Source organism: Dermochelys coriacea, chromosome 3, assembly GCF_009764565.3.
Source record: "Dermochelys coriacea isolate rDerCor1 chromosome 3, rDerCor1.pri.v4, whole genome shotgun sequence".
Taxonomy (NCBI): Eukaryota; Metazoa; Chordata; order Testudines; family Dermochelyidae; genus Dermochelys; species Dermochelys coriacea.
The window spans coordinates 162,719,860-162,864,038 of NC_050070.1; the positions used below are offsets into that span (position 1 = coordinate 162,719,860).

At 42.0% G+C, this 144,179-nt stretch overlaps 1 protein-coding gene and 1 long non-coding RNA gene across 3 annotated transcripts; both read left to right on the forward strand.

The window, feature by feature from the left end:
* The first annotated feature begins 18,309 nt into the window (after window positions 1-18,309).
* Window positions 18,310-43,217, forward strand: LOC122459497. 2 transcript variants are annotated; one of them, XR_006280234.1, is made up of 4 exons: window positions 18,310-18,567; window positions 19,878-19,977; window positions 40,590-40,697; window positions 42,644-43,217. It is a non-coding gene; the product is annotated as an uncharacterized LOC122459497 (long non-coding RNA). The 2 variants fall into 2 exon arrangements; XR_006280235.1 differs by having other exon boundaries at window positions 18,310-18,464.
* Window positions 43,218-49,263: 6,046 nt separating this feature from the next.
* DUSP10 (dual specificity phosphatase 10) lies at window positions 49,264-87,895 on the forward strand. Its single transcript, XM_038397072.2, has 4 exons — window positions 49,264-49,428; window positions 51,399-52,247; window positions 81,165-81,536; window positions 86,616-87,895. Exons 2-4 carry the CDS (start codon window positions 51,443-51,445, stop codon window positions 86,879-86,881), a joined length of 1,443 nt encoding a protein of 480 aa, XP_038253000.1. The 5' UTR covers window positions 49,264-49,428; window positions 51,399-51,442; the 3' UTR covers window positions 86,882-87,895.
* Window positions 87,896-144,179: the final 56,284 nt, after the last annotated feature.

Below are 144,179 nucleotides of genomic sequence, written 5' to 3' on the forward strand. Positions count from 1 at the left end.
TCCCACATGCTTCTAAGTCTCCTGGGTCTGGGTAGTGACTGGTCACAGTTCCTAGAATAGGGTGTCTCAGGCCCCCTGCTTGGGCAGTGAGACACTGCAGTCTGGCTGCCAAAATCAGTGCTCCAGCCCTTCTGAGTCCCCAGTTACTTATACATGCTCCCTCAGAGTCCATCTGACTATAGGTGCTCTGATCTTCTCTATTAACCCCTTCAGGGATAACATGGCAGGCAAGCAAGGAATACAGGAAAGGAACTTCTTAACCATAGGCACTTTACTCCTAAATAGCACTAGAGCTACAGCTCTTTGGAAAACAACACAATCCTTAATGCAGCTCCTTCTGTCTAATCTCACCCCTCCTGTGAGTCATGGGCTTGGTGAGTGTCCAGGCTAGACAGCTTCCCTTTCCTACTCAGCCTGGTCATCTTTCATGTGGTGATGGCCAGCTCACTTTCACAGACCCTTAAATTTACTCTCTGACCTCTTTGGGTCATGTGTCCAGGTTGAGAAACTCCAGCCCTGCCCCCAGCCAGGTTTCTGGATACAGAAGTTTGGTAACTGAGACACAATCAGAGTTGATGGCCCAAAATTGCTCTGTGCCTGCTTCTCAGATAAAATGGGGTTGCCAAACATGGAGTTTGCCATTTGATACAGACATAGCCTCAGTCTGTCACACAGGGCACATGACTAGGAGCAAGCATGTAACCTACAGGAAACCAGACAAAAGGCTTCCTGACTCTCAGGTTTGGGCTATAGACAGGGTTAGGAAAGCCCTAGTGTGGGTCTCATTATAGTAGCCAGAAAGGGGTACTAAAGGGGAAGGGTGTGTCCACTCATCTGCTGGCTGGCAGAAGCTAGGAGAGTCTTGGGTAGTTAGTAGCCAATATTTTTTGTTTTGGGACCTTGGTTTTTGACACTTGAGTCCTGTGGACAGGGATTGAAGCAGTTTGTAGTTAGAACATTTTTCTCCTCTCTAGTTGATGAATCTGTTCTTTTCTCTTCCTGTAAGCTCCCGTCTCATTCACTACACACTATCCAAATCTTAAGGCCGTCATGAACCATTTCCTCAATACTTCTGCTTCAATTTAGGAAAAAAACTAATTTTAACTGAAGGGGAGGTACTCTTCCAAAACATTTACATACTGCATTCATAACATTTCACTAGGGGCTTGGTCATGGCTTTGGCACAAGACCTGTGTGAAGGGTAGCACATACTTACTGCTCCAGGAACCAGATAAGTCACAGTGTGGTCCCTGGTTCCTCCCCCTGCTCTGGGATGGGAAATAATCTGCACAAACCCTACGGCCAGAATAGCTTGCTTAGTGCTCCATAATGGCTTGTCTGGGCTGGCTGGCACAGAGATGTGTGGTGCTAAGGTTCCACCAATTCTTTACCCACAGCTCCCTGCCCACCAGCATAGGTGGGTGAGTAGTGATCCCATGGAAGTTGCTCTCCCCCTGCACACTCACCCAACTGCTATCCACTACATGGGCACACAGTGCATGGGACTAAGGTGCATGGGCACATACGGTAAGTTAAAAATCTTGGTGTAGAGAGCTATAGTAACAATATTCTGCACTTATACCGTAACTCGCATCTGAGAAGTCATAAAAATGGAGGCTGGAAGGGACCTAAAGAGGTCATCTGGTCCATCCCTCCACACTGAAGCATGGCCAAGAATATCAAAGCACTTTAAAAATATTTACATATCACACAACTCCTGCAAGATGGGGATCATGACGGCCTGCCTACCCCTCACCTCTGGCCTTCCAAAGCTTATCTTTGGACCCCTGCTCCACAAGCCACCCCACCCACTCCCAATACACAGTATTGAGTAGGCTGAACACCAGCTGGCCAGTCCATCTCCAAATCACACCCCAAGCACATCTGTACAGAAGTGCTCCATACCATCTGATTTCTTGCCCTTGTGTCCTCCCCTACCACTTGCCAAGGGCAGGGAGCTCCAGAGGGCCAGGCTGTACTCCACTTTGATTCCCCAGCCCATCAAAAATATTAGCTGGCAGTTATTCCATGGAGCCATGAGGACAGGCATGTACCTGTCATGGTTCATGGAATCCCCTGACACTTGTCCCTTCTGTGGTGACCCTTGCACACATCTGTCAGCCTGCAACCTCTCTTCTGGCTTCTCCAGAACCTCTGACTGAGGTTTTGGCTGTACTTCTCCTCACTGGTTCATCCTTGCACACCCTAACTATGGCCTCACAAAATCACAAGACCTACTCTTGAACCTCCTACTGGCATTGGCCAAGATGGCTGTCCACCAAACCAGGAGGAGGAAGCGCAATAGGGGCTACTCTGCAACTGTGGGGCCTATTTCTGGTCCCTTGTTTCACATATTTGGGCAGAATTCCTCTGGGCAGTGTCCACTGGTTCCTCTGACTCCATTGTGGAGTGGTGTGTGCTGTCCAGGGTTCTCTGCTCAGTGCCTCCTTAGGGATCGATTGTTCTAGCTCTTTGACCTTCATTCTCATGCCTGTTTTTTCATTTGTTGTCCCCTGGAATCAGTTGATCTCTGTGTTTTTTCTGGACCTTCCCCTCTGAAGAGGGGATGCCCCTTTGATTTACTAGATGGATCCATCTCATACCTGTGGACCAAATAGGCCTCCGTGCTGAATGAGGCATGGGTCCCATGGAAAACATAGTTTGCAATCATGTAATTAAAGACTGTATCGTAATGCATATGCAAAAGGGGGCCAAATTGAGTTTGCACAGGCCAGCTTAATCTTGGCATTTCCTAAATTTTAAGTGCTTGATTTTGCAATCTTAATGATCTTTTTATGTCTTTTCACTTGGCACTAGTCACTAATTGTGCGTTCCTCATGTTCTGGTTTGAGCCCCTGAGGTATGATTTGCAGAAATCAAGCAGTGACAGCTGCTAGTGAAATCAGAGCAGAGTTTTGAACATATGAAATGCTATATAATGCTAAATACTCTGAAAAATCAAGTCCCTTTCAAATCAGGCCTTCAGAACTAGTGAACACTTTTGACCTGAATCTCTCTGTGCCTCAGTTCCCTTTCTGTAATGTGAATCATTTTGGATAATATAGTGAGAAGCACCATAGAAAAGCATATGAGCAAATAACTAAATCAGCCTTCAGAGCAGCCTTTGAATAATGTGCAGTAAAAAATGCCTGGGGCCTCACTCTGAACAGTGGAGCTATATAAAGACATTGAATAGCTGCTCATTCAGTGGGCACCATCTATCCAATGCACTGACTATGGAGAAATAGTATATGATCATATAATTAAAGACTGCATCATAGTGCACAAGGGGGCTAAAGGTCTTGCAGGTCTGGTAATTCTGCCATTTGCTAATTTGCATGCACTTGACTCTGTAACTTTTTTAACTTTTGTGCTTGTGTAATATGCTATATACAGTTTATAGGAATCATTTAACCTATCATGGAAAAGCAGCTCCCTCTATGGCAATTTTATTGAGCAGGCTATAGCAACACTGAATGCCAGTGTTTGAGAGCAAGTGAAGAAAGGTACTGTAGCCAATTGAAACTATTGCAGGAATAGAAGGAAGTAGGTTGTTGGCCAGTATTTAGAATCAGAGAATATCAGGGTTGGAAGGGACTTCAGGAGGTCATCTAGTCCAACCCCCTGCTCAAAGCAGGACCAATCCCCAATTTTTGCCCCAGATCCCTAAATGGTCCTCTCAAGGATTGAACTCACAAAGCTGGGTTTAGGATGCCAATATTCAAACCACTGAGCTATCCCTGCCCCCCCCCCCCCCGCATTTAGGAGGAGATTCTCCCCTTAATGCACACATGGCCTGATCCAACTGGTGTCTGTCCATAGATTTTAATGGAAACTTTATCACACACAGTGACACCTATTAAAATGAAGTTTATATATGCACATCAAGGGAGAAAACATTAGATGGAACTTAGTTTTGTAGTGCCCCATTTCTTTCAACCAGGGATTGCACATATACAATGAGAAAAGAATCAGTCCTACTTCTGTGCTTGTACTTCCTTCTGATGCATCAATACATTTTGTTAGAAACAATCATCCATTTATAATCCATACACAACAGCTGTAATTTTCCTTTCAGCCTAGCATTCAGTATCATTATAAATAGATTGTCATATTCTTTTTGCAGTGCTAAATGCTTTCTGCCTACCCTAACCCTGAATGGACTGATCAGCTTGGGAAAATTGCCATTTTGGTTGGGCTCCAAAAAAAAATAAGGGGGGGGGGGCATTGCACATTTTGTGGCTTTGCTGGAGGTTAGCATTAAAAAGCCATCATTTGACCACAGTTACCATACAGTGGGATCTGATTTGACAGTTATTTCCTGCTGTATTATGTTTTCTGTACACAAAGAGCAAATGGATGGTTTCAATTATAGGTCAATTTATTTTTACTTGAGAGAACAACCAAATAAGAAAGAACAAGAGTAAAGTCTACAACAAGGTGACAATCTACAGTGAAGTGAATACAAAATGACTGCCTGTCTGAAAACAGCAGTCATTAGAGATTTTAAAGTGCAGTACACATAAAACAGGCATGACTCCTATTGTTAAAAAGTCCACACTTATTATTGGAGGAAACTGCTGTCTCGGATATTACTTTGTGGGTAAATCTAGACTTTCTAATGGTGACCACTGCAAATGGCCTCCTCACTTGTATACTGGATCCTTAACTATATTAATTGTATTATGATACAGATAAGAGCAAGAAGCACAGAAATGCTCTTGTGGCTGAAGCGTTATTAGCAATGACCTGGTAGTGACACAAGAGTTCAAACTATTTCTGAGTATAGTGAGAAGTGCAGCATTAAGTGATGCAGAGCCTGCTGAGTCAATGGAAAGATTCCCATTTATTTGAATGGGCTTTGGATCAGACCCTAATCCTTTAAGAAGCTTCCAAAACAATGGGTCTCATGCCTGGCTCTATAAAATAGAATACTTAGTGCTGGATGACTCTTAATGAGGTGATATTTGTTGCATTTTCGTATTGTCCATTTAGTCCAGGGGTGGGCAAACTATGGCCCGGGGGCCACATCCAGCCCTTCGGACATTTTAATCCAGCCCTTGAGCTCCAGATGAAGAGCAGGGATGGGGGCTTGCCCCACTTTGTGCATGCCGTGACTCCGCGCAGCTCCCGGAAGCAGCGGCATGTTCCCCCTCTGTCTTCTACAAGTAAGGGCAGCCAGGGGGCTTAGCACACTGCCCTACCCCAAACACTGCCTCTGCAGCTCCCATTGGCCAGGAACCACGACCAATGGGAATTGAAGTGGGGGGTATATGCAGATGGGGCAGTGCACAGAGCTGCCTGGCCATGCCTCTGCATAGGAGTCAGAGGGGGAACATGCCACTGCTTCCAGGAGCTGCTTGAGATAACTGCCATTTGAAGCCTGATCCCCTCCCATGCTCCAACCCCCTGCTCCCAGCCTGGAGCACCCTCCTCTACAGGTATGTTAATAACAAGAAGAAAGTTAAGGAAACTGTGGGGCCCTTACTTAATGGGGGAGGCAACATATTGACAGATGTGGAAAAAGCTGAAGTGCTCAATGCTTTTTTTTTTTTTGCCTTGGTCTTCACAGACAAGGTCAGCTCCCAGACTGTTGCACTTGGCAACACAGTATGGGGAGGAGGTGAGCAGCCCTCAGTGGTGAAAGCAGGTTAAGGACTATTTAGAAAAGCTGGACATGCACAAGTCCATGGGTCCAGATCTAATGCATTGAAAGGTGCTAAGGGAGTTGGCTGATGTGATTGCAGAGTCATTGGCCATGATCTTTGAAAATTTGTGGTGATTGTGGGAGGACCTGGATGATTGGAAAAAGGCAAATATAGTGCCCATATTTAAAAAAGAGAACCCAGGGAACTACAGACCAGTTAGCCTCACTTCAGTCCCCAGCAAAATCATGGAGCAGGTCTGCAAGGAATCCATTTTGAAGCACTTGGAGGAGAGGAAGGTGATCAGAAATAGTCAACATGGATACACCAAGGGCAAGACATGCCTGACCAAACTGATTGCCTTCTGTGATGAGATAACTGGCTCTGTGGATATGGGGAAAGTGGTGATGTGATATATCTTGACTTTAGCAAAACTTTTGATATGGTCTCCCACAGTATTCTTGCCAGCAAGTTACAGTATGGATTGGATGAATTGATAAGGTGGATAGAAAGCTGGCTAGATTGTTGGGCTCAACGGGTAGTGATCAACGGCTCAGTGTCTAGTTGGCAGCCGGTATCAACCAGAGTGCCCCAGGGGCTAGTCCTGGGGTTGGTTTTGTTCAACATATTTATTAATGATCTGGATGATGGGATGCATTGCACCCTTAGCAAGTTCGCAGATGACACTAAGCTGCGGGGAGAGGTAGATACACTGGAGGGTAGGGATAGGGTCCAGAGTGACTAGACAAATTAGAGGATTGGGCCAAAAGAAATCTGAGATTCAACAAGGACAAGTGCAGAGTCCTGCACTTAGGAAGGAAGAATCCCATGCATTGCTACATATGGGGACTGACTGGCTAAGCAGCAGTTCTGCAGAAAAGCACCTGGGGATTCCAGTAGATGAGAAGCTGGATATGAGTCAGGAGTGTGCCCTTGTTGCTAAGAAGGCCAACAGAATATTGGGCTGTATTAATAGGAGCATTGCCAGCAGATCAAGGAAAGTGATTGTTCCCCTCTATTCAGCACTGTTGAGGCCACACCTGGAGTATTGTGCCCAGTTTTGGTCCCCCCCACTACAGAAGGGATGTGGACAAAATGGAGGGAGTCCAGCAGAGGGCAACAAAAATGATTAGGGGCCTGGGGTTATTTAATCTGCAGAAGAGAAGAGTGAGGGACGATTTGATAGCAGCCTTCAACTACCTGAAGCGGGGTTCCAAAGAGGATGGAGCTAGGCTGTTCTCAGTGGTGGCAGATGACAGAACAAGAAGCAATGGTCTCAAGTTGCAGTGTGGGAGGTCTAGGTTGGATATTAGGAAACACTCTTTCACTAGGAGGGTGGTGAAGCACTGGAACGGGTTACCTAGGGAGCTGGTGGAATCTCCATCTCTAGAGGTTTTTAAGGCCTGTCTTGACAAAGCCCTAGCTGGGATGATTTTGTTGGTGTTGATCCTGCTTTGAGCAGGGGATTGGACTAGACCTGCTGAGGTTTCTTCCAACTTTAATATTCTATGATTCCTGCACCCCCCAGCCAGAGCCTGCACCCCCGTCCCCTCCCACACCCTGAACTCTTCATTTCTGGCCCCTCCCCAGAGCCCACATCCCAACCCCCAATTTGGTGAGCATTCATGGCCTGCCACACAACTTCCGTACCCAGATGTGGTCCACCCTGATTTAGTCTTTTGGACCAGACCAGAACTATCACAGTTAGAAAACTATTCAGATTTGCTACATGCACCTACACACATTTCCTTACAGTCACTTTGTTTTTGTCTACAAGATGATTTGAGCTTTAAAAGCTGTGACACAAGCTAGAATTTTGATAGAACGCCATCTTTTCAGCATACAATAATACCTGGCTTTTAAATGCTGGTTTTCACCTGTAGATCTCAAAGCACTTTGCAAAGAAAGTATCATTATTCCCATTTTACAGGTGAGGAAACTGAAGCAAGAAGAGATGAAGGGCCAGGTTTACAAAGGTGTTTTGTCACCTAAAACTGCACATAGAAACCTAGTGGAATTTTCAGAAGTTCCTAAGCAAATTAGTTGCCTGACTCTCTTTATTATTTCAATTGGAGTTAGGCACCTAAACTTTTCATTGGTGCCTATCTGCATCTTTAGGCACCTAAATACCTTTGTAAATCTGTCCCAGAGCAACTTGTCCAAGGCCAATCAGCAGGTCAGTGGCAGAACTGATAATAGAAACCAGCTCACCTGATTCCCAAGTTAGTGCTTTATTCACTGGACCACACTGCCTCCCATTTAGATATAATCCATGTTTCTATCAGTTAAATTGGAAAATGGGCGTTGGTTGGTTGGTTTATATTTTATCAGTGGATTATAGAAATGGGTGGTTTTATTAGGATAATGCTTTGCTATTAGAGAGGACAAAACTATATGTAAATATTCAATGATAATTTGAACTAAGTGTCTTAGTAGACTCAACTTCACATGCCAGCCATATTTAATAAGTAGTTACTATATTACTCAAAATGCCAACTGTTAACACATTTAATAACATTTATCACCTCACTCCTGGATATGTATAAACTGCTTAGCTGTTTTTCCTCCACAAATATGTTGCCTAATAATCAATGCCCTTTAGTTAATATTCAAGCAGTATCTCCTGAAATCTGAAGAGCTGGATTAAATAGGACAGTTATGATGTGTTACATACATAATTAGCACTGGATCATTAAAAATTGCTGACTAATGAGTCCTGTAAATTCACCAGAAAAAATCTGCCTGCCAGCAATGTCTTTAGTGAAAGATCTGGAGTACCTTTGATTTGGGTACCCTGAAAAACTTTTGGGAAACTGGCTGTTTATTACATCGCTGTCACCATTTAGAGTTACAAACTGTGGTTCACCTGTGCATATATTTTACCTGCTTTAACCTCTCAATAACTCTCATTCTTTTTTCTTAGCTAATAAATCTTTAGTTAATTTACTATAGATCTGCCAACATTGTCTCTGGTGAAAGCTCTGGAATACCTTTGATCTGGGGTAAGTTACTGGTCTCTTGAGGCTGGAGAAACCTGATGTGGTATGATTTTAGTTTTAAGTAACGTTTTATCAAAAAGTTCAGTTTGTCTGGGTGGCAAGATAGGCTGAAGAATCTAAGGGGACTGTATGACTCCATGATGGGATAGGAAAGCTTATGCTCAAATAAATTTGTTAGTCTCTAAGGTGCCACAAGTACTCCTTTTCTTTTTTGCGAATACAGACTAACACGGCTGCTACTCTGAAACACGATAGGACTGGGATAGGATCCAGGAGTTTACTTTTGTAATTGGCATGGTGAATTCTAACTATATAACACCCCGCCAGTTTGGGGTATCTGTACTGTTTCTGACAGTGCCTACCTCAGGGCAGACTCAGTTATGAGCCACTCCAGACAATGTGACAATAGTGTCTATTGTATCTCCTGCTCAGGGATAAAGCTGTATAAGCATATTTTTTTGTCATTCCACATTAAGACATTACCAGATACTTATAAAATGCTTAGGAAGAAAACATAAAGAAGGGGAGATACCTAGTTTCAAATCATAAGGACTATTTTACAATCCAAATACTTGAAGCTACTGCTGGATATGTGTGTGGTTAGAATCATAGAATATCAGGGTTGGAAGGGACCTCATCTAGTCCAACCCCCTACTCAAAGCAGGACCAATCCCCAACTAAATCATCCCAGTCAGGGCTTTGTCAAGCCTGATCTTAAAAACTTCAAAGGAAGGAGATTCCACCACCTCCCTTGGTAACACATTCCAGTGCTTCACCACTCCTAGTGAAAGTTTTTCCTAATGTCCAACCTAAACCTTCCCCACTGCAACTTGAGACCATTACTCCTCGTTCTGCCATCTGCAACCACTGAGAACAGTCTAGATCCATCCTCTTTGGAACCCCCTTTCAGGTAGTTGAAAGCAGCTATCACATCCCCCCTCGTTCTTCTCTTCCGCAGACTAAACAATCCCAGTTCCCTCAGCCTCTCCTCATAAGTTTTATGTGTTTATCAGAAGCTGTGTAGCCTAAAGCCTTAATTAAAGTTTCCTGTTGACCGAAGCCTGAGGTTAACTGATTCGTAAGCTATCACAACTGGTTTTACCTAGTTGTAAGACCTGCACTAGACAACGTGTAATTCAAAGTAAATAGTAATTAAAAAGCCAGTCACAGCCTGGATATTGTGTAAACACAATCAACAATTTGTAGTCCCTTTGCCAACACAATATGATGGGGGAAATATCAAGCAGAAAACTGTTATGCCTATGTTATACATTTACTTTGTGTCTGTTAATGGCTTTAATCTCTCTTCAGACTTTATTCATGGCAAAATACCAGCTGACTGAGCCACTTTTCGTGGGGTCTTGCAGCTCCTGACTTCCTCTGTGATCTGGCCAACAATACTGTCAGTGGTACTAGAACTAGTGAGTGGGGTGTAATGTGTGGCAGTGCTCTATGCAGTCAAATGGGTAATGAAGGCCTAAGGTTGAAAATATGTAAAATCTTGCTGCACTCCCTGTTACTAATAGATTTCCATTCAAATTTCCCCAGAAGGGAGGTTCAGCTCCACCTCGGAAGCATCTGAACTTCTGGGTGTATATAGCCAAGCCTCTGATCTTTTGAGGTTCACCCATTGCTATTTACTGTTAAAGAAATGTATGACACTGTGAGGAAGGTATTTTAGGCTAGCTTTTCTTAATCTTCTGGGTTCTGTGGTTGTGATTCCCTTGATCAGACTTATTTTTAAGTGAATTGTTACAGGTTGAATAATAAGGAAATAATGTCTTGTTTCTAGCTTCTGTGTTCTCCAACTTTGAAGCTGTCTGCACACTTGAAACTGAAATCTTTGTGTTTCAGGAGTTCTGTTGTATACAGTATGTGCTTCAAGGATGTAGGTTTGTTAACATTTCAAGTTGTTCATTCTCTTGTTGGCTGGCTAACAACTGTATTAAGCAAAGCAACACATGACAAGCACTACATCCCTGCGTAATTATAGCAATGTTTGAAGTGATTGTTTATATTGGAGTTGCGTCTAGAAGCCCTGATCAGGGCTTGGGGCCACATTGTGCTACACATCCTACACATAAAAAAGCCCACAATCCAAGTATATGAGGAGAAATGATGATGTGTAAGGGTATGTCAAACTAGAGATTTTGCTTGATTGGCGATGGGAACTTACCCAAACTTTTGATCAACACTAAGAACTTCAGGGTTTTTTTTTTTATGTGAGAAAGTTCAGGTCACTTCTATGTGTTCTCTCTTCAAATATGTACACTGCAGTTGGTCAATTTTTTTCCAACAGAACAGTTTTTCATCAGAAAATGCAGTTTTGTCAAAAGTGAAATGTTTTGTAGGAACATGTCAATTTGTCTCATTTTGTTTCAATATGGTGAAAATGCTTTATGTTGACTAGCACTTCATTTCACTTTCTTTCAACTTTATATTAAAATATTAGTTTTAAAATAAAATATTCAGTATTAGATTTATTATAATATGACCTCTAAATAAAATTGTTTTACTTTATTGAAGCTAAATGATTCTACATTAGTGAAATGAAACATTGTGATTATCCTGAATTGAAATTTAGTAGAATTTGTTTTGGTTGGAAATTTGAAATTTTCAGCTTTTTGTGTTCTGATTTGGAAATGATTTCAAAATATCAGAATTCCCTGTGGAATGGAGAGTCCATTTTCTGACCAACTCTAGTGTGTACCCTTTTGCACTGCCTTTGCTGGTTTTAACCAGGGCTGGAAGCGGATACCCAAGTACGATTTCTAAACCAAAAACATGTGATATGTTTCATTTAATTAAGTTCTTTTTAAAATGTACCCTTTGCCTAATTCTCTGGGCTTATTTCCATTAATGAGACACAACTGAACAAACTTTGGCAATTTCATGCAGCAGGCAAGAAAATGCCCCAGGTTACAACTACCCAGTATAGGGTTGCCAACTCTTGTGATTTTGCATCATGTCTCACAATATTTGGAGTTTTTCTTAAAGCTCCAGGAGCTGGAGTCATATGAATATAAGAAAAATCTCAACTTTTATTTTAAAAGAAATAACTTTTTAGCCCTTATGGTTTTAGAAAAAAGCTTGAAAATGTATACCAGGGATTAGCAACCTTTGGCACACAGCCCACCAGGGTAAGCCCCCTGGTGGGTTGGGCCGATTTGTTTACCTGCGGGAAGTGGCAGCCAGCACATCCCTTGGCCCACGCCGCTTCCTGCAGCTCCTATTGGCCTGGAATGGCGAACTGCAGCCAGTGAGAGCTGTGATCAGCCAAACCTGCGGATGTGGCAGGTAAACAAATCGGCCTGGCCCGCCAGGGGGCTTACCCTGGCGGGCCACAGGCCAAAGGTTGCCGATCTCTGATGTATACACTAAAGGTGCAAAGAAGGAAAACCCAAACCCAGATTATATTAGATTTGTGTGAGTTTGCAAATGGGGTAGGCTGTGGGACTGGGGACATACTGCAAAGAGTCTCTGCACTTTCCCCACCTTTGACCCTCCCCTCCACTTTACTCCACAGCACCAGCCACAGTTGCAGTGTCTTTGCTCTCCAGAGACCAGGACTGCTCTGTGAAAGCCCTCATGTTGCACTAGTTACCCCCAGAAAGAAGAGAGTGATAGGGAGGAAATAGATTAGTGGTTCCACTCCCCCGATGGAGCTAGCCAGTTGTGGAGGGGAATGCACATGCTACATACTGCCAATGAGGTGGTGCTAAGGTGACCAGATAGCAAGTGTGAAAAATCGGGACAGGATGTGGGGGGTAATAGGTGCCTATATAAGAAAAAGCCCCTCCCAAATCAGGACTGTCCTTATAAAATCGGGACATCTGGTCACCCTAGGTGGTGAAACAAGTGTATTTCCCCTGTGCTCCAGATCACTGAGTGGCACTGTGCTTTCCTGAGTTATACTACATCCCAATGCACCTGCTGAAAACATCTGAGCCTGGACTGGGCCTCAAATCTGAACCCTAGCTTTGATTCTGCCTCACACCCAGATCCTGACCCTGACTGAGCCTCCAGATTCAAACATCTCCTCAGCCTGTCTCTGGGAAAACCCATTGTATTCTGTTTTAGGGTCTGTAACTAAGGCTGCCTTCTGTTCTTGTCAAATTCTCTCTTACTCGGATTTGTATGTTTTATTTTCTTCCAGGTTTTGTGTCTGTGTTCTCTCTCTCTCTCCCCCCCCCCCCATTTCCTGTGTATGACACTCCTCTGAACTAGATCCTAACGGTGATGTCGGAGAACATGGCTTAGCACTAAGAGCTCAATGCAGTTCACCCTCCACCCCTTGGGGCTGCAACCACTGCAGTGCAAAGTCAGGCAGGCCTTCGAGGCCTAACTGTTTGTGCAGCACGATTTTGATCTGATTACAGTGGGCAGCACAGCAGAGGACCGATAGCCTGGGTGAAAAGGTATTTGTCTTCTCATCAATGCCCTTTAATTAATTGCCTCTGCCATGGCAAAGGGGAAAGCACTGGAGTGGATGCGATTCCTGACTACCCTCATAATAATTTAAAAAATAATCTGCAGTATTTAAATTGACTGGACTTCATTCTCTGTTAAACCAATAAGGAGAGAGCAGCACAATGTCTTGCAGGATGCGTGAGCTACTTTATCACACATGGAATGGAACAGACACACGTGGAAGAAAGAATTACTACTCCTTGCTAGCGAAACCATCTTCAGTGCCTGAGGTTGTTTTAAATATATTGTTCTGATGGTTCCTCATGCTAAGAAATGCTTTTTTTCCTTACCCACAAGTTACTAAGACAAAGGAAATGTAATGGCTATGTGGTTATTAATTACCTTCTAGGGCGCTCCAATACAGAAGGCAAATTACATCCTGCTAGTCCTTTTTAAATCAATTTTAAAATCCCATTTTTACATCTCTCACAGAAGAGACCTTCTGTTTAAGCAATCTGCATTGCTGCATAGGGCAGATTATCATCTTCAAGTGCAGACCATATTCTCAAGGACAGATTGAACTGATGACCTGCTTGAATGAAACTCTCCTCTTTTAGGGGCTGTGGGAGTATGACTATTTTCAGTAAGCCTGCAAAATTGGACATCTAAATTGGAATGAGAGAACTCGGGTTAGCTGCTTTATCTCTGTTAACACTTACTCCCTCAGGAGAAAATTCACCCTTTGCAGAGGGCCAGCACAGACTGTGCGGTATTGAAAACTGTAAGAATTACAAACTGTCACTCCAAATTCTAGGGGTTTTCTGGCCCTTCTTGCAGGCCGGGGCGGGGCTTTGTAGGAGAGCGAGCTTAGCATACGGCAGTGTGAGTTGTGTTTCTCTGTTTTAGGGAGCAGCCTGCTGTGTGTCTCTCTGTTTTTGGGTTCCTGGGTGGTGGTGGTGGTGGTGATCTGAATTTGAAGGAATAAAGTAGTTTTACGTTGCAATCTTCCAGCAAGAGTGTTTGGTTTTTTATCTAACTCTGTTTGTATGCATGAATATAACAAACACCTGTGTACCTCTTCTGTCCTTCCAACTCAGGTTTACTTGGGACTTAACCGAGGCACAGGATAAAATACCAGTTTAAGGCCCCAAAAGCAGGAGTCACAGTTATATCCTGGTTGTCCCCTGGCCCTGTTATAATAATATGGTTCCCACCTGTATGATGCACATGACCTTCCCATGCTTCTTAACTGGACACACCCAAGTGTCACATGATGCATTTGTAACTGTAGCAAAGCTGGTGCAGTGTAGTGCAACACCCAGGGTGGCCACATGAAGACTTTAGCACAATTTAAGATACAGTCTAAACTACCAATTGGAACCCCCTTAGAAACCAGGTTGGGGTAAACTGAGCTGTAATCTGCTTTCCTGACAATGTCAAAGATTTTGGGCAGACAGTTCCAGAAGAAAACTTGATGAAACAAAAATGTAGGTTGAAATCTTGGTCCCCTTTGATGTCAGTGTTTTTCCATTGACGTCAGAGGACTAGGATTTCACCCCATCTCTCTTACTTATCATGTTTCTCACTTTGCCTCTCATGGCTTTATTTCTCACACCTGATCATGTCATAATGGCTCAATATATTTATGGGTTGACAGGCTCACACAACAAAGTCTGGCTAGGTAAGGGAGAAAGGAACTTACTTGTTCTTTCAATACTTTCCTGTCCTAGCACAGCCTCAAAGAAAAAGGGCCTGTAGTGTGTTAGCTACTTAAAATAACTGAAGTAATGGTCCCAAACAAAGTCTAGTTACCATATTAATCAGAACAGGGAGAATCAGGCTGGATAAAATAAGAAATGCCTCAGATATTCCTCAAATCTCAAACCGAACTTTAAGGGTCGGATAAGTGTAGAATCTATTGAAAATCAAGCCAGTGATTTGAAAATATTGGTCTTTGCCATTCAAACATAACAAAGACTAGAAGCTCAATGTTTGTGGCACTGAAAACTTATTCTCATGGTACTTCTGGCATTATGAAGTATCAGAAATCTTGCAAGAAAACCTGTTTTTTGCAAGACTTTTGGTGCAATTTAGCAGGCTCAGGAAAACCTAATTTCAATTTTTGAATTTTTTTATTGAAAACAGTTTAGTTTTCAGTAAAATTCTTCAGTCTTTGAAAACTGAAACGTTTAAATAAAGCCCAAGAATTTGTGGTTAAAATGTTCAATTTTTGTTTCTTTGTTTTAGTCAAAATTTAGACTCCTATGAAAACTTTCTATACAAAAATCCATTTGGATGGAAAAGTTGTTATAGCTGAAAAAAGTGCAGAAAATAATTCCGACCAGTTCCAGTGCTCTAATTTTCTCCTGTTTTTAACTAGATTGTGCCCTGGACTGCACACAGAGGAGCAAGGGGGATATGAAACCGACCTCCATTTCCAGGAGCCAACTACCTGGATCTTGGGTCTGGTGAGCAGGTGTGAGGAATGGGCAGGAGTTTGTCTGTCTTCCCTTTCACATCGACCCCATGCTGAGCTTGTACAGAGTTTTTGTGATTTGCCACTGGAATCGGCCAGAAGCAACCCTGTCTTGCAGAGTAATAGGAAAGCAAGGAGAGAATTGTGTGACTGTGAGGTAGGGGATAGTGCAGCTTTTCCAGCCCCTCTTACTCAGGGCTGTGCCTCAAGACACCTATCTAGCTTTTTAGGCATTTTCTTGGACCCCAAACCTCTAAAGTTTTTGGGACTTGCCCATCCCTTGTATTAAAAGCAACTGCACATTAGAAAGGGAGGCTGTTTCTTTCTTGCCTGAAGGGGTGAGTTTAGAGGACATCTTCCTTGGGATGCTAGGAAATGATATAATTTCCCCTGAAATTACTTTACTTTCCCACTACAGGTTTCAGAGTAGCAGCCATGTTAGTCTCTGTTCACAAAAAGAAAAGGAGTACTTGTGGCACCTTAGACTAACAGCTGTTGCTCATAAAAGCTTATACTCAAATAAATTTTAGTTTCTAAGGTGCCACAAGTACTCCTTTTCTTTTTCCCAGTACAGTCTAGGCTTAATTAGCTCAGAAGGATCAAAGGAGTTGTCATTTGTGTTTCCAAATAGTGTGGTGCAGTTCCGGATCAAATGCCAGTTCTTGCATGTGTAACTAATGCCTCTAACAAAGAAGCGAGATGAGGCGATGGAGATCCCTATAATCAGATAATTAATCTAAGAACCCTTTCAAAGATTGGAACAGAAATTCCAGACCCCCTCTGAACACTTTTTTTCATTGGAAGATTGTTTTGCATAGTCCATCAGGTCATCAGCAAAGTGTTACATTGTATGTTATTCATATGTTGTTTTACAGCCAGAGATAATTCTGGTGCACATGAAAAGGACCAATTGGGTATATGTGATAAACCTGTTTGACCCTGCCAATATAGCTCAACCCCGACCTTTGAAGTCTTCTGCTATCTTAATCTTGAGTCTGTCCTTAGCAGAGGCTGTCAATCACACACTAAGTTTAGGACATGGGCTTTGGGTCTTGGGCAAATATTCACTAGAGATTAGGAGGAGACTATCATGACTGAATCACAGTAGGAGCACTCTGAAGACACTGGCCCTTTAAGAGCCTCTCCCAGGGCCCATTCAAGCCAGTCTAGGGCTCTGTATGATTCCATTCACATACATGCCAGTTGCAAGGTGCACACATTAATAGGTGGCCTTTCTCCCTCATTTCACCTGCTCCAAACACCTGTTCCATGGCAGCAGGGGGCTGCAGGACAGTTGGGAATATGTCCAGAAGGGGGTGGGGGGTGAGGGTGTGGTGGTGATGGAGGTTGTTAGCGGATGGAAGTTTCTTTTAAACAGGAGGAGGTTGTGAGGTAGGAATAATCCTACAATGTGAACCCTAGCCAAGGTCAGGACAAAGGGGAGACAGCTTCTTTCCCTAGGGGATGTATATGATTCCTAGATTGCAAGGCCAGAAGGGACCATTGTGATCATTAGTCTGACCTCTTGTATATCACAGGCCACAGAACTTCCCCCAAATAAGCCAAATTCACCCCTAGTGTGGAAATGGGTTTACAACCGAGATGAATTAGCTTATTAGAACTCAGCCGCCAAATTGCCGCTACAGGACACGGACTGCTACTCCATTCTAATTGCTGCCCCAAGCACCTGCTTGGAAAGTTGGTGCCTGGAGCCAGCCCTGGTCGCAGAAAGCAGCTCATAAACCCCACCAGAAAGCAGGAGCAGTAAACCTCACGCTAAGGCTTTGTGGCCAAGGTGGAATGGGATCCCTGCAACCTAGGAGCCCTGGCAGGTGTGTTTGAACTGACCTTACCCTTCCTCAGCAGGCAGTGGCAGATATGTACAGAACACTCTGGGGCCTGGGTGTAGCTCTGTGGAAATCAGTGTAGTTACAATGGCATGAACCTGGTATAACAGTGTGGCAAGTCAGGCCCCCTAAGTATATTCAGAAGTAGAACTAGCCACAAAGCGAACTAGTTGGTGTTTGTGTGGCGTGACACTCCGATTGCCTTTAAACCCTTATTTGTGGTCTCTTTTTTTTTTTTTTTTTTAATTTTAACATGTAACCTAATTGCTTCCTGAATGACCCGTGTGCAGTTTGCCTAGTTAGTCCTACATTCTGTCACCATTGCTCCTGTTAAGTAATATCTTACTCCTTGAGTGGTCCCTTTAAAAGAAATGGGGCTATTCCAGGAGTAAAGCCTTACTCCACATGAGAGAAAGCAATATTTAGCCAATAGTGATGTATGTTTAAAGAATCTGTCTGCCAAATTCTGGCCCCCTCCATCTCGTCCCAGGTGGTGACGCTGAGGTGCTCACAAAGCATAACAAGACCACAAGCTCCTTTTCATGTTGGGTCTTTTCTCCCTTAAATTCACGCCAGGTTTGCAGGCTTAGAAAAGAAGGGCAATGATGGCCATGCTTGTAAGGCAAAGGGCTAGGAGTGAGGCCTTCTGGGTTCCAGTCCCAGTTCTCTGTTGGCGTATCTGTATGAAACAGGAAGTTGCTTGACTTCTGTGCCTAAGTTTTCCCAACTAGAAAATGGGGCTAATACTTCCCTACCTCATGGGAGCATAGCAAGGCTTAACTCATTAGTGTTTATAAAGTGTTGAGAGCCTTAGAAAGTGCTAATGAAGTGCAAGGCAGGGTGGAAAATCTGTGCTCATCTAGGAACTTCACCATTGTCTCTGTATTGCACATCATGGTTACTTCGAGGAGACGGCAAGATTGGAACTCGGATACTCCTACTCCAAAAGAACAAACCTCAGCTGCTTGAACTAAAGGAGAATCTCCATCAGCTCTTCTGAACTTCACCCCAGGGTTTCCAACCTACCCTTGAGACTGAAAATCAGACTGGAGATCTCAGCTGAACAACACCTGCTTTGATATTTTAGGTACTTCCTGTTTCTATTCATGATGGAAATACCAGAAGAACCTTTCCTGTGGTACTGTGGCAAAACTGCTTTTGGTCCTGGACATCTGACAACTGCAGAAAAGGTTTGGTTCTGGTCTTATGCAAATATTTGGGTCAGTTCTTTTTTCCATGGAGGACCAGTTGGACTGCTAGGTGTGGCAGTCATGATGCAGACACACAAGTGTCAAGAAAACAAGAGGGGAATTTGAGGTACATCTAGTTTTACTTTAGCGTTGTTTAATCCAGAGCTTGTAAAGCATTGTTTTAAATCCCAGAGACATGCACTCTGATAGCCTCTTCAGCCCCACCTGGCAGCTAGTTGATGCTTCTCCCCACATACAATTCTAGGTGAGCAGAAGATTGTCACTTCTCTTCTAGCTTTGGCAAGCAAATCATGACAGATCACCCTAAATGAAAATCTTTTCTCCTTGGATCCCATTAAGTTGTGCAAAGAAAAGTGTCCTGAGAAGCTATCATTGTAGCCTCTAGGCCTGCTAGGCTCCGAACTTTTATATCTGAAAGAGTTTTAAGGTTATACCACAGAGGAATGTTGGTAAACACCATGATGCTGATTACTATACTGGAGACTTAAATTTAATCCTTTGTACTGACAGGAAATTGCATTTCCCATTGCTAAGTGCTAATGCATTAGTTGTTAATGGTCACAGCTGTATATCCATGCCTAGCAAATGTTTAATATTGTTGCCCATATTGATTTCATTAAAGGCAATCCCTCTATTTATTAGGCCAGATTATCTCTTGTGTCAGGATCTACTTGGCACTGAAGATGGGGCATTTGTCAGGGAACTGAAACTAGCTTCCTTATTTTTTAAGCTGTCCTGGTCTCAGCCCTGCTATAATATTAGAATAGCCTAATAGCTGCACTAAATTATGACCGCTAGCTATGGTTCTTAAAAGACCATAAGCCATCTAAGGCTTGCCATAGGGAGCTTCATTCCACCGCTTCACTGCCCCATCATGCTCATCGTAATGTGCCCCTTATATGGGATTGGCGGTGAGAATTGGGCACTAGTGCCAACTCTGCCAGTTTTATGAAAGTTGAGAATTCTCTGCCGGAGGAATGTTTAACATGGTAGCTGTGGCCAGATTACATCCCCTCTGCACAACTCAAACAGTACAAGAGGCCTGGGAGGGGGCCAAGAATTGGGCCCCATTAACCTAATTCTTTCTCTTTTTAATCTGAGTTTATTCTAGTAGAGCAATACATGCCAAGCAAGGGTATGTCTAACTCTTTCCTATCTCCTTCAGCCAGTACTTTTCCTTATCTTGGTTGCCAAAAATATCCTTTGCTGTTTCTCCCTTTCAGATGTTCATGCAGGGATTGGCGTTGCAGCACAGACATACAGGAGTACTGCATATATCTTTGCTTTAGCTCCCTAGACAAAGAGGATTCAACAGCAGCGAGTGGGGAATTTCCATCCATGGGACTCCTCTACAGTTCCTGAGGAGTTTTTGAATGGGATGGATCCAAGGTGAAAGTCGTCTTGTGTGGATTTTAGTTTCTATTTTAATGGCCTCTTCTCGCATAACCAGTGTGTCCCTTAGTTGTTGTGGCACCCCAGTTTTCTGTGCACCAGGGCAGGGACGAACAATCTTACAAAGACACAGCTAAGGTATTGTGGAAAAAAAAATCTCTTCCCTTTACAGAACAGCCTTTTCTACTCTCTTTGTAGCTCTTGTCTCCTATTCTTTCTTATGGGGTCCATGCTCATGGGTGCTGGATGCGGGCATTGGCAGGAATACCGAAGCACATGTGCAGAAACAACTTGCATTTATAAACAGAATTAGATGGGGTATAAGAAATCCAGGGCTAGAACGTCAGTGTGTGGTGTAAATGGGTGCAAGCGCCACTGACTTTAACAAAGCCAAGCCCATTTACCCCCGCTGAGGATCTGGCTCAGAGAAAGTAAATCAAATTTTGAGCCTCAGTGACAACTCTTCCGAGAGCCCACCGCTTAACTCTTCCCCTCCTCAACAGTCACTCACGCATGTCTAACTTCACTAGGGGGACTGCTCTCCAATCTCTGTACTGCTGGGTGTATGCAATGCAATGCCAACCCCAGAGCCTTTCAGCTGTTTTCAAAGCCAGCCCTAATTCCAGTCTGCACATCATGAGAAAGAAAAGACCACCTAGAAAATTGTTTCTTGTTTGTATTCTGTTCATGGCTAGAAGCCCCACTCAGGGATGGGGCCTCTTTGTGCTAAGCACTGTACACACTTAATTAAAGTATGTTCTCTGCCTCCAAAGAGTTTACAGGCTAAGCATATGATGAGAGACCCAACAAATGGGAGAGCACAAGGTTACAGTGAGATGATTAGGACAGATATAATCAACAGCAGTCACAGCAGAGCTGCCTAGTGATTTGTCAAATGTTTGGTATTGCTCACAGTAGCTGCAAGTTTTCAGGAGCAATTGAAAGAAGAAGAATGTAGTAGCTTTGTAGAGTTGTACCACAGAACGATAGATGGGGCCAGAAAACCACACACAAGTTTATCCTTGTGGTACTTCTAGCCCATTCAGAAGCAGGGAGTACTTGAAATACTTAGCTGCAAACTGACTCTCAGAATCTGACCTTGTTATTATCTACTATTCTTTGTTGTTTTTAGTTATTTGTATTTCCACAGTGCCCAGAAGCCCCACTCATGGACCTCAACCCATTGTGCTAAACAAGTGTCATTACGCAGTGCTCAGCTGGTGTAAATTGACATTGCTCCATTGAGGTCAACAGAACTATGCTGATTTACACCAGCTGAGAAACTGGCCCACAGTTTCCTTGACACATCTTATCCATATTCCCAATCAGAGCTGGTAGCACATTAATTATTTAAAATGGATTAACTCTACTGTCTAGATGTAGATTGGGCGATTTGTCGGATGACTCTCATTGGTTCATTAGTAGTTTATGTTGCTAAGTGTTTTTTGTTTTTTTTTTAATTCTTGCTTACAAAAAAAAACCCTTGCTTTTGAAAAAGGTAGGAGAGACTGAATATTTGGCTATACAAGGAGATGTCTCCTTTTACTCTAAAATCAACTTGCAAGCAGATTTGCCAATGTTGATTTCATATCCAGCTGCACTGAGCTGGATTTGATTCATAGATTCATAGATACTAAGGTCAGAAGGGACCATTCTGATCATCTAGTCCGACCTTCTGCACAACGCAGGCACATAATCTCACCCACCACTCCTACGAAAAACCTCACCTATGTCTGAGCTATTGAAGTCCTCAAATCGTGGTTTAAAGACTTCAAGGAGCAGAGAATCCTCTCTCAAGTGACCCGTGCCCCATGCTACAGAGGAAGGCAAAAAACCTCCAGGGCCTCTCCAATCTGCCCTGGAGGAAAATTCCTTCCCAACCCAATATGGCGATCAGCTAAACCTGAGCATATGGGCAGATTCACCAGCCAGATACTACAGAAAATTCTTTCCTGGGTAACTCAGATCCCATCCATCTAATATCCCATCTCAGGGGATTAGGCCTATTTACCCTGAATATTTAAAGATCAATTACTTATCAAAATCCCATTATCCCATCATACCATCTCCTCCATAAACTTATCGAGTAGAATCTTAAAACCAGAGAGATCTTTTGCCCCCACTGCTTCCCTTGGAAGGCTATTCCAAAACTTCACTCCTCTGATGGTTAGAAACCTTCGTCTAAGTTCAAGTTTAAACTTCCTGGTGGCCAGTTTATACCCATTTGTTCTTGTGTCCACATTGGTGCTGAGCTTAAATAATTCCTCTCCCTCTCCTGTATTTATCTCTCTGATATATTTATAGAGAGCAATCATATCTCCCCTCAACCTTCTTTTAGTTAGGCTAAACAAGCCAAGCTCCTTAAGTCTCCTTTCATAAGACAAGTTTTCCATTCCTCGGATCATCCTAGCAGCCCTTCTCTGTACCTGCTCCAGTTTGAATTCATCCTTTTTAAACATGGGAGACCAGAACTGCATAAAGTATTCTAGGTGAGGTCTCACCAGTGCCTTGTATAATGGTACTAAAACCTCCTTATCCCTACTGGAAATGCCTCTCCTGATGCATCCCAAAACCGTATTAGCTTTTTTCACAGCCATATCACATTGGCAGCTCATAGTCATCCTATGATCAACCAAAACTCCAAGGTCCTTCTCCTTTTCTGTTACTTCTAATTGATGCGTCCCCAACTTATAACTAAAATTCTTGTTATTAATCCCTAAATGCATAACCTTACACTTCTCACTATTAAATTTCATCCTATTACTATTACTCCAGTTTTCCAGGTCATCCAGATCCTCCTGTATAATATCCTGATCCTTCTCTGAATTGGCAATACCTCCCAGCTTTGTATCATCTGCAAACTTTATTAGCACACTCCCACTTTTTGTGCCAAGGTCAGTAATAAAAAGATTAAATAAGATTGGTCCCAAAACCGATCCCTGAGGAACTCCACTGATAGCCTCCCTCCAGCCTGACAGTTCGCCTTTCAGTAGGACCCGTTGCAGTCTCCCCTTTAACCAATTCCTTATCCACCTTTTGATGTTCATATTGATCCCCATCTTCTCCAATTTAACTAATAATTCCCCATGTGGCACGGTATCAAACACCTTACTGAAATCTAGGTAAATTAGATCCGCTGCGTTTCCTTTATCTAAAAAATCTGTTACTTTCTCAAAGAAGGAGATCAGGTTGGTTTCGCACGATCTACCTTTTGTAAAACCATGTTGTATTTTGTCCCATTTACCATTGACATCAATGTCCTTAACTAATTTCTCCTTCAAAATTTTTTCCAGGACCTTGCATACTATAGATGTCAAACTAACTGGCCTGTAGTTACCCGGATCACTTTTTTTTCCTTTTTTAAAAATAGGAACTATATTAGCAATTCTCCAATCATTCGGTACTACTCCTGAGTTTACAGATTCATTAAAAATTCTTGCTAATGGGCTTGCAATTTCAGGTGCCAATTCCTTTAATATTCTTGGATGAAGATTATCTGGGCCCCCCGATTTAGTCCCAAGATAATGCACCAACAGGTTTGGAGTAAAAAGCTTTGTATAATCAAATGTATTCATATATTTTACCATATTGACCAAGTACATAGGGTTAGACTGTGGGATTTAACCACTGGTACTCATGGGGACACTCATCCGCATCTGCCCCCAGTGGAGTTGAGGCACAATCCCTTCTCAATGTTCTCAGTGTATAAGGGCACATGATGTCCTGCAATGGGTTGGTTCCCCTCTTTGTAGCTCGCCAAAGTTGCACAATAAATCAGTGGTAGATCATGGAATAGAACTCGGGAGTCCTGGTTTTCTGTCCTCTGCTCTAACCACCTTACGATATCTGTTTAACTGAGATGCTGTTTGAGTCCGTAAAGTATGTTACATGATTTCCAAAAAAAAGGGTGTGAAATTCAGTGTATAACATCAATGATGAGGCATCACCTGGGAAAAAGAAAGTAAACTGACTGACTTGGTAACATGGACAGGGATCCAAATTCTTAGTAGGGGTCAAATCTTGACCCTGGATACATGTGTAATATATCTGCACAGAGCATGTGATCTCATCTTCCTGCTAATAGCTGGTTCCAAGAACTATCCGCCTACTATTATACAGCTAAAGGAGCTCTTCTGTAGTTCAGATGGAAGAGGTCTATGATCCTGGTACTGAAGAGCCTGGGGTTTGATCCCCACTGATGACTGTGGTGTGCATATGTCCTATGTGGCCATAGTCTGTTACACATGTACTCAACTCCTGTTGAAATGAGGCAAAGCGGTATCTATGGATGTGCGTTATGCCATCCACAATGGGAATTCATGCACTAAAAGTCTTTACACACAATTCTTATGTGCAATGAAATACGTATGCATTACCTCAGTTGCACCCTTGTCAGATGGTATTGGCTCAGAGAATACCTTCTTCTTTAATATGCTGTATCACTGTTATATTACCATTACAACTTTGTCAGTCTAGATTTGCAAGTGTATAAAGCTTATGGGTGGGGGAATCACATTTTCTTTACCGACTAGTATGATATTTCCTGTAGAGTGTTTACTGTATTAGAAGGGGCAGGCTGATTACCATGACTGGACTACTGTAGTCATTGATGTAGTGAATAGTTACAAATTGCTCATCCATCTTACAAGGACAAAGTCAAGCAAGATCTCAGGGATTCAGAACCAGAAACTGGCTCCTCTTGTTGGCATTTCTGCATCACTGATGGGCAATTAAAACTTTTAGAGGCATGAATAGATCTCCATTGTAAGTAAGATTAAAGAGGAAGAGTGGCACTGTTTTTGTTTAGAGGGGAAACAAATATGAGGGGCATGATAGTGATATACAAAATAATAATCTGTTTAGAGAAGAGAAATCATGAGGTTCTGTTTACCCCTTTTATGGTACTAGAACAGGGGTCATTCACAGAAATTGAAAGGCAGCAAATTTAAAATCAATAAAAGGAAACACAGTTTTACACAATACTTTAACTTGTGGAACTCACTATCAGGAGGAATCACTATAGCATTAAAAATGGATTGGACATTTATATGGCTAATGAGACCATTCACTGTTATTACATTAGAAAGAAACAACAAACATAAAGGATAAAAACTCTCATGTTCTGGGGCATATGCCAATCTTTAACTGGGGTGGATATTTCATGATTATCCACTACATGGTTCTTTGCACTTTTCTCTGAATTATCTGGAACTGGCCACTGTCAGAGACAGGAGATGGCAATAGGTGGACCACTAGTCTTACCTAGTACAGCAATTACTATGTATGCCATACAGGATTTTAGAAACCAGCCAGAGCCGTGGTATGCAGTCTATATATTGTATACTAGGCCTTGCATGTTGTTGTGTACATATTTAGTAAACGTGGTTATTTGGATCCCACCATGCCTGTTGGTTTCTTAATATTATTATTTTCATGCAAAGGTCAAAAGTCACAACTGTGTGTGTGTGTGTGTGTGTGTGTGTAATATTGTGGTAAACTCAGGACAAACAGCTACAAAAGGAGGGTAGTAATTGGTCCTAGGAGGTTAAAAGGCCCCTCCCCATCCACTGAGAAGAGAGAACCAGGGGGCAATTAGATTCAGCTGACTCCAACTACTTGGGACCTTTTTAAACCCTCCCCTGGGTGGTAGGAGGGGGAGAGTGACAGGGACAGGGAAGCTGCCAGTTGGTTGTTTGCAGCAAGACGCCAAACCTTCCCAGTAGGGAGGCTGCACTCGCTCCCCAGAAGGGAAGGAAAACCAGCACAAGGGACTGACTGAGGAGAGGAGTAGCAGGACCCTGTGTCACCTATAAGGATTCGCCTTGCCCCAAACCTGAGTCTCCAAGGCTAAAAAGGACTGAGCCTACTGAGGCAAACAAGATATTTTTCCACTATATATATATATAATATAATTTTGTGCCAGAGTTCAACAAGTAAATGTGTTTACCATTTCTCTGTCTGTAGCCTTCTACTTACACACAAACCTCAGGAAACATAACCAACATGGGCAAATCAAAATAAAGCTGAATCAAAACCTGGGATGTGAACAGCTTTGAACTTTGGAAGTATCCTAAATCCCTAGCTAGATCTGAATTTTGCGACTAGATCTTTATCTGGGCTGAACAAACGATCTGCATCCAAACTTCCCTAAACTTTGCACTGTCTAAAATCGGATCGCAAACATTTGCAGTTTCAGTCTTTCTAATCTTTTCCAAACTGCACTGATCTGAGATTTGCTTTGGAAAACAATTGCTGAGATTCTAAATCCTAGGCCTTGGAGCTGTTACTCCATGCTGCAGTAGATAGCATTCAGTAAGATGAGGGAAAGCTCAGAAACCCTGATAGCAAATTAAAGTTTCATTTAGTCAAGGTTTGCCAAAGAAATGTAAGAGTCGTGAATGAGATCTCTGTATGCTCACACAGCAGTGTGCTTCTAAGATTTGCTTCTTTATATTTCGAAAGGATATATAATCTTGTAGTACAATGCAGTCTCTGATAAACACTACTAATGAAAGATGTCTACGTTCTGTTTGAAAAAACAAAAAACAGAGATGAGAAATGGTACAGATGTTAGTTCCTTGTCCGTTGTTACATACAATGCTATTTGCATACAGCCATAACCTAACGGAGCAATGTTTTTATTAGTATTTAGTGAACGCTGTGTGTGTGCTCCTTGCTTTACACAGAGACAGTCACTAATGCCATGGAGCTTGCAATCTATTCTAGTCACAGGCAGTTTGGTCAAACATATGTGATGCCAAAGCTGAAAGTTCAAGCAGTGCAGATTCCATTAAGAGATAGGGATGGATTTTCAAAAGCACTCAGTGTTGGCCTAACTGATCTCACTGAAGCTAGTGGAAATGTTTTTTTTTGTTTTTGTTTTTGTTTGGTTTTTTTCCCCTGTGTGTTTTTGAAGAGCCCAGCTATACGTTCTATCACTGGTGGGTGGTCACTGACAGAAAACTCTCAAGAAGGCTGTGTCTTAAGTAGAGATAGGACCCAAAGTTTGTATTTGGCTGTGAAATGTGAGGGTTTGACTCACAGCTGCCTTCCTCCAGTTTTAACCTGATTTGTTTTATGCTGGTTACAGAGTAAGGCAGCAGTGGATCAGGCCTGAGTCTATCTCCTATCTTTAGTAACAGGCCGACCCCACCCCCAGACTCAAACTCCTCACTCCAGACTCAAACACTCACTAACTTTGGGAATGTTCCAGGCCCTCTCTCATTTTGAAGAGGGGAGGTGTAGGTCAGGAGAGGGGTGTCATTTAATGAACAAGGAGAGGAAGGGGGTTCCCACCACAGGTGGCAGAGTGATTTCATCTGTGACCTGACAACCATTTGGGGGGGGGGGTGCTGTATATTGAACCTTTTAACATTTGCTGTTTCTGATGCAGATTCCAGCACTTACATGTTTATTACATCTAGGGCCAGATTCTCATTTACACTTTATGCCACACTAGCAGAATAAAGAGGCTTTAAAGTGGGCATAACTTTGAAGCCTCTTACACTGCTTAAAAGGTCCATTTCCTTTTGTGATCTATCTCCAGATAGGGGTCTTGAACCCTGCTGTTGTACCCTTCCCTGGGGAGAACCCCTGCAGTAGTGACTACAACAGGGAGAAAGCCCTTCTTCAAACCTGATCTGAGTTGGCTCCTGGGCTGAACTAGATCCAACTTCAAGGCAGATTTCCCACCTCAGACAAAATGGTGAGTCAGGAAATCTGGACCACAGATGACAGAAAACACTTACAGGCTTGAATTAGTTGGCTGTTGCTGGCTTAGTCCATTGGCTGGATGGATGCACTGGCCATTGCCTCCTGCAAAAAGGCTGGGGGAGGCGCAAAGCAGAGCCTGGAGGAGGACAGTACCTTCCCTTTTGGCCTAATCAATCTCCCCCAGCATATAGCCTCAGGCACTAAGATAGCATGGTGATAGGCGCAAGTTCTAAGGACCAGAATAGAAACAAAGAGTTACCTGGGCTGTGCATTGGGATTAGGTTTCTCCCCCAGGGAGGTAAAGCTTTGGTGATTCATCATTGAAGCTCCCCCTGATTCAAAATGATTTTGCAGCAAATTTAAAAATCCTTGTGTGGCTTGGTTCTGCACAGAGTCAGGCATCAGCAAAAAACTTGTTGTGTGTGTGGGGTTTTGTTTTGGGGGGGGGGGAGTGTTTAATGAGTAACAGAATCGCAGCAGCAGCTGGCAGAGCTGCTTCACTAAGGGTTATGAGCGTTTGTTATCCTGTTTGAGTGTTTTTGAGCTAAAAATTGACATCCAAGTTGTCATCTCAGCAATATCTGATATGAATGAATACATTTTTAATAAAGTGGCTTCACTGGTACAGTTTACATCCATGAAATCTGCTCTTCCATTTCTGCACCCACAGTCCAATGGCAGGTAAAAATCTGTACAGTTACATTGCAGGCACAGTGTAGGTAGCTAGGTGGGAAATTATTCAAATTTGGGTCCACAACTTATTTTGCGGGAATAATTTTCCAGGAACCCAAGCACATGTTGGTTGAACATACACCGTACAGTTTCTCTGTATAGGTTACTGCTACTGTAAACCACAGGGAGGTTAAATATTTCTCATGTCATTCACATTGCTATGTTAAACCAAGTTTAGGTTAAATCTTTTCAGCCAATTTAAGTGGTGACAGTTGCAATCAATTCTGAAATTTTGAGCCAAATCTTGTTTGCACATACCTCAAATACTGAGCCTGAATAGGACAGCAGGACAGAAATTGTCCACCTTAGCTCCAGCTAGCTTCCCAGTGCTGTGTCCTTGGAGGCTGGAGTCATGGTGAGGGTTTATGGATCGGGGCTTAAGGGTCCTATTCTTACCTATTTCCCGCCCCCTCCCCCCACCTTTGCTCCTCACTGGAAATTTTTCTCAGGGGTAAATGGCATCTGGAGTTGTAGAAGGGGCTGAGAACAGGATTCACAATAACACTATTTCTGTAACAATCAGGTTTACCTGTTTAAGCAATTCTGCGCACTGGTTTGGAATGCTTTTAAACTTTTTTTTTTCCCCAATTAAACTGTGAAACTTTGTGGGTTGTTCAGGCATAATTTGAACTAGGACCTTTAGATGTTAAAAATAATACACTCAAAGTTTAAATCCTTTTATTGTTCACATTGGGCTTACTGAAAACCCACTTAAGTCCATGGGCTGTGTGGATCGGGCCCACTGTATGATGTGCACCATTACAATGATGCTAATACTACAGTCCCATTGACTTGAGTGTGCTAACTACTCACGGGCAGCACTGCTGTTAATATATATGGTGCAGTCCTTTACTGTTGTGAATCTGGGCAAGGATGCACATCTTTAATAATATAACGGGGAAAGTCCCTTGGAATGCTTGTCTAAAGAGACCATTCTGCACAGTTGGCAATGAAGATATAGAGATGCATCTTCATGCGCATGTATGTACACGTACTAACACTTTAGGGATGTGATAGCCACTAGTGTCAATGAATATTCCTATTGTAATACTCATACTTAGCTTAAATTGCAAAGAGCTCTGATACAATCAAGCAACCTCCTGAGTTTAGCTGTTGGTTTTCAGTGGTGCTTCCCAAACACAAGAATCACTGGGTGGCTACTTATAGGGCAAAGCCTCCCACATTTTGGCTTGTGCAGTCAGTGCACCCATGAAATACATCTGATCCTTTCAGTTTGTATCTACTGCTGCCAAGGAGAGAGAACCTGCTGCTTTGGCTCCCTATATCTTGCTTCCCAACACACAAGATAGCTACATTTGTTCCGCTGCACACAGGCTCTCTTCCATGCCCATCAAAAGAGGTAGGAGGAGAATACTGCTTTTCCCCACAGAGAAGAGCAGTATCCTGAGTTTTAGCTGGCAATGAAAATTATTTTCCTGTTTTAAATTACCATATAAGTGCAGAGATGGACCAAGGCCTACCATAATGAGCATAGGTCTAAGCACTAGGCATCTAGGAGCTCTAATCCATCTAGGAGCTCTGACTCACGAGGTTGCTGATGCAATGTAGTGGACCTCTTTGTCTTAGTTTCCCCATCTGGAGAATGGAGACCATGCAGTATTTGCCTGCTCTACAGGAGTGTTGTGAGCATTTGTTAATTAGAGTTTGTAAAGAGAAACTCACTTCATTTAAAAAAAAATCCCTTGTTAATTTTATCCTCATTTGGTCAAAAACTCTGTATAATAATTCAGCCACTGGCTAGAGAAAAGAAGCCTAAGGTTCTGAATGAAGACAGAAAAAAAGCTGACAGAAGACCCTTGTGATGTTGACCATGACCCTTTAATTGTAGCAATACTGGGCAATAAGGTGTCCTAGGGGGAAAATCATTCTTTTTTGTAAATGGCCAGATCAGATTTATCGTATTTGGAAGCAATATTTTAATCAGCAAATGTACATGTAATAGAAAATCTACTATTTTTGTTTTTTAATATTCACCTGATTTGCTTCCTGCAGCAGGAATCATTGGCACCACAAATGTCAGAAGCATCTGCACAATGATCTGTCATGGTTTATAACTGATTGTTCTACTTGACTTTTCTTCTCTGTTAAGTTAGTTAGTTATATTGGGGCTTGCAACAGTTTAAGGCTGAGTCATGGCTTTTATTAATAACATAAGACCCAGAAAATTTAATGTATTTTTATTATTAGGTCTTAGTAATGAATAGCTTTTTTTCTTTAAGAGGAGAAGGGAAAGCAGCATTCCTTGGCCATATACCATCAAAATTTGGACTGCATAATTCACCACTGTTCAGAGTGGGGTTTGCTAACATGGTGGCAGATATGACCAAGTCCTGTTTCTACTGTCCTTCTTGATCTGCTTTAGAGTTTTTTGTTTCTACTGGTAGAACTACCTGGGTACTGAATGATGGGTCTAATGTTTGCTAGTGTGGACATGCCCTTACTGGTCTGAAGTAGGGGCTAGGAAGTGGGTAGTAATCCTAGCTCTACCCCTGATTTTGCTATGTGGCCTGGTGTAAATCACTGAAATGCTCTAGGCCAGATTCTGATACCCTTATCCAAGGTGACTAGGTGCCATTGAAGTGGCCCCATTAAAACCCATAGGACCACTTTTGGAGTGAGATACTACCTCAACTGGTTTGCTGCATCTCAGTTTCCCCACTGTATATACACATCATGAGAGTGTTTGGAGGACTGACTGGTTAATCCTTTTACAGTGCTTTGAAGATGTACAGTGCTATACAAGACTATTCTGAAATTGCTCTTCAGTGATGAGGAAACGGGTGATCCTGGTTGTCTAGTGTCAGTGTTCCCATATGGGGAAAACTGGGCCCACAAGGGTTTGGCCGCATTGACTCAGCCATTGAGAAGGAGGAGTGCCACAATTTGATCTGCAGCAACTCCCTTGGGTGAGTGATTGGAAGACAACGGATGACCTCCAGGGACTGCCATCTGCAGGAAGGAAGGTTGCTATGATTTGTGATGAGAATGACAGGCGAATACATTCCTTTCCTGTGCTGAGTTTTCACCAAATGGTATATAGTCTTTGATAATGTGGAAATGCTATTTCTCACATCCCTGAATACCCAGGACACACACACCCACACCCCACACCCACCCCACCCCTGGTTCATGTACACCTTTGCAGAAAGAAAGTAAATTGCAACTAGAACCCAGATCTCCATTTCCCACCAGTGTGGTTTGCCTCTTAACTGAGGAAGGCAATGATGGTAGCTAACCAAAGCCACCAGCAGAGATACGTTGTGCTAGAGTTGCAATTCTGTTCCTTGCAATGAGCATTAAAAATGAAAGAAAACAATGGGGTTTCAGGGCCCTGAGACCCTGAAATGAACATTTCAGGTCTATAATTAAATGTCTTCCTGGTACCACATCTTTGTAATATGGCGGTCTGCCTCTTAAGGTCCAGAAGGCCAGCCAGCCCTGTTCTGATGCACAGACCCTTAAGAACAGGATTTTGGGCCTAGTAGAGGGGACCCAGCTGAGAAGGGATCAGCACCCAAAGAGCAACCTGATTCCTATAAGGGCTAAAAAGAGCGCAGCTATGTCAGACCTGAGGAAGTGGGTTGGTTTTTATGGCCAGCCCTGGAGCAGGGGCATCCTAGGCAGATGGTCTGTAGGACAGGGGAAGAGCTGCTAGAAGCAGGGAAGCTCTCTCAAGGAACCCTCTGGGTCAAGGAGAGGTAGCTGTTGGATTTATGTTGAGCTGCATTATTCTGGGGGTTGCTGAAAATTATTGGTGTAACCAAATAGCTCTGTGATGTTGTACTCTATATGATTTTATGAAAATATGCTAATGAGTGTGAATATAATGTACTGGAACATGCTTCATGCAAAGGTCTCTTGTAAGGTGTCATTACAAATCTTATAATCTACTGAGTGTGGTCATCCAGTTTGTATAAATTCTTGTATCATTCTTGTATCTGAAACTAGAAATCTGAAATATAACTCTGAGGTCCTATTGCAATTATGCAAAGTGTGGGCCATTAACAGTGGCTTGGAATCTTGATGGCTCCCATTAATCAGGACAATTGGTTTGTAATATGGCTCTGTTTACTTGTAAGTCTTCCTGTATACGTGTGTGCTGGCAAGTGGGTAATGAAGTCTTACAGTGACTTGTGATCATGTCACCTGAACTGGAATTCATCTTTAACCTGGTGCTTTTCCATTTAGAAGGAGGGGTGGGAACCCAGAGAGGGGAAAAAGGATCCCTACCTTGATCAAAAGATATATAAGAGGGTGGAATAGAACAAAGAGGGCTGCAGTCATGAGAAATCCCCTGATTTACCACCTGAGCTGGAACAAGGACTGTACCCGGGGAAAGGATTGGGCCCAGACTAGAAAGGATTATAGTCTTTGAAAGAAGCTTATTGGAACATCTCTGAGGGTGAAATTTACCTGCATTTAGTTTCCTACTGTATTAAGCTTAGACTTTTGTGTGTTTTTTGTTTTATTTTGCTTGGTAATTTACTCTGTTCTGTCTGTTATTACTTGGAACCACTTAAATCCTATTTTTATGTTTAATAAAATCATGTTTTGCTTATTAATTAACCCAGAGCAAGTATTAATACCTGGGGGAGCAAACAGCTGTGCATATTTCTCTATCAGTGTTATACAGGGCGAACAATTTGAGTTTACCCTGTATCAGCATTATACAGAGTAAAAACGGATTTATTTGGGTTTGGACCCCATTGGGAACTGGGTATCTCAGTGCTGGAGACAGAAGCACTTCTTAAGCTTTTTTCAGTTAAGCCTGCAGCTTTTGAGGGATGTGGTTCAGACCTGGGTTTGCAGCAGGCTAGCGTGTCTGGCTCCACAAGCAGTGTACTGAAGTCCCAAGCTGCCAGGGAAAATGGGCTCAGAGGTAGTTTTCAGCACATCAGGTGGCAGTCCCAATGGGGCCTCTGTGACCGAACCCATCACAAGTTCCCTGAAGAAAGGGCCTGAACAGATTCTGGGTGTGATGTCTGTTACTCTTTCCTGAATCAAGGAGTTAAGTTAGTAGCTTCCAATCAACGTTCCTGAGATCAGCTGCGAGTCCTTCTGCTCTGACTTCTACAGTCAACCATAGAATTATTACCTTGAGAGAGCAGAAGTAATAAGAAGCAATTAATGTGGTGTCCATGCTAACCATAAAACTTAATACACGATTAAAACAGGGAAAGCTTCTGCTTTTGTTGTGCAGTGAAAACAACCACTATGATCAATGGGTCGGGAATCATGTAAAACTCAGCTGAGATGTATCAAGAATAAGTATTTTATAATCAGAAGGGTTACCAAACCCTGCTCACATAAGTATAACTGTTAGACCCTGATTCTCTTCTTACCTAGGTTAGCTTTACTGTAGTGTCTGTTTCATTAAAGTTACCACTGAGTAGCATAAGTGACAGGCAAATGAAGCCCATGAGCTTAATGGGACTAATGGTGAGAAGGATTGGCATACGCCCCCAAATGTTGGACTAATTAGCCTGTCTATCTTTCAGAAAGGAGCCATCACAGTTGAAAATTCCAGCAGCGCTATATTATCTTATTGTATATACTATGCTCATCAATATGGTATCTGAAGATCTTAAGTTTGAGTAGGCCATAAATAGTGATGAGATATTTGTGCGCTTCTGTTTTAAGGTCTGGAAATATGCAGGCATGCATACGTATGGGAATTAAACAACCTTACTCCCAATAGGGTAGCCTAACATTTTTGAACCTCAGTTGCCCTTCCTTGGTCTCTCTGAGACTTTAATGTATGTACCTCCCTAAGTAATCCAGGGAACATCTGAACCATTATAAGAGAGCATGTTGTTCCTTTTTGAGCAACATAGTTTCTAGAATCTCAGCATTGTTGTCAGCTCATTTTAGTAAGTTAACTATTACCTTTCTGAGAAAGAACTTAGTGTGTGACCTACACAATGGTACATATCTTGAATGCAACAGGGTAAACTATCTGCATCCTGAGTAAGTTGGCCTTGGGTTTACCAGAGAAACCCCAGGTCCACAGATGAGTAGTACAGCACTAGACAGGAATAGTTAAGCTCTGTGTGCACTACATCCTCTATCAAACCCAGCTAGTGTGTATAAGAAAGAAATGAGTAGTGGTTTGGGGTGATGGAGAAACCAGGTGAAAGAAGAATGTGATTAAATTACTACCTCCTTGAAAGGTGAAACTCTTATTATAAAGAAAGAAAGGGTCTCTGTTTAGATGATTATTACAACCTGATAAAGGGAAGGGTACTGTTTGGTTGGGCTTTTTGTCCTGCCACATGCACGCAAGGGAAGATGGTGAGTTTGCTTGTTCTTGTTTGAGTGCTGATTGATCCCATCCTTGGTGAGTGGGTGGGGAGAGAGGTGTTCCCCCTATGACCCAGAGCAAATCACTGATCAGCTTAATCATAGTGTTGGGCCCAAATCATTTTGTGTGACAAACACAAATTCCACTCTTTGTGTTGACCAATTTTGGCCGCTTTAGGCAAGTAATATTGGATGACTTGACGATCTAGAGACAGTTACTGTTCAATAAAGAAGAACAAAAATTCTGAATAAGATAAAGGAACAAAGAGGACGGGGGGGGACCCTCAGTGATGACAACTTGTTATTCAGAAATGTACGTACACACACATGCTATGTGACTTCTCCTTGCTAGGGCCACCCTGCTCCTGATAACTCTTCCCCAGTCATGTAGCATGTGCAATAATACCTGCCCAAGGCAGCCAAAATTGGTCAATGTAAAGAGGTGGGATTTGTATTTGTCACACACAATGATTTGTGCTATAGAAAGCTGTGACTTGAACCAACATAGTCATAAGTAGAGCAAGGTCAACTGTGTATTGCAGTTGAAGTGACAGAAATAGAGTTGATCTCAGTCAGGGCCAGAAATTCAGTTAACTCCTGATTTCCAAATTTAGGGTGACAGTAACCAAGTTTCTCAGAGGAAGAAGTTGTTTATTGCAGGGAGCAATGTAACCATTGCAGGGGAAGAGGAATTACTTAAACAAATGAGTTTCTGGACCACAAGGAGTCTGATTCTGAACTCTTATTTTGGTGTAAATTCCTGTTACTCTAATGGGAGTAATTCCACTAAAGTCAGTGGAGTTACCATTGTTAAACCGATATAAATGAGAAGAGGTTCAGGCCTATTTCCTTCAGGCTGCTTTCTTGCTCTGGATGAAAGAAAAGAATGTTTCAGGCTAATCCAGCTGAATGAAAGTGTTCCCAGCTTCACAAGTCCTAAGCGATTGCTTTTTAATTAATCCAGTCAAATGCTGTCCCAATGGTGTCATCGCTAACATTTCTACTTTTGAAACTTGGATCAAAGAGGTTTACAGCACCATGTATTTGTTTGCAGCAAAATTCTTCCCATCTGTGACTAAAGTCCTTTGCTTTTATGGCTTCCTGACTTGTGGATGGAGATGTACTTAGATTCTCAAAAACAGTTGAGTTTATCTTGGCCATAAATTGAGGAATGTCCGACAAAAGTCCTTTGTCTGATTTAGATACAGTGATTGCAGAAGCAATTGGGTGTAGAATCTTCATGGAGTTCTGCAAGTGAACCCAGAAAATATCCTCATCAAGTATAGTGTGTTGTACATTTTCTATAGTATCTAATAAGATCTTCAATTATCACTGTTTCCTGAAGAGCTTCTATGTTTTTTAATAAACTTTAAAATGACAACATCATACTTCCCCATCTTGTTTTGCCAGTAAGTTTCAGCGTTATTTTATTTTTGCCATCTTTTCTTCCTGATGCTTCTTAAAGACTGCAGCTACAATATGAGTAGTTTCACATCTTTTAGAACTTTTTGCTCTTTTATAGATCTTTTTCAGTGTGCCCAACTTCATTAAATCATTAGGAAGCAGATTTAGGCCATGGGAAGCCCATCCTTTTACAATAATATGTGGATATTCATCCATTATGCTGTCCCATGTTGCTTTTATATTACTGGCATTGATAGCAGAGCAAATACTTTCTCACTTCCAGTCTTCTCTAGTACTTCATGTATTTCACTACTAATATACTCTGCAGGATATCTGCCTCTGGGAAGGAGATTTTGTACCAACACACACATGGCAGATTTTGTTTTTATGGAAATCAATAGGTGTGCATGGCTGTAATTGAGAGTGTAATTTGGCCCATACAGCTATCGGTTACTGTGCATTGCTTTCTCAGTTCATGTTTATTAGTGGTAGCCATAACTATACATTCACTTATTTTCTTAGAGTTGATATAGCAATTCAGCTATAAAGCCTGGGAAAATATAGTCTTTATGAAACCAAAGTGTTAAGTGAAGACATAAAGATAACTCTAATTGGACTTGTTCCTTTCTACTTGTGTTCTGTTTCTATTCTCCATTACAGCACAATCTGCTTCCACTCCAGCTCCACTAAAAAGTGAAAGAGAGAGCACTCACCCCCTCACTAATAAAACAGAATGGAGACAATTATAAATGACTAGAACTTGGGTTATAAAGCTCTTTGAAGAGCAGTTTCCTCTTTCTTCTGACTTTCCATTGTATCCCCTCCTCTCCTGTCTATCATGGTCTGTTTGTTGTTCCTTGTTCCCTTTATAACTTAGATTGTAACACTCGCTGAAGTGAGGACCTTGGGTCCAAAACATTTTTGCTCTGTGGCCCCTTTGTCCTGGCTATTCCCAGTCATGATGAAACCTAGTATCTGCCAAGTCTCCAGAGGTAAAGTTAAGGCCCTCTGGACCCCCTTTTCTCTCTCCAGGCTCTATAGACAAGTTTGCAGAGTGGATAAAAATAGACATGTGCCCATCCTTCACAGCAGTTGCTTAAAAGAAGAAATTTCAAGCTCTTGAAAGAAAAAAACTACCTTGTTACTGCTGTGGTTATTGGACAAGAAAGTTTGCCCTTGTTTAAAAAGAGAAGTTGCTCTAATTTAACTTAAATAATTTTTTAAAAATGAGCTTAGTTAAACTGGAGCAAACCCCTACATGGACCATTCTTGAGGATCTTAATTTTTTTAATTGGCGTATACTGCACCAAGCTCCACTGTTATAAGCCAGTATTAAACCAACACAGGAGTGTCTATACAGGGATTTAAAGTGGGAAGTGTCAACACACAGTTGCCTCAGTTTAGCAAAATAGGTTTAAAACTGTAGTTAAACTGGTGCAAGCAGGCATGTAAACAAATCCTTTATCTGTGCACCTATGGTATTTAAATTGTGCCATTCACCATAATATTTAGAGAGTTTATTCTGACATGAAAAGGGACCATAATACAATAGGAAAGAATGGATATGAAGTGTCTTCCATAGCACTGAAAAGTTCCCCAGTTCAGGCTTTGAAGTTAACACCACATTGAGGTGAATTGGGTCAGCTACATCCCTTTGTTACTATTGTTTGGTTGGAGATAGGTTTCTAAAAGGCAGACAGAACCCTGTCTATTGTATGGTGTGACCGAGGGGAGCTAACTGAGGTCACTCATTTAGGGTGAACTGCAAAGAATGGGGCAGGCAATCCCCAAAGCTGGTGGTTATTCTAATACTTAGATTTACCAAGCCAGCACAATACAGCTTCTATAATACCTCACTGGTTACGCAAAAGCCAACAACAATGTTCCCTTGAAGTGTAACCCAGCCTTAGGCATCCACCCAGATACCCAAGTCAAATATGATGAAGATTACTGAAAATCTTATTCATCATATAAAAAAGTTCTACCAATCCCAAAGGATTGGACACATTACCTCCCAGGTTAATGAATATTCCAGATCTTGCCCAAATACACACTTACAGCCAGTTCTTATTAATTAAACTAAAATTTATTTAAAAACAAAAGATAGAGAGCATTGGTTAAAAGATCAGTATACATACAGGCATGAGTACAATTCTTGAGATTCAGATTCATAGTAGAGATGGTGAGCTTTGAAGTTGCAAAGAGTTCTTTCAGAAATACTTCATAGGTTATAGTCCAATGTTTATATTCAGGGTGGTCCAGTTAGGACTGGGATCTCAGTTCTTACGGCTTAGGCTTCCCCTGCATGAAGCCTCAAGCAGATCTGAGATAAGAAAATGATTGGGACCCTTTTATACAGTTTCAGGCCCTCTTGTGACAGCTCAGAGTCCTTCAGCGAACAATAGGCACTCATGGGGATTTTGAAGTGGACCCATTTCCTAAGCATAACCAGTAGTTATCCACACAAATTAACATAAGGTAATTTGCCTGTTTTTCTGCCATTCACAGATGATTTGCTATACATTTTAAAGAGAGATGAATTCAGCGATATCCTATGTTTACAGGTTTCAGAGTAGCAGCCGTGTTAGTCTGTATTCGCAAAAAGAAAAGGAGTACTTGTGGCACCTTAGAGACTAACAAATTTATTAGAGCATAAGCTTTCGTGAGCTACAGCTCACTTCATCGGATGCATTTGGTGGAAAAAAAAACCATCCGATGAAGTGAGCCGTAGCTCACAAAAGCTTATGCTCTAATAAATTTGTTAGTCTCTAAGATGCCACAAGTACTCCTTTTCTTCCTATGTTTACAGTTCATCTAAGTGTTAAGATGCCCTTTTGATCTCTGAATTAATAGCTATAGTGACAGACCGGAACTGTTTGTTTATATAGCTAATCATTAAACAAGATATAAGTAAATCATACAATTAGTATCACTTTTAATTTCTAACAATATAGGTTTGCATTTCAAAGTTCTAGCCTATCTAACATGTCTCTAAAGGTTGACTCTGGGTCAACTAGCCTACAACCTGCTTAACCCTTTCTGGTCAGGCATCATACATGGGCTGGGACTAGCCTTTCATTGTAAAGTAAGTTTTAGATACTATTTTAAGTTCCATCTTCTGGGTGAACTTGTCACATTTTCTCTCCTGCTAGGGGAGTATTTAAGGAGGAGGTTTTGGGGCTAACTGATCAAGGTGTCTTGAGGACAAGAGGTGTTTTTTTTTGTTTTTTTAAAAAGAATGGTATTCTACTTTTTCAAAAGTCTAACTGAAATGTGTAGATGAAGAGATTTCTCAGATTAGTTTTATCCATTTGACCTCACTGAACACCATTTCCTTCATGAATTTGGTGGGACTGTAGATGGCTTTTGAACCTACGAGAGCTCTGCCACTAGCAGATGGAGTTCAAAAACATTGTCCTCTCAACTCCAGGCAAATTTAAAAGATGCTTGGCTTTCTGCAGGGGGCGACTTTCACACATACACAGAGGTGCCCATAATTTAATCCACCCACTTCTTGACCTGGTACAGAGAGCTCACTACAAAATTTAAACATCATTTTGGACTGAGGATTGGAATCTGTCTTCTGACTCCTCAGTCTCCTATTGCCTGCTCTGCCATGGACTTGCCTTGCTTTCCTGGTCTGTACAACTGGGATAATTACTTGCTTTGTAAAGTGCTTTGAGCCCCTTGGAAGAAAGGTGCTACATAAAGGCATTGTCTGCTCCATGCGGAGCCCTACACAGGAACCCCTTCATTTCCAGATGTATGTGTACAATATAAACCATACGAATGTTAATGGTCTCAGAAAGGCAGAAGACTCCTTAAGAGGAAAGAAGGTCTTGTGGTTAAGGCACAGGAGATTGGAATTGAATTCCTGGCTCTGCTACAACTTTCTGTATATTGGTCTCAATCAAAGCCAAGCCCTCCTGCCTCAGTTGACCATCTGTAAAAAAAGGACAGTGCTTCCTTTCTCCATCTGGTCTGTTTAGATTGTGAGCTCTCTCAGGCAGGAGCTGTCTTACTATGTCTATACATCACCTAGCACAATGGAGGCCTAATCTTGGCTGTGGCCTTCAAGTTCTATTGTAATATAAACCATGATCATTGAGGCAAACGTATCTGAGCCCAAGTTTCAGACACTGAAACCTAAGGACCTGACCTTGCAAACATTACTGAGCAGAGCGCTTACTATTGTTTTTATCATGGTGGAAAGCACTTTTCATACTGTTTGCCAGACCAGGCCCAATCAGGCTGCTAATCTTCCTTTACATGTTCCTTAGAAGTAGTTTTGAAAGCTAAGGCCTGCCAACTCTGTAGACTTTAATCTTTATTTACACACAGGTCAGGTACTGCACATAGCCATTGGCAGACTGGTACTAAAAATATAAACATCCAGGGCAGTATATTAGATAAAATTTCTGTTTTTCTTTCCAAACAAGGGACAAAGTCACCTATTGTTCAACAGAAGATTAGAATGAGACACACAGAACAAACCCTTCAACAGCAAGGGACTTTTCTTAGGGGGCACTTTAAAATGGTATCTACTGGTAAGTTTGACGTGGATATTACTGTGTAAATTGATTATTACTAAAAACATGTATTGGTGTTTAACTGTTTAATTATGTGTTAACTTTAATGGATGAAATATTTTGTTGAGTTAGTGTGGTGTGAGATGCAAACATTTTGTGAATGTTTCACATAAAATTCATTTGGGCCTCATTCTCCACCCTTCTGTTTTTGCTTTCTAGCAAACATCTAAATAACCATATTTTAATAGTAAACATTTTTTGCCAAAAACAGACTTCAAAATGATGCCCACAACTACCTGTGGAAACAGAAATTTAAATAAACACATGAAGATACTTATGCCAGCAGTGCTTATATCCCAGTAGCACACTCATCCACTCGTGATACAGAAACAATACTATGACCTATTTGTCATATCACAATTAAGCAACACAGGTTGAATTTTGAATAAAAGTGGAGCCAGACAGTAAAACATTCGGAAAAGATATTCGTTAAATACATGTGAGGAAATCCCAATTGGGTCATGCATATTCTGTGAGCAGGAAGAAAGGGCTAGCTTTACGGAAGAATCCAATGAAATGTAACAAAGATGAAGTCAATAAGGTTCTGTAGTAAGTCCTCTTAAGGCTATATAATGTGACTGAATACAAAGGATATTCTTTGTTTTTCTATTGTACAAGGACAGAAAGCAATAACAATTGTACTGGAATAAGGAAAAAACACAAAGCTAAGTTCAACAGAAAGCCATACATGTTATAAAACAGTGTGGTACATTTATGCCCTCTTTATCTGGCAAGAATACTCAGCAGAGATACATTCCTGAATTAAATATTATTGGATGGTTCAAAATAATCTATAGAAAACTTATTTTCCATTTAATTCTATAGAACTTTCCCACCAGGTAAGTTCATCAAAAAATAATTCATAATGAATCATTTTGCTCAGTTTATGTTAATGTAGAATAGTCTGGTGAGAAAGTAATAAGACAAATGCCCTATTCAATCAGTATCCAAAACATTTATTTTTTAATAAGTGTTTGCTTTGGATACATGTCAGATTTGACCACCTCACAGCAAAGCAGTTCAATGAATCAGTCATTTTTCAGGAGGATGCCCACAATTATATATATATATATATGTTAGAACCCTTATGGTTGAGAGGACAACCTTTTAAATGTAAGGTGTAAGGTGTAAACCAATGCAGTGCTGTCTTCCAGAGTTTTCAGACAACTGGAAATAATAGCTTTGGGGGAAGTGTAAACTGACTATCTTTGCCTCAGCAACATCAACATTAACTCTACACTGCTGATCAGAGCAAGCAAGAACAAAGAAGGAAGATCATATTAGGAAAATCTGAGTGGAGTCTCACTTTGGCATTTTCAAGGGGATCAAGCCATATCTGTGCTCAAAATCTGGGAGAACACCACCACTCCCTCTCCACTCCATTCTAGCCTCTTGTTTGGAAAAGTCATTAATGATCAATAATTTCATATATGTAAAAATCTTTTATTTGTATTCACTATGGCAAATAACCTACAACTAAGAAGGCATCAGTAAATAATCTACCTGCAAATAGGACAGTTGTGTTTTCTGATATAAGAATGAAGCTGTTCTGTTTCCTGGCTTGCTTAATCAAAATGTTTGCCAGAACATAGAAGCAATTGCTCTCAGTGGAAAGTTGAAGTTCAAGGGGAAGAGACTTTGGGAAGCCAAGTTCTTGTATCTCTGATATATCCACTAGCTTCCCCTACCTCACCATCAGTAGTCTGGAGTTGCTGCTGCAGAGCTGCAAACAAAAATCTGAGATTGAGTTGAGCTGAGCACAGGCTTGTGTTGAACGGCTCTGTGACTGTCTGGGGAATCTGTCTATGTGCAATTGATGAATTCTGGTTGATATTATGAATTCTCTGTGTTTAAGCCCTTATGATTATTTTTACTATATCCTTATTGCGTACTCCTTGTGACAGGCATTAAGGGCTATCAACAAGTGAAAGGGCCATGCCTGAACAGAGCCTTTCTGATGCCAGACCAACCAGAACCTGAAGCACACTAACAGCAGGAGTAAGATGGAGAGTCCCCATGTTCTGGAGGAAAAGCCACGTGCAGGAGGAAAGCTGGAGAGGAAGGACACTGCACTCATTAGAATGCTTTGACCAGCTCCCAATGAATAGTTAAGTGTAGTGAAGAAACTGAGGCAGGCAGTGGTATAGAGGTGTCTCTTTGTTTTGCCTACATCTGTACCTCTCTTGTTTTGTGAAAGTGAAGAGTAATGGTGTTCAAATCCCAAAGCAAAATCGGTGTCTATTTGCTTCAACTATCACATGTTCCTGTGATACCAGAGAAATCCCCAGATTCATTTGAATTCCTGGCCTCCATTTTGAATAAACAAGAGTCACTCCACCACTAGAGGGCAGCTGCAGGTCACATAGCACTTCAAAGTAGAGGTAAAGTCAGCTAAATTACCAAAGTAGGGGAAAGTACAGATGAGGTAATCATAACTCTGAGGTAAACAACGGCAGTGAGCATGCGTGGAATGTTGACATGCATGACGGCAGTGAGCATGCGTGGAATGTTGACATGCGTGACGGCAGTGAGCATGTGCGTGGAATGTTGGTACTGAGCACATGCGAGCATGTGCAGTAAAGATTCATAGATTCATAGATTCATAGATATTAAGGTCAGAAGGGACCATTCTGATCATCTAGTCTGACCTCCTGCACAGCGCAGGCCACAGAATCTCACCCACCCACTCCTATGAAAAACCTCACCCATGTCTGAGCTATTGAAGTCCTTAAATCATGGTTTAAAGACTTCAAGGAGCAGAGAAGCCTCCCTCAAGTCAACTATGTCCCATGCTACAGAGGAAGGCGAAAAACCTCCAGGGCCTCTCCAATCTGCCCTGGAGGAAAATTCCTTCCTGACCCCAAATATGGCAATCAGCTAAACCCTGAGCATATGGGCAAGATTCACCAGCCAGATACTACAGAAAATTCTTTCCTGGGTACTCAGATCTGATGGTGTCATGTCTAAAAATAGAATTGAAAAAACAGCATAAAAGGCAGTGTGCCTATGGACAGCAGAGAGAGAGTTAGAGGGGCAGAAGGACGAGAGAGACTATTGGGAATGGACGGATAGCAAAGGAGGAGCAAGCAGATAGCTGACCTGACTCGGGGGAGCCATGGTGAAATTGAGCTGTGGAGCAGATCAGAGCAAAGCAGATGGTAGAAGAAAGCCTGAAGAAGCAGCAGCAGCAGAAATCAGGAGACAGAATAAGCCTATCAGTTACGATTGTAGGATAGTGCTAGTATTAGCTTGTGAGTGGATTAATAAAGATGTGTATGCGCATTATGTTAATTGTACAGGGAATCTATATATGTAACACTTAATGATTGTTACCGGTAGCTGTCAGTGACCTGTGATGATATTATTGTATCAGGGATTGTTATTTGCACCAAAAAAGGATGCTTTGTTTTGGAAAGAATACTGCTTGTGTCAGTTATTTATTGGAAGACTGTATCCATGTCCTCTGGAGGTAACAGATTCAAGCTGTTCTAAGGAGTTTCAAAAACAGGGAACCTCTGGCAAACCCAAGATATTCCTTAGCTATTCTGAAGACCTATACCCACTGAGAACAGCTTGATTTAAACAGGAGAACATGTGGGCCGTTTTGAGGGAACCCTTGGTAAGCCCAGAAAGGGACAATAGGTGAGCTATTCTGAGGATACTCCAAATCTGTTTTTGGGGTAACACCTGAAGGGACAAACTATACCAGAGTACCCACAATGTTGGAGCTCTAGGAATGGTGTGCTTACGGTATTGTGGAGTCTGGGGGAGCAAGCATAGTCTCAGGGCCTACGCAGCTGGACTGTAAGGTCCTGCTCTGAGAAGGGAGGGATAGATGGAAATTTGTACACTGAGAGTCTGCCTAGAGACCCAAAACCATAGACTATGCCTTGGCTCTGCTCAGACTCTGCAAGTGAAAAGCACACAAATCCAGTGTTGGGATCCAAACACACAGCCTGGTGAGTGCCCAGCAGCGGAGCTTGACTAGAGCTGTGACAGAATCCACTAACTTGATAGGCATTCAGGGGGGAGAAGATTTTCTGCAGAGATGGGCCGAGGAGATGGTGCCTGGATCTGGATCTTGATTAGGTTTAGACCAGGTTTGGGTTTGTTGACAGAATCAAGGGATTTGTGTTCAATGCTATCAAAGTCTTGCAACCTGTCCGTTGAGATTTTGGCTCTAAAATCCAGACATTTGATTTTACTGTCCGTAAAGTTTCCACCATCTTGGAAATGGATCTGGAAAATGGGCCCTTTCCAGCTTTGGATTCAACCAAAGCCCTGGTGCTTTAATTTGGATTCAGTATTTCAAATTCACATAACCCCTTTCCTGTCCAAACCCAGGAAAATCAAAGGGATTTAGATTCAAGTTTCTAGATTAAATTTTACAGACACTTCTTTGATCAGTGGAGTGACATCATTCTTTCACCTCACCAGATTGCTTGGATTGCAATGAGAGCTGAAGCATTTCTGACGTGACATACTGATGCATTATGAGATATTGTCAGTGATCCAGCAAATACTAAGAGGATTTCACAAAGATCAGGATGGGGGGAGAAAGAATTTTAAAATTTTGTAGCGCTGCTGAGTGCCAGCCCACAGGTTGATTAGTGGGCCCCTGCAGCTCAGAAGCCAGTTTTCATTTTTGCCTTGCAGTTCACTTGGAAAAAGGGAAGGAATTAAATATTTTATATAATTTTCTGCGTCTAAATATACTGCCAGAAAGTCTGATTCCCTTTCATCTTCGTTCCCCTGGTAATTTGTCTCTGAAACTTTGTGTCTCTCTTCCCTCCCCACGCCCCCATCCCTACTTTGCTTTCCTTTTCCCTAGGATATTTTACTTTAGGCCAGAAGAACCCAAAGTTTGCCAATCTGAATATTGCACTGGTTACCTACCAGGAGTCTGGGGGTGGATCCTAATTTGTATAAAGTGAAGCAGGTTGCAGCTGGCCTCATAGTTAATAGGAAGTACAGCATGCAGAGACTTAACAGACTTACCTTGTTAGGCTCTGTGCTCTACTGGGACCTTGTGCTGCATTCTGAGTGATTTACAGCTTCCATTCACAGAAGCTATTGTGTTTTTCACTTTGATGCTGCTCTCCGTAGCACATGATTATTTTTGAGGGAACAGGATTATTAGGAAACTTATCTAAACATGGAAATCCCTCCCCCACCCCGACCCAGCTTGGAATAGCCAATAGTCCAGTAATTAGGACATTTACTTGGGATGTCAGAGACACAGTTTCAAGTCACTGCTCTTCTTGATTCAAAGGAGGGACTTGACCCTTGTTCTAATCACTAGGGTACTGACTATTCTAGGGTGGGATCTCTCTTTGTGGGTTTTTTCCCCCCAAACTGAAAGGTCCTGGTTTTGTGCTGCATTGGGCTGTACACAAATGATATCTTCATTGTTGGAAATGGAATTCTTGTTTTCCTGACAGCCCTATACATAAGTACTTGGCTCTTATGAGTAGATGATCCCGATCATCTCTTCTGGCCTTAAAGTCTGAGTCTAAATATAATCTGGACTATACAAATTATCCCTATAACATTTTATATGGATGGAAAAATATACTCCTAACAGTTGTAAGTAGAATGGTTGTGCTGTTTCTAGGTACAGAAATGAAACATGCAATTGTTTATAAGCTGACTATATCCAAAGCTGGAAAATTTAGACTTATTCCCCACCAGTTAGCTCCAGTGGTGACAGCAGTAGTGGTGACTGTATTTCAGAGATAACTTAAGCATTTTCATCACCCTCTTGCCTAAAACTACTCAGTGTCGAGTAATATGACACCATGATAAAGGGGCCTGAGTCTTGGCTAAACGATAGCTTCCATGGGTGGAGCTGCACTAGTGATTGAATTATGGGGTTTAATATTTCCTAAATAAGTTCACTAACAGCAAGTGCAATTGGAGAGATGCTGGTGGGGCTGACATTAGTTTGTAACCTACACAGACAGCCTTTAAGGCACCTAATATTTAGGAGTAGCTCCTGCCCAGGTGTTTCTTTAACTCCCATCTTTTCATGTGCTGTATATTTATACCCACCTACTGTATTTTTCACTCCATGCATCTGATGAAGTGGGTTATAGCCTACGAAAGCTTATGCCCAAATAAATTTGTTAGTCTCTAAGGTGCCCCAAGGCCTCTTTGTTGTTTTTGCTGAATTCCTCTTGTATCTTCAATTAGATACAGCATCTAAAACAATTGTGTAGTGTTGCTGAGCACTGTTAAACATTTACCATGCTTTTGCTCTAGCAGTGGCTGCTTTCCCGTGGTGGGTGAAGTGATTCCTTATATATATATGTAATGTTTAAAAAAATAATTTTGGATCAGACTGACTCAAAATCACAACAGCTGTGACAGTCCTATCATGGCTGTATCAAACTCTATAACAAAGAATGGGACTAGTATAACCAAGGAGAGGGAAAATGGCAAAAGCAAGGCACGTGAAATCATAGCTTTTTCAAAGTAATTGACAAAGACAAGTTTTGAAAAAAGAGGCTATTTGACACAGCATTTTACAAAGATTTATTAAATGGGAAGTCCTCCCTCCTCCCATGTTACAGTCTCTTCGCAGGCACGCTAGCTGACCGTTCTGAGCCTCTGCTGGAAGGCGGCTACGGTAGCAGGCAGAACTGCTGCAATCCTTATTCGCAAAAAGAAAAGGGGTACTTGTGGCACCTTAGAGACTAACAAATTTATTAGAGCATAAGCTTTCGTGAGCTACAGCTCACTGCATCCGATGCATTTGGTGGAAAAAACAGAGGGGAGATTGATATACACACACAGAGAACATGAAACAACGGGGTTATCATACACACTGTAAGGAGAGTGATCACTTAAGATAAGCCATCACCAGCAGCAGGGGGCTGTAGCTCACAAAAGCTTATGCTCTAATAAATGTGTTAGTCTCTAAGGTGCCACAAGTCCTCCTTTTCTTTTTGCGAATACAGACTAACACGGCTGCTACTAATAAATTTGTTAGTCTCTAAGGTGCCACAAGTCCTCCTTTTCTTTTTACTCTGAAACCTGCCATCCTTATTATCCTTTTAACAACACAATAAGAGCAAAGAGACGGTGGATCCTGGTTTATCCCCAAGGGCACGGCGCTCCCTGCCTCTCAAAGAGAGGTAGAGGTGTGTGAGTGAGAGAGAGGGGGGTCGGTGTGTTGACAGACTACTGTGTGAGACCCTGCACCGCCTAAACCCGCTGACAGAGCTATGCTGTTGCTCCAGCTCCCTGATTCCGGCCTGGGAAGGGCTCCAGAATGGCCTGGGTGCTGGACGGCGGCAGCACGAGATGCTGAACCATGGTGTTGAGCTGGGATTGTCTCTCCCCAACATGCGGCCGTTTGGCAGCAGAGGCCAACAGCTCTCTTTAAAAGGCAGCTTCCAGCCTTAAAGGGCAGGGCTGACTCGCGCGGTCACAATTAGAATGAGGGCGATTTAAAAAAAAAAAAATAAAATGAAGCGAGAGTGTGATTTTTTTTTTTTTGGCTCATGCCTCTTGCATCCCCGGAGGGGCGTGTGTGTGTGGGGGGAGAATAATACTTTCGCCCTTCCCGGGGCCGGGGGTCTGCAGCCAGGGAAGCGGCGGAGGGGAGAAGGCAGCCAGCCAGCAGAGCAGCACCTGCGACCATGGCTGGTGGTGACTCTGCCGCACCTTGGAGCTCGTTCTCCGCTGCCGTGGGCTTATCACCCTCCGCTCTGCCCCTAATGCATCCGATGAAGCGAGCTGTAGCTCACGAAAGCTTATGCTCTAATAAATGTGTTAGTCTCTAAGGTGCCACAAGTCCTCCTTTTCTTTTTGCGAAATCAGACTAACACGGCTGCTACTCTGAAACCGCTCTGCCCCTGCCTCTCACAGCGTCCCTCCTGCGCCCCGAGAGCCCCGCGGGGGGGGGAAGCAGCTCGACCTGCGGCTGGATCGGCTCCTTCCCCAAGTCTTCTTGCCAAGTGCCGCCTGCGTTGTCAGCCCCTTGCTGCGGCGGGGTGTGTGTGTGTGTGTGGGGGGGGGATTAACATGAACAAATCCATCTCGCGGCGCGGCGCCCGTGGCTGCTGCGGGAGGGTTTCATTCACAGAAGGCGAGCCCGTGTGGCGGGGGGCGGGGAGAAGGACTCCAGAGACGGGGGAGTGAGTGAGGCCAGGGGGCAGGCAGGAGACGGAAGCGGGAGGGAAGGCGGGAGCGAGCGAGCGCCCCATTGACAACCCAGCCCCGGAAGGGGTTAAGCACATGCCCGCTGGATCAGTTGACATGTAAATACAGAGCAGCTGCTCCTCTCCGGCTCGGGCCGGCTCTTCCTAGCTTCTGATTGGCTGCCAATGACATCACCCCCCGCCCCCCCCGTGTTATACCACAACGGACTCCAAGCTACGTCGGATAAACTATCCCCAAGCGGCCGGGAGCCCAGCCCCCGGCTCCTCCCACTCCCCCACCTCCAGCCAGTGGCACCCCGGCGCTCGGAGCCCGCCCGCTTGCAGGGGAGAGCCCCCATTGGGCGAGGGCGCCGTCCGTCTCCGCCCGCTCCGCCCCTTTCGAACCTTACATTTACAGTGTAGCAAAAGAGAAAGTAACTCTGTTGCAGCGGGAGATCAATGAAGCCCAGTGAATGGGGGTTTAACGTGTAACTCCGTAGCTACAGACGAGCGCCGGATGCTGAAGGGATCTACTTATTTATGAAGTAAGTGGAAGGCTCTGATCAAAATGACAGGGGAAGGCAGCGTTTATATAGTTACACAGAGGTACAGCACCTATGATATACATAGTCTGAGAGAAGGGTATAGTTTCATCTGTATGTAGTGCTACTTTTGGAAGGGTGGTGGGCTGGTACTGCTTCTGATGACTGACCTCTGCTCTTTCTAGTGAGTGTTGGTGGGATGCGAGCAGCGGCTTTTCTTGTTTGGGATTGCTGCAGTGGGGTGGGTGAGAGACTAGAGTGCTCGCAGGGCTCTCCTTGCATCTTCTCCCTTGGCTTTATCTCCTCATCCCAGACACACACAAGAGAGGGTGGTGGTTAGTGGTGCTAAATAGGGCTGCGTTAGCTCTGTTCCCTGACTTCATGGTTTTGCTGGAAATATACGACCCTCTGCTGCAGAGATGCAGCTCTTCCAAAACTGCATATATATCCTTGGGAAAACAATCCTCTGTACCTGGAATCAAATCCTGTGAAGTGTTTTTGTAATCTTACTGATTTTTATGTATATTTTGAAATAAAATTAGTTGCCTTTTATTTTTAATTGTGCTGCTGTTTTTTTCCTCTTTACTAGCTGGAGGAAATTGCTTTTTAGTTTTCCTTTATGTTTGACTGTCAGGCTCTTTTCTTTTAAAGAGGAAAGGAGGAAGGATAGGCTAGACAATCTACTGGGGTCGTTTTGTAAAGGATGATGATCAGTCTCTACCCTGAGATTTCATCTTCTGTCATGTTAGAGCTGACTTTCATCTGTAAATGATAAATATTTTCCCCATTGTAAAAATGTTTTCAAATTCATCCTGCAAAGAGATTTTTTTAGAGAAAAGAAGGAAGTGGAGGGACTTGTTTTCCCAAGGCAAGCCAGAGAATACAACTCATGATATAAAAAGGGGATGCTGTTGGTATTGGAGACCTGGACAGTATAATGTTGGAAGCGGGAGTGGAAACTGATATTAGAAGTGCTCAGTTGCTTTTATTTTGTTAGACTTATTTAATTTGTTAGCTGGTTGATGGAATGAATGTATTTCGAGGAGGGGGGTACCAGATGCTCTGAAAGTTGGTGGATATCTTTTGTGTGTGTGTGTGTGTGTGTGTGTGTGTGTGTGTGACTAACTTTCCGGTGTCTCTTAGTAGATGAGACAATAAAGCTTGTAAAGATCATGACCTAGGGGCTGCAGAGGGACCCTTATTCCTGGAGTCTCTAAAACTGTTCTGTGGGGTGAGGGTGCTTCTGCCTCTAGGATTGCTCGAGGTGCTAGAGTTTCCAGGTTTCAGAGTAACAGACGGGTTAGTCTGTATTCTCAAAAAGAAAAGGAGTACTTGTGGCACCTTAGAGACTAACAAATTTATTTGAGCATAAGCTTTTGTGAGCTATTAGAATTGTACTAGGATCTAAAAAGGAGAGATGGAATGCAGGCTTGTACCTTTCAATTACATAATGATCTCTGGCATCTTCTGTTTCTTGTTATGCCTCTGTATGGGTTCAAGCTTTCAAATGGCTTTCTCAAGGGTTTATTCCAAGGCTAGTTTTATTCAAGCTTGCTAGAAAAGTTGCACATCTGCCTCTGATGTATTTAGCTGCTGTGCATTCCAATGAGTTGTCGAGCCACGCCAGTAGTTCTGTCCCTTGCTGTGAGCAGAGGAAATGAGAGAACATGCCTTTTTATTATCTCTCTCAGTTGCATGCTTTGCAGCCTTAAGGCTTCAGGGTAGCTCAGCATCTGCGGGTAGCTCAGCATCTGCATGTAAATGAATGTCGACTAGTTGCACGGAAGGCCAATTGCATGTTCTGCTTTCTCTTTGCGTAAAGAGTTGAAGTTTTTGCTGCAGGAGTGGGAGAGGTTCCTTCATTAACTGCACTGAGCTGATCACTCTTAGTCAGTGATGAGTATCAGAAACAGCTTTTAGAAATCTCTGACCCTGTATGTTTCATGTGATCCTTTTTCTTTTTCCCTTTGCAGACAGATCTTGAGTTCTTCTTGACTTGCCAATTCTCAGCCTCCTCATGCCTCCATCTCCTTTAGACGACAGGGTAGTAGTGGCACTTTCAAGGCCAGTAAGACCTCAGGATCTCAACCTTTGTTTAGACTCTAGCTACCTTGAATCTGCTTCTTCTGCCAGTGAGAGTCACACAAGTCTCCTTGGCACAGCTGTTGTGTCCCTAAAGGCTGCTAATCTCACGTATATGCCCTCATCCAACAGCTCTGCACGCTCTCTGAGTTGTGGATGCAGCAGCGCCAGTTGCTGCACTGTGGCAACTTACGACAAGGACAATCAGGCCCAAACTCAAGCAAGCACCAGCAGCACTACCAACGTAGGAACCTCTACTACCTGCCCAGCTAACCAAATGGTCAACAACAATGAGAACACGGGCGCATTGAGTCCATCAGGTGGAGTGGGGAGCCCAGCCTCAGGCACAACCAAGCAACTAGCTAGCATAAAAACTATCTACCCTAATGATCTGGCTAAAAAGATGACCAAATGCAACAAGAGCCACCAACAGAACCAAGGGCCTGTCATCATTGACTGCAGGCCATTCATGGAGTACAATAAGAGTCACATTCAAGGGGCTGTTCACATTAACTGTTCTGACAAGATCAGCAGGAGAAGGCTCCAGCAGGGCAAGATCACTGTCTTGGACTTGATCTCCTGCCGGGAAGGCAAGGACTCCTTCAAGAGGATCTTTTCCAAAGAAATTATAGTTTATGATGAGAATACCAATGAGCCAAGCCGAGTAATGCCTTCCCAGCCACTCCACATAGTGCTGGAGTCACTCAAGCGAGAAGGCAAGGAACCTCTAGTTCTGAAAGGTACTTCTACCCACTACCCCCAAAGTAATCTGCTGGTTTCTTGTGTCTTTTCTCCATAAATATCCAGGTTTTTTTGCTTGATTGAAAGATGTACACTTAAAATCTATTTGGGAATCCTATATGTATAGAGTCATCAATAGCAAAAGGAACATTCAATGACATTACTATAATGCGGATGCACAGCTGTTGAAGGACCATCATCAGAGTAGTTCTCAATGGTTCGCTATCAAACTTGGGGGGGGGGGGAAGGATGTAGCTGGTGGGATCCCACAGGGTTTGTCCTGGGTCTGGTACTAGTCAGTGTTTTCATTAATGACTTGGATAATGGATCTGGAGAGCATTCTTATAAAACTTACAGGTGACACCAAGCTGGGAGGGGTTGCAAGCAGTATGGAGAACAGGATTAGAATTAAAATCAACCTTGACAAATTGGAGAACTTGTCTGAAATCAACATTACGAAATTCAGTAACGACAAGTGCAAAGTACTACACTTAAGAAAGAAAAAATAAATGCACAGCTGCAAAAAGTGGGGAATAAGTGGCTAGGCAGTAGTACTGGTGAAAAGTATATGGAGGATACAGTGGATCAGAAACCAAATGAGGCAACAACATGATATATTTGCTAAAAAGGCTAATATTGTTCTGGGGTTTTTTAACAGGAGTGTCGTATGTAAGACACGGGAGGTAATTGTCCTGCTCTAGTTGGCACTGATGAGGCCTCAGCTGGAGTGCTGTGTCTAGTTTTGGACGCCACTCTTCAGAAAGATGTAGACAAACTGGAGAGGATCCAGAGGAGAGCAACCGAAATGATAAAAGGATTAGACAACCTGACCTATGAGGAAAGGTTTTTTTTTAAAAAAAAAAAAAAAAAAAAAAACCCAAAAACTAAACAAACCTGGGCATGTTTAGTCTTGAGAGAAGAGGACTCAAGGAACCTGAACACATTTGAAGACTGTTAAGTGCTCTTATTGAAAGGATGGTGATCAATTGTTTTCCGTGTCCACTGAAGGTAGGGCAAGAAGTCACGGGCTCAATCTGCAGCAAGGGAGCTTTAGGTTAGATATTTGGAAAAACTTTCTACCTATAAGGCTAGTTAATAGGAATAGGCTTCTAAAGAAGGGTGTGGAATCCCCATAAATGGAGGTTTTTAAAAACAGGTTGTTAGACATAACACCTGTCAGGGATGGTCTAGGTATACTTGGTCCCATAGGGGGCTGTATGAGATGACCTCCAAAAGTCCCTCCAGCTCTCCATTTATTATGAGTCTATGATTAAGAGAGGGGAGGAAGATCTTAGCATGTGTCTTATATATAAAACATGGAGCTGATAGACCTTGGTGTTTAGGTTTTATTGTTTGTTTTTTAAATGAATATGCTGTCTGACTGTGAAGATAGGTGGAAAGAAAGGGAGGAAACAGACTTCCTCGATTCCTAATGTCTGTGCAGAATTTTAATTTTTCCTAACTATAAGCATTTGGACTAGAAATATTTATAGTAAAGGGGCAAAGACCCAAGAAGATGCAATACTCTACCCAAATATTTTAGATCAAATTGATTTTTGGGGACCGTAGATTTCTAGTAGTCTTGCTGTCTGTTATTTTAGTCTTCATAAAACTTAGCTCATAAAAGTTGGAGATGGGCAATAGGGGTTGGGTAAAAGAAGAAGAAGAGGTATTAACCTAACTAGTCTGAGTTCTCAGATCAGTCTGTGGACTACCATGGTATACTACCTGTTCTGGTGGCTGATCATTTGGATCTCAAAATATTTTACACTGTGCAGGGCTGGAATGTTGAGAGGGCCCAGAAAACAATTTCTCTGCTCTGAAGTTGTCTGCAGGAAAAATCTCTTTTGAAGAACTTTTTAATGCTTTGTCCAGTCTAATTTTCAGTGTTTCAAGTGATGTCGTCCACCACTTTGAAAAGCTTTCCACAGTCTAATACTGTCTGAAGATATTTACTTTTTTCTTCATTTCATTCTGGTACTTCTGTTGCCATCCAAAATGTCTTCCCTTTCCTTGGTATTTAGACCCTTCAAATACTTGGTTGACAGTTTGGCCCTTCCCTCTCCTTTAGCCATGGTTTACCCAAACTGTACATATTGAACTTCCTTAATCTTCCTCAGAGGTAATTTCTTCTAGCCTTGCAATCGTATCCCAAAGAATATGGCAGTTAAACTTGGTGTTCTGAGAGTTGCTAGAGGACTCTGTGGAAGTAGATGGGTCAAAGAATGAAGCTGAATTAGAGATTTTGTGGCAGCCTTCATGATTTTGTTTAAACCTTAAAATAATGTTTTGGCTTTCTTGTGCATTAACGGCAAGTCACAGTGACACTGATTTGATTTTGACAGTTGCAACTGGTTCCCAATAGACTTTCACTGAAATCATTAGGCCATCATGATTCTTATGCATACAAAAGGAACAGAGAGACACGTTTGTGCAGTGAATTTTAAATTCCTTCCTTTTAAATTCAATGCTACTATTGACCATAGTTCTGTCTTAACAAAGCTTTCCTTCCCCCCTCCTTGTCTTGACACTTGTACCTTTTTCAGCAAAGAAAATTTTTATAGAAAAAGATCTTTTTCTATATTTCTTTGTAAGAAAGATATGGGTAAATGACATCGCATCATGACAATTCCAGGATCCTGATGTACTGTGTGGTAGCTATGGTTTATCTGCATAGATATTTGGTATCAGTGAGATGTTCGGCAATTGTAACAGTAGCGAGCAAGTCCACCCAGATGTCATGCTTGAAACATGGCTTTTATACCCTCCTTTACTGATGCTAACTGCTGGGTGCTCTGCTGAGATTTCATAAAATGCTTGCAAAATCACCCAGTACACACTACTTTGGTCCTGCTCTGAAGCAGACCATTTTAAAATTGGTGAGAAGCATTTAGTGGTTGGCTCAGAAGACTCTCTCTCTTAATAGAGTTTGGATCTCTTTCTCTCCCCCACCCCCTCAGCAATCAGATGTTCCCTCTGAACTATTTTTGCCAAGGTGTGTGTGTGTGGGGGGGGGGGATGAAACTGAGGTAAAGGACAAGGGAAGAAAAACCTCTGTATTAACTGTGGTTTAAAGGGAATGGAACTAGCTTGGGAAAGCACATCAAGCAGAGGAGGGCCAAGAGCTCTCCCATTTTAACCAGGTTATCTTGATTTTTAAACCCTCTTCTTCCTCCCCACCCTCCCAGATTTGAAATGGGGTCTCAGTAGGGGCCTCTTGGAGTTGGGATTATTATAGAGTAACTAATAAGGCTCTGCTTAGGCTTCCATGCCTGGAAAGTGGCAGTAGAAGTGCTTGTTATTTAGTTCCAGTTGTCAGATAGGATTTTTCCATCATGCTTCAATAGCGTGTGCGTGTGTGTGTTTAGGGATTGAACTAAAATTGAAGAGAGGATATAAAGCCTCGTTGCTTTTTATTTTAGAAGATTTCTCTTGCTCACAGCAATCCAGTCATAATTTATTGCTGGCCCATCTGATCCTCTGTTTTATGTTTGTAAACATTGGTTGCTAACCTTGCCGTCCAAATTTATGTCCCCCTGATCTGGTGCCATGTTCTCCATGTATGGTGCTGCCTGTCAACCAAGCAACCTTGTTGCTGTTTTAGTGTTGCAGTGTCACATTGAGGAGAAATTGATCAGAGAACCTCCAGGCCCTTGGCCTTGGGGATTAAATTACTGCTTTAATTTACAATTCTTCTGTTTGGTGACTTCAGTCCAAGATGTATCTTGTTCTAGATGTCTGAATCTTTATTTATTTATTTTTAAAGCAGTGAGGGACATATTGTGTGCTTTCCAAAAACCAGACTGATCTATTGATTTAAAATACACTTTTTAAATTTTTCCATTGGCATGAACACTTAAGCAACCTGGCTTAATTTAACATTAAAAATAAGTTATTAATTTCAACAGGACCACATGTTGTACTGGGGCTGCAACAAGAAGACAAATTTGGGCAGTGTTGAATGTGATTGGGCTTGCCTTTGTTTTATGTAGGGATTTTTAATCTCTCTAATGTTCCTCCCCCTCCCACCTGCCTTCTCTTCACTATTTCTTTGCCACTTCCTCTAGTTATGGGGTACATTTTTTTTCTTTAAAAATTAAGGTAAGATTTGTATTTGATTTAAGCACTTCAAAAGCCAAGTTTGAAATGCTGCTATGCCTCTTGAATAACATATACAAGAACTTCTATATCTACAGAAGTATATATCAGATTATATTTTTAGCATTATTGTCAAATTGTGTATAAACTTAAACTGCTTTTTATTTTATCCTGATGAAATCCAAAGCTTTGGTTTGGTTGCATACAGTATGTCAAATAGCTTTCTCCCCCCACTCCCTCATCCCAACTTCCCCTTTTTTCTTCCCTTTAACAGTAGATGCTAGTGTCAAGTAGTTATCAGAAACTAAAGGCACTTTCTTTAGTGGCTGGATTTCTTTGCATATCATCATCTTTTTCTCTTAGTGTACCACATACAGAATTGATCACAGTGGTGTCTTTCACCAGTTCTGCTAAATGACTAGAGGCACTTACACAATTTGCTTTGCCTTTCATTGTTCTTGGGGGTAGGTTCAATTTCCCCCGAAGTCAGTGGGTGGGAAAAGTCAGTGATGTGGGCCTACTTCTGCTCTCCTTGAAGCTGATGGAAAAATAGTCATTGCATTCAGTGGAAGTAGACTTGGGAGTCCTGATGGCTTGGTCCTTGGCCTCATCGACCCATGGAACGGGGTGGGAGGGAGAGACCTGGGGTGAAATCCTGGCCCCATTGAAGTTAATAGCAACACTTCCAGGACTTCACCCATGGTGTGGAGGGGCCTCAGTGCCTTATCGGGGGAATTCTTCTCCTATTAGTGACTAATCCACAGGTGAAGCAATATTGCCGACCCTTGCAATTTTATCACAAGTCTTGTGATACTTGATGTTTTGCTTTTTATGTTTTTGGTTTTTCCCCCTTAAATCCCCAGCTCTTAGAGTTGGGTAATTACATAAATATCTCTGCTTTAATTATAAATGAAGTGGTGTTGGTTTTGTTTTTCCCCCCCTCTGGTATTGAAGGGAAAAATCTGGGGCAGGAAATGAATTGTCAAGGCTCAGAAACCAGAAGATACGTTGCAGGGTGAAGGGAGATCATTTAAAACAAAACATGATTTTTCAAGCCAATCACGTTTTTGTTTGTTTTGTTCGTTTTTGTTTTTTAAAGGGGACAGGCTGATTTGAGATTTTGAATGCATGGGATTGGCAGATTGTCAATCATGCAGATTGTCAAGGGGGGTTTCTTTCTAAAGAAAGTCTTGATGCTTTTCACAGTATTGTGCACAATTGGGTTATATGAACCCAAAGAAATGTGGCTAAAGCTCAGTTAGTTCCTTGTAACTCCTTTTGTTTTCCTCTTGGTGTGAAGAGCTGATTTCTGTTCTGGTGTTCTATCTTTACACTGTTCATCTAATGAGGGAATAAATGAAGTGAAGTGTTTTAGGTCTTGTTACAGTGATGAGTGTAAAACCTGCCATCAAGCTGTTTGGTGTTTATTGTGATGATCTAAGAATAATTTCCAGACTCCTAACTTAAACAGCTATCAAGAAAGTTAAAATAATTCCTAAAGAATGCAGAGCTTTGTAGATTTTTAAATAAATGTCCATCTAATGTCACACACTAAGCTCACTGTGAAATAGTTATCTGCTTGCTTCTCTGTACCTGATGTTAGTTTTCTTTTCAGAAATAAACATGGTTATGTTTTGTTGTAATTATAGAGTAACTCCGTTCATGTCAGAGTTACTCTAAATTTGCAGATGTGTAATTATGGATCAAATTCTGCTCTGAGTGACTGACCAAAACTACTGGCCAATAGAATATACGAAAACTTAGCATGTATTTCTGCCAGGGATCTCAATGCACTGAAGTCAATTAGACCAGTGGCTCTCAACCTTTCCTGACTACTGTACCTCTTTCAAGGGTCTGATTTTTCTTCCATGCCCCCCAAGTTTCACCTCACTTAAAAACTACTTGCTTAAAAAATGAGACTTAAAAATACAAAAGTGACAGCTCACTAGTACTGAAAAATTGCTTACGTTCTCATTTTTACCATGTAATTATATTCCAATCTATTTATTTTATAAATATTGTACTTAAAGTTCAGTGTGTGTATATATAGAGCAGTAAAAACAAGTCCTAGTCTATATGACATTTTAGTTTGTATTGACTTCATGAGTGCTTTTTAGGTAGCCTGTTGTAAAAGTAGGCAAATATCTAGCTGAGTTGAGGTCTCCCCTGGGAGATCTCTGTGTACCCCCAATGAATAAGACCATAACTACACTAGGAAAAACTTGTAATTTTAAATATTAACTAACACGTGAAAATCCTAGTGTGATTCAAAATAAAACTTGCCTTGTAAAATTCTGGCCCCACTGAGATCAATGTCAACTCCCAATGACTTCACTAGGGCCAGGATTTCACCCTAAGATTGTAATATATACTAGCTAATGTGTTAAAACTACCACTCTTTTTTTCCTGTGGTTGATAACACTAAGGCCTTGTCTACATTCTCTCTCCACTCCAGTTATGTACATGGGTTTATACAAGGTAAACTGAAGCACAAATATTATTGGAAAATTTAACATTCTTAATCCCTTAAACGGCATTAAAGGGACATTGCTGCATAAGAAACTGAAAACTACTTTCTCTTTGCAGCTACATGACATGCTGTCCTTGCCTCCAAAATAAATGGTATCTATTGTGTGGTGTCCCAGCATGCACTATGCTGCTGGTTATGTCACATTCAGCCTTGAAGAAAGCAGGAGACTGTCTCTGTGTAGGGGTAAGAAGTCCTGTTTTCCTTCCAATGTTGCATTTTTCTCTTTCAAGGGTTTTCAGTATTCTTATACCTTGGGGATCCACAATAAGAATATTAAAAAGCAAACTATTTTGAAGAACCATCCCTGCAATATTTGGGAGGAACAATCTGGATTTACCATCCCTTTTTAGAGGCTGGCTCCGTCTCTGTAATGCTGGGTGTGACATCACCTACAATGTGAGTGGCAGGTTTAGCACTAGATAAGAGCTGGCATTGGGTGAAGGGAATTAGCAATGCATAGATCTGCAAAAGACTATGGAGTTGGGTTTTGGGTCGCTAAATTTACTAATACTGTCATTCATTCTCTTCACCCTGTTTGGTAAGGGACATTCAGTACCCACTACTAAAGTTTCATTGTTCTTGGTAATATTGCATATTTAAGATCCCCCTTCAGTGTAAGTTTAATGCTGTTAAGTGCTGGATTGACAGTCCTGGCAGCAGTCCCTGCTTAACTACAGTACCAGGTACAGCACTGGCCTTGTCTTCACTGCCAAAAAAGATGTGTTCTTCTTAACTTGGGGTAACTAACCTGCGTGAACTGTCCTGAGGTAAAAATACAATGTAGTTAAAGTACTTCAGTTTTACTTCAAGTACATTTGCCAAGGTGAGCTCCTGGAAGGGGTATAGGGCTGTTTAGTTTTACCTGAGATAAGTAACCCTATTCCAGTGCCTTATCCTCATGGTATTTTTTTTTTTTTTTACCTTGGGGATAGTTCATGTGTGTTTTTTCCTGAGGTAAAGGGGAAAAAAAAGCCTCTTTTTAAGCAATGAACATGAGACACCTTGCACTATTGCTGCTTGTGGCTTTGACACACTGACCCAAAAATGAACCTCAAACGTTGCTTGGAGAAACCTTCCTTAAGGCTGCAAGGCAGATCAGTTTCTTCACCTGCTGGCTCATTGGTCACCACTGAGTGTTATTGTTAGTTGTCTGGTGGATGTACAAAGCTAACCTACTGTACAAACAAAACATCAAAACCACATTTATGTTCTAGGCTTGAGTGGTAACCTGGACACTGCTTAATGCAAATATGTCTGCATAATGCCTTTTAAGTTTGCACACGTGGTGGATTTTTTCCTTCAAAGTAGCAGCTGACATTGTTACTGTGCTTAATACTCAAAGATTCTTAAGATTACTGTGGGTTTATAATAAATCTGAAATGTGCTGTGGGGGATCAACTACCGGGCTTCAAGCTGTGACTTTTTAACATGTGTTTTTTGATGGAATAAGTAAGAGAATGTTAAGGTTGCATATTTTAGGATTCAAAAGCCAAGAAATGCCCAAAGTAGGACCAAACATGCAACCTTAACTGTGTGTGGGTGTCTGTACGTGGTTTTTATTCTCATGATCACACACCGTTTCTCAGTAATATAGTGAAGCATTCAACTTTGCTACAATTTTTAGATATAGAAATGTAGCTCTTCCTACTGCCACTGTGTTTATGCAGACAACCCCAGGAAGGTTATTTCACATAGACTTGCAGTTTACCACATGTGTGGGAGGAGGGTAAATGCATGACCTTGTATTTAAGGAAATATGCAATCATGTAGTATAAAAATTGTCATAATGCATATAGAATCCTAGAAATGTAGGGCTGGAAGGGACCTCAAAGGTCATCTAATTCATCACTCCCATGCTGAGCCTGTAGTAGTATACCCAAATTATTTGACAAGTTTCTATGTAGCCTGTTCTTAAAATCCACCAAGATTCCACAATCTTCATAGGTAACTTGTTCCAGTGCTTAACTATGGTTATAATGAGATTCCCTTATGCCTCCCTCCTGCACTATCTAAATCTCCCTTGCTACAAACTAAGCTTATTACTACTTGTCCTACCCTCAGTGGACATGGAGAACAATTGATCATTGTCCATTTTACAACAATCTTTTAGGTATATAAGCACAAGAGAGCAGAGCTAAGATTGAGCATACAGCTTGAACTGTGCAACTGTACCATTCTCTTAACTTTGTTACTGATCCCAACATAGAATCTTCTAAATGTATTCACAGGCTACAAAAAAATCATGAGTTTTTGGCTTAAATACCATAAGATTAAAAAAAACCCCAACACTTGGAGTTATTTTTATTTGCTGCCTTGTTTCTAAGCCTTTAGGGTGCACTCAGTGTTCAAGCTTTTGTCTGCAACCATAAGGGCTAGAAACTTTTATTTATTTATTCATTTATTTATTTTTAAATGAAAGCTGAGCTTCTCAGTTAATCCCAGGGTGCCAGCATCTGGTCTCTCTCTCTCTCTCTCTCTTTTTAAAAAAAAAAAAAAAAAAAAAAAAGGGCCAAATATTGGAAATCCCACGATTGAACTTGCAAGAGTTGGCAATATTGCTGGAGGGAATACTGAAGAAAAAATGAGAGAACAGTTCCTTCCATATCACTGAATGTCTGTTTGGGTTAATGCAACTTGTATGTCTCTTGCAGACCTGTGCCTCACTTACTGCACACTAAATTCCTGATCCTATGAACATGCATGCAATAGCTTTACTCATGTGGCTAGTCCCACTAAGTCCCAAAACTACTGTGGACACAACTGTCTGTGGGATCAGGCCAGGTTACCAGCCCCTCCACTCTCGCCCCCCAAATAAATACAAGTAGACCACTATGCAGTTGTACCCTGCCTCTGCTTATAACATTATTGACACATAAAAATTATGTCCATGTGTACAATGCTAACTTTCAAAGCCTTGCAGCTTGGCCTCTTTTGGCCATTGAACATTCCAGAACAGTCAGTGAGGGGCACTTCTCTACCACATTGATACTTTCTCCCCAAGAGGCTTCATCATTAGAGCTGCTGTGTTTTGTTTTGTTAAATCTTTCGAACTGTTTTGTACTGGGGATTATTTTTGCTCAAATTAAAATTCACCTTCAGGGCAACAACAAACCTGGAAAAATCTGTTTGGAAGGGAAAGTTTCAGCATTGATTTCCAACACCCCACCCATAAGCTCTGTTATTCTCTAAGGAGAACATGTCTTCCTATCCTGCTGCAGATCCTGGGCCTGTAGAATGTCCTCTGTGGGATTTGGGGTGGGGGAGGGATAGCATGGTGGAGGTAGCATCCTCTTCTGTGGAGAAGACGGGAGATCTGCATGTGCAGGGTGTATCTGTGCATCCATGATCTGTGCACAATCTGGGAGAATGACTATAACTGTCAAGTCACTGCAGTGATAACTTTAGCCCAGTGTGATTAAACCTACATAATGAACTTGCTGGGAGGCTTTGGGCAAGTCATTTTAATCTGTCTGGGTTTTCTTTTTAATCTCTCCCAACTCCTGACTTATAAAATAGAGCTAATAATTTGCCTATCGTGGTTAACATTATATGTAATTGACCCAGAATTATCAACAATAATTTTTCTGTGCTTTAGTACTATGTCATTTGCAGCCTTGCCAAACCCAAACTTTGAAATATCATGATTCAGTCTCTCCTCCCCCACCCCAATCATAACGTTATAAATACATGATAAACATTGGGTTCTTATGTACTGTGATTTCTTCCCCCCACCCCATTTTTTTTCTGCAACAATGAAGGATAGAAACTTTTATTTTAAAAATGTGAAAGCTGAGTTTTCCATATAGTGGTCTGTCTTTAGGAACTGGGCCTTAAAGTGAAACACGCAATTGTCATGAATTGGCAAAATTACCTCTGAGCTACCACTGTTCATTGACTGGGGGTATATGGCAACCTCTGTCCCAGTTACTATTAGTGAGCACTTTAAAGATATAAAACACTTTGTTAGTGCTAATAATAGTAGACTGGTTGGGATCCAAGAAGGAAATAAAATTTTGAGTGATCTCAACACATTTGTTTCAAATCTGTATTACTATAGTAAAGCTTTTGAAAATCTTTAGAATGTTTGAGTTAGCCCCCCTTTTGATTCACTGAAAGGGAGAAGAGATGACTTGAAAGATGTCTGTTATAAAAGGAAACGTGTCATCCCTTGCCCTTGCAAGAATTATGCACATGAATTATTATTTGTAAAAATGCCTTGGGAAATTCATAAAACCAGAGGATTGGGCGTAACTTGCAAGCGTCTGTTACATTAGTTGAATGCGATGGTTTTGTCAGTTTACTATGCTAAAGCCTGAAACTGGCTCTTATATAAGTGACTGGCCAATAATGTTATAAAACAAAAGCTATTGTTAAGCAATTGACCTGTTCTGAGACCATGACAGCTTCTAGCTCCTCTGAAATAATAGAATACTCTTGGCTTTGGTCTCTGCAAAGATAGTGTAAGTGTTTCCTATGCTCTCTACTGAAGCTATTAAAATTCACTGGCAGTTTTGAGACTAAACATATTTGATATTTTAATTTTCAGCTTTTCATAATCACATCAGTAGCAGAATATATACATACACATTTAAATTCCAAATGGCAATTTTAAAATAAAATGAGCTATGTAGAGTATTGCATTACTCCTCACAACGCACTTGTGAGGCATTATGACCTATTTACAAACAGAGAAACTGAGAGCCAGGCTGAGTTTAGACCAAGGCCACTCAGTGAGTCAGTGGCAGATATTAGAATTTTGGGTTTCCTTTTTCCCAGTCCTATGCTCTAATCACTGGATAATGTAGACTCATTTCCTTCCACCCTTACCTGCCAAGGCTTGTGTTCAGGGTTCTGTTTCTACTGGAAGTCCATGACATTGGATGTATTTAAAGCAGTGTGAGAGATCATGCCTTCTCTCATTGTTGTCTTTCTCCTATTACTTTGCATTTCTCTTTCCCATTTCTCTCCTCCCTCTCTCCTGTGTGTATATCACTTTATGATTCAGGCCTAGGGAACCAGCTTCACAGGAAGAGTAGCATCATCTTCCCACAGAAAAGCTCTTCCTTCAGCAGCAGTCATGACTAATCAAGTGGATAGAAATGATACAGTCAAACTGAAGTTTCCACAAGAATTGTGTGGAAAACCTCTCCATACAGGAGCATGGTGCTACTTGTTCATTATGGCTACTTGCTGGCCTCTTGGATGTCAAGTTTGGGGAAGAGAAGGCTTTGCCCAGCATTCAGTCATTCTTTAGTTAATGTTTTTTTGTAGACTCCTTAAATATTAGAGGGAAGCATCTTAAAGAGACTCTCTCTCTCTCTCTCTCTCTCTCTCTCTGTCTCTGTACAAATTCTGTTTAGAGGGACTCTTGTATAAAGTTGTAAATGGAGCCAATGTTTCCCAATGTATGTGGAGATCTAAGGTCTGTTATTTGGCTACTGTTTAGAATTCTTTTCCTTGTTCCTTTTTGATTACTCTAGGAGATGCAGTGGGGGAAGTGGGAACGAGTGCAGAACTCAGATGAAGTTGGTCTACAACCTTGGTCCTTTTGAGATGCTCGGTGATCTAGGGTGGCCTAGTAGCTGTAGTGGCAAAGCACTCCTACTTTCCATCTGGAGCTGGTCAAAAGATCGCACCCATCCTGTCAACCACAGACCTGGCCATGGTGATTGATGCATTTATGAGCTCCAGGGTGGATTACTATTGTTTTTTGATGTATAGGAATGATACATATCACATGCCCTAAAAAAAGTTCTGGGCAGAAAGAGTTCCAGGGAATGAGGGGAGGAAAGGTGTGACAATGTGGGGTAACACCTTTTGTATTCTTTCAGTTCTGGGCTGGTGAGAGCCAATGTGGCTATTGGCATAAGTTAGGCAGCTCAGGGAGATGCTCTAAGTGTCGTCTTGTCTGGGTTGCCTGTGGGCAACCCAGTGCTGTGGCTCTACCCTGGGGGATTGGGTGTCATCTTGAGACTGCTGCAGGCTGACCTATGCACTGCCTTGCACCATGGCAATTCTCCTCTGAACAACTATGGATTGTTATCTCCCTAATGGTGACAGGGAGCCCCCTTCCCTAACTGGTACAAGAGAGTAACCAATCTACTGAGTAACAAGCCAGCGTGAACCCTGTCGCTGTGGTGCTCCAATCTCTTTGCAGTGACTACCTATCAAATGCAAGTTTTATATAGTGATTGTTCAGCATCCTTGGGGAAAGGATTGGCATGTGCTGCCTGAGGGGTCTTGCTTCCCTCCCTGAGCTCCCACAACATTTATATCCACTGGCACAATGAAACTGCTGGTCAGTACGGGGAGGCTTGTGAGTGCTGCAGGCAGAACTCTTTGAAGGAGCTGGACCTAGGCTAGGGACATATCTCCCATAAGAGAGACGCGACTGCTGAACTACCTGCTCTGAGAACTCCATACAAGACTCTTCTCTTTCACTTTGCTTTCCTTCATTTAGTTCTCTGCATACCTATGCCCTATAAACTAATCTAGTTTAGTTTTTGTTGAGAGATAAATGGCCATCAGGGTCCAGCATTAACAATACTTTGAGGGGACAGCTCATGCCTCTGAACCATTGCTCCAGGCTGACTGCTGAATCTGTAAGATAATGCCGCATTAAATCACATTATGAAGGTTTCCTTTACTACGAAAAGTTTTTCTTTACTTAACTTAGGGATGTGTTTTGATTTTTTTTTTTTTTTAAGTTCTTCGGTAATGAATTGGCTACTAGGGAAGTGCCAGTATGGGTTATCAATGTGTAATGAGTCAATTTCGCACCAGCTGTATGTGGGGCTGATGGAATTGTAGCTCCCTTTGCAATAGCATTTTGGATGAGAGTTGGTTACCCTTGTCCTCTGAAGAAACAAGTTGCAGTATCTCCTATAGAGCTTATGGCAAAGTTTGTCCTTAAGAAAATGTTTCCCTTAAAAGCATTAAGTGGATAAACGAGTTGTGGAAACTGTGGCTTTCTCTAAACCTACTGTTTAAGCAGAAATGTTTTAATCTTACCCTTCCAGAATTACAATGGTGACTTACTTTTTTTTTTTTAAACTTCACCCCTTCCCTCTTCATATATGCTGAGCCAGTACCCTTTTGCATTGCTTTAATGTGCATGTAATCCACCACATGATCACACCAGCTGCTGATTTTGTCAATGTGAAGGCTGCCTTGAAGGGCAAATGGGCATTATTGCTTTAGATATAAATATGGTGATGGCTAGATGTAGGAGAGAATCAGCAGCAGAACCCCAAATGGAGAGGTTTTTTTCATACAACTTTTTTCCTCAGTCCTATTTCACTCACTCTCCTTTCAAGGCTGATACAGAGTCACTAGCTTTACGTAAAAGCTTTGGTGTCTTTATTTTTATTTTGTTTTGTTTTATTTAATTTATTTATTTATTTGGTGTTAAACTGTGTGCTAAAGAGGGGGAAAAAATCTTTCTAGATGACCTTTGTGTTAACACAATTTCCAGTGTGAATATTTCCTTTGGGGTTTACTCTGACATTTCCAATAACTATTTAAGTCGACTTAAATAAGCTAAAATCGCCATGGAAAGTGTACTTTTGCTCTGAGAAGTTGTGATGGGCCTAATTTTGAGTTTTTGCTGTAAATGGCCAGAATCCAGGGATGGTGTTCTAAGGTAGTCTTCACTTGAATTTCTTTCTACAAGCATCACAGTAATGTTTTTGGGAGGTTGTTGTTTTGTTCTAGATTTTAGAAATAAAGAACACTGCCTTCTCTTCCCCTAAGAACAACATAAAATGAACAAATTTAGAATAAAGTGCCATGTCATATGCTCTTGGGAATAATTTTTCTTAGGGCATTCTCATGTAAACAGACTCCACTCTCCAGCAGCATGTTGGGATTTTCCAGTTTTAAAGCCAGTGTAATATTCTTGGAATTGGCAGATGTGCCAAAAGCGTAATAGTCTCTACTAGTATTGTTGGAGGCAAGGGGTGAGGGTATAGAGTACCAATACAAAGTTGTTAGTTTTTATGTCTCTTACAACATACATGGCCAATGATTCTCCTTGGCCATGCTGTTTTGGAATAGAATGAGCACCTTTAATCAGCCTTTTCAGTTCAGATTGTTAGATGCTCAAGAAGACAAATGTAAAAGCATGCTGAGAGGTAGTCTAGGCGCAAAACTTAGAGTTGGGGAAAAACAGTCATAAATCAGACACTGAATATTTTATAGAGTATCATAACTCTGCATTGTACTTATGGAGACTAAAAAGAAGAGAGAATTCCTGAAGGCTTTTTAGTGAAAATTAGACAGGGGGTGAGGTATGAAAGTGTAAGATGTCACTGCATCTTGGAGCCCATGCACACAATACAGTGTGCCCATTACAGCTCTTGGGGGGGCCCCTTCAAAACTAGGAGCTATAGTTGCAAGGCATGTGACTAGGAGCAAGAGATACAAGGCTTCCTGATTCTTAGTCAGGACCAGCAGATAGGAGACCTAAGGAGGGGGAAGCCCTAGTGGGGGGGCATAGTATCCTGGAAGATACTATATAGGGGAGGATATGTCCTTACCCTTTTCCACTGTCCGAAGTGGGAAAGGTCTCGGTTTGCCAAGTATTTTGAGTCTCTTTTGCATCTTTTGGTTTCATCAGTATGCCTGTCCTGAGGAAATGGACGTAGAACTAAACTTGAACATTTGGGCTCTCCTGGCTGATGAATCTACCCACCAAAGTAGCATGAACCCTTATCCCCTAAGAAGTTAATTGCATGGTCTGATGCTATCTACACCTACCAGGGAGAGCAAAAGGAGTAGATGATACAAGTGTGGAAGTTAATGGTGGGAAGAAGAGAGATCTGAAGGCAGGTTGGTGGGCAGAGGGATGTAGTTTCAGGTGTAGGGAACAGTATAGGAAAAGCCATGAATGAAGAGACTAGACAGGAAGAGTGGTCAGAGAAAAGGGATTGAAGTGGAGGGTGAGAAAAAAGGGAGATAAAATACAGGCAGGGGAAGAGCTGTGCAGAGCCTTAGAAGTAAGAATGAAGAGCCTGACCTCAGCGTCAAGGCATGGTGCCAGAGAAAGGACTTGAGACATGAGCCATGTCATGGCGAGAGATGGGAAGTGAAGCTTGTTTCAGCAAATGAAGAAGGAAGGCTGTGGGGCTTTGTCTACCAGCTGTGCCACTGCTGGCAAAAAAGTACAAAAATCTCTCTAGTATAGACAGGGTCAAAGAGCCTGGAGAGGCGATTATAGTAGGACAGAAAGAGAATGTCCTGTGAACTGTAGGTCTGGCAGTGAGGAGTTGGCAGGTGTTAGAAGTGTTAGAAATCTAAAATGTGTGTTAATATACGTGTGAGAATTTTACCCTAGGCCCCTCTTTAGAAACCATAAAGGACCTCAAAGCAACCGCTGTCGCTCACGAAAGCTTATGCCCAAATAAATTTGTTGGTCTCTAAGGTGCCACAAGTCCTCCTGTTCTTGTTAAGGATGTGCTTGCAAATTTTTAACTTCCTTTAGGGCCAAGAAGAAAAGGAGTACTTGTGGCACCTTAGAGACTAACAAATTTATTAGAGCATAAGCTTTCGTGAGCTACAGCTCACTTCATCGGATGCAACATCTAACATATAACAGGCTGCTACTCTGAAACCTGTCATTATTTAGGGCCAAGGTTTGTTTATAAACTAGCCTCTCTAGGTAGCTCACATGTGGGGGAAAAACCTCACCTTACATGTTCTCTGGAATGTGCAGAGCTTGTTGGTTTTGTCAGACTTTTTTTGGTTGGTTGGTTAGATTTAGGATTTCTTTTTTTAGTGTTGTGAAGCTTTCGCCTTGGTAGCTTGATTAGACAGAGTGACTCGATTTAGATTGGGTGTATCAAGGTGGAAGTTTTTTGTAGCCGCCTGTTTAGTTTTACATTTTTTTTTAAGCTTAATCTCTTATGGCAAGGCTGTGTGTGTGTGCGTGGAGGGGGCAAAAAACCTGCTGTCAACTGTTTAAAGGTGCTGCAGGCAGACCCTGGCAGGTGAGAAAAGTGCTTGCAGCACTAGAGAGCAAGACTCCTCTAATCTGTTAGTAACCAACATAAATAGAAAGGTGTAATGACAGGTTTCAGAGTAGCAGCCGTATTAGTCTGTATTCGCAAAAAGGTGTAAGTCACTCATGGCTTTATTTATTTATTTTTATTTTAATTCTCCTTCAAAGACTGGATAGATTTCAGAGGCAAATGTGATCCAGCAAAGTCTACTTGTATTCTGAAACTGAGATAAACCATTTCACTCTTGAAGAGCACTTGCTATGCAATGGATTTTCTTCCCCCTTCTTTAACAGGGTAAACAGAAATGCTTAAAATTAGCAGAAGTCTTGTTGTATCTGTGTTTCCATCAACATGGAATGTGGTGGGTTCCCCCCACCTGTACACACTGTCGATTTCGCCCAGTTTATCTTTCTTGGGCAAAACCTGGTGTAACTCCATGGAAAGTAAAGGAGCGACTCTGATTCTCACCAGTGTAAGTGAAATCAGAACTGGTCCCTCTTTCTTTAGCTGAGGAGAATTGCTCCTTTTTCTTCTCTTGTCACGTGCTCCCCATGGCACCAGATAGTTATATTAATAGCGGTATCACTTTTGGAGACTGACTTCCTGGGGCAGTAGCGTCCAAGCCCTGACCTAAACTGTGACCCTCAGCGACGTTTGTGATGAGACAAAAAAACTTGTATTTGATGGCAGGAAATCCTGCCCTAATCTGAAGTGTTTTGAATCAGCCTTGTCAATATGGGATAATTGTGGGAAGCAGAGCTACCTACTGCTTCCCCGAAGTCTGAGGGACAGCTTTGATGTAAGCCAGAAGCACTCTGAGGAGCTGCTGTCCCATCCGTGCTACAGCTGCTCAGCACCTCTCAGAGTGGCTGCCTGCTGTATTACCCAGGAGGGTGGAGAGAGTAGCTCTGCCTGGTCCATTGCCTGTTTGCTTGCATGGCTGAGAGCCTCAGAAAGAGCAGGATAGGTGTTTGCTTGGCTTTGCTGGAACCTAGTGGAGCAACTAACAAAGGATGGCTGCCTTCCCAGCATCACTCCCTAGGATAGCCCAAGCGGGGAGATGGGAGGAGAACAACCAGTTACATGTCCCTGATTCTCTGCCCCAGTGGTTCTCCTTCCCTGTTCTCAACCTACTCCTTGCACAAGGGGCTGTGGTAGGGGAGCAAGATGGGGAGGCTGATGAAGGAATTGAGGGCAATTTCCACTCTTTTTGCACCACCCTGAGGGCTGTGAAGGGAGTGGAACAGGACCGAGAATAAGCCTCCAAGTATTGATTGTGGCCCCACTGTGAAATGTTTGACCCTCTGACTGAAAAGGGTGGGGTGTCGATGACAGTAGAGCCGTGTTCCCACTATGGCTGAAACTGTGGTAGCAGCACCAATATTTAAACATGGTGGTCAACTATGAGATCAACGATTGCCAAGGGCAGGTGGGGGGTGAGTAAATTAATGCCACTGCCAAATACATGAGGACTTAAGGATCACAAGGGTATAAATAAACTCTCACCACATCCCTCTTACCAGCAACAGGGATAGAGACTACTGTTTAGCTGTTTGCCACTGTAGAATCCCCTATGCTGGGGTAATTGTCTTGTGGCTGCTGATGCTGGCATTGGGTCTGCTTTTATACCAGCAGCCCAGTGGAAAGGGGCTGCATTGCAGCTCAGGTGTTGCTAGTGTAAGGGGACTGTCAAGGTTCCTTCCCCACTCTGCATTCTAGGGCACAGATGTGGAGACCTGCATGAAAGACCCCCTAAGCTTATTCTTACCAGCTTAGGTTAAAAACTTCCTCAAGGTACAAACTTTGCCTTGTCCTTGAACCCTATGCTGCCACCACCAAGCGTGTTAAACAAAGAACAGTGAAAGAGCCCACTTGGAGACGTCTTCCCTCCAAAATATTCTTCCAAGCCCTACACCCCCTTTCCTGGGGAAGGCTTGATTAAAAATCCTCACCAATTTGCATAGGTGAACACAGACCCAAACCCTTGGATCTTAAGAACAATGAAAAAGCAATCGGGGTCTTAAAAGAAGAATTTTAATTAAAGAAAAAGTAAAAGAATCGTCTCTGTAAAATCAGGATGGTAAATACCTTACAGGGTAATCAGATTCCAAACATAGAGAATTGCTCTAGGCAAAACCTTAAGTTACAAAAAGACACAAAAACAGGAATATAAATTCCATTCAGCACAGCTTATTTACCAGCCATTTAAACAAAAGAAAATCTAACGCATTTCTAGCTAGATTGCTTACTAACTTTTTACAGGAGTTCTGAAGAACGTTCCTGATCTGTTCCCGGCAAAAGCATCACACAGACAGACAGACCCTTGTGGGGAAGGAACCTTGACACGGTGGCAGTGGTGGGATCAATTTGAGATTTTTTTGGCATCATTTTGAACCAGAAGCACAGTAGGATTTTAAAAGGACATTTTTTCCCCCTTTGGGCTGCTTGGAAGCAGGTCTTAAGCTGAAAGCAGAGGTTTTTTTTCTCTCTGCCTGGGGGCCAAAGCAGCAAGCGTAACAAAGGGATTTGTCGTTTTTTGAGCTAGAGTTTTCTCTACCTCAAGGCAGGGTAGCTAACCTCCTGCAGGGAAATTCGCAAGTTTTTCACAGACCTGAAGAAGTGTTGTGTTTTTTTGTTTGTTTTTGTTCTTGTTTTTTTTTTAAGCTAAGAGCAGCTAGAGGATTTTTCTGTAGGCTGAGAATAGCTATCAGAGAACATAGGTATCGTATTACAGCACACAAATTTTCAAGCCAGTTTTTTTCCTTCTTTCTAACTCTTGGGTGTAAAGTTAGTTAAAAATAGAGAGGCTAAGATGACAGAATCCAAGACGGAAAAAGCCAAGGAGGCTGCCCATAGCAGAGCTATGGAGGTAAAGGAAAAAGAATGGAAGTATGCTGAGGAGGAAAGGGAGGCTGCCCACAGGAGAGAACTGGAGGCAGTGAAAGAGGCAGAAAAAAACCAAGAGGCTGCCCACAGGAGAGCTATGGAGGCAAAGGAAAAAGAGAGGAGGCATACACTGAAGATGGAGAAGGCAAAGGCTCAGCAGAGTGGGGAAAGAATCTTGACAGGGACTGTTGCCCCCATACTAACATTCAGTGGGGGTATTTTACTTGCTAGCTCCCAGTGCTCAAAGGGGAAGGGTTGACGGGGAATCAGAACCCTGAGACTGACAGTCCCCAGGAACAATGGAGAGAGGCCAATGCTCCAGGTCAGCCTGAATGACAGGGCAGGCAGGCTAATCAGGGAGTCAGGAGGCCTGGGAGGTCCCGTCCTCCGTGTGAGCTGGAATTGCCTGGGTAAAACAGAGTGGGGCAGAGCTAAGGAGAAAGCAGGGGCCCAAGCTAAGCTGGGGAGTGGAGCTGTGCCAGATCCAGAGGGACCAGAAAAGCGGCCCAGAGAGAGCAGACCTTGTCCTGGGAGCAGAGCTGCAGCCCCAAAGCCAGAGGCACAGCCCAGAGAGAGTAGACTTGCCCTGGGCGGAGAGCTAGAGCAACCAGAGCCAGAGAGGCCAGAGAAGCTGGAGGTAGAGCAGCAGCCGTTCTGAGGCAGAGTGGAGCTGGAGCTGGGGGTGAAGCAGTCTGGAGCCAGGTGTCGTGAGCAGCTGGGGAGAGCAAGGGGGGACACTGGGCAGTGGGCCCAGCACAGGGAGACGCCTCAGTCAGGAAGCTCTGCAGGCCAGACTCAAAGGGGGAATGGTAACCCCGACAGGGCACAGGCAATGCTGGGAAGAAGGGCCCTGCCACCTAGAGCCTGTGGCCACCATCAGAGCAAGTGTCCAACCCACATCATCCCTGCAACACAGCCAGAGCCTGAGAAGAAGGCCTGGGACTTAAAAGGAACAGACTGTGAACTGCCCTGACAGTCCAGAGACACTGTGATGTTCCTTGCCACAGAGCAAGTTGATGTGTTTCCTTTAACCTTTCCCATTTCCCCTTGTGTTTTTTTTTATTTAATTTTAATTATTAAAATTAATTGTTGATTAAATAACTTGCATTTGCTTCAAATTGTATGTAATGATCAGTGAGTCAGAGAAGTGCCCAGTGCAGAGAGAGTACCCTGGAGTGGGGACACCCTAGCCCCTGCCCTAGGTGACCGCAGCAGGATTGGGGGTCGAGCCCCCCAGGAATCCTGGGCCCAGCCTTGTTGGGGTTACGAGGACTCTGCCAGACAGGATAGTGGAAGGAGGGCCCTCAAGGGCAGGGAGGCCACTGGGTAAAGGAAGTGGGAGCAAGGACTCGGATCCTTTCGCTAGCCCACTTCACCGGGGTAGTGCAGATGCCAGGAAAGTTCGCCACAATAGCGGGACTGTTCCCCCCGCTTACACTAGCATATTTGTAACCACTTCCCTAGCAGTGGTGTCAAACTCTAGCCTTGTGGACTGGATCTGGCCAGTCTCTATCGTGTAAGATATGGACACATCAGATTCTGTAGAATCTAAGCTTTCGTTTTAAAAAAATTCCCTTCCAATTTCTGCCCCTGGACCTTTGAAGATTACACTTGATTCATGTGTGGAAGGTTATCTGCAGCAGTGTTTTTTGTCTGTCTACAAACAGTCTGGGGAAAAAGGCTTGGAGAGGCCTGAACTCCCCCAGCCTCCATTCATCTTCCTGGAGGTGTCAGTTCTTTAAATGTCAATATTAACTACTTCATTGCTGAAGGGATTGGGAGGGAAGCTCCGGACATTCATGTGTGCGGGAGGAGGAGAAGAGCTGAGAATTGTTACAGGGGAGGGAAAATGCAGAAAGGTGAATGGATGAGAGAGACAAAAGACAGGAAGAAACTGGTTCTACTCCCTTGCATAGATATCCTTAAATTGGTTTAAGTGGCTAAAATCAATTGATCTTACCCAATTAAGCTCAATCCATTTTAGCTGTTCTTAAACCAATTTTAAGGATGCCCACACAAAGGAGATGGGCCAATTTAGTTAAATCAAAGCACTTCCTGCATATGGACTATGCCAAAGAGAAAGGAATCAAGACCAAAAGGAAGAGGAACAAAGGTCAGGGATAGCAGTGGTCATAAGATGAGCATGTTTTCTCCATTGAGTGATGCTCTGTGATGCAATAGGGCACTTATCTAAATTTTAGTTCCCTATTTATTATTTGTTATTACATAGAGATGTATCTTTGATATGCAAATCTCAGTGGCTCTGGGGTCAATCCTTTGTGAACTCAAGTCCTAAACTTGTGCCCCAGATCACAGATCATAATTAAAACCAGAATTCAGCCCTCCCCACAGAATGACTTTGACTCCCCGGGCATGCAGATAATTATGAAAACGGTCCTAGAACTGTCGTAGATGACCTTGGAAGCCAGTCTCAAACATTATTTTGCTAGTGTAGTTCTTGGGATGGAGGAAGGTAAAGACTTTTCCAACAGGTCTGGGACGTTGTTGATGCTAGTGTAGTTTTAGATATAGTGTGGACAGACTAAAATTAAACAGTGCAATACACATCCCACTGTGTGTGTGTGAGAGAGAGAGTGTGAGAAAGTCAGATTGACTTTCTCTTGAATCATCCTGCGCTTTGAATCAGCTTGACATAAAATCACCTGCTCATTAATAATAACAACACAAAAGCAGTTTAATGGTTGTCTTAGTGGAAAAATACAGGAGACTGTCATCAACTGTTGCTTCTGGCTTTTCTGCAGTAATACAAATAAATGAGGTCACAGGTTTAAAGGAGCAGGCTGTACTTGCACAAATCCAAAGTGTCCTCTTAACACTTGGTGCGTGTTGCAATACAGCCATATTATTGCTCCCGGTATGCCCAAAATGTTACCTGCTGAAAACTCTTATTTAATTTTAGACAGTACAGAATTTTGGTTAAAAGTCCAGATTTGGTGTGTGTTCTTAAGTGGGCTGATTTTTTTGTTTTTGTTTTTTTTAAACCATTAAATTCTTTAGTGAATTACTTAGTACTAATTAATTCTGCTCTGCTGTAATCTTTCGGTTAGAGTGGAATACTTAGGCTGGAGCAAATCTGAAAAGAAGATATAGATAGAATATGGCCTTAGCCAATATTTTCCTATAGTCTTCACTTTTATCTAATGAAGTTTTGTTGTCTTATTATAATCTAGGGTAGCTTCGAAAGATAAGTAAAAGGTCTGTTTGTCATTAGAGGGTCACATGTTCTGTCTAAATGTTGACATCACATCTACAAGTCTGTGTGATGCATTACAAAACAGGAACGTATTTTTGACACAACAGGAGCATACGGTCCCTGTTAAAATTAGAACTTAAAGATATACATCAACTGTAGGTCAGCAAAAAATATTCTTTAGTTTTTCTATATAGAGTACAGATGTTGCATGGGGGTAGCTGCATATCCTAGCTCTTTAAGATAAACGGTTTAGTGATTTTTCATAGAATGAAGTCACTCTTAATTCTTGATCTTGCAGATGATTCTGCCAATAAAGATTTCATAGCTCCTGCTGAAAGCTGATTAGCAGATCTCTGCTATATGAGACCATTTTTGTGTCTTCTGCATACAATATAATAATCACACCCACGGTGATTACAGAATAGACCGACTGAATGTCTGTAAGCTAGTCTACTAGACTCAAGCTAGTCTACTTTTTTTTTTCTTGTTTAAAAACTGCTGTGGCTCAAGTCTCCATGGATCTACCTGTCCCTGTTTTTTCGCCAACCAGGTGATCCTCAGTGGTTTCAATAAGTTGAAACTGGAATGCAGCTGTTCTCCAGAGACTACACCTAGCGACAAGAGCTTTGTTACTATTAGAATAAAGTAAGCTAGACACGTACAAACAGATCTTCCATATGCAGAACAGAACAAATTGTCATTGGTAGCTGGAGGGTATGGTGCTGACTTGCACTGTTCAGCGTCATAAAAGTTTTGATCTCTCAGGACACGGTTTGAGGTCTGTCTCTATTTACTACAAGGTGTGGCAGAGCAGGACAGTGGAACTTGTCATACAGTGGGGGGAGTATTTCAGATGTAGTCATAATGGCACAAATCTCTGGCTGCTTGCATCAGTGACTACAAGAATACTCTGGCTTCTGAATTATCTTGCTTTATAGATGACAGGCCAGCCTGCCTGTCATTAAGAGTATTGCTTCCTTGATTCCAGTCTTCATGAAATAAATGCCTCTGTTTTCTACATGCCCTGCACACCCACAGAACCTACTGACTTCAGCTAGATTTGGGTGTGCTCAGACCCTTGAAAATCTGCTCATTGGCCACTTTAGGGTGAAAGTGCAAGCAGTTTCATACACTTATCTCTGCATAAATCCTTGCAATGAAGCATCTGACTGCAATAGGCTGAAGTTATACTTTTCATCACAGGCAGGTAAGGGGATACAATCTGCAACATGGTGTTTGCAGCTACATAATACTCAGCCTAGGAGATCTACATTCTTATCAAAATGGGCCATATTTGCTATTATAGGTGTGTGTGTGTGTGTGTGTGTGTGTCTTCTACCAGAATATTTCACTGACTTCAATCAGACCTCTCGTGGAACTAGGTACTACTCAATGTGAGTAAGGCTACAGTCTCTAGATCTTTATAGCTATCTCTTCAGCGGTGCCTCGGAAATGGACTCCCATGCCAACAAACCTGTTTTGTTTTGTTTTTGTTTTTTTCTTTAGATTTGAGGATTAATGTGCAGCTTACTTTTTGTATAATGATGCATTTCCTTTTGTGATTCTTCTCAACCTTCACCTCCCTCTTCAGGGCACTTCTCATTCTTGCGCCATGACCTGGGAAGTTTGGAAGTACAGTGTAACAGAACACATTAGTGTCACCCATAGATCCTCCTACAGCTAAAAGCGAGCCTTTAGAATGTCCCTCCCTCCCACCATCCAGTTTTCCTGAGGCTCTTTCCCTGATAGGAGTGACATGGTGAAGTCCTTGTCACCACTAAGTTTGGAACATCCAGTCTAGACAGACTTGCTGTAGGTCAGTATTGACCTTTTCTTTTCTTGGAGGGGTGTGTGTGTGTGTGTGTGTGTGTGTGTGTGTGTGTGTGTGTGTGTAATATATATATATATATAATTTCCTTCTTTCCTAAGAGCATAGACTTTAAATTCTGGGATAACAGCCATCCTCTGAAGGAATACTAATCCATTAAAAGCTATAGTGGTTATACGTACACAGAGGCAGATGGGGACCCCATCTTGACTCTGGACCTCAGGAAATTCATTTGTGATACATATATTTTATTATTCCAGCAAGCGAGTGGAATAAACTGCATTCTGATGTATTCACAAAGTACATGTTTAAATTGCATGTAGTGCCAAACAACCTACTTGGATCAAGGCCTCCTTGTGCTAAGTGCTGTAGACAAACATAGTAAGAGATTGTAAATTCATTTTATAGAAAATCTATTGAGTTACCTTTACTTTTATGAAGGGGAGCCTTCTCTTTAACTGCTTCTCCCTGAAATGCTTGTTAGGGTGCTTTGTCTTGTCTGGTGTGGGGACTGCAAAGTTAATGTCTCTAGTAAAGGGAGCCTAACTAATCTCATATAAAATTCCCTCCTCTCTTCTCCCAATTCACCTCACTGCATGGTTCATAAGCATTTGCATTATTATCTACTGCCTCTTTGTTCCTGTCTCCAAGTGTGCATATTTTAAAAATGTCTGTTAATGTGCACGCTGCATTCAGTGCTGCATATGCTTGGGGAACATGCACTCTGAAATGTGCTTTGGATAGCTAATGTGCTTTGGATAATTTCTTAAAAAAAAAAAAAAAAAAGCCTCCCCCCAAAAAGCCAGCCAAGAAGGAAACGTGCACCTAATCAGTGAGGTGGCTACTGTCATTTTGTTTGTATGTTATGTTTCTCTTTCGCTAGAAGAGATAATAAGCTTCAGGCTTTTTGGATGCCATTGGTCTATCCAGCAGCCCTACCCCACTGCCTGGCAGCCTTGTTGGAAGGTTTGTTTGGGGGTGGCCCTGCAGTTTCTGCTTCTAGCCATCAGGTGCTGCTGTTGCAGAGGAATTTCAGACATTCATATTGTCTCTCACTCTCCATTCTCTGCTTCCACTTGCTCGTTTCAAACTTGGAAGAAGTGCTGGGGAGGAGGGGGTGGTTGCTGCAGTTTGGTGGCCTGGTGTCTGCCTCCACCAAGGGAGGCAAAGAGCCGAGAAGGAGGGAACAGAGACTGGGCGACAGGATGGGTGAGGGGGTGGGGGGGGGGGGGAGGGAGGCAGAGTGGGGGAGGCTGCTCTGGACTCTCCAGTCCTCTTCTTCCCCCCCTCCCCACGGTCTCACCGGCCTGCTCTTCCATTACCCTAACCTCCTCCATCCCCACAAACATCCCTGCTTCTAAGAGATGAAGAGGCTAGGCTTGGCCTAAAGCTTCTTACTCCCACCCCACTTCCATTGCAATTAAATGGGGGGGGGGGGGAAATAGGGAATGCCAGATGCAAAGGTGTGGAGAGTCTGGCAGCATGTTGTTGAGAATGCATGTTCTTTGGGGCAGGGGCAGTGTTTGGAGAGTGCTAGCACATTTTGGTTGCTACTACAACATAAAACAGTATTTAGAATGTAATTACTCACTTGTCCATACTGTGTAAAGCAGCCTCCAAATTCAAGGCGCTGAGGTGACTAGAATTCGCATTTGGTTTTATGCTACGTTAAAAGCTGCATCAGGACGGGGTTACGGTTTGATGGAGGTGACCTCTTGAGAGCTATCACAGGAGTAGGGCCCTACCAAATTCATGGCCGTGAAAAACGCGTTGTGGACCGTGAAATTGGATCTCCCCCGTAAAAGCTAGCTATTTGTAAGGGAGGGAGAGGCAGGGCAGGGGTAGGGCTGGGGGTACACCAGCAGGGGGCTCCTGCCATGCACCGGGCTCAAGTTGCTAGTCCAAGCTGGGCTGGGGAGGGATGGGACTTCCTCTTCCCCTGCAGAACTGCTCTTGGTGGTGGAGATCAGACCCATCTCCAGGAATCTCCCCTGGGTGCAGGAAGCTCTGCAGCTGCTGCCTTCAGAGCAGAAGTGAGGGTGGCAATCCCATGACGGCCCCACAACCCCCTTTTTCGTTAGGTCCCCCACAGTTACAATATTGTGAAATTTCTAGATGTAAACATCTGGAAACATGAAATTGACTATTTTAAATATCCTATGGCTGAAATTGACCAAAATTGACTGAATTTGGTAGGGTCCTACTCATGAGACTTTACCACCTTGAGCCAAAGTAGCTCAAAAAGAGCTGTTCTCTTATGCGGACTGAGGATTCTGAATCTTATCAGAACCAAAATCTTGGGAGTGAATTTTGGATCCAGGTATATGGATTCAAACACTTAACCCTCACTCCCAATCTCTTCTGTAATTGAAAGTCATTTAGAGAAAGATTTTTAAAAGTAAAGGTAAAGATGGACCAGATATCAGAAACTATGTTCCTTTATCAGAAGAGTAAAAAATGTGTTTGAGTCACAACTCCTTAAAGCGTGCTCTCTCTCTCTCTCCACTGGACAGTTTAAATCAGGTTTGCATCTTCCCCCATCCCTTTCCTTCATCCACTTCCCCTCAAATAACCTCCTGAGCAGAGATCTTATAGGCGAGGTTTGCTTTGCACATTTGTTTTGTCCTGGAACTGTTAGAGAGAAGTGTTTTTAATACCCCTGAAGATAATGTGTGAGTTGGGGGGGAGGGGTTGGGGTAGGAGAGGTGTATTACAGTTTGCTAACTCTGTTGGGGGTCCTAGACAAAATAAGTAACTTATCAGCAAATGAAGAACAAAGCCTGTCAATATGATAATATGTTTAGGTTTCCATATTTTAAAATCTTCTCCTAGCAGCGAATTACCAAAATATTTTATGTGTATTAAGCAGCCACATACTTACTTTCTTCTTTTTAAGCTTAATAAAATTAGCAAGATGATGACTCTTAAGCATTTATTTTGGTCAGTGCAGCTCTTTCTGGTAGCCTTTTTATATCTTTCTCCCGGTGTTTTTTTTTTTTTTTTTTTTTTTTTTTTTTTTTTTTTTTTTGGCTTAGATTTAACTACGTGCATTTGAATCCATACATTTTGATGGTTTCAAAATATTGGCTGCATGGTACTCCATATGGCTTCAGTAAAACATTAAACACATAATCTTACAAAGATATCCCTTCTGTATACATATCTCCTTTTTGTCTTCCTCCCCTCTCCCCCCCTCCAGTGAGGCAAAGACAGTCCCAAGCCACCTGTTAGCATTACATCATTGACTCCCAAGAACACAGTTGTACCAAAGGTCTTAAACAAAGTAGTTCTTCTCGTATTGTTTGCACTCAAAGAGCTAATGTCATGCCAACTGATGTCATTGTATGTCTTTGTGTAATTGCTATGGAAACAGGCAGGTGGGGAGCCTGGAGCTGATGTCATCGTGGAATGAGGGGTAGAAAGAATTTTAAAAACTATTCTGCTTTTCATTTAGTGTTTTGTGGTGCCACCCACTTGAAAAGAAAACACTGCTTTAAAATTCCACAGTATAATAGGATACACAGGGGAAGTGTAACTTAAACTGATTTTCCCCTGGTCCACTTCCTCACCGTTATTAATGTCCTAAAAATAATAAATGTTGTTGCATATTTGCAACTACTCTAGGCAGAAAAAGTGGGGCTGCTGTTTGCCACATGTTAAGTGAGCTCCTCGACTGTGATCGTTTTTATAAGGAGTACAGTCTTTTAAAAAAACAAAACTTCGCTACTCTGTTGCCTAGTATGAATTAATGGATTATGTCTCCCTCCATCTGTTGACATTTTTCCACATGAAAATGTTATGCTGTGCTGGACTATCTCTGCTGCACTGATCAGTGAAGGCCTTGAACAGATAAAGTTAAGACTTGTATATTATAGTTCAAATGTTTAACCCTCCCACCCTACAATTTAAAGCAAAGTGATTCAACCTGTTGTACAGCTTTGTTCAGATAACTACTTTCTCTCACCCCACAAAACTAGAAGCCCCAGCCATATGGGGTGCAACTGTGTACTGATGTGTTGCATGGAAACACGTTTGACTATTAACTTCTTCCCTGGTATATCTTGTCTATACTAAAAAATAAAAATAAGTGATATTTGGGATGTATTGCAGCAGCTGTTACCAATGGTACAGCTGCACTGGTGGTAGCAAAAACGTAAGCACTGGCATTGATGGGGGATCAGGCACTTTTACAACTGTGTTCTGAAAACCTGCTCTGAGGAGGCAAACCCTCAGGCTTAGTGCAGAGTTGAAGAAATGTACGTATGTGAGCAGCTCTCTCATGTGAGCGGTAGATTCCTCACAAATCTCCAGCTGAAATCTCTGCCCTTACGCTCGCTCTCTCTTGCGCTCTCTCTCTCTCAGGTGGACTCAGCAGTTTTAAACAGAACCATGAAAACCTCTGTGATAACTCCCTCCAACTTCAGGAGTGCCCAGAAGGTGGAGGAGGCGCATCTGCGGTGCCGGCCACACTACCTCAGTCCATCCCCACCACTCCGGACATAGAGAATGCCGAGCTGACCCCCATCTTGCCGTTCCTTTTCCTTGGAAATGAGCATGATGCTCAGGACTTGGAGAAGATGCAGAGGATGAACATAGGATACATAATCAACGTGACCACCCACCTCCCCCTCTACCATTACGAGAAAGGCTTGTTCAACTACAAGCGGCTCCCTGCCACTGACAGCAACAAGCAGAATCTCAGGCAGTACTTTGAAGAGGCTTTTGAATTCATTGGTAACTATTCTTGCCTGGCAATTACTCTTGTTATAACCCTTGATACCTGTTTGAAAACCTTGAATGAACTTAGTGCTACGCTGACAGCTCAGAAAGCTTGTTAAGACCGGATTTGTTGTTTTGAGAAATGCAGAGCCTATTGACTTCAGAATTGTGGCACCTCTTATTAAAGTCAGACTTCAAGTCCTCTTTATCTATATACAGTGGCAATATTGCCAAACCCCAAGTGCTCAAAATTAATGAGCCGTGCCTCCAAAAATCATGAGATTTTATTTTAAAAAAGTATTTGCCTTCTGGGTCTTTAGCGTGGTCACGTTTTCCAGCTTTTCTCAATAACCAGGAGGGCTAAAAACTTACCCCCTTTTGAAAACCTGAGAGTCTTTCTAATATTGTAACTCCAGAAGCAGAGGCATTAAACATATCAAGACTTGTGATGATGCAGTCTTAAGAGGTGGCAACATTGCGGTGCTGGTGTAAGCTTTCCAAATATACTGTCATGCCAACCTGACTCAGTGCTGACCGGGAGGGTAGACAGAGTAGCTCCATTTTCTCTCTACTTAGTGCCCCGTCTCCTCCACTTAAAAATGATTGAGGATACTACACTTTGCAGTAGTGTTTTGGAGCCCTACTATGATAAGTTTGTTTGTTTGAGGTCCATACGCGTTAGGAATGAATGGTATTTTTAAGCAGTTAATCACTTTAACCTAACCATAGGTACAATCTTGAAGTCATCTGTTTAAAGTAATTCGCTGAGGTTTTTCTTCTATTATTTTTATTGCTGCCTAAACCATGAAAAAGTAATACTCTTTTATATAGTCTTCATTCAAAGCATGCTTGCTAGGTGCACTCACTTACGATGAGCAGTCCATATTTTTTGTTTTAAAGGCAAATATTTACCACTTTTCTGCTCTGTCCCATTAAAAATCTTGCTCCTGGTCTGTTGTCTCCATGATATAAAAATATGTCCCTTTCCTTTCCCCTTTTCCCTTCTTAAAAAAAAAGTCTCTGTCCTCAACCTCCCTATCATGACAGACCTGCTCCAAGTGCTTTACCAATGCTCATTCAGCTTCACAGTACTTTTGTAGCCTGTGGATAGGAGTTAGAGCCCAAGTGCTGCTTTCAAGAAGGGTAAGTCTGCCCATGCTGCTGTGAGTATGCTGCTTAGCTCAGGTAGACAGACTTGCTAGCTCTGCTTCAATTAGCATGCTAAAAATAACAGTGTCACTAGCTGCCTGAGTATGAATCCAGAGGGTCTGGGCAGGTTTTTACTCCCGGCATATATCCCAAGCTACCACAGGCTATACTCCTTTTTATACTGTGCTAGCTTGAGTAGAGCTAGGTCATGTTCGTCTAATGAAGCTGAGAATCATGCTCCCAACTGCAATGTAAATGCACCCTAAGGCCAGTAAATGTACCCAAAGGCCCAACCATTTTGCAGTCCGGATACAGGCTCAATCCCTTCAGGGCTGATAATCTTCCAGTCCCCTCCCACAATTCCTTCACATGTGCCTAGGACAGACCAGTTCACCTGCAATTCACTGTTAAAGAATCCTAGAATGACTCTGCTTACTGTAGCACAAAGAATCATGGGATATGCCTCCAGAAGCCCAGGTGTGACACAGGAGGGAGTGTAGCACCAGTGAGCATACAGTGACTGCGGCAGGGCTTTTCAGTGTGGATGCTTGCATCTGGGCTAGGCTAATCCACATGCCAGTCACCTGGGCTCAATATTCAGTGAAAGAAGACATATCCTTTAGGAGCATGCAGCAGCATTGTGTTATAGTTGACCTTCCCAGTCCCACTGTTGGATCTGCTAGCTCCCCCCCCCGGCTTATGAGTTTCAGAAGAGATGAATATCCATAGCTTCAATTGACTTGAATTGTAGTTGGGTGCTCAGCACCTCTGACATCCAGGTCCTTGTTGTCTCCATTAGGACTGTGCCAGGGTTGGAACTAATGGATCCAATTTCAGGATTGGAGTCTAATGCAGGAAACTAAGGGCTTGTCTGCACGGCCCTACAGTGCAGACTATAGGCATGTGTGTTGCATTGTAATGGTCCTGTGTAGACCCTGCTCATGTGAACTAAAAGATACCTAGTTTTGAGTTAACGTACTATAGAGTCCTGTTTGAAAAGGGGCTACATTAACACAAACTAGGTACCTTTTAGTTCTCACAAGCAGAGTCTACGTGGGCCGTTGCAACGCAACACTGTAGTGCAGGCTGCAACTCGTACCCTGTAGCGTGTGCTGTGAGGCCACGTAGACAAGCCCTGAGAATAGCACATTCTACTGAAACTACCTAACGTTGCTTTCCTTCATGGCAGTGCTAAGGGTAGTGTCAGCTTGGAGAGTGTGTGTGGAGAATGTCTCTGACTCTGCCCAGTCCAGCTGTATTTTTTTTTAATTGTTTAATTGTGTCAATGCATCAGAGTCTCATAGAACTGGAAGGGAACTTGAGAGGTCATCTAGTCCAGTCCCCTGCACTCAAGGCAGGGTTAAGTATTATCTAGATCATCCCTGACAGGTGTTTGGAGATTTTTTTTAAGAGCAGGTTAGACAATGATGGAGATTCCACAACCTCTTGGGCAATTTATTCCAGTGCATAACCACCCTGACAGGAAGTTTTTCCTAATGTCCAACCTAAACCTCCCTTGCTGCAATTTAAGTCCATTGCTTCTTGTCCTATCCTCAGAGGTTAAAGTAATGGTTACGTCATTGTGACTATTAATATAAATAAGTAGACAGAAGGTAATTATAACTGTGTTGGAATTCAGCTGGGAGACGCTAAGGTTAACATCTTGGCTCTTATTAAAAGTTTCATGAGATCTCTCACTAGAAGTGCTCAGGATTGCTGTTCTACCACATTTAACTGGTTTATTTGCCAAATGCTTCCTACAGTTGCTGCCCCACACTTAGCTCCGCCAGGGGTAGCAGTAGTGTCGTGTTTGAGGATATTGAAGTATAGCCGTCTACTTGCCTGCACAGCAATAATCTGTAATTGGTCATATGTAACCAATTACACTCCTATATGCTCCAGTTTGTACTAAATTAGTTTCACTAAACCTGGATTACAGCAGGAATGGAAAAGTTAAAATGGCCTCTCTGGAGAAGGTGAGGAGGTGAACACAATGCAGGGAGGAAGTCTTGTTTTATATTGTTGAGTAAAAAAGAGAAGCTGGGTCATGAACTCAGCCAAACCCTAAACTTCTAATTCATGAGAACAGGAAGATGCAGTGAGGCCTGGCTTACATTAAGACATTACAAATTTCACAACCATTCTTGAAAAGAAAAGGTTCTATATTCAGCATTTATAACAACTGCAGGATTAGATCCCATTGAAACCATTCATAAACAATGCTTGGTCTACTACCTGATCCAAGCGCAGAGAAAACTACAAGAAGGCCTCTCACAGGCCAGGCTAGAAAGTATGTGTTTCCTAAATCCGTTTTACTTTCCTTTTTAATAACTGCAGCTTGAGGGCCTGCTTGTGTGTTTAATAAACAACTATATCTTATCAGTTGGCTACATTTGCAGTTACGTAACCAGTCAAAGCTTTTTTTTTTTTTTCTTTTTTTCTTTTGCTTGCCTTGAGGGAAATTTAAATTGCATTTGAAAAGATCTGGAAACATCTTAAACTGTGTGGTTTTTAAAATAAATCAATCCATCTGGGGTTTTGAAAACTGAAGTCATAGAACGTGAAGGCAGAAACTTGCTGGAAAGAGACACCAAAAGTTCATGCAGTTACAAAACTCCAGCTTTTACTTCCTCAAATACTAACCGGCAAAAATATCCTGGGGGAATTTAGCCAAATTTGTACTGTCAAAATAGTCCTGTTCTTGATCTAATGTGTTCCTTTATCCACACTTGTTAGCTGTTGTTTTCCTTTTGCTCTAACCCATGTGAAGAGCATGGAACATGCTTTGTGAATTTTTGTGCAAAATACAACCTGCCTAGAGTTAGGAGCATCCTTTAAGGTTCCCTTGCTTTTGCTTTAGGGATTTGTCATTCTAAAAATGTTCAGGGGTTGGGGGTGCGGGGGGGAAGAAGATTGGTGTTGCAATTTGTTTTTCCAGATACTGCTGAGGTACAATTCCTGGAGATACCCTTTTCCCAAACCCTGCCCACATGTTGCTGTGCTTACATCAAGGGACACAAGTTAATGCTTAGAATTGTGCTCAGATTGGGTATAGGATTTGTCCTAACCACCTTTCTTCACACTGCTAAAGGTGATTAAAACTGGGCTGGGAGCAGAGGGGAAGTTGGAGCATACCACTCTTTCCTCTTTTTCATATACAAGAAGGAACTGGGAGTCAGAATTTCTGGGTTCTTTTCTCAACTCTGCCAGACTTGCTGAGTGCCCTGGGCAAATTATTTAACTTCTCTACAGCTTTCTCTTTTGCAATATGGGTATAATATTTGCTGCTTTTGCAAAGACATTGTGAAAGAATGTCAGGCTAAAGTTCATCCAAAGTGCGGATCGGTAGAAAACTTTCCAAGAGTAGAATGTTTCCAAGTATCTTACAATGAGTAGTGACTGTGAGCTTTATAACACCCTTATGGGAGGTGGTATTAACCTCTGGACTGAATTTTCTTCCCATTTAAATGGGGATAAATCGCATGCCCAAAATTATTAGACTATTTATGCTTGAAAGGGAGTAGAACTCAACTCTCCTGCTTCCTAGTCCTGTGCCTTGACTAAAGATCATGCTATTCGTAAATAAGTATTACCCTGCAGTGCCTGCAACACAACCATTGCAATATTGTGCTCATGTAAGAGCAATTGAGATAAGAAATGGATTTAACCAAATCTGAAACTGTCTACTTTCTGTACTTTCTGCTGCATTTTGGCTCGGGTAAAGGAATTTTTTTATTTTTTTTTTTAACAGTCCAATTGATTTTCCACTTTTTTTTTAATTATCTTGCTGTGCGTGAAACCTAAGTGAGGGGGTTTTCACTGACTGTTTCCTTTGAATTAATTGGAAATTGCATTGAGATTATCTGATTTTAATTTAAAAACAAAATCGCGCCTTGCCCTTCTTTCCAGCAACAAGTGTTACCTCTGTCTTTTGTTTGTTTCCAGAGGAAGCTCACCAGTGTGGAAAAGGCCTCCTTATTCACTGTCAGGCTGGTGTGTCACGCTCTGCCACCATCGTCATCGCTTACTTAATGAAGCACACACGGATGACCATGACGGATGCCTATAAATTTGTCAAAGGCAAACGACCAATCATTTCTCCTAATCTTAACTTTATGGGGCAGTTACTGGAGTTTGAAGAAGATCTAAATAATGGCGTTACTCCACGAATTCTCACACCAAAGCTGATTGGGGTGGAGACTGTTGTGTGATAGTGAAGCTAAGAGGTGCCATAAAATAAAGGGATTATCATATTCGTCACTTGATATGGGGGGGAGGGGAAGGGTTGTGCTTCCCCCCCCCCCCGCAAACTTGGTGACAAAAAACTTTTTTTTTTTTTTTTTTTTTTTGGTGAGGAAAGGTTTTTAAAACAAATCCAAGAACTTCACTACGTTTGATGGAATGCCACTGAGATTTCCTTCCTAGAAACTGACAAAGCAGGGAGGCTTCCAAACAAAATGAGTAATTTTTAAAAGCAACACAACAGGGGGGAAAAAAGCCTGTGCTTCTTTGTTTATTTTATTTTTCGTAGCCACTTGTAGAGTTTTATGGCTAAGTAGTCTGTGCAGGTTCATAGACCGAAGAAAACCATGTTTAAAACAACATGCAAACAGCCAAAACAAAGCAGAAAAGATTCTTTCTGAAGCATATGGGCCTTGATTCTGCAAAGGCTTTGCTAAAGATAAAGCAAAATGCTCACTGGTGCAAAGGAAATCGGAGCAGCTTAGAACGTCTGCAAGGCACTTTTCATACTCCTGATAGAAACAAAAGAAAAAAACAACAACATTTATTTGGTGTGTTTCATGTTCTGGTTCTATTTTTCTATTTTTGGGTGTAAAGAGGTTTTAACAGCAAGGGACTTTGACCATTCTATGCCATATGCCTTCACTGGCTTCTTGTGCAATAATAATAATTTGGGGTTTATTTTGAGTGTGCAAACTGATTACAGCTGACTGCCCAATAATAATAATACAAAAATAATTTTTAAAGCGTGACAGCAGCCGGCTTGGTTTAGAAGAAATAAACAAAAGCAATTATATTTTCCTTTTTATTCGTTTAGTTTGATTCTGGTTACAGTGCCATAAACCTTGTTACATATGTATATCAGAATGTAAAAAGTCAAGAACAAGCAAAGTTTATTTAAGATATTTTTCGCACAAAATATTGGTGTGTTTCTGTCTATGTAAAAAAAATTTGATTATAAAAATGAGAAATTCTTTTGGAAATCGTGTGTCTTTTATTTCTTTAATTACATATTTCATTTGCTTTATATGCGCTGGGCTTTTTTTTTTTTCAGTATAGAACTGCATTTGATGAAACTGGTATCCCTAGCCTTCCCTCTTTTATTCCCTTTCTTCTCCCACACACACACTTTTATTTTTTTATTTATTTTTTAATATAAGAATTAATCAAATTGCTGTGCAGGCTAGATGAACTAGTTCAATCAGTGAGGACTTTTTGTGGAGGAGCTGTTGTCTCTGCAGTTTGGTAGCAAAGCACTCATTTGGGAAACTGCAGAATCAAGTCTTCCCACTAATTTCTTCCCTCCCCACCCCCCATGTTTAGTTTTATTATCATCCATGTTATGACCTTCTGTACCGTACTCGGTTAAGAGAGAATGGGATCTAATTTCACAATTTAAAATCCATGTTGGGTTTACTTCCCACTTCGCTGCATTTATTCCCCCCCATACCCACTGATCCTCTCACTTCCGGGCCACGTCACAGTGTAAAAGTGTGGTGTGTATTGCAGGTTCAGTATTTAGCACTGATTGCTTTCAATAGATAGGTTAACCCTTTTAAAAAAGTTAAGGTGTGGGGGGGTTTTTCTTCCCCCGCCCCCCCCAGTGTAACCTGGTCTCGTTGTGGACTGTTGCCAACCCAATGTGTATTTGTATTAATGTGAAATGATTAGAAAAACTGTCTGACTTTTTTTTTTGGTGAAAATTGAAATATCCCAGGAAGTCTGATAGCAGTGATGGTGCCTTGTGAATCAAAATCTACACGGACTGAACTAAATTAAAACAGGGCATGTCAGCAAAACTTATGTATAAACACATTACACCTGTATATTTTTGTGGACATTTTGCTTAAAAAAAATGTTGTTACTATACAAATATTTTCTTGAAACTTATCCCTTTTTATTAAATTATTTTTCTACTATAATTGATTTTTTTTTCCTTTCGCTATACACTCTTAGTCTTCTTTCCACTTCATCCTTAATGAATGTTTTGTGTGCAGTGAAACCCATCAGTGACCACTCCTGGGACCACCAAAATGTAGTCATTTAACAGAGAGCACTCCACTGAAAGTGAAACTGTGCATTTGTATTTGGGTGCTATTGAGGAAAGGAGATTCACTTTAAATAATGCTTGCTTGCTTGCTTTTTTTTTTTTTTTTTTTTTTTGATTGGATGCATTTTTGAGTCCACAATGAATCTCTGGTGCAAACAACTGCTGTCATACTACACATTTGCAGGCACAAATCAGTTGGTGTTAAAATCTGCTTGTGCCTGCAGTTCACCATGAGCTAGAATATTTGAGACGTCTTGCAAAATCACATCAGAGTTGAAAGCCAGCTCAAAATCAGCCCATGTAACAGGTGAGTGAACACCCAAATAGATTATTCAACACATTCAGTATGTGAACATACTGTACATGGTGGCCTGTATGTGTTATGGCTAATATAGTTACTCATCCTTCCCTACCTGTATGGGTAAGATTCAAAATTGCTGTTTACTTTCACTGTAGCTTTCTGGCTCCGAATACTGAGTAACTTAATTCATATCTCTACAAGTAAGACAAGGGTCTGCTTGTTCGGTATAACCTTCCCCAACCTTCTATCAAGTTTCATGCTAACCAATCTCTGCTGTTTTAGACAAGATTCAAATTTATATCGTGTGTACTTTTAAAAAAACCATTTTTTAAAAAAATAAATCCCTCTGCAGCCCAGAATGTTGTGTTGGTAGAATAAATGCATTATTTTACAATGTATATTTCAGATTTTTCTGGGGATAGCTGATTTTTTTTTTTTCCCCTCCCGCCTTTGTTGCACCCAGAGATGTTTAGTTTGGGACTGGCTTGCATTTCGCTGTATGCTCTTAGGGACTGTTGCAGAAAGGAACTTTAAATGTTTTCAGTGCTGTGGTTTTTGTGGTAGAAAGCTCAGTAATGACTAGAAGGTTAAAACTTTCCTGGCTTTCATGAACATCTCCACTTGGAGACGTAAGATAGGCACTGCACTAGGTCGCAAGTGAACAGAGTTTGGTGGTCTCAGCTTGGTCCTGAGTAGGTAATGTCATCCAAGTCAAACTGTTCTCTTTCCCAGTATGTTCTTTCTCTGTGTAGCAGCTTGTCAACAGTGACTACCATGTGTTACTACATGCACAGATGTGTCTTTGGAGGCTTGGAGGGGGGAAATGGGGAGAGGAGGGCATTAAGAGTAAATACGGTGGGAAATGGCAACTCGAGCCCTGCAGTGGGTGGAATCTTGAAGGACCAACACTGGTTCACTTGGTTGGAATCTTTTGACACTAGAGAGCATCCCCTGTGCAACTGTCTGGAAGGGAGAATAAGGAGATCAGTCTTGGACTCCTTATCTGTTTGTATTGCTGTAGTGTCTGGGGTCCCCAGCTAGCCTCCCCTACCCCCAACGCACTTACTATGTGCCACTGTCCTAGGTGTCAGAGTAGCAGCCGTGTTAGTCTGTATTCGCAAAAAGAAAAGAAGTACTTGTGATACCTTAGAGACTAACAAATTTATTTGAGCATAAGCTTTCATGAGCTACAGCTCACTTCATCGGATGCATTCGGTGGAAAATACCGTGGGGAGATTTATATATATACACACCCAGAGAACATGAAACAATGGGTTTTATCATACACACTGTAAGGAGAGTGATCACTTAAGATGAGCTATTACCAGCAGGAAGGGGAGGGATGGAAGGAGGAAAACCTTTTATGGTGATGATCAAGGTGGGCCATTTCCAGCAGTTAACAAGAATGTCTGAGGAACAGTGGGGGGTGGGGTGGGGTGGGGGGGAGAGATAACATGGGGAAATAGTTTTACTTTGTGTAATGACCCATCCACTCCCAGTCTCTATTCAAGCCTAAGTTAATTGTATCCAGTTTGCAAATTAATTCCAATTCAGCAGTCTCTTGTTGGAGTCTGTTTTTGAAGTGTTTTTTGTTGTTGTTGTTGTTTGTTGTTGAAGGATAGTCACTCTCAGGTCTGTAATTGAGTGACCGGAGAGACTGAAGTGTTCTCTGACTGGTTTTTGAATGTTATAATTCTTGACGTCTGATTTGTGTTCATTTATTCTTTTACGTAGAGACTGTCCAGTTTGACCAGTGTACATGGCAGAGGGGCATTGCTGGCACATGATGACATATATCACATTGGTAGATGCGCAGGTGAATGAGCCTTTGATAGTGTGGCTGATGTGATTAGGCCCTATGATGGTGTCCCCTGAATAGATATGTGGACAGAGTTGGCAACGGGCTTTGTTGCAAGGATAGGTTGCTGGTGAGTATTTGCTTCAGGTTGGGGGGCTGTCTGTAAGCAAGGACTGGCCTGTCTCCCAAGATCTGTGAGAGTGATGGGTCATCCTTCAGGATAGGTTGTAGATCCTTGATGACGCGTTGGAGAGGTTTTAGTTGGGGGCTGAAGGTGATGGCTAGTGGCGTTCTGTTATTTTCTTTGTTGGGCCTGTCCTGTAGTAGGTGACTTCTGGGTACTCTTCTGGCTCTGTCAATCTGTTTCTTCACTTCAGCAGGTGGGTATTGTAGTTGTAGGAATGCATGATAGAGATCTTGTAGGTGTTTGTCTCTGTCTGAGGGGTTGGAGCAAATGCGGTTATATCGTAGCGCTTGGCTGTAGACAATGGATCGTGTGGTATGATCTGGATGAAAGCTAGAGGCATGTAAGTAGGAATAGCAGTCAGTAGGTTTCCGATATAGCGTGGTGTTTATGTGACCATCGCTTATTAGCACCGTAGTGTCCAGGAAGTGGATCTCTTGTGTGGAATGGCCCAGGCTGAGGTTGATGGTGGGATGGAAATTGTTGAAATCATGGTGGAATTCCTCAAGGGCTTCTCAAGGGAATGGATGGGTCATTACACAAAGTAAAACTGTAGCTCATGAAACCTTATGCTCAAATAAATTTTAGTCTCTAAGGTGCCACAAGTACTCCTTTTCTATTTCCCCATGTTATTTCTCCCCCCCCCCATCCCACCCCCCACTGTTCCTCAGACGTTCTTATTAACTGCTGGAAATGGCCCACCTTGATTATCACCATAAAAGATTTTCCTCCTTCTATCCCTCCCCTTCTGCTGGTAATAGCTCATCTTAAGTGATCACTCTCCTTACAGTGTGTATGATAAAACCCATTGTTTCATGTTCTCTGTGTGTGTGTGTGTGTGTGTGTGTGTGTGTGTGTGTGTGTGTGTGTGTGTGTAAATCTCTGCACTGTATTTTCCACCGAATGTATCTGATGAAGTGAGCTGTAGCTCATGAAAGCTTATGCTCAAATAAATTTGTTAGTCTCTAAGGTGCCACAAGTACTCCTTTTCTTTTTGTCCTAGGTGCTGTCCCTACACCTAGTAAGAGAATTCCTGACCTGATAAGTTTGCAACCTTAACTGGGAAGAAGGAAGTGAGATCAGGGGAGACTAGGGCCCAGATTTTTAAAGCTCCTTCAGCATGCTTCTGAAAATCCCACTGGGCACCTATCTGAATTTTAGGTGTCTAAATACCTGTGAAAATCTGGCCTTAAGTGACTTGTTTGAGGTCATACAGGAAGATCACAGCAGAGCTGGGAATTAGACACTGATCTATTGTGTTCTCGTCCAATGTCTGAACGATAAGACTGACCATCCTTCTGTCGTCCTGCTATTTGTAGTTTAAAAGAAAGAAACACATGTAATAGTCTATGGTGCAAATCCCCAGAAAACTTACTCTTCAGCCGTGTAAAAGACATTGTTAGCATATTGTGTGGTTTTTTGTATGACTCAAGTGGAACAAAAAATCCCCTCCCCAGTCCTATTTTAGTTTCATATTTGTATCCACGGTGTGCTAAACTAATTAGCAGCTGGCAAAATGGTTCTCATCTGCTCAGTTACTTGAACTCCTAAGGAAATGTCTAATAACTTGTTTCTATTTTCTCTTTCTGCTTGAGGCGTCAGTTAGATCTTTAGTGTTTCGTGTTCCCGAGTGCGCTCATCTCAAGACCTGTATAGTGGAAGTGGGACCTTTAAACTTTCTCTTCTTTTGACATATCAAGTTTTTAGCACTAAACGCCATTTCAAATTGCGAACTTTTCTTTTAAAAAATGAAGTTCCATGAGACCTATTTAAAAGCAGAGTATTAGTTTTAATTAGTGGATGACAAATGTGGTGGATAACTGTAGAATAATTTAAAGAACTAGACATAAATATCTACTCATGCTGAGATGACTTAACTCATTTCAGTAGTGATCTATCCCACATTTAAACTTGGACTTTCCAAGGTAAAAGACAGATGCTATCCTATAGAGCTAATTAGCCCACACGTCGCTTTTTTGGCCACACCAGAAATAAAGCTAAATCTTCCGTAAATATAGTAGACAGTTTTCAGTGGGTCTCTGACATGGCAGTGAGTGCTCACATGGCTTGTAAAAAAGAGGAGAATTATGGTTAAAGGTTTCCTTCATATTAATGTGACAGATACAGACTACAAATATTTCAGCATGAAACAACTGCAGGAAGTGTGGTGAAGAAGACCCCTGGTGCATGACTCAAAGGTTGTTGTGCCTACAACCAGATAGATATAGGAGGGTACTGTCAAAAATACTCTTGGTTAAGCTAAGACATTTGTGGGGAGGGAGAGGGTGGGTATCAAAGAAACACCCTGTAAATGCTTTGGAGTAAGTCTTATCACCTTTTGCATGATCTGCTACAAATATAAGGAAATATTCCTGGTAATAAAAAAAAAAAGACTCCAGAGTCATGAGAAGTAAAACCATCCTTTTTCTTGATTATTGATCTAAGGAAGGAATCCGAAAAGAGAGCATGAGGTAGCCATTAGCTGTTTAACAGGTAGCTTCCTTCCTGTGAGATGCCTGTCTGTGGTGCAGGTGCTGCTAACGGTGTGGTTTCCATTACTTTAGGCATCCAGGGGGAAGTCACTGATAAACAAGTTTCAAGTGTTGTGTGCACAGCATGATACCAGTAGGTAATAATCAGAGCCCTTTCCCTTCACTGGTGAACATACTTTGCAGTACAGTGCTGGCACTGATGGGAAATGGGTTCTTAACTGAGCTGCGTGGGCTGCCTCTAATGGTGGTCTGATGCTCATGTTGACTCATAATGTTTGTCCCCACTGGGTGCAATTTGTTTTTTCAACTAGATCAGCCACTTTTTTTTCCCTCCGTTTTGCCCCAACCCTCCCTAAACTGGAAAAAAACAAATATATTGAACTTGATTTTCAATCTTTCCCCGCCCCCTTTGTGTTCTGCAGGGAAATTCTTAGCAAGTCATGCACTATATTCAAGTACAGGTAGGAGCGCATTGTTCAGCTTTGGAAGCACTGGCACTGGCAAATGTCCAGAGAGGGCAGAGCCAGACTCCCTGACTGACAGGCTTGGTGCTGTCTTTTAGTTATACCTGAAGCAGGGAACATTAATCTTATCCTCCCAGTGTATTCAAAGCAATTGATGGGCTAGCTCAAAGGTCTTTCTATTATCATGCTATCTAGGGTGGGGACGCTTGTGAGATGTCGGAAAAGTGGAGTCAGGGCTTGAATGAGAGACTTCCAAGGAAGAAGCAGGGTGCTGTCAGAAGTCATGTTAGTGACTTAACAATTGACATTGTTCTCTCAGTCTTTGCGGAACCAATTCCGCTGCCTGTTAGATTGCACTGAGCTGCTTGAGATACAGTAGTTTGTATGAGTAATAAACTGGGCTTCTACGTTTGGTCTTTAAAGATGCCATGAATTTTTCAGCAAGAGCTGGAGTGTTCTCTCCAAGTCATGGCTAAATTCTAATTTGGATAATTACATTGTGCTCTGCTAACTCCTCCCCCTGGCAGACTTAACTTTAGGTGATATTCTTTCTGTTCTCCTAAATTATTGTTTAATGTTTGTATGATGCATGTATGATTAAATAGTTGCTTTATTCTGCCCGGCATTGGATGCATTTCATTGCTGGGAGAAATTAATCCTGTTTAAATATGTTTCATGTTTAGGGACAAAAGTATCTATATATAATGTAAGATACTGATGTGGGGAAGAGATTAAGAGATCATGAATTTATTAAGTCCCATTTGCAATGGATGAAATACTCCTAGCTGAAAAGACTGTTTACTCAGGAATTCAATGTGGAATTAAACTAATGCAAAACATAAGTAGTGAATTTAAATAAACACCCCTTTTTAGGGGGGTTTACAGTAATAACTGTTTATAGGACAGGCAGAGGTTTCCTTTAAAATACAAGAACTTTTGAATAGGGATCTTTTCAGGTTGCAAATGTATTTGGAAAGAAATTTAAAATACAGTCAGTGTAGTTGGGAAAAAATGCTTGAATGAAAAGCAATTGTGCTAAGTTCTCAACCAGACAACTGTTTGTTGGTGTTCTCCAAGGTAGCTCTGAAAGCTTGAAGTTGCACTTAGTCATCTAATATCCCTGTTCAAGAATTAGAATAGGCTATTGTATCCTGTCTGTCCCAACTCATTTCTCTCCCAATTGGGAAATCTCCCACTCTTGGAGATCAAATCGTTCACCCTCTTGTTTTTCTAGCCTTTAGTTTCTGGTGGTGGATGATGAGGTGGGGTTGAATAGTCTGACTGGATTTCCCAGTTTTTGCTCCCAGTCATCTCAGCTCTTCTGTCTTTTAAGCAGTAGAATTCTTTTGCTACCTGGAGCTCCAGTGACAATGGCCAGAGCAGCCCATGGAATCATGCTGCTCTAACTCAATTGATATGCCTGTGAGAGTGTGACCTATAACCCCTTTGGGCTTCACTTTTGTGATTTAGTCCTTTCCCCACCACTTGACATTGTTTGACATGGGAAATTACACACACTAGGTATCCTACAGCAGTCAATTAGGGTCAAATTCTCAAGTGGAATACCAAACACAACACATCACCTGAAAGATTGAAATGGCAGGGCCCTGTAGTTTGTTTCTGCTTTAGTTGCATGTTGCGGGTTAACTTAAGTTTCATTTTATGAATATACAAGCCCAGGAATACAGACTAAGTAGTACTTAATATACCATGAAAAGAAAAGGAGGACTTGTGGCACCTTAGAGACTAACAAATTTATTTGAGCATTTGTTAGTCTCTAAGATGGCACAAGTCCTCCTTTTCTTTTTGCGAATACAAACTAACACGGCTGCTACTCTGAAACCTGTTAATATACCATGCTGTCTTACATAGGCACCTTTATAAAACCCACTAGATTTGCTTTAAGATAGGGCTAGGTTTCTTTAAGAGTAATAATACTTTGCAATTATATGACAACTTTCATCTGAGTATCTTTAAGTACTTTATAAATAAAACCTCATGTCATCTTTGTAAGGTATACAAGTTGTATTCTCCCCATTTTACAGAGCAGTAAACTGAGTGACTCGGACAACGTCACACTACAAATCAATGGCAGAGCGAGGAAAAGAACCCAGCAGTCCTCACTCCCAGTTCTTTAATCGTTACATTAGACCTCCAGCTTTTTCCTGCAGCTGGTTACTGACTAATATATTGATGGTCTAATAAAGACCCATAAAGTAAGCCCTTCAGCTTGATGGCCATGGTGAATTAAGGCCTGAATTGCATCCTGCTGCCCTCTATGCAGCTAAAATGCCAGAGCAATTGTCGCTTCAATTAAGTGACAACAAAATCCTATTAGTACCTCTCACTAATCCCCTTTTTACTACTGTACGAATGTTACCAAGTAGTCCTTTGCATCTTTAGCTCTAAAACAGGCACAGCACATAGGATGTTGCCACTGGTTTCTCATCCTATATTTAACATAACCTTGATTACACAGAGATCTACAAGTGGGTAGGGTCTGATAAGCAGTTCAAGTACTCTGCATAGAAATAGCACCAAAATAGTTTGTGTTGTTTCTAATTGCAACGGATGAGCAGCCTGGCTTATTAATCCTCCCCTATCAGCAGTACATAACTTGTCTGCACCAGAATAGCCCTGATCTCAGCAATCCTGCATTTAGCTTTGGGGTTGTGTTTTTGACGTATTTGGAAAAGACAAGCTCCTATAGCAGGCCCAAAGGGATTTCCACTCCACTGAGCTGGCTTTATATGGCTGAGACAACACAGAACCCAGAGAGGTTTGTGTCCCTTCATAAAAATACACCAGTGCAGCAGAGTGCATAATTCTGGTGAACTTTACACTGCATTAGCAAGCAACAGCAGTGTGTGCTCTTTGGCACAGTATCACAGAATGGGCATAGTAGTGGCTGCAGTAAGGCTAGCTGGTTGCCACACTGCCTCACCTCTAGGAGTGAGTGAGTAGTTCAGTCTCTCTAATCATTCAGTCTTTGGCCTGTCAGGTTGTGACGATGTGGACATCTGTCCACTAGGAACTAGACTGAGTCCCTCAGTGCTATTTTGTGAAACTATGCAAAATGATAGAGGGGGCAAATTCTGAGAAATAATTATTTTGTTGGCTTGAGATGCCCCTGGGAATGGACTGGGGGGGTGGGGTGGAGTGTGCTGTTCAAAACTTTTGTGATGTAACAGCTTATATGAAGGGAATAATTTAGTACAGTTAATGGGTGAAACTCTCAACCCTTCCCCCCCACAGTGACTTAGGAACCTAAGTTCTGTTTATCAAAGAGACGAAGGCCTGGATGCACAAAAGGCGTGAGGTGCCTACATTCCTGTTTGGGGACCACTGTGATCCACAAAACTCCTGCTGAACCCTGCGGGCACCTAAACTCACTCGGTGCTGAAGGTTTTCTTATGCAATCAAAGTTCTTTGTGCTCAAGTTCCTGCTTCTAAGCAAGTGCACTGCAGCCTCCCTCTAGGCCCCTGGACACCTGTCTCCTGCCTGAGGAGTGTGACTCATGAACCAGAGTAAGATAAGTACTGGGCTGCCTAAGTCATGTGTTGGACCTGATCTGGTAGATATGCTCAGAGGGCACCTACCACATCAGGCTCCTCATGCAAGTTCACACAGACGAGCAGGGCAGGACCCCTTTAATAACTTTTAGCCCTCAGGTTAGGATACTTACTGGGAGAGACCCCCCCACACACACACACAAGGGGAAGAAGGGATTTGAACAGGGATCTGCCACCTCAGGTGACCACTCTAACCATTGGATTGAGGGACCCCTGCCTGAGAATATCCCATAGTCTCTCCTGTTTTACTCTGTGTAAATAAGTAGTCATTTAAGCAGGGGGACTGGGTGAGAGAGAGCAAGCTCAAGCCTGGGAATGACTCTATTACAGGGTGGGTAAGGCACTCCCCTGAGAGATGGTGGATACCTGTTCAAATCCCTTCTCCCCCTCGGGAAAATGGGGGACTCAAATTGGAGGTCTCCCACATCCTAAGTGAGCAACCTAATCCCAGGGAGAAAAGTTGTGAGAGCAGTCTGCTGCCATTACTGGCAGCCCTCCTCCTGGGCTTCTGTTAAAATGGAGTAGGCGCCTAATGCAAAGAGAGGGTTTGCAGTTGAGAATCCCCAGGCCTTTCCTTGAATCCCAGACTTAGACCCCTGTGTCTGAGACAGGTGCAGGGTTCACCATGCACACCTCTGGTCAGTAACTCCCATTGACTAGCCTGTCTAGCGTGCTGGTTTTTGTGAATCACTGTAAGGCTCCTCTCCCCATTCACTGTATAAGAGCTCAGGCTCCTAACTCGGGCTTTGTGAACCAGTGATTCTTCTAGGCACCTAAAAGTTAGGCCTTGTGATGCTCACTACCTGACCTTAATCAACAGGACTTCATCGACTAAGTCAGGCCATTTTTGAAAACATTACCCAATATGATAATCCTTTAGTGCTTAGGGCTTTTTGCACTGAGATCTTGAAGCAATTAAAAAAGTAGGAGGTATTAGCCCCTAGTAAAGATGAGGAAACTGAGGCACAAAGCCCAAATGATGTGCCCAAGTCCATATAGTGCTATTATAAATTCCCAGAGGATATATAATGTTGAAAGAGGATAGTTAATCAAATATAAGGATAACTCTGGCAGGAAAAGAATAGATAAATGATACCACTATCCTGGCTTCTGAATGGCTAAATAAGAGTTTGGATACAATAACATCCATTGACTGTGGCCTGGAGTGGGTTAATTCCTCCTGAGGACTTGGAATATTTTTTTCTTATCTATTTTCTTCATATTATGTACACAGCTCCTGTTCACCTCAAAATTGGAAGGGTCAGACAACAAAAGCCATAGCATGTCTTCTATACAGCCGTAGCACGGCTAAACAGCTGTGCACCCTCAGCCAGCCCCAGCAGTTTTGTGTGCTCTGGGCCCAATTTATCACTGTCCTTTGCCCCAGCTGGGGTTCCTCCCCACCCTGGCTTACCCCCATCCCCATTTGAAAAGAGCCACTTTATTTAACATAAAAAGATTTAATTCTCTGCCCCTGCAAACATATGCAAGTACCCCATCCTGAACTGAATGCCCTTCACAGGGCTGGCTATGACTGCAATATCTAGCCCAGATCCTCAATCACATAAATCATTGGAATAAAATATCAGCTTCCTTTTCTTACCATCTTTGTCTTTATGTTACTAAGATGAAAATCATAAATTTTTATACAAGGAAATCTAGGAATCATTACTGCAATGTAGCACTGAAAAGGTCTAGTATGGGAAAATCAGGTTAAGGGACCTCTGAAACCTCATCAAATCGAGAAGTGAATATTTGTAAGCGTTTTCCTCTTCTTAGCCACTCGTATGCCTCTTCAAGGCTACTGAACATTTTCAGCAGAACTCTAGGCATACGGCAAACTGACTGCATTCTACCTACTTAAAATTACTCTTGCTATTTCAATTGGATATGGTATTCTCCTTCACTTCCTATCTTATATAGTGATTGTGTTGGTATGCATTGTTAAACAGCTGCTGTGTTCTACTCCAGAGGTGGTTGAATTGCTTCCTATATATTAGGGCTGTCAAGCAATTAAAAAAATTAATCGCAATTAATTGCCCTGTTAAACGATAATAGAATACCATTTATTTAAATATTTTTGGATGTTTTCTACATTTTCAAATATATTGATTTCAATTACAACACAGAATGCAAAGTGTACAGTGCTCACTTTATATTTATTTTTATGACAAGTGTTTTCACTGTAAAAAGACAAAAGAAATAGTATTTTTCAATTCACCTAATACAAGTACCATAATGCAATCTTTTTATCAGGAAAGTTGAACTTACAAATATAGAATTATGTACAAAAATACTGCATTCAAAAATAAAACAATTCTAAAATTTTTTAGATCTTGAAAGTCCACTCAGTCCTACTTCTTGTTCATCCAATTGCTCAAACAAGTTTTTTTACATTTGCTGCCCGCTTCTTGTTTACAGTGTCACCTGAAAGTGAGTTAATCGCTTGAGTTAACTGCGATTAGTAAACAGCTCTACTACATATACTTTTCATGAAGTACTTTGGCAAGAAAGGTGCTATGTAAAGGTAAGATACTATAAAGGCTTTGTGCAACTAGTGTTTAATGGCCATTGGCATTTCTGAGCCTAGTGCCAGAAGTGGCCATCTTGCTGAAAAATGATAGTCATTGTATCTCTCTTGCCAGTTTGTGGGCTTCAAAGAAGGCCCTCCCATAGAGAGCAACACAAACTGGAACTGCAACTAAGATTGCCTGCAAACCTGGCTTGAACAAGAGAGACAGCCTGTGGGGTCTGGATGAGGAACCTGACTAGCATACCTGTGTGACACACGCCAGACCCTCAAGAGCTGGTATGTGGCTGGGCCACATGCACTGAGTCTGGCAGGGACTGTGGAAACACAGAGAAAGCTGGCTGCAGGCAGTCAGGTTAGAGAAGCCAGAGCAGAAACAACCTCCAAGGTTGTTCTCTGCAGCAGCAGGAGGCAACAAATTTGTCTTTTCCTGTCGGAAGGCCTGAGGCTGACCAACCACCTCCACCATGGAGAGACCAAGCCCTAATATTATGCTGCACTCATGAGGACTGAAAGCTAGCTGAGCCTGGTAGGCCTTCCCTGAGCAGAAGCCAAGAGATGAACAGGGTATGAAGCCACCAGAGACTCCATGCAGCCAAAAGCGGGAGCGGACTGCCTCCCAGCAAAGGATAGTAGCTCTTCACATCAAGCTAAAGTGAGGAAACTGAGGACTTTTTCATTATTATAGGTGGGGCTGGTAGTGCTGCCTACTATTAAAGATGCCTGACATTTCCCTATTTTCAGTTGCTTGTAACTTTGCCTAATTGTAACTATTTGGCAGAACAGCTTGCGTGCTCTAATGATCCCCAGAGTCTGTGTCAGCGAGGGCTTTTTGTTCCTGGTAGGTTCAACCATGCCAGATTGGTCTGTTAGGGAGAAGCCAGGCAAAACAGACACCCTGGTCCTCCAGGTTGGGGGTTAGGCACAGGGCTAACAACCCTGTCCCATAAAAAACAAAATGTTATGAAAATAGCGACAGAAAAATCTACCATTATTGTGGGTGATGGCCTTCAGGAGTCAATGACCCATATGGCTGCCAGAGATGAAAGCCAAAATGAAGCCACTGGCTTGAAGATGGACACGCTCAACACCAAGACAAAAAGCAAACTTGATTTTTGGAATGTACGGACAATGTACGAAGCAGGGAAGCTAGCTCAGGTCACGGCAGAGATGAGCCGCTACAGCTTACACATCCTGGGTGTCAGTGAGAGCAGATGGACGGGATCAGGAAGATTAACAACAGCCTCAGGAGAAACTTTGCTCTTTTCTGGACGGGATGATGGACAACACCATGGGGGTGTTACCATCCTTTTGAAGAAGGGAATGGAGCATTCCCTGCTTGAATGGAAATCCATCAGCACCAGACTTATGAGAGCCAGACTGAAAGAGAAACAAAATATCATCCTGATTCAGTGTTATGCTCCCAACAAATGACAGTGATGAAGAAATAAAGGACAAATTCTACCTTGCGCTACAGGCGGAGTTAGAGAAAGTGACCTATCTTCATTGGAGACCTGAATGCCAAGGTTGGTAACGCAACACAAACAATGACAGAGCAATGGAAATACATGGGTGTGGCACTATGAATGAAAAAGGAGAAAGGCTTGTTGATTTCTGTAATATGACTGACATAGTCATCGGCAGAACCCTATTTGAACATCGTGAAATTCACAAGCTGAAATGGTGTTCTCCAAAAGGCAGAGATAAGAACTAGATTGACCATATCATGATCAATGGCGATGGTCACTGACATATGTGAAAGTGAGAAGGAGTGCAGATGTTAGCAGCGACCACCACCTTGTGACAGTCTCCATCAAGCTAAAATTGAGAAGTGTGGGTCCACCAAACAAGGGACATAGACATTATGATATTGACAAGCTAAAGTCCCTTGAAATACAGAAAGCCTTCATTCTGCAGTTTAAATAACAGGTTTCAGGCACTTGGAGATCTTGATAAAGAGAAGAGGAATGCAGACGAGGAGATCAACAAGAAGTGGGACAAAGTAACAGCAATTTATAAACAGAGCAGTGAAGCCTGTCTAGGCTACAGGCTGAAGAGAAGGAAGGAGTGGATTATACCCAGCACATGGAATGCCATAGAAACCAGATGAGCCCTGAAGAAAAAAGTTTTAGACACAAAATCCCAGAAGCTAAAGGACAAATACTGCTCATGGTATAGCAAGGCAAGGTCAAATGCCTTGTGAGAGTGGACAAACGGCATTATATTGATAACTTGGCAACATAAGCAGAGGATGCAGCTGCTCATGGTGAACAAGGAATCATCTACAAAATGACACCGCTTATCAGTGGTAAATGGCAGGCACCAACAAACCCTCTCAGGAACAAACAAGGACACCTACTAACAGTGAAAAAGAAATGCGCTGGACAGAGCATTTCAAAGAATTGCTGAACAGGGAGCCACCTAAAGAGGAAGTAAACATCCGGGAGGCAGAAGAAGATCTTGATATCAACACAGACACCCCAACTAAGGAAGAGATCATTCAAGCCGTCAAATCCTTAAAAAATGGGAAAGCTCCTGGCAAGGATAACTTGAATGCAGAATTGTTGAAGGTAAATCCTAAATTAGCAGCATCTATCCTGGCCCCTCTATTACATCAGTCCGGAAAAGGGAAAAAGTGCCAATGAGTGGATCAATGGGGTTATAGTGAAGATTCCAAAGAAAGGAACTCTGTGATTGTAATAGCTGGTGTAGTATCACACTTTTATCTGTGCCAAGCAAAGTACTGTATAAGATCATAGTCCAGCGTATATCAGAGACAGTTGATAGCATTCTCAGAAAAGAGCAAGCTGGTTTTTGGAAAGGGCATGGATGCACAGACCAGATCTTCACTCTACGAAACATAATAGAACAGTGCTTAGAATGGCAATGACTACTCTACATAAATTTCATAGACTTTTGAGAAGGCTTTTGATAGCATTCACAGGACCAGCCTATGGCGCACTCTGCGGGCATATGGAATTCCTTTCCTTATAATCAACGTCATCAAAAGCTTCTATTTCAACTTTATATGCAGTGTTGATCACAGTGAGCTCAGTTTTGAAGTCAAAACAGGAGTACGTCAGGGGTGTGTCATGTCTGCAATCCTCTTCAACATTGCCATCGACTGGGTAATGCAGCTTACAACAGAAGACATGCCAAGAGGCATTAAAAAGACATTCTTCTCATCCCTTGAAGACCTGGACTTTGCAGATGATGTTGCTCTTCTATCACATATCCGCAAAAAGAAAAGGAGGACATGTGGCACCTTAGAGCTGTAGCTCACGAAAGCTTATGTTCAAATAAATTTGTTGTCTCTAAGGTGCCACAAGTCCTCCTTTTTTCTTTTTGCGGATACAGACTAACATGACTGCTACTCTGAAACCTATCACATATCCAATACCATATATAAGAAAAAAACAACTCTACTCAACGCATTCACAACAAATGGACTGAAAATCAACCGCAATAAGACAGATATCATGACCTTTAATATTTCCTCACCATCACCAGTACGGATAGAAGATTATGTTCTCACCAATGTAGAAACATTCACATACTTGGGTAGCACCATCAGCCAGGATGGTGGAACAAGCCAGGACATCCGGAATAAAGTCAGTAAAGCCAGGAACATCTTCAGGAGCTTAAATACAGTCTGGAAATCATCAAAATACAACACCAAAACCAAACTCAAGATTTATCAGAGCTGTGTACTTTCAAAACTACTTTTATAGTGCAGAATGCTGGGGAATGAGAAAGTATGACATGTCCAAACTGTCTTCATTCCATACCACCTGTCTCAGAAAAATCCTCCATATCTTTTGGCCCAGAACAATCTCAAAGCAAAATCTATTCACACAGTGCAGCCAAGAGGATCTGAGCACTATCATTGCCAGGAGGCATTGGAGATGGATTGGTCATGTGCTTCAGATAGAAACTGATTTCGTCACCAGAGTAGCAATAAGATGGACACCTGAAGGCAAGTGAAAACGAGGCCACCCAAAAACAACATGGTGAAGAGCTGTGGAAGCCGAGCTGAAAAACCTAGGGCACAGCTGGGGAACCATTGAAAGACTTGCCAGAAACAGACAGGAGTGGAGGAGCTTCGTCGCTGCCCTAAATGCCAGAGGCATAATAGGAACATGATGATAATTGATGATGACTAGCACCTCCTGCAGTTTTGTGTATCTAGCTCTTCGTTTCCTTTTACTCTTATTTTTAAAAGGATTAAAATGTCTGGAAATGAAATATATCATCTTGGGTCAAACAAAATGAATTTTTTGTTGACTTTTTCAATTTTGCTGTAAAAGACGTGATTTGTCAAGTTGAACTGTTCCCCCACTCCCTGCCCCTGAACTGCCAACGAACTGAAAAATGAGTTATTTGCCCATCTCTCTGTGTAGAATTTAGAAAGGCTGTGACCTCATTGAGGTTTTCCTGTGATGTTCACCCACCGCATCATGTGATAAGCACAGAGCTGGAGTAAATCTGGCATCCCTGTTTAATCTATTGATGGTACAGGGAAGGCATGTGGTAACCCCTTTTGGTACTGGCAAGTAACGGAGGAATCAAAAAAGTGTCCCTGCTGGGACTCCAAGAATGAGAAGTCCTACATTAAACATGTTAGAGGTACAACTATCAGCCACATCAAATATTCAAGAGCAGGAGCCTTTTGTTTTTGGAGGATACATGAATAATTTAATGTAGTGCTGAGAGTTATGAAAGGAATTCATTGTCCCTAATAAATAAAACAGAGCCCCTGTGAACTGGAGGGTGGCTGACGCTCCTCCAAGTGAATCAGTAAATTCATTCCCTTCAGAAATTATACAGCAAAACAGGCTCCAGCCCAAGGTGGTCTCATAACAACACCACTGTGTGGAAGTGCGCAGAAGATGGATATTTTTAAGGGTCTAATTTTAGAAATAGTCTTTAATTGTGTGGGTACAAGTGATACATGCAGATGTTTAGTGACCTCATTCCACCTGCAACTCTGATTTTTATGTCTAATACATATCCCTTGAGTCCATGTATATTTGTGCCATTAACCTTGTGGGAGCACAAAGGGAATCTAGGTTGAGATGTTCTCAAAATCAGACTCTGATTATTACACTAGATTAGGTTCTGTTTGTTGACAATACTCTGATGTATTTATTTTATGGATGAAGGGCCTGTGACGTTGCACCCCATAATGCTTTATGGAACTATGCTTATGAGTGTAATTATGACATAACTGGAATATGTTTTATGCTAGATATGCCATGTAACCTATCTTTTGCAAAGGTTATGATCCACTGAATATATTCATCCTATTTGTATGCATGTATCATTTTTATATCTGAAGTTATGAGCATTGGCTCTATGCTTGTATTTAAAATGTTTTGCTGTAGGAAGCACATAAGGCAAATTTGGTCAATATAGTGTGAAGGGGTTATTCAGGTAATTGGGAGTACTTAACTAGCAATGGACTTTGGGAGATGTCAATCCACATTTGAGCTTTCCTGGGAACGTTTTAACTAATATGTAAACAATGGCATTGGCCTGCAAAAAGCTGAATCATTCATAGACATGTGACTTGCCCAGATGGCTACAGACTCCATCTTGTTGCTGTAATTTTGCACAGGAGAACAAAGGGGTTTCTGCCCACAAGAGAGAGGACATAAAAGGCCTTGGAAACCCCTCCATTTTGTCTTCAGCTGGTTCAGAAGATAGCTTCTCCACCCGAAAGAGATGCCTGAAAGAAACTGAAACAAAGGACAGTAACTATGGGGGTGTGATTGCTGGACCCAGACTAGGAAGGAGTCTAGTCTGTGAAAGAAGCTTATTGGAACATCTCTGAGGGTGAGATTTACTTGCATTTAGTTTCCTACTGTATTAGGCTTAAACTTGTGTGTTTTTGTTTTATTTTGCTTGGTAATTTATTTTGTTCTGTCTGTTACTTGGAACCACTTAAATCCTACTTTTTATACTTAACAAAATCACTTTTTGCTTATTAATTAACTCAGAGCAGATAATTAATACCTGGGGGAGCAAACAACTGTGCATATCTCTCTGCCAGCGTTAGAGGGCAAACAATTTATGAGTTTACCCTGTATAAGCATTATACAGAGTAAAATGGATTTATTTGGAGTTTGGATCCCATTGGGTGCTAGAGACAGGAGAACTTTCTGAGCCGTTTTCTGTTAAGTCTGCAGCTTTTGGGAGATGTGGTTCAGATCTTGGTCTGTGTTTGTAGCACGCTAGCATGTCTGGCTCAACAAGGCAGGGTACTGAAGTCCCATCAGGCCGGGGAAAACGGGCTCAGCGGTAGTCTCGGCACATCAAGTGGCAGTCCCAAGGAGGTCTCTGTGACCCAATCCATCACAGGGCCTTCCAAAGGATTGACTTAGATAAGCACCCCGAAGTTTATCCAAAGTACTCACTGACTCTCTTGAGTCTGCAGAGATGGGATGGAAGTCTATAGAACCAACTTTCTAGGGAGATCTTCTAACAAAATGCTCTATCCTATGAGTACAGTCTCTTGCTCTCTCTATCTTGCTGGGACTATGGCATGCAGGGGCATCCAAACTGAAAGAATAATGGAAACATTTCCAAACATCACAAACATTCTGTTGAGATTTGCTTCTAGAGCTGAGAGAAGGCTTGACAGGCAATGCAGTCTAATGGTTTAATGGCAGGTCCGAGAAAGAGGATTTCTAAATCCTAATCCTGCCTTTATGAGTGAATCCTAATATGTCCTTGGGCAAGTCATTTAGTGTTGGATTGAAACGTTGCAATCCAGCCCTGGTAAACGGTGCATAGCTCACCAATCCCAGGAGCAGGACTGGGACAAAACTGATCCTCGGAGCACTACTCTGTGGCAGCACAGGTACATACTCCCTCCCCCGGGGAAGTAAACTGCTCCAGCCCTTTTCCTGGTGCAGGCTAGTTTCCACTTTGTGTCAGCTCAGTTTTGCTGCCCAGTGTATTGTGGGAGCAGACCCAAAGCTCTGCCTATCTATACAGGAGGAAGAGTAGCAGTCCTGCAGGGGCTGCTGCCCCCATGCAGGGTCTGGCATCGCAGAAAGCCTTTGTAAGGGGGCTCCTTGTGCCTCTAGGCTTCCCTTCATAGGTATGCAGTCAGGCTCACAACTGAGGCCTTAACCTCTTTGCCACAATTTCTCCATCTTTTAAATCAGGGTAAGAAGCTACCCTACTGCCCAAGGGCTCAGTGTGCTCAATGTATTAACAGTGGTAAAGTGTGCGGGATCCTCACATGGGAAGCAAAATATAAGGAGAAAATGCTCTTATTTTACTGCTTATACTGTAAACTCTTTGGGACAGGGACTGCATCTTACTGCAATGGGTGTGAACAGCACCTAACACTGAGTGTGCTAGCAGAATACACACATAATAATTTATATTTGAGAGCTAATGAATGGTTGCAATGCACTTGGACTATGGACCTTACCAGATACAATCTGCAAACAAATGAATGTTTGCATTCATCACAATGCAATATCAAAGTGCATTAATTGTTGAGTGTTATCACTGGGCTAGAGGAATGGGGATGTTTGCTCCAAAATTGATGCCATGATCTGACCCATTATTATTTTATGATGTTTGCATTGGCTCATCTTTTAACTGAGCAAGCCCATTAATCCATAACTGTACTAAGAACAACATCCCAGAAATGCACCATTGTTCCAGAACTTGCTAAGAAAGACTGTGCTGCTAACAAACACTTGTCCAAAGCTCAGAGTACCTCATCCCTTTTATAGTTTACACCCTGAAAAAGATGTGCTTTCTAAGTGTTAAGTTAGTTTCGTTTTAACTTCACAAGAATAGGACTCTGTGACCCTGATGTCTTTGTTGCATATAACTTACTGGATTTATTTGGGGTAAATCAGATATCAAAGCACAGCAGAGAGATGGTCAAGGCGTTCGCCAGAGGTGGTGATGAGTGGCTTAATGAAAGGAAGCCTGATGCTTAAAAGGAAAGTATAGTCAAGAATATTGTGAAAGGAAGGAGGAGGTGAGTGAAGGTTGGAATGTATGTGGTGAAAGGGTGCAAACCATAAGTGCTGGTGCAGATTTGCAATATCGTTTCTGAAAATTAGCTGGTGTTGTATTACAAACAGAAAACTGGTCCATAGGTGTGATGAAACTGAGCCTATAGAGAAGCTTGCCATATGTGGATAGCTGACCAAGGAGCAAGCAAAGTCTGCCATAAGAGATTTTTATATCCTTATAACTCAGACACACCTTCTTTATTTGATAATTCATCATTTTTCTATCTCTGATCTTCTACTCCACCTCGAGGGGAGAAAAAGGCTGTTCATGCTCCTTCAATAAACCCTTGGAAGAGATTATTATCATTTTGTGTGCTACCCTGTACAGTCAGGGAATCAAGCGTAGTGTCAGGATCTAGTATGCTCCTTGTTGACAGAAAGACCCTGTATCTTTTTATTGGCTTGTTTGTTCCCAAGCTAACTAAAACAGCCTATACTACGTATCATCACCAAACAGGATCTCCTTACGTCCTGGCCTGGAAAAAGAAATCAGGGAATGAATTACTGATTACACTACTCAGCCTTTGATGGGTGGGTACTTGCCTTTCTTCTTTCCTGGAACTTATTTAGCCTGGGCATAAACTGATGCCATTCCCCTGGCAGTCAGTGGAAGTGGTGTCCTATATGCAAAGACTCTGTGCACAAGTCTGCATGCATTTAAATATTTATAGTATATATGAGATGAATGAACAAAGGTTCAGTGACTATTGTTCATTTGAAAGAAGTCATTCATATATGTATGAGAAACACACATTAATGAATTACTTCTTTCAAATGAACAGCAATCATTGAACTTTCATTCATCTATCTCATTCTTACTCTCATTGGAAAGCTAGTAGCATTCATATAGCACTGTCACCTGGCTAAATTTGATTTTAAAATAACCTACTGTCTAATCCTTCCTTTTTAACGGGAACATTTAAATTGAAGCTGATCAACATTTAATGGGCTTGTATGTGTGCTTATGATAACTTATAACAAAAACTCATAATTCCTGGATCGATTCTACAATAGAAAATATTCAAATTGGCTTTAAGATTGTATTGGCGAAAGGACAGCTGAATGAAGCTAGCTCACAGAAATGCAGGGAACTACCTGTCTCGGGAAAAGAACTTTGTTTGCACAGTGCTTAGTGTAAAATGAGACTGTAGACCTGGTTTTCTAATACTTAAATCCCTCAACTCTTGACAGAAAACAACACAACAAAGGAGGCCGTATAATCCTGTTCAGAGGAACCAGTAGCAGTGTGGTCATGGATTGTGGCAGAAGCCAAACTGCAGGGGAATGAGGAGGGAGTTACTGGGAAGGCAAAACAGTGGGAGTAGGCAGCTCAATATCTGATATTCAGGAGATTTCTTTTCCTATCTGTATTGTATTTCCATCCTGCCTAGCTCTCTGCTCCATTTTTCAAAATATTTTTATATTGGATTGTTCTGTCTTCTTTTATTCCTAAATTATTATTTGATGACAGTAGTACGTAGACACTCCACTGAGACAGGGGCCCTACTGTGCTAGGAACTGTACAAACACACAATAAGAGAAAATTCCCATCCTGAAGAGTTATTAATCTAAATACACATGGCAGACAATGGGGGAAAAAAGGAAAGTATTAACCCTGCTTTACAGAAGGGGAACTGGAAGGCACCAGTTCTGTGAACACTTGTGCACATGCTTAATTTTACTACCATGAGAACTCCTATTAAAATTCCCAGCCCCCCTGTTGTCACCAGTATTAAAATGTAGTAAAAATATGAAAACTGGACACAACTAAGGTAATAAATGATGTAAGTGTACCAATAAAATAATTATGCTAACTAATTCTAAGGGCTGGGCCGTGCACTCGAGGAAAGTTACTACTTACTTTAAAGGATAACTGATTGAGGCTAGAGGATGAGCCCACCCTGCACTCCCCCTGCGCTTGCAGTTCCTGTCTTATGTGTTGACTGTTGTTATCCTGGCTCAGTGTGGAGAGGAGGTCCTGGGGTGGGAGGAGGGGATGGAGAGTCTCACCCTGCAGAGGCAGTTCCTGTCCCATGGGGCTGGATCTGGTTCTTGCCACTCATGAATTCAGAGAAGCCCACAACAGCATTACATAATATGTGTATCTGTGTGCAGGCACAACTACCTCCCCTAGTGACACCCCAGCCCCTTCCTTGGCGCCACTGGTTACTGAGCTTCATCTGCTGAGTAGGGCATGGTTGTGGGCAGCAGAAAAGCTCAGAAAATGCAGATAGATTGGGGGATTGGGGAATTTGAGCCACATCTAGCCCTAGCCACCCACCACCTATGGTGTGCACCATAAAGCATAGAGCATCCATAAAGTCCACAATGGGAAATCACCAGAAAGAGAAAAATTCTTGAGGTTTGAACAAGAAGTTTTAAGAGTGTCTCTTAATGACACTCAAAGTCTTTAAAATTCTTGAGATGCTTAAGAAATTTCTGGTGAACAAAAGTTATTTAACTTCTGCTTATTAAGAGAGTTCTGTTACCATTTGTACTATAATAGCTGCTTTGGAGGGGGGAAAATGGATTAGCCACTGGATTAAAAATTGAAATCTAAGAAGTGAGATCTATAAAATTGTGGTTCAGACATTAGATAACTTGGTTTCAGTATTAAGTTACTTAACCAAATTCAAATTATAAAGGTGATTGATTTTAGTAAGTATTTATAATGAAATAGAGAGCCACCTTCTTAGAATTTATATCATGATTAATTACATTTATATTAATATGATGAATTAACTCTAATCCAAGACTAACTTGAGAGCTGATTTGTTTTGATTTTGTCAGACTGTTTTATTATTAGATTAGTTTAATATTATTAACAATAGCTTAACTTCAGTGATATGTTTACTTCATTTTATTTTAGTTAAGGAGTCTTATTAAAATGTATAACATAGAAACAGGCAATGGGTCACATGTCCTTCCATAAGCAATGTGGGTCCAGAACCACTGAGTGCCTGCGGGAGATATCAGCCAGTCAACCTAAAAGCCTGACCAGATCTGCCAAATAAGTTTGTAATTCTCATGTAATGATAAAAGTTAGAAGATGCATTGTAAAGTTAAGTACATTCATAAGTAAGTACAGCCTACGTGACTTGATCAACAAATAAAACAACAAAACAACAAATAAAGTTGTTGGCTGAGGTGGAAACTGACCCTAGATGTTTTGAGTCCTAGGCTGGTTCTTTAACCTCAAGGCTAACTTTCCTCCAGGAGGCTAGCCTCTGTGGACTGTGAATCCAAGGATGTTCAAATTCCAGTCTGGTTCTCAAACCCACAATGGATGAGTAGGCTCAAACTGAGTTTGTCTCTATACAACCCCCCAAAACAGAGGCACCCAAATTTTTTAATAACGTGGCTCATAACTTTTATTGTTAAATAAGACATTAGCTACCCAGCTGCTGGTTGACCAATTTTATTTCAAGCTCATTCAATAATCCTTTAAAGTGAATGACCTTGATTTCAGGTGAGGGACCATATAATTAGGTATAATTATTTTATTGATACACTTAATAAATTGTGCCCACATTTAATATATTTACTACATAAAAATCCTGGTACCAACATGGGTATTTGAAGTTATTCATTGAAAATTTCTGTTAACTTTTCTGGCAGAAAAAAGTAAATCTATTTCCTTGCCTCCAAGCCACTTTGACCTGCAGTTAATTCCTCAAGCAAGATGTTTCTGAACTCTTTTTTTCATAGGCATCACACTCTTTTCTATTAAGCACTAAACTTCCTGGTGGCCAGTTTATATCCATTTGTTCTTGTGCCCACATTGATACTGAGCTTAAATTCTTCTTCTCCCTCCATGGTATTTATCCCTCTGATATATTTATAGAGAGCAATCATATCTCCCCTCAACCTTCTTTTAGTTAGGCTAAACAAGCCAAGCTCCTTGAGTCTCCTTTCATAAGACAAGTTTCCATTCCTCAGATCATCCTGGTAGCCCTTCTCTGTACCTGTTCTAGTTTGAATTCATCCTTCTTAAACATGGGAGACCAGAACTGCATACAGTATTCCAGGTGAGGTCTCACCAGTGCTTTGTATAACAGTACTAACACCTCCTTATCTCTACTGGAAATACCTCGCCTGATGCATCCCACGATCACATTAGCTTTTTTCATGGCCATATCACATTAGCAGCTCATAGTCATCCTGTGATCAACCAATACTCCAAGGTCCTTCTCCTCCTCCGTTACTTCTAATTGATGTGTCCCCAGCTTATAACTAAGATTCTTGTTGTTAATCCCTAAATGCATGACCTTACACTTCTCACTATTAAATTTCATCCTATTACTATTACTTCAGTTCACAAGGTCATGCCAGACCTGTCTCCATATCAGTAAGTCAAACTTCTTAGTCATTAAAACTTGGAGCATAGGCTGAGATGGTTTTTGTCCCCAAGACCTCTAATCATTCCTACTACATAAATCAATATGCTACACCATCGTTACTTATAGTGAAAGAAGTGTGTGGGGGTGGGGGGAAGAGAGAGGAAGAAGCCCCAGCTTGGTGAAATTTTGTTTCACAATAATAGGAAGAGCCAATACTGAAGGTTAACAAAAACCCAATGTCACCATGAGTGCTTGACCATTGTAATCTGATATCCGCACAGTAACTTTTTAGACAACCCTTATTTAAAACCCAAATAGTCCAAAGAATTGGGAGGCCCTGATCTGGTTCCTGAACTGTATTCACATTGAGAGTTTTGCTTTCCCTGAGTTTATCTTAGGACACCTGTGTTATAGTTTGACAGCTCTAATCTTCCAGTTATGTCCAGCATGCAAAGGACACTTTGCAACAGAGGTGAGTGCCTCTTAGTTTGACTTTTCCAATCAATCCTACTTGGAGGAAAAATGTTACTGATAAAATAGTAGTAGTAGTAGTATCGCACCAGCATTCTCTCCCATATTCTATATTGTACGTCTCATGACTCTTCCCAATGCTAAACGGGAATTGAGCTCAGCAGGGTCATCTCTTCTTTCTGCTCCTGCCATGCCCATTTCCAGGACTAATTTCAATAGATAATAATTAGGGACAATGGGGTTCATGTTCATCCACCCATATACATCACTAGCTATATGACAAGGAGGGATTTGGTTATTTACCTGGAACTGCGGTTCCTGCCTTCTCCATGTATGTCAGCCTGTCAGCATTACAAGCTGGTAGTGCTTAGCACTATTGTGCATGTATTGACATCTAGCCTTTCATGATAAACATTCAAACATGGCATGAACTTGGAATAAAACTAAAATTAAACATGGACTAATATTAATAAAATACCAGATGTGAAATAAAACTAAGTTGCCAGTGACTGATGTTTTGTCATAAACTACCACATGTCAAAATCAAATCAAGTTTTGTTGAATTAGTTGTAATAAGATTAAAATATCTCAAATAAAACTTATAAAAAATGTAGTGTGATTTATAGTACAGCTAGAATGAATCAAACCCGGCAGCAACTGTTAAAATTAGCCAAAGTACTAGCCCTGGAGAACACTGCTATCTTACAGATATTTCACGTAAGTGCATTGCCTAAGATGTACAAAAGTGACTAGGACTTGGGGATCTCTATCTTAAATCCCTTAAAGGAGCCCAATTTTCAGAAAGTGCTGAGCACCCAGTCTCTGAAGGTGCCTCAGATTAGGCTTTCAAAATCACTAGTTGACTTTGAACAACTTATCTATTGGCTTGAGGTAGACGAAGCTGTGAGAGCGGATTATGTTTCTGTAAGCTCCTCTATATGTAAGTCACTATAAAGCTATAAAAAGAGGCAATTTGGCCCCTGATGCAACTTCATGCTAGAATCATTCCCATCTAATAGATGTTTGCCTGCTTGGTCTTGCTTCATGACCCAGCCAGATTGGTTCCCACCATAAAACCAATCTTTATCCCAAAGATGCAGATCCTACTCACTGTTCTAACACAGTGGAGAATGTTCACTTTGGAAACCCACTGTGAACCCTATGCCATGCAGTTGTGAGGGAAGTAAAGAGCTCCTGCTCTTTTACTCAAGGGGCAGCAAAGCCATACCCCTCAGAACTTTTCCAGACTACGACTACATGTTGTTTCACAAACCCAGGCTTTCTCCATTCAACCCTAGGATGCAGCACCTCTATCTGAGAGGAATTATATTTCCCAGGGATGTTCATTTGTGTCCAAAACACCTAGAAGATAATGAGGTGATAAGTAACAGTCAGCATGGATTTGTCAAGAACAAACTGTGTCAAACCAACCTGATAGCTTTCTTTGACAGGGTAACAAGCCTTTTGGATGGGGGAAAGTGGTAGATATGGTATATCGTGATGTTAGTAAGGCTTTTGATACTGTCTCTCATTACCTTCTCATAAACAAACTAGGGAAATACAACTTAGATGGAGCTACTATAAGGTGGGTGCATAACTGGTTGGAAAATCATTCCCAGAGAGTAGTTATCAGTGGTTCACAGTCATGCTGGAAGGGCATAATGTGTGGGGTCCCGCAGGGATCAGTTCTGGGTCCGGTTCTGTTCAATATCTTCATCAATGATTTAGATAATAGCATAAAGAGTACACTTATAAGGTTTGCGGATGATACCAAGCTGGGACGGGTTTCAAGTGCTTTGGAGGATAGGATTAAAATTCAAAATGAGCGGGACAAACTGGAGAAATGGTCTGAAGTAAATAGGATGCAATTCAACAAGAACAAATGCAAAGTACTTCACTTAGGAAGGAACAAACAGTTGCACATATACAAAATGGGAAATGACTGCCTAGGAAGGAGTATTGCGGAAAGGGATCTGGGGGTTATAGTGGATCACAAGCTAAATATGAGTCAACAGTGTAACAATGTTGCAAAAAAAGCAAACATTGTCCTGGGATGTATTAGCAGGAATATTGTAAGCAAGACACGAGAAGTAATTCTTCCACTCTAATTCGCACTAATTAGACCTCAACTGGAGTATTGTATCCAGTTCTGGGCACCACATTTCAGGAAATATGTGGACAAATTGGAGAAGTTCAGAGAAGAGCAACAAAAATGATTAAAGGACTAGGAAACATGACCTATGAGGGAAGATTGAAAAAAATGAGATTTGTTTAGTCTGGAGAAGTGGAGACTGAGATGGGCCATGATAACAGTTCTCAAGTACATAAAAGGTTGTTACAAGGAGGAAGGAGAAAAATTGTTCTTCTTAACCTCTGAGGATAGGACAAGAAGCAATAGGCTTAAATTGCAGCAAGGGCAGTTTAGGTTGGACATTAGAAAAAAGTTCCTACCTGTCAGTGTGGTTAAGCACTGGAATAAATTGCCTAGGGCTGTTGTGGAATCTCCAGCATTGGGGATTTTTAAGAGCAGGTTGGACAAACACCTGTCAGGGATGGTCTAGATCAGTGGTTCTCAAAGCTGGTCCACCGCTTGTTCAGGGAAAGCCCCTGGTGGGCCGGACCGGTTTGTTTACCTGCTACATCCGCAGGTTAGGCCGATCGCGGCTCCCACTGGCCACGGTTTGCCGCTCCAGGCCAATGGGGGCTGCGGGAAGGGCAGCTAGCAGATCTCTTGGCCCGCGTCGTTTCCTGCAGCCCCCATTGGCCTGGAGTGGCAAACCGTGGCCAGTGGAAGCTGCGATCTGCTGAACCTGCGGACGCGGTAGGTAAACAAACGGGTCTGGCCCACCAGGGGCTTTCCTTGAACAAGTGGCAGACCAGCTTTGAGAACCACTGGTTTAGATAATACTTAGTCCTGCTTTGAGTGCAGGGGACTGGATTAGATGACCTCTTGAGGTCCCTTTCAGTTCTATGATTGATTCTATCAAAATGGGCCCAATTGGGCCACAAGAACAACAAGCTGAACCTAGGATCAAAAGCGTCAGCATCCTGGATCCACAAAGGGAGTTAGGCAATCCTTTGAAAATTACTGGCTTCCACAAAGTCTGAATTAGCTGCCTAAAGCTTCCTATATAATGAATGGAGAGAGAGGGGCACCTGAGAATGCCCGCACACTAAATGGCCCTAAACTAGCCAAGGGGAGACACTGATGAGAGGGGGTGAGCACTAAGCCCTTCCCCTCTCAGGGAGTTTGGTGCCTATCTCTGCTTGTGATCCACAACCAGAAACCCCACTTCTGGAGTTAGGCAGCTTAGGTGCCTTAGCCACTTCTTGTGAGAATATTTTAGGCCTAACACCATACAAAATAGTAGGGAGTCAAAAGAAAGAGGTGGCAAAATCTTTAGCCCACTGGGTAGGGTACTCACCTGGGATGTGAGAGATCTTGCTTTAATTCCCCCCTTGGCCTGATAGGAAAAAGGGATATGAACAAAGGCTGTGCAGCTCTCAAGAGCACACCCCAACCACCAGATGATGGGCATCTCTCAATCTCTTACTGGAGCCATTCCACTTAAATTAAATAATTACATATTAATTAAGCCAAAGACAGAGCAAGAATCACTTTATAGTCCAGGGGTTGGGGCATGTACCTGGGAGGTGAGAGAGCCTTTTTCAAATGTATTCTCCTCAGACATAGGGGGGAATTGAACCTGGGTCTCCTACATCCCAGCTGACTGCTCTACCAATTAGGCTAAAGATAAGAGAGGCCTTAGTCTTTCCCCCTCCACCACCCATTTTGTGAGGTGCTTAGTGCACACCTACTGGATCCTGCTCTGTGAGGAAGATAGGCAGAGGAACACCTATCTTCTGGTTTGAGGAGCTCGTTGGGGCTTAGGCCTGAGATAGGTGTCCAGACACCTGCCTGAGGCAGCAGTGTGTATATCCAGGGGCAGAAAGTTGAGAATGTAGGTGACTTTTACAGCAACCGTTTAGACAGAGAGTGGGTACATATGCCTATAGCCTTAGGCAGTAACCGAGCATATGCTTTGTGGATTGCAGGGTTCCTAAAGCTGGACTTTGCACGTGTAAGTCCCTTTGTGGCTCTGGCCCAACATCCTTCTTTCAAGAATTTCACTCGCTGACCTCATTCTAGTTTTCTCATTCTCTCTTTCCCAGATGCTTTATGGCACCCTAGCAGCTAAGAATTTCAGACTGAAGGTCCTGGAAGTGGCTCCGTTACCTTCCCAAGACTACGTGCAAAAGTAAGTTTCTGTTCTTTATTCTAGTAGAGATAAGGCAGAAGCCCATGTAATGCTAATATCCTGGTTAACTTTTTACCTCCGTTCTGTGAGAGGGCAACTCCTGCTCAAACACTTGTTTCTGGTAGCAATTTAGTGCCACTGCTGGCTTATAGAAAATGCTGTCGTAACCTCTGTTTCAGTGACACAACTATATTGCATGTAAAAGTATGTATATAGTGTATGGAAAAATAATAAGCATTGAGTGGAAACTGCTGCCCTATACAGGGTCTGTCGGAACTTAACATAAGAAATTGCTACTCTAAAGTGAGGATGGACAACCTGAGACAGATGTTCCAACCAGAACAAGTTCCATGTCCTGTGGGGGAGGGGGTGCCACCATAGCAACATTTCAGTGACCCACTGCTGTTAGCTGTGATACCAGAGCACTTGGAACTGGAGCAGTGTCAGAGTGTAGACACTTACTTCCAGGATGAAGCTTATGGAGGAGGCCTTGAATATAAAAAATAATGGACAAGTAATAGCTTCTTCAGAAACATAATGGGGCCCTGATTGTAATTATAAGGTGGACTCTGACTCACACTTGTTGTCAAAAAACTATAACGTGTCATGCTTTCAGGTGTTTAGGGTTAAGGCTCATTGGCAATTAGCCTCTGTTCTGAAAAACATAGGAAACTGGAATCAGTGCCTATTGAGATTCAAAAGCTTAAACACCCCCTTTAGACATGCTCTGGAAATGTTTCCTCTCAGCACAGCCAAATTATCTAATACCAAAACCACCGTAAACATAAGAGAACAGGGATGCTGGCTCCTACAAGAGGCTGTTTTCAAGGACAAGGCTAGCAGAGTGATTCTGAAATAGACACTTAACCCCCGCACTCCCCACCCGCCCCCCCAAAAAACAGCTATCTGTGATTCTCTATGAGGATCCTGACCGAGCAAAGAGTTCGCTTGTAATGGGCCATGCGCGAGAAAAGTAGATGCTCTGCTCCTACTGTTCCTGGGTCAAGCCACCAGCCTCCTCCACAGCTCCGCTCCATGAGGCACGTAGGAGCTGAGGAGTGCAACTTCGCTCCCTGAGCCATATACGCTCTTGGCCTTTGCTAGCTCCTACTAATAACTTGCTTCCCCTAGTCCCTACTCCACTCAGTTCCCCTTGGCTGCCCTCAAATCCCCTATAGCCCTGCTTCCCCTAAACCTGAGTGGACCACTAGTTCCTCCTAAATCCCTCTATTCTACTGCCAACTTTCTGCCTCAGAGCGTGCTGCCTCGCCTCGCCTCCCCATCACTGAAATTCCACACTACTTTTCTTCCCAATGTGCCTCACCTCACCCAAGGCCTTTGTTACCTTAACCACAGCCTTACCTACTCTCACTGTAGTCCTCCTACTGCCCACTCTCTGCCCAAGCCCTACTGTTGTCTCCCTTTGGGACTGTGTAACCTTAGCTGGTCATTTCCATAGTTTTATGGGGAGGATTTTTCAACAGCACTCAGTCTGGGCCTAACTGTGCTGCCACACTGCCGTCAATGATAAAATTCTCATTGACTTCAAGTTAAGCCAATGCTGAGTGCATTTTAAAATTCCACCACTAGTCTTTTCTGTTTTTTCAGTGGCATGTTGAATGCTCTGCTTTGTTTGGAATTACAGGTAACAACAGTAATTGCTATTTTAAAAAGACTCTCGCATGACACAACCATTCCATTATATGGTAGTGTCTTTGGGGCACATGCCCAACTCTCAGTAACTTTGTACTTATCTGAAGTTAACATTAGGTCCTTAAAATATGGTGTTATATGTATATATACCCATTCTCCCCCCGCCCCACCCCCACATGCACAAACCCGTGAAAGAAACAACATTCCCAGGGGAGGGGGAATAAAAAGACTTAAGAGTAGTTAGAGAACCTGAAAATCAGAAACTACCAAATGAGATCACTTAGATTCCTGAAGCTAATGTGATCTTGGGGAAAGGTTTAAGAACCAATAGATTTTCCTTTTCTTATGCATGCATACCTCAGGGATATTGCCAACGGGGTACTTAGAAACACAACCATTGCTCATGAAATGGAAACTTACCAGATCCCTTCATGACTCTGTTGATCTGGAGTGTGTGTGTTTTTACCCATTAAGCCATCACAAGCCTCAGACATACTAAACCAATTCCCCAAATAAGAAAAAAAAATATTTCATAGATTCCAAGGTCACAAGGGACCTCTGTGATCATCTAACCTGAGCTCGTGTATAACACAGGGCATAGAACTTCCCCAAAATAATTCCTAGAGCTGAACTTTTAGAAAGACATCTCATCTGGATTTAAAAATTGTCAGTGGTGGAGAATCCACCACAACACTTGGTAAATTGTTTCTATGGTTAATTACTGTCACTGTTAAAAATGTACACCTTATTTCCAGTCTGAATTTTTCTAGCTTCCACTTCCAGTCATTGGACAGTGTTATACCTTTTTCTGATAGATTGAAGAGCCCATTATTAAATATTTGTACCAAGTAGGTACTTGCAGACTATAATCAAATCACCCCTTAACCTTCTCTTTGTTAAACTAAATAGATAGATTCAAAGAGTGTTAGCGCTGTAAAACATGTTTTCTAATCCTTTAACCTTTGGCTCTTCTCTGAACCTTTTTGAATTTTGAGGGCCAAAACTGGACATAGTATTCCACCTGCAGTCATATCAGTGCCAAGTACAGCGGTAAAATAACCTCTCTATTCCTCTCAAGGAGCACATTAGCCCTTCTGGCCACAGTATCACACTGGGAGCTCATGTTCAGCTGATTATGCTCAATGACCCCCAAATCTTTTTCAGAGTCACTGCTTCCCAATTTAAAAGTAAACCTCTCTTTACGAAAACTAAGGGTATGTCTACACCATAAAATTAGGTCGATTTTATAGAAGTTGATTTTTCAGAAGCGATTTTATACAGTCAATTGTGTGTGTTCCCACTAAGCGCATTATGTTGGTGGAGTGCGTCCACAGTATCGTGGCTAGCGTAGACTTTCAGAATGGTGCACTGTGGGTATCCCACAGTTATCCCACAGCTATCCCACAGTTCCTGCAGTCTCTGCTGCCCATTGGAATTCTGGGTTGAGCTCCCAATGCCTGATGGGGCAAAAACATTGTCGTGGGTAGTTTTGGGTACATGTCATCAATCGCCCCTCCCTCCATGAAAGCAACGGCAGACAATCGTTTCGTGGCTTTTTTCCTGGGTTAACTGTGCAGACGCCATAGCACTGCTAGCCGTCCTCATCAACGTTTTGCTTGCTGTACTGCTTCCACTGCAACTCTGCTCTCCTGCGAGCTGGAGGCTTCTGCCTCAGGCTGCTCTCCCAGCTGGCAGCCCTGCGCGGTCGCGCTTACCCCAGCCTATCCCTTGCTCCCATGGCTCATGAAGCCTGGCCAGTAGTAAGGAACAGTTCAACTATAGGCTGAGCAAGTGCAGAATGATAGTAGAATGTGCCTTTGGATGTTTAAAAGCTCGCTGGCACTGTTGCTCAAATCTCAGCACAACCAACATTCCCATTGTTATTGCTGCTTGCTGTGTGCTCCATAATATCTGGGATAGTAAGGGGCAGACATTTATGGCAGGGTGGGAGGTTGAGGCAAATCGCCTGGTGTCCAATTTTGAGCAGCCAGACACCGATTAGAAGAGCACAGCAAGGCGTGCTGCGCATCACAGAGACTTTGAAAACCAGTTTCATGACTGGCCAGGCTACGGTGTGACAGTTGTGTGTGTTTCTCCTTGATGCAAACCCGCCCCCTTTGTTGATTTTAATTCCCTGTAAGACAACCACCCTCCGCCCTTCAAAATAAAGTAACTATTGTTTTGAAATCATGCATTCTTTCTTTATTAATTAAAAAAAATTGAGATAACGGATAACCACGTTGGTGGTTTTGGGTACATGTCATCAGTGACCCTTCTCTCCCCCCCCCCCATGAAAACAACGTCAGACAATCATGTCTCACTCTTTTTCTTGGATGCCTGCACATAAGCCAAAGCACTGCAAGCGGGAGCCCGCTCAGATCACCGCTGCAGTTGTGAGCATTGTAAACTCCTCACATTTGCCCTTGGAGATTTTGGCATATATATTGGCATTACGTCTTTTGGAACAGAGTTCTGATAGCACAGATTCGTCTCCCATACAGCGATCAGATCCAGTTCCTCCCGTTCAGTCCATGCTGGAGCTCTTTTGCAATTTTGGGACTTCATGGTCACCTGCGCTGATGAGCTTGCCATGCTGGCCAAACAGGAAATGAAATTCAAAAGCTCCTGGGGCTTTTCCTGTGTACCTGACTAGTGCATCTGAGTTGAAAGTGCTGTCCAGAGCGGTCACAATGGAGCACTCTGGAATAGCTCCTGGAGGCCAATACCGTCGAATTGCGTCCACACTACCCCAAATTCGACCCAGGGATGTCGATTTTAGTGCTAATCCCCTCGTCAGGGAGTACAAAAATCAATTTTAAGAGCCCTTTAAGTCGACCAAAATGGCTTTGTCATGTGGACGGGTGCAGGATTAAATCGACCTAACGCTGCTAAATTCGACCTAAACTCATAGTGTAGATCAGGGCTAAGTTAACCTGGAGACAGCTTTGAAAAAAATTAAGTGAATTCTAGGATAAATCTAAAGACCCAATACACTTGTGGATGGAGAGTTGAAGGGAGGGATAGGAAAATATACAAGTCAATGTATCTCCCATGGAGTGTGGGATGCACAAGAGATTCTAGGGATATGATTCAAAGAATTTACATTTTAAATCCACTGAGATAATGTGATTTTAACAGTCAGCTGCACAATGAAATATTCTGAAGTTAAACTTCACAGCAAAAGATGGTTGATGGCACCAGAATAATTTAATGTACATAAAAATATAATGCATCAATAAATGTTTCCTCACATCTATAGGTGCATGTGTTTATTCATTCTGTATGAATGTTTATAAGTATCACAATAGAGAGTATAGTAAATACCTACATCTATAACTGTATAATATTTTGTAACATATTGTGTGAAAATAATAAAGTTTTAGCACTAGGAAACCTCAGTATAAATTTTGGCTGGGAAATTGGAGACTGCTGTTCATTTCTGTGTAAATTATGAAGTGTGCAGATTAGTGCTGTAAGAATGAGGTGAGGCTTTTCTGTGTGTACATATATAAAACCCAGTCCAAATTCTCGGGAGAGACAAATTTTCCTATAATTAAACCACTTTTATGTAAGTGGTTCTCAAATTTTTCCATACCATGAAATCCCTATTTCAATAGAAGAAATGTTCAGGGACCCTCTCCCCATCAAACCGTAAAGAAATGGAGGGTGGTCTCAAACCCACCCCAGTTCCCATACCTGCTCATGATTCCCAAGTGGAGAACGCATTTCCATCTGTTTAGTTATGAGCAGGGAATTCCAACAAGGTTTGTTCCTTAAATTATTTCAGGTGGCTCTATAAAAACCAAACCAAAACAAATCTCACTTTTAAGAGGAATTATAGTTAAATAAAAGGTGCTACTTTTTAATGGTAAAACAGAATAATTTCATTTCCTGAAGTATGAACAACAAAAGAAAAGCCTTTTAGTTAACTAGCCAACTCTTAAAAGACTCAAATAAGGTAAGCATTTAAATCTGCTTGGGATAGATCTAACTGATGGCATTGAAAACTCTTGAGTTATCCAAGGAGCCAGCCACATTTAAAGATCCCAATATTGCTCACACCAGTGAATCTGGAACCCATTGGTCAACCTGCTGTGGCTCTCATATGGGACAGTGTTTCTCAAAAGCCCAAAACAAGAGACACAAAAGAATGTCATTTAGGAGACTTAAAAATGCCTTGGGAATGCTTCCTTTAGTGTAAATAACTCTCTGTATCCTCCACGGTTCTTTATTCCTGGTGTAAACAATTGGCATCCTCTAATTTTTACTGTTGACAAGTTTGTGTGGAATGGAGGTAACTTTGGGGCTAAAATGAAAGACAATTGAGAAGTATGGCTGAACTGGGGTTAGCAACAAGAGGGGAATTTTTTAGAAAATGTCCTTAGTGTTTAACAGGGCCTAAAAAGTAGTTGTGAAAGGATGCTCGGAGTCTACCCAATTGAGGTTTCTTAGTCAAAAACCCCCAGACCAAGGAGTTCCTTCCAAATGGTTTGTATCTTTCAGGGCTGTCCTCATGGATGTGTGGAAAATGTCTAATGATCATGGGTGAGATCTAACTTTTAGGGTCAGTGTAACAGCACTCTTGAAATACAAAGATTAACCAGGAACAGGGTCTGCTAGAGGAGGTTGACCATGTAATTCATGTCTCACAAGGTATGAAAATTCACCATTGTTTATGGGCCTGTATGTGGGGGAAAATCCCAGAAAGGGGGATGTGATGTGCCAGTGAACTGTGCAGAGATGCCCAAATTATAGAAAACCATTAGTGCCAGCTATATTCTTACAAAAAAAAGAAAGAGACAAAAACTTAAGGGAGGATCCAGTGCTGCTGCTTGCATCTCACTGTGAAGGAGATGATAGAAGAAATATAGCAATATTGAATACCAATGTAGAAAACTTAGAAAGGTGCAAAGCTAGAGTGAATTAAAATACAAAACCCGAAATTCAGTTTGGCACTGATCATAGAGCACTGTGGAGAAGCAGGCAGCTGCATTTGTGTGTGTGTGTGTGTGTGTGTGTGTGCGCGCGTGCGCACGCATGCACACCTGGGGAGGGAATTATAGTGGGGGAATTGTAGCATTCACTGGGATAATTATAGGTAAAAGCAAGCACTTGAGATTAACCTAACCTGCAACAGGATGTCACACCGATGTACATGAATACACCTGAAAGAACATTTATCTGGCAGTTCAAGATTTGATTACTGAAGGCACTTTTGAATGCAAAGTTCAGGTAGTTCAGTGCACTGCATTTTTATTTCTATAAGACCTGAGCTGAAGTATATCTTTATTGTTTTGTTCAATTGGCTATCCACCATCATTTACATTTATAAACTGTGTCTTGTGTGTTCTCGTATACACCAGTACTTGGAGGTTTGCATAAAGAGTTTTGTTGATGATGCTCAAGAAGAAAGGGATTACCACTCACTCCTAGCTCTGATTGCTCTGCAGAACTAATAGGAGTAGAAAGCAGTAAAAACATATTTTTTTAAAGAAGATCTGATTCTAAATACACACTGGGTGGTGATCTGTTATGTAAAAATAGCATCTTCTTACAGCATCACTTCAAGAGTAGCATTTTACTTACACTTTTCTTTATTTTTCTGTGCTTAAATTCTCACTCTTTAATCATTAACAAAGCGATTTTTTTGCATTTACTATGAACAATACTGACAAGCAATCTATCACTTTAATATTGTTTCATTAGAACTCAGTGAAATCAGATACAAGACATTGTAGCAGCTTTCCACCCGTAGAGGGGAAAATTTGACCTGTCTCTAGTGCTGGGCTTATAATAGAAAAATATTTATTAAATACTTTATTTGAAATATTTTACTAAATTTATCAAATAAATTATTCAATTAAGATTATTCAGTGTGTTCTACTGAATATTATTTGCATAGCTCTTCCACCTTACTACATTAGTGTACTACAAATCCACCACTTAGTTTTGTTTTGACTGGTAGGTTCCCTCCTTTTAAGTACATAAAAGGATATATATGGGTCCTGACCCTTAACTGCAGCAGATCAGGGAGGTGAGGATGGAGGAATTCAAAGGTAACCTTGTCACCTTTATGCTTTCCTTATCCTGGTCCAGCTGTGAGTCAGGCCTGTCCAAAGATGCTCTAATTTACACCACTGCCAGTGGCCTCAGAGGGCCATTACAGCAGCCAGGGAAGCTCTGGCTATGCCCTCTTTTCTTAGCCATGCCTACTATGCCACATGCCCAGAACGTTATACACAAGCTCTATACCACCAGAGACTCCCTCTGCAGTGGAGTGATGTCTGGCTATGCTTACTATAAGACAGTTCTGCATTAGCAGAGCAGAAAAAATTGGCCCTAACACAACAGAGAATCTGGGCCTTGAAGTCCAATTTTCCACTTCAAATGCTTGTATAACTCCCATTAATACCAGTGGGAATTACGTGTGTTTATCTGAAGGTGACAGGGATCACAGAGCATTATTTGGTCTTGGCACATCTTAGATGCTGAAAGGACAAAATATCAAGCAGAGTGTCCTTACAGCTACAGAGAAACATCCCTCGTTACCGAAGGGGTCAAATATCAAGCAGGATATCCAAACTAGAGAGGAAATCTGTGAGGAGAGAAGGATATATGCAGATCTGCAATCTGCACTGACTTCTGATTAACTTCTGGGTGAAGTTTAAGGTATTAGTTTGACCTCAGATGCCCTACATGCTTGTGGTTTTGGCTATCTTTTCTTGTCTCTCTGTTTATGTGATGCCCAACAGTTTCTCACGCTTATAGGCCCTGGTTAAAATGAGAGCGAGTGGGTTCATGGCATTTTCAGAGGCTCGGAACTGTGGACCTGTCCCCACTCCCATCCCTGGATCATTCAGATCTCTGATTTGTTGACCTTGAAGGTACCTCTGCTTTGTTGGGAGCATGGGGATGGATTGAAAGGCAGGATTTTAAATGATATCTCCTATTATGCATGGACTCCCATAACGCACTATAGCAACTCAGCAAGAGGGGAGATTTTGGTGTATAAAGGGAAATGTAGCCAGGCTGCAGAGAAGAATGGAGTCATGAGGCACCCAACTACAATACTCATGACGCTTTGTCAAAATGAGTTTAAAACAAAATATTTCAAAGTAATTCCACGAACTGAAATGTTTAGATTTGGGAATGTGGAACCATTACACTTAGACTGAAAATTTCCAAGTTTTTTGGTAAAGACAAAATTTTCCATAAAAATCTTTACAAAACGAATTTATTTTCATTTTCATTCAAATTTTTTTGTGGGGATTTATTTTTTATTTTTTGACTAGCTCAAATATTTTCAAGTTAGAGATGGACTCAAGCCATTGAATTTTTACCTGAATCAGCTGGATTTTGAAAGCCTCATTGTTCGAGATGATCTAGATCTGGGAGTTGTGTTTCAGCTCATTACAATGATAGAGGCCATACACAAAATTCAAATACAGATCTGGGGTTCATCTCAGAGTTCAGAGGTTTTTAAGTGTATGGATTTAGTCTCAATCTATCTTCATTTAGAATCTTACTGGCTTTTTTTTTTTTTTACTCTCCAGAACAATTTGAAATCAGTTCAGTCTGAGTTTTTTTGAGCTGGTTCTTCTTTCTGAACTTCTTTGCCCAAGAAGGAGGGGGGATGACAATAGTTCAATAGACCAGATACTCTAACAGGGTGGTTTAATAGGTAAAACTCTTGTCTGGCATCAGGAGAGCTGGTTCAAATCCCATCTCTGCCATTGACCTGCTGTGAGGTCTTGAAAGTCACTTCATCTTTTTGTGGAAGTTTTTCCTCCTTTGTAAACTGAAGAATATGATGCTTATCTTCCTTTGTAATGTGCTTTGGAATCTATGGATGAAAAATGCTACATATTATTATTGGTCATGGAACAAGGAAAATTACATTCCCCTATTCAATATATCCAAATATTTGGTGCCTATATGTTTATTACATTGATTTCTCTGTAAGTTAGCACCAGCTAGCATGGGAAAATAGTTATTCTATTTACAGTTTTAACGGCTTGATCAAAGTCCACTGAAGGCAATGGAGGCGGGGGGGGAAAGGGGCTTTCCATTGACTTCAAAGGGGGAACAGGATCAGGCCCTATATGAAGGCACAGACTCTGTTAATTGCTAGCTGCTGCAATGGCTACTCAATAAGAAATTACTTTTAGTTAACTTTAAATATCAGATACTATAAAATGTGTCAGTATGTGGCATGTGGGCAACCATTTAATTCTGGTTACTAGCAGAGATAATTTGAGAATTTATGTCAAGAGAAGTTTTCAGGAAAACTCTGGGCCAAGTTCTGCTCTTGGTTACATGATTGTGAATCCAGTGTAGCTCCACTGAAGTCAATTTGAGATGAATTTACCCCCCAATCTCTCTTTAAGAGCACAAAAATAGAACTATTGTAAAAAACAAAGTGACCTATGTGAAGTGAAAAGTCGGAGTCTTATGGAATCTCAGGCTTTCCAAGATGAGGATACTGCATTTTCCCATTTCTTTAAGTAGAAAATGCCACTGTCAGTACAGGTGAATGTTTTCTGTCCAGTCATGGGATTTCTTCTATGAACAATGTGTTATCTTATGTTTGTCAGGCTCTGGCCACTGTGCTGTGTTAGTCAGAGACTTATCCATCCAACACAAAGACGTCTTCAGTTAAATCTTCAATGGCATTTTTTTAAAAAAAAAAAGGTACACGCATCTTTCGGCATCTGAAGGTTTCCCCCTTCTTCAGATATTTCATGGCAAATCACTCTCAAAATATATTGAGCAGCAGCCTGACCAGCATACAACATTCAGAAGAAAGAGAAGAAACTCAAGCAATTGAAACAGCTGCCCAGAATAGAGGCAATCAATAACTTTATAAAAACTAAATAAGCCATGATGGACAATCTTGAACTGAGACATGGTGAAAAGAGATCATCAATCTGCTGAACCACATGCATTCTGTTCCTTTCTATCTGCACTGCCCAAGGACTCTTTTATAAAGCACTACACATGTAGAAACGAATAAAGAATTATAGCCCCTATCCTATAAGTTGCTTCTTGCAGGCAGATCGCTCACCCACAGCTCACAGGGCCAAATCCCATGTCTCTGTCCAGAGGAATTTTATAATCTAAGTCCCAGATCCTCAAAGGTATTTAGGCACCTAAATCCCCTCAAAATCAGTGGGAGTTAGGTGCCTAAATACCTTTGAGGATCTGAACTACTTAGCCTGAAATGAAAATGGGGCACTTAGAATTCTATGATAATATCAAGGTATCTTTACCACAGGTAAGCAGGCGTGTGTCTGAAGAGATCACTGCCCAGAGAACATAAGAAAAGGCAGTTTTAAAAATCTCTTTCATGTGCATTAGCACCAGAAACTTGATTATAAGTACTATGCTCATTCAACCAGGAAACAGAAAAAATACCACACAATTTATTTCACCAACCACAACTAAGCAACAGTTTGAATTTTGTATTTCAAACAGCAAGCCAGTGGGTCAGAGTCTCAGCTGGTATAAATCAGCATAGTCGTATTACACCAGCCGAAGATCTGGCCCATAGGGTTAAAACAATAAAAATAAGAAGTTGAATAATTTTGACTTAGGAAGATATAAGAAAATGGGGATTTGTGTGTGGGCATTCCATGCACAGAAAGAGAGGGAACTCATTCAATAACTATTTGTGGAATTTGTTCAACCCCTAAATCTAATAGGGATCTCTTCACTTATTAATATTAATAAATAAAAATTTGCACTGATATAACAAATTTTAGTGTGTGGAACTCAACAAGCTTGCTAAACACTAATTAACTGAGCCTTATGACAACTTTTAGCAGCATTTGATAGAGAAATAAACTGAGACAAAGAAAGGTTAAATAACATATTCAAAGAGAGTGATGGAGGTGGGAACACATTTCTGTTTCAAATCCACTAGTCTAACCACTAAATGCACTAATTCCCACTGAAAGGCAGAAATTATTCCCTCTTTGTTAACTTAATAAAAAGCCTGAACAGGGTGAGCCAAACTGAGTGGGTGAGTTAAATATTCATCTAGTCAAAATAGGAGAAGTTGGCAGAGGGCAATTCTGGCTATCCTAGGCTTACTTGAAGCTCCTGGTGACACAACACGGGTAGTCAGTAAACATAGTGTCATCTTCTCTTGGCTTTCTCAATTTAAAAAAGTCTCTTATATTTAGCGTACAGCCTAGGATGTCATATCTGAGCTTGGCAGGCTCAGGCAGTGGAGCTAATCATGGCTCTGGCAAATAGTAGATTTCTTTTGTATCAAAGGAGCTGTTGATGGCATAAATTATAATCTGGCTACAGACGAGGAAGGAAATTTTTCTGCCAACATTTGATTATCATCATCATTTCTGTCTGGGGCCTAAGATCAGCAGAAGTTTCTCTAGGTGATCTGAGTCACCACGGGCCTGATAAATATCCTTCCTGAGATTAGGCCTGCATTCAAGTAAACAGTTTACTGAACATATCCTCTCTATGCTTGCAGGGAGCTGCTGATCTCCAAAAAGTCCTTATCTTTTAAAGGCTACTTTCAAAATAAGTTTGCCGTCAAAGAAAGGGGTATGTCTTGTTTGGCTTCAGCTTTATTTGCTTTAGCCAGCTGCAGCATGAATCATATGATGCTATATAATATACAGTAATGTGATTGGATAGCACAGTTTTTGGACATCTTTACTCTGAAGGTTAATTTTGGAGAGGCACCTCTGTATACATTTTAGTCCAGCATCTGTATCTCACATAGGTGCTGACTTCGTGGGTGCTCCAGAGCTGGAGTACCCATGGGAAAAAATTAGTGAGTGCTCTGCACCCACCGACAGCCAAGCTTGCCTCCAAACCTCACCTCATCTCATCTCATCTCACCTCCACCTCCTCCCCTGAGCGTGCTGCGTCTCTACTTCTCCTTCCAGCGCTTGCTGCTGCAAAACAGCTGTTTTGCAGCACAACAAGCTCTGGGAGGGAGGGGGGACGAGTGGGAACGTGGCACGCTCAGGGAAGAGGCGGGGCCAGGGTGGGGATTTGGGGAAGGAGTCCAATGGGGCAGGGAGGGGGCGGAGCCAAGGGCAGAGGGGGGTCGAGCACCCACCGGTGGCAGCAGAAGTTGGCACCTAAACTCTGAGCCATGATATTTAATCCGAACTTCAGCTGACACATGGACAAAAGGTAGCATAGAAAAGGGGCCTGGATGGTATAGGAATGGCTAGGTAAGAGGATAAAGAACTTTACTCCTCTAGGTTATCAATGTTAATCCTGATCTTTCAACATGTAGTTGTCTGGATTCTGGGTGGATATTTCTTCTCTGACTGTCCATCTGGTCTATGCTAGCAAAATACTGGAGGACATATTGAGGAAAGATAACATTTTCAAAAAGGCCTAAGGGCCAGATTTTTAAAGGTATTTAGGCATTGCTCCGCTAATACCTAACTGACTTAGGAGCCCAAAGGCCAGATTTCTACGACTATTCAAGCACCTAATTCCCATTACAAATCTGGTCCTAAGTCTCATTTTCAAAAGAGACTTGGGTCTGGATTCACAATGGGGCTTAGGCATTGCAATGCTGAGCACAGCAACACCTAAATATCTTTAAAAAATCTGGGCCTATGTCACTTGGAAGCCTCTCCAGTTTTTCAGCATCCTTTTAAAATGTAGACCCCCAGAACTGTATGGAGTATTCAAGTAACAGTCTTACCAATACCATGTACAGAGGTAAAATCACCTTCCGGCTTCTACCCATTACTCCCTTGTTTATATCTGTAAGGATCACATTAGCCCTTTTTGCCACAGAATCACGCTGAGAACTCATATTCAGCTGCTTGCCCGTTACAACCCCTAAATACAGCTGGTCAGTTTTAGTCAGACAATGCTAGTTCATCAAAACCAAAATATTTCATGGAAATGTATTGGCTTTGATGGACTTCTGCCAAAACACAGTTTCCTGTGAGATTTGCCTGGTGGGCTACTGGGGAGCCAGGGCATCCAGGGTTGTAGACTGCTTTGGAGTCAAGGACCCCAGGGTTTCCAGAGGCTGAAAGGGGCAGCTTGGAACTCCTGGGGCAGCTTGGAAGTCCTGGGGAGCCTCAGAATTTGGCCTCCCAGGGAAAATTGCATTGCAAAATTTGCAAAACAACACATTTCAAATTCTTTCAAAACATTTTTTTTTCAGATTTGTCTTTTGTGGGAAAACTTTACATTTATACTTTTTCTTCCTAAATGGAACAATTTTTTTTAAATATCAGAATTTCTGGTGGGATGGAAATTCCAATTTTCTACCATCTCTACCCCTAAATCTGTCTCAGAGTCACTGCTTTCCAGTATAGAAGATATGGCCTACATTCTGTAGATATGGCCACCATTCGTTTCTCCTAAATGTATAACTTTGCATGTGGCTGCATTAAAATGGCCCAGGTTATCAAATGATCCAGATCACTATGTACGACTGCCCTGTCCTCGTCATTATTTAGCACTCCGCCAATCTTTGTGTCAGCCACAAATTTTATCAGCAGTGATTTTATAGTTACTTCTCAATCATAAAAATGTTAAATAGCGTTGAGTTTAGTTCTGATCTCTGAGGAACCCCACTAGGAACATCTGCAATTAGTGATGAGTCCCCATTGACAACTGAAAATGGTTATAACCAGTGATTTTAACATTCCAGTCATGTGAATCATTCCACCAGGTTTCAATAATGTCCATTATCAAGTTTCTTCTCCTCAATGAGAATTTCCAATTCCTTTTGCTACCCACCCAGACTCCTAATATTGCTATATAAGGAACTGAACATTTTCAGAGAGGAGGTACAGCAATTTCTAGAGCATGAGAGTTACTTTAGTGTGAAGGAGAGAAAGGAAGGGGTGTCGGACGAGGTGGAGCTATTTCTCAGACATAGTCACCAGAAGGTGCCCCCATGGTGAGCAGAGTACCCATGACAAGCTCCAATAGCTGTGACTGACCAAGAGCATATCTTTCAATAATGCATCCAATCTTGATTTAAAATTTTCGAGTGATGGAGAATCCATTGCCGCCTTAGCTAAGTTGTTCCAGTGGCTAATCACCCTCACTGTTAAAAAGGCTTATTTCTTGTCTGAATGTATCTAGCTTCAGCTTCCAGCCATGGGATCTTGCCTGCTAAACTTAAGAGCCTTTAATTGTCAAATTTCTATTCCCCAGGCCGGTGATCAAATCACCCCATCACCTTCTCTTTGTTAAATTTAACAGATTGAGCTCCTGGAGTCTAAGTCTCTAATCATTCTCATGGCTTTTCTCTGAACCCTCTCTAATTTATTAACATCCTGCTTGAATTGTGGGGACCAGAACTGGGCACACAAGTCCATCAGCAGTTACACCAGTCCGAAATATAGAGGTAAAGTAACATTCCTACTCTTACTCAAGTTTCCCCTCTTTATACATTCAAGGATAGCATTAGCCCCTTTGACCGCTGAGTTGCACTGGGAGCTGGTGTTAGTTAATTATTCAGGATAGAGTTCCCCATCTTGTATAACCTACATTCTTTGATCCTAGATGTATAATTATATTTGGCCATATTAAAACTTATATTGTTTGCTTGCACATAGCTTACCTAGTGATTCAGATTGCTCTGTATCTGTGACCTGTTCTCGTTGCTCTTTACCACTTCCCCAATATATGTGTATCATCTGCAAACTTTAGAGAACAAGAGCATGACAGTCAGCTCAGCACCAGAATTATGACAGAACAAGGAGTCTCAAGTTGCAGTGTGGGAGATTTCAGTTGGATATTAGGAAAAACTTTTTCACTAGGAGGGTGGTGAAGCACTGGAGTGAGTTACCTAGGGAGGTGATAGAATCTCCTTCCTTAGAGGTTTTTAAGGTCAGGCTTGACAAAGCCCTGGTGAGATGATTTAGTTGGGGATTGGTCCTGCTTTGAGCAAGGGGTTGGACTAGATGACCTCCTGAGGTCCTTTCCCCTCCTGATATTCTATGATTCTATGAATTATTTTGTTGTTTTTAGTTGGCTTCCATATGTGGACATACTCTGACATTTTCTGTCACAAAGGCACCAAGTTTCAAACCTGCATTGCCTCAGGGTTGAATGACAACAGGTTGTGAACCCACTGTGGACTGTTCACCACAGTTCATGTAGTGAGGTGTTCACTGCGATGTTAGCAAAGCCCACTGCTGAAAACTGAAATTGTGGCCCTTCAAATATGAACTGCAAAACGATAATTTTGTTTAACCCCCTTACTGCATCTTCATGAAGACATGTCTCTAAAGTAACTGGACAAACAGTGATGAAAAAATATTTGCAAACAGCTCATGTGTCTGGAATGAGATCCAGTTATCAGCATGTTAATTCCCATTTAATACTTAAATGCTTTGTAAGACCCACTTTTCTTCTGGAGAGCTGAAAGTGCTGTACAAAGGAAGGGAAGTATCGTTATCCCGATTTGACAGATGGGGAAACTGAGGAACAGACGGAGATGTGGCTTGCCCAAGGTCACTCAGCAGGTTAAATAGAAATAGAATCCATGTCTTCTAACTATGAGTCCATTAGCCTAGTCACTGGAAAACACTGCCTCCCATAGAGATCAAAGGCCAAAAGGCATCCTTCTAATCTTAATGTACAGTCAAAGGATTAAATGTCTTTGTCCTCTGATTCTGCAAGGAGCTTCCAAAAGCTGCCCTTCTCCAAGCTGGAAGGAGGAAAATGATAGCAAACTGCAGCAACTGTTCTGCGGTCACCTGACAAAACTGCTGGGTACTGGAAAAATCAGAGAACAAACCTCTTTCTCGGATCGATGATAAAGTTTCTAAAAGTTATTACATACTATAATTCTGCATGGGCTCGCAGTTCCAGGTCTCTGGCAGTTTTATCACAGAGTGGGAAAGAGATTGTGAGTTTAAAGTGCTGGATGCAAACATTTTTTTCGTTAAGCCAAGCACATTTTTCACATATAAAGAGTTTTTTCTCTCCAAGTATCACTTTTTACGTCATTTTGTTAATAGCCAGAACTGCCTGGATACATCTCTGAAGAACTTTCAGGAGCTTTGATTTTTCAGCTATGTATCATCATGGGAAGTAAGAGGGCCTGATGATTATGCCAAACACTCTAAATTCCTGCTGGTGTATTTTTAGGCATGCCATTAACACTGTAAGCTTAGCCTGTCATTTCTGCAGCGGGTGTTTAAGCTCTCGTGAAAATTGGTTGTGTGTTGGCTTCAGAAACCAAGTAAAGTAATTGGATTAATGCATTCAACTCCTGAGCCAGTCTGCCAAATTAGTCTGCAGTATGACTCTTCCCACGTGTTCTGATTGGCTTGTGATGCCAAGGTCTGCTGTTTCTACTTTGATGTAACCTGCTGGCTATAGCCAAAAATGGTGTGCAACTCAAAATACTCAACAAAAATGTCATGGCCTATACTAGATGACCTGTACCTCTGCCAAACACAGGCTGCAGTCAGGGGTGGGGGTGTAGAACACCCAAGACGTTTGGCCTTGCAAGACACCTCAAAGACACCCTGAGAATGCAGAGAGTGAGAGCAGGCCAATGAGTCCCCCCTGTGCTCCTGGGAACTTAGGCCTGGGAACATGATGAGGCAGCAGGATGATGGTAGGCAGTGGTGTTATTCAGAAAGAGCTATAAGGGGTTAGAGCAGGGGTGGGCAAACTTTTTGGCCCGAGGGCCACATCGGGGTTGCGAAACTATATGATGGGCCGGGTAGGGAAGGCTGTGCCTCCCCAAAGAGCCTAGCCCCTGCCCCCTATCTGCCCCCCTCAGAACTCCTGACTCATCCAACCACCCTCCTCCGCTCCTTGTCCCCTAACCGACCCCTTCTGGGACCACCTGCCCCTAACCGCCCTCCCGGGACCCCACCTGCTATCCAACCCTCCCCACTCCCTATCCCCTGATTGCCCCAACCCCTATCCACATCCCCTGCCCCCTGACAGCCCCCCCCCAGGATTCCCACGTCTATCCAAGCCCCCCTGTTCCCTGACCGCCCGCCCGCGCAGAACCTCCAGCCCATCTAACTGCTCCCTGTCGCCTGACTGCCACCCGGGGCCTCCTGCCCCTTATCCAACCCTCCCGCCCCCTTACCATGCTGCTCAGAGCAGCAGGAGCTCACAGCTGTGTGGCCCGGCTGGAGGCAGTCGCGTGGCCTGGCTGGAGCCAGCCACGCTGCCCAGAGTGCTGGCAGTGCGGCAAGGTGAGGTGAGGATGCGGGGGAGTGGGGACAGCAGGGGAGGGGCCGGGGTTAGCCTCCCCAGCCAGGAGCTCAGGGGCCAGGCAGGACAGTCCTGCGGGCCGTAGTTTGCCCACCTCTGGGTTGAGGGAAAGAGCTAGTGAGATGTGGGTTGGTAGGGGGTACCTAGAGGAGACCCTAAGGACACAGGAAAGGGTTGGGGGAAGACAGATGGAGGGGGTGGAATCAGATATTCAGGTAGGGTGAAGAGTGAGGAAGCAATGGGGTAACAGAGGAATAGAAAAAGACATGGAGTAACAGATGAAGGGAAGATACAGAGAAAGAGATAAAAGGGACTGAGGAAATGATAAAAGGTAAGGAGAGCATGGAAAGACAATGTTTACAGATAAAAAGAGAGAATGAAATGGAAGATAAAAGGAGAAAGAGAATGAAATAGGGAAATGGAAATAGAATGGAACACACAAATGTAAGATTGTGTATTTGTATCTTATTTAGTATTTTGCTAAATACTAAAATGAGATTTTTAGGCAATGTCCATTTAACCTATGGCACTCACTGCCACAAGATAGCATTTAGGCCAAGAGTTTAGTACAGTCCAAAAAAGTATTGTACCTTCATGTGTATAACAAGAACATTCACAGTCATGTAAGATAAAAATGTGTAAGGAATATAAACCCTCATGTATCAGGACACAAACTAGCCACTAACGGCATCAGATTAGGAAGAAAATTCCTCTGTCGGCAGATTGTTCCATTGTTGTGCTATGCTGGGTCTCTTGCACCTTTCCCTGAGCAGCCTAGGATACCAGCCTAGATGGACAACTGATCTAATTGCTAATGGGCGGCTTACCTAAATGCAATTGCTTCTGTGAGTTATTTGAGTGCCACTTTCTTCTGAAATCCTTTCAACTGCAAATTTATAGTTTACAATAAAAATCTGATTTTATTTAAAGCATGGTAGAGGCATGGTGCATACTGCAATCATTTGGAACACAAAGTAATGATCTAATCTAACTTAGCAAATCCTATGATATGGGGAGAGTTGCATCGGCTACTTTAATTAAGGACTTGCATCCCAGTTTATGACGTGAGTTTGCAATAAGAGGAGGCTGTTTGAGGTCCAGCTGCTTTTAGGGCATCAGATAGCAGTAGTGACAACACAACTTATGTTCATTGATGTCTGGTCAGGAAGTTGCATGTGGACCTTGCTATTGGTGCATATGCCTTTGTCACCTTTGAGATTTAGTACATCTTAAATCAGTGCTGGTGCAGAATATAGCATCCAATTTGCTAAGTGGAGTTGGTCTGTGAGTGCATGGCTTTCATGGTCCATGATCTACAGTATCTGTCTGTTCATTTCCAGGCAGAATTGAATGTGTTAAATTTAAGGTAACAATGTTCTGTCTGCTGGGAAATCCCAATATTTCAACTTGTGCAGTATTTTAAAATGTTACACCTGACCTATAAAAGGCTAACCGGTGTGTGGCTATTTATTTGAGAGACCAGTTCTGATCAGGAGAGGCATGTCAACTGGTCTTCAGAGTTTTAGAACAGAGTGGACTGCTGGCAGGGCATTCTCCATAAGGGTTTCTTCCCAAGGTCTGGAAAATCTGTTGGGGAAAAAAAAGCCCATCTCCTTCTCCAGGCTTCTGGTATGGAAATCTATGCTCTTCGGATTGTAAATCTTTGGATTTGTAATCTTCCCAAACCTGAGCCATTCTTTTTAGATGACAGATCTGAGGAACTGTCCCAGATTGAGGTGTCAGTAGAGGAGGTGTTGGAACAAATTGATAAGTTAAACAGTAATAGGCCACCAGGACCAGATGGCATTCACCCAAGAGTTCTGAAGGAACTTATATATGAAATTCAGAACTACTAACCATGGTTTGTAATCTACCACTTAAATCAGTCTCTGTACCAGATGACTGTTGGATAGCTAATGAACACTGATTTTTTTTAAAAAAGGCTCCAGAGGCAATCCTAGCAATTACAGGCAGGTTGAAACTGTAATATAGAACAGAGTTATCAAACACCTAGAGCAGTGGTTCCCAAACTTGTTCTGCTGCTTGTGCAGGGAAAGCCCCTGGCAGGCCGGCTGGTTTGTTTACCTGCCATGTCTGCAGGTTCGGCCGATCGCGGCTCCCAGCTGGAAGTGGTGGCCAGTACGTCCGTAGGCCCGCACCACTTCCAGAAGCTCCCATTGGCATGGAGCAGCGAACTGCGGCCACTGGCAGGTAAACAAACCAGCCAGCCCGCCAGGGGCTTTCCCTGCACAAGTGGCGGAACAAGTTTGGGAACCACTGACCTAGAGGAACACAATATGTTGGGTAAGAGTCTACCCAGCTCTTGTATAGGAAAATCATGCCTCACCAAGCTATTAGAATTCTTTGAGGGGGATCAACAAGTATGGGGACAACGGTACTCCATTTGGTCTTTCAGAAAGCTTTGACAAGGTCGCACACCAAAGGCTTTTAAGCAAAGTAAAGGGTCATGTGATAAGGAGGAAGGTCCTCTCATAGATCAGTGACTGGCAAAAAGGTAACAAGAAATGGCTCATTTTCACACTGGAGGGAGGTAAATAGCGAGGTCTCACAAGGATCTGTACTGGGATGTGTGTGGTTCAACATATTCCTAAATCATCTGGAAAAGGGAGTAAACTAAGGTGGCGAAGTTTCAGAACATACAAAATTGCTGAAGATAGTTAAGTCCAGAGGAGACTGCGAAGAGTTTACAAAGAGATCCTACCAAGCTGGGTGACTAGGGAAGAAAATGGCAGATGAAATTCCATGTTGATAAATGCAAAGTAAATGCACATTGGAAAACATAAGCCCAAATATACACACAAAATGATGGGGACTAAATTAGCTGTTACCACTCAAGAAAGAGACCTTGGAATCATCAGGGGTAGTCCTCTGAAAACATCTGCTCAAGGTGCAGTGGCTGTCAAAACAGAATTTTAGTCAACCATTAGGAAAGGGATAGATAATAAGACAGAAAGTATCATAAGGCCAGTATATAAATCCAGGGCATGTCCACACCTTGAATATTGCATGCAGTTCTGGTCACCCCATTTCAAATATATATACATAGATTAGAATTGGAAAAAGTACACAGAAGGGCAACAAAACGATTGGGGTATGGAACAGCTTCGGTATGAGGAGAGATTAAAAAGACTGGGACTGTTCAGCTCAGCAAAGAGACAACTAAAGTGGGGGTGGGATATGATAGAAGTCTATAAAGTCATGAGCGATGTGGAGAAAGTGTTATTTGCCCCTTCACATAACGCAAGAGTCAGGGGTTACCCCAATGACATTAATGGGCAGCTTGTTTAGAATTAACAAAAGGCAGCACTTCTTCACACAACACGCTACCACACGCTATAGTTCAGTGAAAACATTGAACCACTTCATTTTCTGGTCATGTTGCTCTCACAAATAGAACATTCCTCAGCTTGGTTCTTGTGTGGATGAATAATGGCAGTACACCATACAGAGCTATGCACAGTAAATTCTTTGGATATGTTTGATGTTGAAACAATATTTTGTCTCCTCTCTGTATATATTCAGCTCTATTTGCATGCTGCTTAATTAAGAATATTTCTTCACTGGGCTTGTTCCATTAGCCAGCATACTTCCCCTATAAACTCTTTGGAGCCAAGCTTCTGCTCACCATCTTATAGATGCCAAACATTCAGTATCTATCTGCTCGATCACAGATAAGAACTTCATACATTTAATTAATTTGGATGCCTGCTCTGCAGTTACAAGTTTGTCTAGTTATGTGGGTCCTGCATCTATTTTTACCTCAGCAATCTGTCATTGGGGTCTTTAAGCAGCTCTTTGCTACTTGCCATATGAGTTGTAATTTAATAGCAGGGTATATTATAGGATTTCCTTCATCACTTTTTAGAAAGAAGCAGGTGCAGTGTCAGCATACAATTTTGATAACAAAATACAGGTAAGATTGTAACTGCTTTGCATAATGCATCGTACTCCTAGATATATATTGGTTGTGCCAGATGATCTGATACCCAAAGGATAATCTATTTTGTGGTAATTTGTGTTAACTGTGTTTCGGATGCAATTGCCTACAGGAAGTATATTAATATTCATATACATAGTGTTGTTTATTTCCCAGTAATATCCCCCAATAAAGTGTATAAATATTAGTTATTTCAATATTATCCATGATGATCATTCTCTTATGTTAATCCCAGAATATGCAGTGTGATCGTATGATCTGTAACCAGCACATAGATGGCAGCAAGTTGGTAAAATTCCTTCTCTGAGATAAGGGAATGGAGGATGCCTCACCTCAGAGAGGGTATTCTAGCTCCCAGACGTGGAAACCAGAGCTTCCAAGTGAACCTGATTAAGGTCTCACTGCAGAGGAAAAAATGGTTTGAAGGAAATCATGGACCAAGTGTTTTAAATAAGTTTCCTGTTGCTCATTTAGGTCTTGCTGCCATCCTGCCAGGGACAGACCCCTATATTGAAGCTTGTAAAGATTAGATTTTTATTAGTAAATGTCTATTTCACCGTACACACATAATCCGACAAAAATATTTCCATCAATAACAATAGAAATTTACAGATAAGCAAAGTAAGAAAAATGCTGTCTGAAAACATATTATTGCTGCCTGAAAACAATTATTTTGACTTCTGAATTGGGGTTGTTATAAATGGATTAGCAAATAAATAGTAAAAACAGGTAGGATTTGTGGATTTCAGGATATTTACTTTGTATGTTAGGATGTGTGATGTAGACACTTTGTGTTTTAATGGTTTTAAGGCTTTAATTTTTTGAATCTACTAACTAATTGTCTAACCCTCCTGCCCATAATTTCTTACAACTGTGAAAATTTAAATGATATAGAAATCTTTAAAAATACTTAAAATAAACCTCTTTATTATCCATTCAAATTGTAAAAAATAAAATAAAGAGCAAATTCTGTCAAGTGTACCTATCGTCTATTACCTTGAGCAAATGGGACACTTTGTTTTGCACTGACCCTAAGAAAAGGAGAAAAATTGCTAACTATAGCTGTGTATATCTAATTACCCTGAAAGGGTAAAGATGTAACCAGTCCTTTTGAGGAAAGTGAGAGCACGTTCAACCCTTTGATATAAGGTCTGAAATGAAATGCTACTTTTTAATCCTAAACTACTTTGTGCCATATTGTTCCTTTGGACACACAGCTGGGGTACATGTACAGTACTTGTACTGTAAAGTCCATCTACTTCACAGCCACTTCCTCATGTCAGGTATGGTTACTTTTAAAGGTGATTATTTAGGATGCTAATATTGGACATATTTACCTTGTGGAATATATAATGTATTTAGATTACAAACATTTCAAACTTTTTCTACATATCATAGAGAGGAACCTTGAGATATAAAACTAGGGTTTATTTTCAAGAATGTCTGCATTTAAAAAAAAAGTTGTCTAGTTAAAGGGAAGCCTTGACTTTAAATCAGCCAAGCTGAGTTTGCCCATATGTACGATGAAATAAGGGTCAGACAAGTAAATTTGTAGTTTAGCCTTAAAAATGTTACTCTGAAGTTGTAATGCTGTACACCATCTCCTGTAAATCATTTCACCATGATCAGCATGATGCAGTGTTCCCATAGAAGAGGGGAGAGATGGAGAGGTGTTAGTTAGGGTTTGTCTATACTTAAAATGCTACAGTGGCACAGCTGTAGAACTTCAGTGTAGACACTAGCTACACTGTCAGGAGGGATTCTTCCATCAGTGTAAGTAATCCACCTCCCTGAAAGGCGGTAGCTAGGTTGACAGAAAAATTCTTCCATTGACCTAGTGCTGTCTACGTCGAGACTTAAGTCAGTATAACAATGCTGTTAAGGGGTGTCAATTTTTCACACTCCTGACTGATCTAGTTAAACTGACCTAATTTTCTAGTGTAGACCAGGCCTGACACCTGAAATGCCTGACATGGTTAGAGTCCTGCCTACCTGAGAAACCACCTCAATTTGATACTGTAGCTGTTGCAGTCCACTGGGGCACTTGGGCAAATAGCCCACTGATTCATATGGGAAGGATGGGGTGGCATGAGTTTTCACTAAGGAGTCTTCAGCTTTGGAATTTCCCCTTCTTCCTGGTCTGTCAGAGACTGGATATTTTTACCTTCAGAGAATGCAGAAAGGCGTGTCCATTCTCCCAGGCTTTCCATGATGGGGTGGGTTGAAACATCTGAATGTGGGGGTGGGCTATGAGTGTGTGGAGAGGAGAGGATTTGGTTTGTGATGAATTGGGTGTGTGCGGATATTGCTGAGTTTGAATATGTAGGGTGTGGGCGGTGATAAGAATGCTAGATGCTTCTACCAGACACCTGTCACTCACTCTAATTAAATTACTTTATTAAATCAGTTACTGAGAAGCTGAACCAAGACAGTGATGTGAGGCTGCTAAGTAAAATGCATACTACTCAAAAGTAAGTGGGAAGGTATTTAGGTTTTTCTACATGTGCACAATAGGCATGTACATGCTAAGATTGGACTGAAGTCCGGAATAGAGGAAATAGTATATTATAATCCCCTTCTTAGCCCACGCTTCCACTCACAGACCTGACACAAGAAACCCCCTCAGCAATCCAAACAATTGTCACAGATAAACTCGGACACATTGTTTTCTAAAACTAGAGGAAACATGCTTATTTTTACACAGGATGATTTACATGATGAACTTCATGTAATCCTGCAGCTGTTAAATTCACTACGAATACAGCCGCAACACGTACTAGCTCCCAGGCATGATTGTTTCCATGTCTTGTCATCTGGGGATTTTAGTCCACCAATAGGAAACAATGGCAACTGAAAGAGGTGGCTCACACAGCTTCTGCATGATCCAGTGATCCCCAGATAGCAAGCAGTCGAAATGTGCATTCAATAGAATTATTTATATTGCTATCATCAATGCACTCTTAATTTCCATTGGACTATATAAGCCCCTACTAAAGAGTTCTATAGAAATGAATCCAGATTAAACCGACAGGTTTTATGGAGCTTACTCTGAACTCCTACAGATTTTAATAGAAAAGGGTGTTCTATCTTTTTTTAAAAACCAACTTAAAAAATTCTATACCAAAGATATAAGATGGTCTGTTTGTAGGAGTCTAAATTCTATAGGATGGATCAAAAAACCTGTAGAAGGGTTATCAACTTCTCTTAAATTCCATCTGACTTTTCTGGAAGTGTGTTCATGTCTCTTGGCAGATGAATAGAACACTTGGACCCTGCCTCAAATAATTCACTGTGTAAAGGCCTGATTCTGCAAATCTTTGTTCCTGTCAGTAGCCCAACTGAAGTCAATTGGGCTCAGTCAGGTGACTGTTTGCAGGACAAGAGCCTGAGGACCCAATCCCAGTTTTACAAATCCGTAGCAGTGAAAAATTGAGTCAGTTCCTGCCCCCAAATCATAGAATTGGCTTAAATATCATGAGATTTAAACCAAATAATTAATTGGGGGAGTTTTCTCTGTGCCTTCTGGGTTCTGAGCCTTTAGGGTGCACTCGGGTTCATGTTTGGAGCTTTTCTCTGCAACCACGAGGGCTAGAAACTTGCTTCTTTTAAAGATGAAAGCTGAGTTTCTCACCTAATCACATACCTGGGCTCTAGGAAAAGCACCAAAAACGGTGAGACTCACAATAAAATCACAAGAATTGGCCAGATTATAACTCTGTCCCAATGAAGTCAATGGCAAAACAGGGAGCCGGAACATGCTTAGGCTCCTACTTCAGGAAAGCTCTTTTAGCATCTGCTTAAGTCCATTCCTCATCAGGACAGCACTGAAATACATGCTCAACCTGAAACATTTAAAGGTGTGGGTACAAAGGCACGAAACAAATAAGTCTAAAGTCAAACTGATCACGTGACCTCCACTATCTGTGCTGAGTGAAAGTGCAACAAGAAACAGTGGTGGAAAGCAAAGTTCCTGTCCTGCACTGAGCTTTGCATGGGTAGACATCTGTGCCTGCATGGAGCTCATTATAGAATTGGGGCTTTAATTAGTTCATTAAACCTCAAGCATTTTAAAAAGCTAACATTGTGTTAGTAACAGAGGAACTGATTTTGAAGTGGTATGATGTTTTTCCTTGAACGGTCTCTTCAAAGGAAGGTATTCACCACATACCTAACTATAACTATTTGTTTGATTTTTGTTAATATTTAGAAATAGTTCTTCCCCCAGGCATTTTTATGGCCTTTTTGAAGCAGCAGTGAAAGAAGTGGCCATGGGCGGCAGTGTGTAAAAGAGCACTTGAATTCAAGAGAGTCCTGTTTTTCTCCTTTTGTCCAAGAGAATCTGATTGTATCACACCCCGAGTACATATTTAGCTCTTGAGATGAGTTAAACTAAAAAAGAAATTGAACAACATTTAAAGGCTAAAGGTAAAAGGAAGGCACCTAAATAAAATGAAGAGCGTTATTGGATGCCAGCTCTTCACAGCAAACTGACACAAACTGTTTCATTTATTTGTAAGTTTGCAGAGCTTCTTTTTACCCCAAAGGGCATAAAATCTACCTTAACTAACATCTGCGCCCCAGCAGTAGGATATTGCACTGCCTTTCGGTTCTATTGGCTTGGCCATGGCCTTGGAACTAAGGGAAAGGTGTGTAAGTGCAGGGGATCCAGAACAAGTGGATTCAAATCCAAGCATGAAAGGGACTCTGGGCAAGAGCCAAGCACATTTCTTTCTTTCTTTTCTTAACTAAGGTGCTTATCATTGTGGTGTCTGTGTGACATTGTCTGGATTGGGGACAGAAAGGTCTGATGCCAGATCCAGATCTTTTGTGTTATGCATGAAAGAATAACCAACAGGGGTACAGGTCTTTCTCAAATCAGCCAGGAAGGAATTTATTTCTTGGGTTGAGGTGTGCAGGGGAGTCTCTTGTTCAAGTGTATGAAG

Bases quoted from the DNA above. Each gene is read 5' to 3' on its own strand.
- DUSP10 (XM_038397072.2), top strand. From the start codon at position 51,443: ATGCCTCCATCTCCTTTAGACGACAGGGTAGTAGTGGCACTTTCAAGG. The intron at 52,248-81,164 runs GTACTTCTACCC...TCTCTCTCTCAG, and splicing joins GGAACCTCTAGTTCTGAAAG to GTGGACTCAGCAGTTTTAAA. The intron at 81,537-86,615 runs GTAACTATTCTT...GTTTGTTTCCAG, and splicing joins AGAGGCTTTTGAATTCATTG to AGGAAGCTCACCAGTGTGGA.